This window comes from Neopelma chrysocephalum, unplaced genomic scaffold, assembly GCF_003984885.1.
Source record: "Neopelma chrysocephalum unplaced genomic scaffold, ASM398488v2 Primary Assembly neopelma1_61b, whole genome shotgun sequence".
NCBI lineage: Eukaryota > Metazoa > Chordata > Aves > Passeriformes > Pipridae > Neopelma > Neopelma chrysocephalum.
This window is the reverse complement of record NW_020897717.1, coordinates 492,197-632,891: the sequence shown is the minus strand read 5'-3', so window position 1 is coordinate 632,891 and position 140,695 is coordinate 492,197. Positions and strand designations below refer to the sequence as shown.

Genomic DNA, 140,695 nt, shown 5'->3' with positions numbered 1-140,695 from the left:
TTCTCAGACTTTCTGACACCAAAATTAGTAGTAGCAGACCTTACACTGCTCTAGTCTTGAAAGTAACCCAATTTCTGCTGCATTATATTCTAATCCTCTTCTGTCCTGCTGATGTCTGCTATCTTTCTGTGAGTATAAAATTCTACCAGAGGACCCCTATTCTTCTGTTCATAAAAACATTAAATCAGTCCTAGGATTCATCCCTAGGAAACACTCCTAGACCCTTAAGCCCAGTCAGTACACTCTTAAGAAACACGCTCTGCTGTCATCTTCTCTTGAGTCAGTTTTTTGCTCTAATTGGCAGCTCTACTGATCCCCATGTACTTCAGTTCCACTGTTTTCTCAGTGGTATCCTATAGAAATTGTATTTGAAGCATAAATAGATCTCCCACATATCTTTTGTCTAGAGAAACAGCTGCCATCTCAAAGAAAGATATCAGACTGCTCTGTCACGATCTACCAAGGGCAAAACTTATGTTTCATTGTATGACCTTTTCCATTTACCTCTGCTAATTTGTCCATCCCTCACAAGTTATTCAAAAGCTTTAAATATTGCTGAGGTCAGACATGACCATGTACATGCCCAGAGCACATTTATCACCCTTATTAACTAGAGATACTACCTTTGCTAATCTCTAATCAGGTGTTATTCACAGTTTAAAGGATGTATCAAAGCTCCATGCCAGATGCATGTCATTTGCATGCAAGTCTTTCAGAGTTTGGAAATGCAAATTACCCAACTGACCACATCCAGCATTTGAAGTCTGCTTCCACCCTGATGTGATCGCTCTGACTGTCTGGTACCTGATGCTCTCTCTCAGCTGGCCATCTAAAAAGGCAGAACGTGCTGATGGTACAATACAGCTGCCTCTAGCTGAAAACCAAATTGAGAAGGGCTAGAGTGGGAATGAGATGGCAGCAGCCCTCAGTGGCTTGTTCCCAGAGGATGCAAGATGCTCAGAGCCTCTTCCAGGTGGCACCAGAGCTGCTTTCCCTACAGGCATCATCCACAGGTTTGGTCTAGGGCTTTCAGGAACTCCAGCACAGAAGGAGATGTTTTATTTTATTCCCTGCACTAAGAAAAGCTGTGCAGCTGGCAGATGGGTAACTGTTGTGGTGAAAGGGTGTGCTAGAAATAAAGTAGGTTAGGAGTAGTAGATCAAATTAGGAGAAAAACATGCTAGCAGCTTGGCTGAGGAACAAATGAGGACAGCATGTAGCATCAACTGTTAAAATTAAACACACTGTCCTCATTTATCCCTTAGCTACCCAGGCAGGTTTCTTACATGTTGCTGCCAGATTATTTTCTATGCACACACAGAAAGAAAGTCCATAAAGTATCTGTGCAATAATCCATCTCTCCAGAAGCTGTGTCATCAGTACATGTCCTGAGGATACTGACTGTGTGCAGGCATTAGGTGGATGGGTATAAAAGAGGTATCTGGCACTTTGCTGAGGATATCAGCACATGACTTTATTTTATGGTTTTCATTCCCCCCATCTGTACTAGAATCCTGTTGAGTAAAGAAGCAGATTCTGATGCTTGTTCAGTGCCTACAAAAATGGGAATTTCTATTCACATTCATAAGTATTCTCTTTTTTAAGTTTGAGAACTCTCTACCATGTATTTTTTTGAATCTTTTCCTCTTCATATCCAAACCAATTTGACACAATGCAGCAGGGTGAAGATGTTCAGATACCATTGTCTGAGTTCATACCCTGACATTCTATGAATGCCTTCTGTCATTATATCAATGCCTATGACCACTTACTATTTAATATTAATAATCATTTTGCCATCTCAAAATCAGCCTGAACCCAGTGTAAGAGTTCAAGGTAACATGTTTCTCACACAGTTAAGCCATTCACTACTCTAGTATGATGATTCTGTGGACTCCCAGCCTCCCAGGGCTGCTCCTCATGGGGCTCTGGGTCCAGTGGGAACACCCTGGATGCCCCAAGGTGTCTCAAACAGCACAAGGCATCCGTATTTCAGCAACTAAATCCCACCTTTGTCAGTGCAGCCTGCAGAGATGCATAGTTCACTGTGTGGCATTTCTCTCCATACTGTGCTGGCTGCCTTTTCTCCATCTCTTCTAATTGAAATGGGAGCAGAGAACCCCTGCTCAGCACTGAAAATTTGGTGCCTTCTCCATCCCACCCCTAATCATTAGACAATTCAAGCTGGATCAGCAGGTTGCCTCCTGGGGAACAGAGCAAATGATAGTATTAAACCATATTTGCCCCATCTCCAGACAGTTTTGGACACAGAGGTTTCACACTGCTGATGATCATGGTGTGATAGGTGCTATTAGCCACCACAGCTTACACTGTGCCAGCAAGACTGAGTTTATGTTTAGATGTCATACTCAGATGCACACTCACACTCAGGTCTCAGACACATACATTAAAGACCCTAGGTATGACAATATCAGGAAAAGCTAGGAGAAAATTCAGCCAGGGTTCATCTGAGTCGCTGTTTCTAAACCACCATCAGATCTGTGATTTCTGATATAGCAGCCTACAGGAATGGAGAAGGCTGTTGAAAGGCAGATGCATACACACAAAATCAGTATATTAAGAGGCAAAAGAACCATTTGACAGATAGCAAGTATGAGAAAATGAAAGGCAAATGGGATGCTAAAATGTTTTATGCTACATACTCATCATGGAGAAAGGGAGTTGTGTTTTTAATGAGCAAAGATGTATCATTTCACTTACTGAGCCTTCCAGCTGATGATAAAGAGACTTGCTTTAGAGCAGCAGCATTAAACAAGGTGCAGATATGGATTATAAATTGCTATGTACCAAATGTGAACAGATTGCCCTTAAATGTCATTCTTATGTAGATAAATCAATCTTAGTTGAAAAGAACAGTTCAGCATGGGAGAGGTGAAAAAAAAGCCTCCCCTTATGCCTCATAAAGAAACCAGTTTTACTAAGAGATCTGTTCCAGGCTTTATTCACCTGTAAAGTCTTTTGTAAGGCCCTCAGCATGTGTGTCATCTCTTTGTGGCACTGAGAGAAGCTGGACAACAACATACTCTGCGAGATCCTGACGTGGCCCATGCAAAGCTTCTTCAGCCTCCTGCACCTGGGCTTGGAGGTACCATGGACCACCTGGAGCCTCCGGGAGGAAAGCCTTCTGTCTTACCCCATGAGCATTCACAGCCCAGCCTTTCCTCTGGCTTAGACCCCCAGCAAGCCCTTCAGCCCTTCACAAGTCAGGCACCAAACATTGCAATCTTAAAATCCTGAAGGCCTTTTCTTCTCTGGGGCCCATCATCTCACCTCATGAGAACACAGCACTACTGAAGGAAGCAGGAAACAAGACTGCAGCAGCCTGAAGACTCAGAAAACAATTTAAAGCAGTTTATCCTCTCTTTGCTTCCACTGTCTGAAATGCAGGTCCTGCCTTGGCACCAGTCTGCAGCAGTTCTGCTGCCCTGGGAGAGCTGACATAGGGAAATACTGGCCCCAAAAGCCTCGCAGAGAACCATAAAAGTGATAGGAGAGACTCAGCCTTGAAGAAATGAGATTTGCAACAAGGCCACCTGAGGCCGTACATCTGGTGGGTACTGGTCTGTACCACAACTGGGGCACCACAACTGTCAGTCCATGGATCAAAACGGCTGGGAAATCTCTGTTCAAGGCACTGCCAGGAGCAGGAAGCATTGCCAAGAGTCAACTACAAGGGACTGAAAGGGACTGCTAGAGTGAGCAAAGACACTGCAGGGAAGGCAGGTGATCTCTCCTCAGCATCCCTCTCAGCATGTATTTGGGAGACAGGGTAATAAGAGGATGAGGCTAGACCAAGATCACCCTTTTTGAGTAAAATGAAAAAGGGACTGCAAAGGACTGAGAGGCTCAGAGAGTAGGTGCCAGAACAACCTAATGCATCCAGAGATCAGGAAGGCACAGAGCCTCAATCCAAGTCTTCTAATGCTTATGATATTTCATTAAAATAAGCTACTGTATTGAAGGAGGATTAGAGGGCAGTAAAAGCAAACCTATCTTTAAAATTGGCATTAGTGGTGATCCTGGGAATTACAGACCAATGAGCCTTACTCTGAACTAGGCAAATTAGCTGAAAAGATAATTAAAGCTCAAAGAATAAAACATCGAGATGACAGTGGTGATATAACAGGAACAAACCAACACTGCTTCAGCAAAAGTATTCATGTCTCACATAGTTTCTAGGATGCATTGTGCATGTCAGCAAAACAGCAGATAAAGAAAAAATGAGGTGGTTTATTTGGACTTTCAAAAAGCCTCCATCTATGCTCCTCATGCTGACTGGCACCATTTGAAAGCAAAGCAGTCAAAAGGAAGATGTAAGCAGCTATTGAAGATCAAAAACAGGTTCAAAGAACTGCTAAAACACAAAAGTGGTCAATCTGGTGAGTGATTTCACATGTAGCAGCATCTGTATGGGCAATAGAATTAACAAGTGATCACAGCGGCAAGGAGTCTTTAGCATTCTCCTCCTCCTTTATGCAGCTCTATTACAAGAGCACTTCTGCCACCTCTTCCGATCACACACAAGGCTGTCTGTGTTCACCAGTCCTGGAGGAAACCTTCGAAAGCCAGTTAAGCCTGTGTTATCAGTCTTCACCTTTCTTCCAAAAATCTTCAACGGATAGGAAAAGGGGGAGTCGAAATCCTCACTTCCTGGTGGCATGCAATTTCCTGAAAATCTCAGTTTTTCTTGTTCCTATGGGTTTTCGAACCACATGATTATGGTAAAGGAAGCTGAATGTTGCATTTACTAAGTGTTTTTAAAGCCCAGATAAAGGGAAACTCAATTTAAAAAAAAGTCTTTGCAGCAACATGACTTTGAAGCCAACTTAATTTTGGAGTTGCCTGTTGCCTTGCCATGTATTGGGGGACCACAGTTGACATGATGCAGGACTCTAATGACAGACACAAGCGGGGCACAGCAAGCAATGCTGAGAGATGCACCTTTTCTTGCCAGATGTGGCACCCCAAAGGGTGTCCACAAGGCAAATGCTGTCTGGGCTATGTGTTGCCAGTGTCAACACAGCATTTGTGTGCATAAAGAATGAGATATAAAGAATGAAAACCTGATAATGGCCTGTCCCTGCTCTATCACTGTGTCCCCCAAGTGCAGCCCTGTTTGACTCTGGGGGATTGAAGCCTGGGACACAGAGAAGTGAGTCTCATCTTCTGGCTTTGCCTATGGCAATTCTGCAAAATGACACAGCAGAAAAAGAGAGCGTAGCAAAAACAATTAAGAGCCAGTAGAGCCTTCTGAATGGGGAGAGATAGGGAGATTGAACTAGGGTAATATAGAAAGAAGATGAATACAAGGGATGGGAAAAATAGGTACAAAATAACCTCTGAACAGGCAGAAGTAAATCATTCCCTCACAGAGACTGCCCAATAATACCAGAACAGAGGACATGCAATTAGAGTGAAAGGTGATGAATTTTGAACTGATAAAAGGAAAGACTATTTTTAGACAATGAATACTTAACCTGTAAAGTTCACTGCCATGTGATTTTAGTGAGAACAGAGGCTTAGAAGCATTCAGAAGAGAAAAAGCTATTGATATGAATAATGAAAATATCCACCGTCACACTTGACAGAGTAAAATCTCTCTGGAAGGGATTTTAACTCCTCCAGGTCCAGTGTAGGACCTCTGCTGCTTTATTAGGACGGGAGAGAGGAGATGTCTCCTGGGCACATGCTCTGTTCTAGACTGTGGATGTCCACCACGGTGGCTGCCGCCTTCTCTGCAACTCTCAGTGCTGGGAAGAAAAAGACTACGGATACCAGGCTGAGGGACAGCAAAGATGCTCTCGTATGATAATTCCAGTGGTCTAGTAGAAGGGATTTTAATTGCTTTTCATTTCCATCTCTGCATTGTTCAGCCATCTGTCAGTTCCCAAGGCCAAAGAAGAACCTTAATGCCTCTGGAGGAAAGGAGAATTCAGCATGCTTTCTGCCAGATGAGACTGTTATTTATCCCTTGCAAATCTGATCAAAGTATCCCTCCTTCACAGAAAAGTTGGCTGGTTTTCAGCTAGTCATCTGGACATTGCCCATAACTTCAGCATTTTCATAAAAAGGCCTAAGTTATAAAACAACTACATTTATCTGAAGTCGGAGAGTAAATACATGGGTGCTAATGGTTCTTTAAGGGATTTACAGAGGAGACTGGCCTTGTTTCTGTGCCATTTTGCATTAATATTTATCCTAACACAGAAAAGCTCAGTCTTGTTTACTGCTCCTCACTGAGATCAGCATTGATGGTTCCACATGAGACATGTTGCATTATCATTTCTTTCCAGAAGGACCAAGTGTGGCAGAGGAATGTGGTTCACCATCTGTCCCAAAGGAAAAATTTGTAACAGATCTCCTGGGCCTTCATGCTAAGGCCAGCTTTCCCTGCCCAGGAATGATCATATATCAGGTCTTGCCTCGGTGTACCACCTTCCATTCCAGGAATGCAAAAGATTTCATTAATATTACCTAGGCAGCACAACATCTCCGTTTAGACCTAAAAAATTAAGCAGCATGTGTGAACACAAAATGCAGATCCTTAAAACATCCCTGCAGGCCTTATAAGCCACAATTAATGCTCCGTGAGCGGCTAAGAGCACTGCAATACATCAAGCAGGCAACCCTCCGCCTACTTCCTTCCCTCTGCTAGGGCTGTTCAGAGTGCTCTTTCTCCATGAACCTATCCAATTTCCTCTTGAACATAAGTTAAGTACACACAACACCCTGTGGCAAGGACTTCTACCGCTTAGCTACATGATGTGTGAAGAACGGGTGGTTCCTCTTTTGAACCTCCTAGCTGTCAGCACAGCTTGATGAGCTCCTGAATCTTGCATTGGACAAGTACAAAGTGGACAGCTGTTGTGAGGAGAGACTGTCTTTTAGGCAGTGTTTCTTGCTTTCAAGGGAGGATTGCAGAGGCTGAAGTGGATGCTTGAGTCCCAGAGGAAGGTTGGGTTAGCTGTGACCTTCTCTCTCCCTATCAGAAAACCAAGGTGCCTAATCCTGGGCTCTGTGGGTCCAGGTGCTTCTAGGTGAAATATCAGTCAACGTGTCTTGCAGGTCCAGGTGAGTGGTAGATGCTTTCTTGCTCTCATGCACCAAGCACAACTGCACTCAGTAACTCTTGCTCCCAGTACTATCAAGGAATACACCAAGTCACATCACAGGACCACCCACAGGGAATAAATCAAATGCATGTGATACCAGAAGGAAAAAATAGGAAGGAACTAAGAGCAGAATGTGTAGCAAATAAAACCCAACTGTTTGTGATGAAGTGCTATTAAAATATTGGAAGTGATGCTGAATTTAGCAGTACAGTATATACCAGCCATGGGGAATACTCCAGCATCCATGGCAGTTGTGATAAAACCAGGAAATTATTAATCTGCCTAAAGAAAAAGGAAGAAAGAGATAAAAATGTTCTTCCTACAGAGGATAAAGGTTTGGTTTTTTTTATAACCCATACAGCAAGGTATCAGGACTGTTTTTGTGGATTACTTTAAGTGATTATATACACGGCTAAGTAGGATGAAGTCAGAATATGGTTGATCGTCTTCTGGGAAGACATGAATTAAAGGGATTTTAGAAAGATGAATAAGGAACTCCAGATAAGGCTCTAATGGATCAGAGGATACTACAGCCATGCTGTTGCTACATTAGGGCGAGAGCTGCCTGAGGGAGGCTTTTCAGCAGCAATTAACCCTTAGTCAGTCAACCTTTCTAAAAATGGGTAGCAAAGGGTGGTGTCGCTGCATCAACTACAGATTGAGCCCGTCAAACCTTAAAATGCCTGTTCTTGGCTTTCTCATGTAGCCCCAGACAAAAGTGTCCAGCTGAAACCTTCAGAAAGTCTGTGATTTGTCTCCAGAGAAGCTGAGAAAGAATACTATCTGCTTCTCTTCCTCTGCCTTGTCTTACAATTGATCTGGCCCCCAGTTCTTAAGGTCCCAGATCCCAAAGGCGGTTGGATTCTTCAGTGACCACAGCCAGGCAAGAGACAGCTCCTGGTTTCTGACACCTATACCTACAGTCTAGGATGTGAAATGAGCTTGCCAAACTCATTTCACACAGAAGCTGCCATGCATTCACCAGGCCTTAATAACATTAAATGAAAAATACTTTTCTAAATAGAAAATAGACTCTTCCAAGAGAATCTCTTCTCACCTGAATAGAGGACAGCTATCCTTTCACTTGCATGAAAGGTCTCCTTTACTGAGCTTAGATAAGACTGAAAAAAAAGTAAAATAAATTACTTCCCATCTCTCTCCTTGTGTCCAAAATCCACTGTCCTTCACAGCAGAGCTTATGCTAGGTCTCAGAGTGGTTACCCAAGCAGAACACCCGGAGAAGAGGTCCTGCAGAAGCAGTGCTCAGTAAAAAGGCTGGTGGGAAACACTGAGCCTTTCACTGCAGAGGCAAGAAAGCCAAGACTAAAATGCTGGAAATATTTCTGCAAGAGAAACAAATCCTCCCAGCTAGCAGTGAGGAACAGAGCCCAGTGAGAGTGGAGAGGATCGGGGGGTGGACTTCAATGGCTAATGTGTGTGACTGTTTTCACAGCTGGACACAATACAAGGGACCAGCATGAAGTCCTATTGCCTATTTCATGCAGGTGGGATGAGCTACTGGTTTGCTTGGCCTACAAATCACTGGCTGTGCCTGCAAAGCTCAGAAAGACCAAACTCCAGTGTAGCCACAAAAGAGTCATTGTCTGCATCCCATCCACGCGTCCCTCTCACAGCCAGGCTGAAGCAAAGGCAGGGATTCAAACTAACCTCAAGCACACTCAGCCTCACCTAAAGACCAGTGCCTGGTCACCTGGAGACCAAAGCCCTGCTCCCAGAACTCTTCCAATTAAAAGCACTCCATTTGGTGTCTTTGCTGGGTAGGACAAGGGGGACTTGACTGTTGGTTGTCCGCTGTTGAGCGTGCTGGGTTTGTAGCCCAGCAGATAGAGGCATGTTGGTGAGTCATGAGCTTGCAATGAGAAGAGAAAAACTTGCACAAAGTAATTCTAGAGAGGCACCAGCTACCCAGTGGCAGGGAGGTATCTTCTCTTCCTCACTCCTCTTTCCTACCTTGACCCTCAGCAGAGGAGCTTGCAAAGCGTTCTGGTAGGTACTCAGTTCAGCCTATCTTTCAACAGACAAAACAGTTTTACTCATCTCTGCTTCCAGCTTTCTGACAGAGCAGGGCAGCCAGAGCTTCCACAGTTCAAGCTGAGAGAGGCAGACAGCAAGGGTTAGGATTTCCTACAGTCCCGCAAGCTGCTCCTACAAACCCTGGGACAGTTGTCTCAGGCACTGGCTGCACATCACCCTGTGCTGTCTGTGTTCTCGGACTGCCCTGCTCTGAGCAAACAGGGCTGGTTGTTTCACAGCACCTCCCCAGCCCAGTGCCTCCAACCTATTCACCTGATGATTTCTGCTCTCCTGGCATCATGTAGGAAATGCCTTGTCCTTCTTCCTCAGTTTCCCTAGGTACAGATTAAGTTTTTGTTGTGTTTTCCCAAGGAGTTGAAACCCATTACTAATTAGTGTCTGCAAAATGCTTTCAAGCTCCTCAAAGGAAAGGTGCAAAAGAAGGACTAAATATCATTAACAGCTTTATTTTACACACAGCAGAAACTTAATGAGGTGTTGCCTCCTTGTGAACTGCAACTACCATCCTGCTGAGTGAATTTTGCTTTCATAGGAGGTATTGCCCACATCTGTGTTCCTGGAGCGCTACCATTTGGAATATTATCCTCTGAACCAAACTGCTACCAGCTCCTGGTGTCTGCTCTCTTGCCAAGGCCTGTGGATCTGCCATGCACAGCTTTTGCTTTCATTACCCTGGAGGTTCCCCAGGATGCTGGTGACAGGAGATGGAGACTAGAGAGAGAGAGTCAGGAGACCATTCAAAGGGGTGAGATGACTGCTTCCAGGTTCCTAATAATAAATAACAAGGGTAGATAGAAATTAGATAATATCAGTCTCTGAATTGGATTGCTCTGAGGGCTTCTCCAAGCAACTCATCCAGAGTGCTTCTGTTGCCAGTCTCCCATTGTCGGGGATTTCAAATGACAGCCTTGGGTCCCTGCTGCTTGCAGAGCTGGCAGCCACTCAGGGACTGAGAGTGAAGCCAATAAAAAAAACCCATTCTTGCTAATTTAAAAGTCAGGTCTCCTGTTGAACATGTTTGAAGTTGGAAGGAGTGTTGCCTCAATGCTGTTCATGGAGTGGGTCTTACCTCAGCTGGCATACCTGCTGCCTTCATATGCCAAACATATGAATGCATATGAACACTGGATGCAGAGGACTTGGACAAAACTGTCAGCTGCCAGGCTGCCCAAAGTCAGGACAGCCTGCACAGGGAAGTGCTGCCTTCAGTGCACTCCCATGGGAAGTATGGAAAATGCAAGTGGGAAATCCCAGGAGAACTGGGATCCCTTCCTGGGCTCCTTGTCTCTAATCCACTAAAAGCTCTGCTGCTGGCAAAGACCTCCAGAGTCTAAAAAGTGAAGCATAGGAACAGCATGTTTTTTCAGGGAAGAAAGCATCTGACCTCCATTTTCAAAATTCCCTGCATAGGAAGCAACCCATCTCACAGGAGCAAAGTGGCAGGAGTGCTCTGGGACCTCACACTTTCAACATCTCCAGTCCCAGCTTGGGTTCCTCTTTAAAAGAATTTACAGCAACCTTAATACATTAGAGACTGGTGCTCCGAGCAAAGGTCTCAACATGTTCTAGTAAGATACATGTCAGTTTATCCATAAAGCCTTCAAAAGAGCATCTGCCAGTGCGAGTGAAGGCATGGTGTTTGCTGGCTACATGTCAGCCAAGACAAAGCACTCTCCTCTGAGTTAAACTGCAGAGATGAACATGTGTGGAAAATACCGGAGTACTCTCCACCTGAGAGCAAAATATGGCTAAGCCATGTTTGTCAGTCTTAGCAGCAGTTGGTACACAAAATGGCTCTGTCTGTCTCTTTTCCCCTATAGATTTCTTTCCCTGTTTCATGGCACTTCTCCATCCTCTTCCAAACCCTGACAGCACCTCTAAAGCAACATGCTTGATGTCATTTCAAGGACTGGCCATTGGAAGTTGGAGCTAAGTTCTTTCTCTTTCCAGGTTGTGAAATCTGGAAACAGTGAAGTTCTTTTGTAAAGTTATCAAAAAGCATTCAAATCCCACTTGCATATGCCACACACAGCTCAAATCCCAAATCAGAAAAGAAAATGCATGCCTTGTGCCGCAGCCTCTTTCCCTCACTTCTTCCTTCCATGCCCTGGTCTCCCTTCTGCCTGCCAACACCACATTCACAGCCAAGGCAATGGCTGTGAGACACAACCTGGGCAGCACAGACAGCTGTATCATCAGAAGAGCATAGAGGCATAATATTTTTCCTGGGAGAGGAATGAGCCCAACCAGGACAGCTGCTTTATCCCTAATATGTAAGGCAGGAGAATCATTTTTCCAACTACTCTAACTGGAAAAGACAAATGAGCTTTTGGACACTTAAATCTTTCCTCAGGTCTGAGGCACAAGCAAAAGCATCAGATGAAGGACAGAATAGACAAAAGGGTGCTGATGTTTAACTTCTTTAAATTCATCAGCCAGACACTCTGAGAGGAGAAGGTAATAAGGTTATTTGCCTGCTTTGCACAGCCACAGCCTCTGCTGCACCTAGAAGGAAAATGTCACAGCAAAGGGAAGTCCCCTGTCACACCAGCATCCTGATGGTTGAGGTGCTGCCCTTGAAACAAGGTAGGAGCACATCAAACTGTGCCTGAACTGCCCCTCAGCTGAGCTAAAAAGTCTCTTGGACTATATCCACAGGCCAGAAAAGCCTCCAGAACCAGCAACAAAAAGGATGCTCCTGCACTCCTCCAGCACAGCTTGTAAACAGGACCCTGTCCAACCTTTAGATTGTATTTAACCTGTATGCATAGGTTCACCTGGTCTCCTAAGGGTTCCTATATTTGAACATATTTTGACTGGGCTAAAAAAGTATACTGTCAACCTTGAAGAAATGCTGAGAGGCCGCTTGGATTGGGCTCTCGGAAAGGGAGCTGTAAGTATCTCATCCAAGTGTGGGTTCAATTCCTATTCCCACAGTCAGCACTGCTCAGGCCCAAGGAAGGGCAATATTGCCCAGTGCAGCCCACAGCCTGAGCCCAGCTCCCCGCAAGGGACAGGAAGACAGTCGAAGGCTTGTGTTTCAGAAACACAGTCTTTGGGATTCACTCAGAACTGGTTCACCTCAGCAGGAAACAGGGAAAAACTTCTCAGCACTGATTTCAGGAAGATGTCTATCCAGGGAGGCACAGCTAGCAGTCTTGCTTGTTGAAGGGAGAGGATTAGGGACACTCCTCCATGTGCTGCTCTGATGCTCCCACTTCAGGAGCCTGCAAAACTTTAAGGGGGTGCAAAGCATCTCTGAAATGGGGACAGTGTTACAGTGCCAGAGAAAGGAAGAGAGTAGGAGCCTGAGCCTCATGCAACCCTCTCTTGCTAGCAATTTCACAAGTGTCTTCACGCTATGTAGGAAGCATCCCAGAAGCAATTGACATGGAGGATTTCAATCAGAAATCCATCTCCTGTAAGGACTGCTTTTGGGGCCAAACTGAGAAAGCAACCTGCAATCTACTTTGTATTGCTGAGCAATAATGAAGCCATGTCAGATGGAAGGGAGATGGAAAGTGAATAAGACCCCAGTCACTGGGGAGAGTGGAAACAATCAGAGCTCTGACTGCTGCAATACAGGCCAATGTTGCTTCAACCAGCGCTGCAATAATCAGAGCCCCAACTCTCTCTCCTCTCTCCATTTGCCTCATGACATTCAGCCAGTGAGCAAACATTCTAGATTTAAAACCACTTTGTCTGTAGCTTATCTCAACAAATAAAAGACCACGAGCTGGTCTGAGTGCATGACTCCAGTCAGCTCTGCCTTCAGGAAGCTTGTGCACAGGTGCTTTCACTCTCCCTGCAGGATTAGCACCCAGTGTACACACAACCTGATGGATAAGGTGCTGTCTTACCATTGCTCTATGTAATGCCTAAACCAGAGCCACAGCAAGGTGGTCAGGCTATTGCTGCCAGCTGATGAGGGGGAAATGAAGGGAACATTTGCAGGGCATTTGGGAAGGAAAGCAACAAGTGAGTCACCATGCACATCCCACCTCTTCTCACCAGATGGAAACAGCAAGCCTACTTCTTCCAAACTCTCCCTCTCTGGGCTGGCCTTGGTTTTGCCACTCACTCCTGCCCTCCTGCCAGGGTTTGTCTGGCTCTGCCTTGTCACCTCCACCAGCTGTTTATGTTGCAGAGAAGTCTGGAGCTGTCTCTCAGCATGTCAGCCAGGGACAGCATCACCCAGCCAGCTCCACCCAGGCACGTTCCAAAAGCTGCCTTACAGCCAGACTCTTGCTCTGGAAGGAAGCCCAAAGGACTCAGCAGTCAACACAGGGCAACAAAACCCAGCTACCACCTGTCTTTCTCAGGCTGCCAAAGTAGAGGACTGTGATCTTTTCACGATCTCTGCACTAAATGGAAATCTTCTGGAACTGATTTTATTCCCAGATCCCTGCCCCAGTAGGTTCCAGGTTCAAAGGGACAACCTGGAAGGAACACAAACCATGGTTAGGTTGGAGAAAGGATGGAATATATCAACTGAAGTACCAAAGGAATGTCTTTCTGGTGTCCACAAGGATTTCTGGCCAAAACAGAAGGAATACAGACCAATTTAAGGCCCTGGAGTATCCCATGTGGAGGGGAGTGGCATCCTGCTCTCCTCATCATGTGCTTTTCACTCCCCTTTCCCAATAGGCACAGTGCTTGCCATGGTGTCCTCCTGAAGCCAGGGCACTGGCCAGACTGGACTTCCCATCTACCCCAGTACCTCTGTTCTTCCTGAAGAGTTTTGAGAGGCCATGGGCACACCTCTCTGCAGGGAGGAAAAAGGGACTGCAAAATCTCAGAAAGTTTTACATAACTGTGAAACCATTTCCCAGGAAGCTGTATTTGTGCCATCTTTTTATATTTCAAGCCTGTTCCTGTTCTCTTATCTTTTTTTTTCCCCCAACACTAGCAGCAGCAGTGTACTTAGCCTGGTAAATAATGCATACTGTTCTCGCTGCTATGCAGACAGACAAAGGCAGGTAGTGTATCAAAGAATAAAATTGTACAGCGAATTGCAGGGTAATAGCTGTAATTTAGTGCCCTGTGGGCAATCCGGAGATTCAGAAAGTATCAGAGACCCATGCTCTGCGCTGACTGGCAAGGTGACTGGAGATACAGTACAGTGTTTGACCTTTGGATTGTTTCCAACCTAAGCAGAGCCATAAAAAATGCAGGGGACCATGCTGTCTCCCAGCAAAATGGTTTGTGGGGTGGATAAATAGATGGATTTTGTGTGAACACACACACAGTATATTTATGTGGGCACACAGAGATAATCAAAGAAACACTGATCAAGACCCGGACTACTTATATAACATAAATGGCTGGGGAAGATGGGTGTGTATCTGAGTTGTTTTTTATTGTCTGCTTGCAAGAACAAGGGGAAGTCTTCATTAGGGCGCCAGCTGGATCCCAGCTCAGGAAATCTCAATTCATTTCACATGCGGGCTAGCGGCTAATGATGTGCGCATGTGTCTGTCTGTCTGATTTCAGCTCTTTGGTCATCTCAGACTTGGGGGCATTCAGATTCCTTGCCAGGTTCCCATTTCTGGAGCATTTGTCTCCACCAATCACCCAGTAAGTCATTTGAGAAAGCAGAAATGATAGCAGGAGAAATAATGCTATTTTCAGACTCCCTACTAGCCTCTTGATCAGAGGCAGCGAGCCGCATGTTCCCTTGGAGCTCAGCAGAGACCTGGAAGGATCTAATCACTCTCTTTCTACCTAAATGTCATGGTTTCAGCAGGCCCAAAATCCAATTCTGATTCCTAGCCCCCCACCCACATCTCAACCCCATGTGAGATGGGTTTTCCAGACAAAAACACAAGACTCAATATGGGGGGAAGGAATATATTACAAAGACTATACACGTGAATAAATACTATAATACATTACAAACAATCTTAACTCTATATCTATCTCTACCATGACAATAATATTTACAATGGGCCAAATCTCTTCTCCCTCCAAATAAAAGTCCAGGAGACTAAACAAGACAAGAGCATGCAGGGATGCACAGGGCTGTCATCTCCCATTTGCAGACATCTTTGTGTAGGAGCAAACTCCTTTCTTCTCCTTCCTCAGGGAGCCCCAAGTACCCTCTGTCCTCACAAGCCTCTCTCCCATTACCCTGGAGAAAATGAGAAGCAAACGGTCAACCATATCATCTCAGGAGCACTGGGGCCTGCCCACAAGTACGAACACCTACATAAACAAGAGGGGCTTTGAAGCAGAAGGGTGACTGGGAAGAACAGTGCTTAGCATAAATACTAGGCACTTTCTTTTCAAGGAGCATCTCACCATACAAAAAACCACAGGACACATTAGAGAGCAAGTCCCTCACTGTCCCTGCAGGTGGGGATGGACTCAGCCTGACTGCGCAGCAAGGTGTATGAGCCAGGGAATACATTTACATGGCTGTCCTCTCTCATAACAAGTGACAGCTCTGTTTGGATAAGCCATGGCACTCAGCAGCCTGTCCGCCACATGACAGGCCTGCAGAAGAGACGATGTGGGAGGAGACACAGATTTGGCTTCTCCTGCCTTTGTCAGCAAGGCTACAGAGTCCCTGAGCACTTCAACTACTCTAACAGCACCTGGAACCTTGTAGGACAAGTTCCCCATGGGATCTGCATAGAGGAGAGTACATGGTGCTTTTGACAAACAGCAGATGTGGTTCAGCTTCCTCATGTCTTTACAGCACAATCAACTGAAACTGGAGATCTTAATGCCCCTGCAACAAGGAGATGGGGGAATGCCACACAGAAATTGAGTGGAAAAGTCAAGATGGAAACAGAAGATAATTGGGCACCGGCCCATTATCTCCTAATAGCCAGGCAAGGAGGTAGAGCAAGTGAAAACAGGGTGACCAGGGCAGGTAATGGAGACTGTGGTCAACAGATGACTGAACTAGAAACCAGCTGTCCCAGCACAGGACAACAAATGCAGTGTGTGAGCTCTGTATCAACAGGCCAACCTCGCCACCCTAAATCTCTGCAGCATATTTGCTAAATAAGTACTTTCTGGCTTCCTGGAGCCTATTTAAGGGGATAAATCTCCAAGAAAGGGCTCACGTTCTGAACATAGCTGAGGCACCCAAGTCAAAACGTTACTATAAAGCCAGTCACCCAATTTTGAACTGGCAGGGAAGTCCACAGGGGTCTCCTCAAGAGACTCTGCAAGATCCCACATGCAGGTCATAAGGGAACTTGTCTGGCGGAACTGCAATGGCCACGTTTTCCCTCCCTTGACACTTGCCAAATGTTAAAAGCAGGACATGCTGTTCCACTCAGCCATGCCCTGATTCAGAAATACACAGCTCCCCATGACTTCCCAGGCAACCACTGGGACCCTGTACTGCATCACACTTCCCGTCTCTGTGATGGATGTACCTCTGCTGGTTGCAGAATAAACCCAGCCACAGGGTCGTGGCCCCAATAACACAGCACTTCATAAAGTTGCTTGGGTCTCTCTTTCTGTTCTCAGATATTTATAATGGACCCATCCCCACAATATATCTGACCACTTCACACTTGAACAGATATTTTTTCTCGTAACCGTGCTTTTATCCTTGCTCAATAGATAAAAATCATGCCCACAGAGTTTCATAGACCCTCAAGTTGATGCAGGTGGTTTTGGGAGGACAGCAATGCTTTCATAAAGCAAAGAACATAAATGACTGGGACAGGCCCAAAAAAATGCCTCCAAACTGGCACCTGGCATAAGAAAACTTGGGCTGACATGTGCTGGGGAATGAGGTAGAGACTAAAGCAGAGGGGAATCTCCAATTTTCAGTAGTTCATTTGGGCAAATCTGTACCTCTGTTCCCAGGTTCGCAGATGCCCACTGGACCCATGGATTCCTCTTAGATTACATCTCTAAAAGCCATTGTTCCAGTTCTCCTGCTTCCTCCACACTAACACAGCAGATTTGGAGTTCAGCTTCATTCAGCATCAAAGCAAGATCTGTGATTACATGCTGTGCCTGGCTCTGTGAAAAGCAGGGCTCCATCTGTTCCCGCTGCAATTACTGCACTGCGTGGACAGACGTGATCTTGCATGAGGCACACAACTCCTCAGAGCCCCTCATCTTTGACTGAGGCGTGTATGACATGGGATTTCATCCAAACAGAATCTATTGATGAGAGCAGGCATTAGCCCTGAGTACAGAATCCCTTCTTGGCCCAACTCTGCATTTCACTGATGCCAGTTTTATCTCCGGGTAGGTTGTTTTGATTAATTTCATTTAATTAATTCTATCATCTCAAGCTGTTCCCAGAATCTGTGTGAAGCCCATCAAGGTAGGAGCAGAGAACATGATGCACGCAAACTGAAGATGCAGTCCACTGGCTTCTCAATCTTCCCAGAAGAAAAAAACACCCCACTCTACAGGAGCACCTTTCAGCCGACTGAAATCTGACAGTGCTTTCTGCTGCTTTTCTGCTCCCTGGTAGCATTTAATTCTGCAGTTGTCTCCCCTAGGGGCAGACATGTCTGCACTGGAATTGTGTCCCCTGGTCATCATGGCAAGATGCAATTTCATCCCTGCTTATAGGGCTCGGGGAGATAAGAGGGAATTTATATCCCTCCTGGAGGACCAGGAGGGAAGTAGTGGAATAATAAAGCTCCGTACCACAGTTCTAGCTCAGGGCACCTCTCAGCTTGTTGTCTGCCTCCCTTGCACTCATGTTTTTTTTTCCTCCAGGAGGTCAACACACAACCTCTACAGTGGTAGCATTTTCTGCTTATTCCTTTGTGCTGGGAGTTGTCCTGTCCCAGGAAATGCTCATCTTTGGCTGCCCTCAGCAGTAAGATGCTTCTCTCCATCTCTTCACAGGTGCAAGTATACAGTCTCTCACTTCCACTTTCCCCTGCAGACATTGACATGATGCAGTGACTTCCTTCCTTCTGTGATCCCTATGACCAGCTGCATGTGGTACAGCAGAGTTGGGAGAAGAGAGGAGACATGGCATTGGGATACAGCTGGACATCCTCTATGCTGGGGAAACCTGTTCTCAGAAGGTCCCTGGAAGGTCCCTCCTGCCTTATGGTCCATGACACATTGTCTGACAAGGTGGGGAAGGACATGCTTGGGAGATGAAGGGCTGCTTCCCATGGTATAGCCAAGGACAAGAGGTCAGGCCTCTGATTCAGTGCTAGCCCAGACGGGGTCAGATACTGCCTAACATCTATAAAGTGAGATGTCTGGCCTCAGCTTCCTCTCAGACTTGTCAGTGGACTGATTCATTTGTGCTTACAAAGCACAGTGAATCTTACAGATGGAAAAGGCAAAAAGAGGTAGGAAGGCAGTAAATCAGGAGTGCCCAGGAACATTCTCCTAGACACATCTTGTAAACTAGCACCAAACGGCTTACACCACTATTACTAAACTTTCTTCACCTCTGAAACAGTGACCTTATGAAAAAGCCTATTGGGAATGGTCCTGTGGCTACAACTCCCAAATCATGCCTGGAAATTTTCTGGGACAGTCCTAGTGGGACCAAGTCAAACCATGCCAGGGGTGGGCTGACACTTAATTCTGACAATTGAGTTTGTATTCTAGGAACGTTTCCTGATGTTTTTTAATTTACTAGTAAAGACTTAATTACTAGTGAAGACTTAATGTCTGTTCTATTAAATTACTCTCAAAGTCAGTACTGCCCTGATAAAAATCAGCAAGTGTCCCTAAACCTTCCTGAAAACTTTGATTCTTCAGTCCTCAGTGATTACTTTTCCATCTCCTCAGTGAATGTGGAACAAATTATTAAATAATCAATTTGTTATCACTTAAAGATAATCAGGTGATAAGAAAAACCCAGCAGAAAGAAAGCCAAGAACAAATCATGTAAAACTGTTTAACTTTGTCACAGTAACTGGAATAGTGGAGAGAGTAAGCCCAGCAATGAAGGCTATGCTGATGTGTAGTAAGGCTTTCTGAAACAATCCTGTATGATATTTGTCATGGATATGCACTATGCAACTACTTATAAGTAGTTTGCTATGAGACCAAGAGGACTTACAGAGATCAGCCCCAGGGCTGCCTGGCCAGATCTGTCAACTAGCTTCCCCAATGACTTAGATGATGAAATAAAGCGTGTTTATAAAATGCATAGTTGCCCCCAAGTCTGGAAGAGCAGGCAAGACTTAAGGCACAACGGGAAAAAAAATTATCTTGACAAATTGGAGAAATAGCTCACAATCAGCAATCTAAAATTTCATAAAACCGGTGAAAATACTGAACTGAGAAGGGGAAGAAATTAAATGCACCAGTAAAGAAAAAAAGTGCCTACACCTCAGCACTGAGGAAACGCATTGAGGAGTTACAGGACCATGAACTGATTATGAATTGCCATTGCGAAGGGATTGCATTAAAAGGCAAATTTCCTTCTTGGCTGTATTACTAGGGCACACTGCCTATAAGACAAAGGGGGTGTCATGATCCAGATATTAAAATTATTAGAAATGCCTCTGCCCAAATTAAGGTGCAAACAAGACTATATGCTGAAGTCAATAGTATGGATTTTATTTAACAGTAAATGTGAGGCAGAGAGAGAGACAGAAAGAAATAGGAAAAAAGGGGTGGGGGGAAGGAAGAAAGAGAGTGATGGAGAGAGATTAAATAGAAAATGTATTACCACACTGTGGAACCCAGTGGTGTCTTGACAGTCTGGTTCTTCTGGTCTTCTTGGTGGTGAGGGTCCCGCAAAACATAGAGTCCAGTGGATTAATATACGTTCAGGAGATGCCCAGGCACCTCCCCTGGACAAGTTTTACAGTCTGTTGAGACAGACTCTGGATTAGTTGCATCACTTGGGTCACAGTGCAGTCCTTTGGTGGTAGAAGGCCTCAGGAATAAGTCTGGATGGCACTTTGAGGGTCTTTGATGGTTTATGACCCCTTCTCAGCTGCCTCTCACGTGAACGTCCTGTGTGTACATGGCCTTCCTGGAGGGGGGAGTTAGTCCTGTTTTGTGTGGAGAGATTTCGTTACCACACGCCCCAAACCCTTCTCCTCCTCCACTCACTCAGGCTTGTTTACTTCCTCTTAGACCTGAAATAATTAGACAATAATCTTATCTCAAGTTCCCATCACAATCTAAATTACAGTCAGGAAGCATATGGGGGGGGGGGGGTGCTGAGGGGGGTGTGTGCTTCGGTGGTCACAGACAGGCAGTTTTTTCCTCGCAGTTTGACAAAAAAGTCTTTCTATGATTTTGACAACGTTTAAGACAACAACATATCAGTCTTGCACAGGGGGTCATTTTTTCTTTCTACATACCCCCAAGTTAACGAGGATTAGTCTAGGTTTGGACTGCAGAAAGGTAACAAATGATATATAATAGGTGCAAAATGCATAAGGTTGAAAGGAGAGGATTTAGTCTAGCAGGAAGAGAAGAGGGAATATGATAATGAACCTCAAATATATAAGGTTGTTAGAAGATGCGGATCAATTCCTCCCCATGTGTGCTGAGAATAGGTCAAGATGCAACAAGCTCAGTTTGGTTACAAAGAGGAGGGAAACCTTGCCAATCAGTCAATGAGCAGTGTAGCAGGTAGGAGGTGGCAGCATCCCTGGCACGCGCTAAGCACAGATAAGGCAAACATCTGCTTGGGTGGCATCAGGGTATCTGATCCTGCCTCTGGGCATGTAGGTGGAGTGTCTTCTGAATTTTCCTTTCAGACTGACACATGTATTTTTAGTTTCTAACATCACTTCATCACTCATTTTGGCTGCAGGGATGTGACCCCCAGTGCAGGGACAGCCTAATCAGAGACCCTGAGCGATCTTACCAGGACTTTAATCCAATCTCAGTACTGGATATGTTATTTGGTGTTCATCTGTATGTCATCACATCCTACACCTTCCTCTTACAGGCTTTCTGTTAGACTATCCCATTCAAGAGATTACTAAAAACTATTCCACTCTTTTCCTCTTACCCCTCTGGCGGGAGATGTGTTCCATAATATGATTGCTCTCACAGCTAGAAACTTCTGATTTCCAGCTTAGATATGTGCATGGCCAGTCAGCAGCCATCAAGTCAGCTTGATATGGAGTACTTCAAATTCATACGCATGTCTGTGGTTATTCTAAAATACAGAAGCTGATGACATTGCATGTGAAAACCTTCCATCGCTTTTCCTCATGTTTCAAGAAGGAAAATATTATAAGTTTGCTGAGGAAAAAGAACAGTTGTTCTTTCTTGCATTAGCATGTAGATGACCTGAATGACATTACAAAGGAAATGAAGATACAACACAGGGAAGAATGAAGAGAAGGTGTCAGCTGAGGGCAGAACCAGGAGACCCAAGACCACGTAACAGGCATAATGAAGTTACCAGCTTGATGGATTTAGGAGTGCCAGGAGGAGTAACATGAGAATTGAAAATTGCTGCTTGCAACAGTGGGAATGGCGGCTTCTTGGTGAGGGAGGAACCAGTTCCCCTTTTCTTCTTCCCAAAAGATGTAACAACAAAGGTCACAGTCGTCTGCCCAGAAAATGGTGTATGTTTGTCTCTGTGGAGAAGTGTATATGTGAGAATTGACAGTCCTGCTATGAATCAATACTCACCTTTGTAAAGGAGAAAACGCTTTCTGCTGAACTGATGGCTATTTCAGCCCACTGCAAACCATAACAGATGGGTTTCTTCAAACCTGTATGCATTTTTAGATTGTATTTACACTCCCTAAGCAAGTCTTCTCTCTAAGAGGGGAAAAAATAACATTCTCACTCTTTTTCATTTTCTCCCTCCCCCTGACGCTGTGCTTTCCCAGAGCTGCTGGGTGGGTCCTCCTCAGCTTGTTTACTGCCTTCTGACTGAGCTGCTTTTGCTTGGAAAGCAGTTATCTGTGTCTCACCTTGGAGGTGGGAGTTCTGGCTCCTTTAGGTTCAGCAGTAACATGGAGTCAAATAGCAGACTGGGAAGCAGAAAACAGTACAGCTGTCCCTCATTTTCTCCAGACATAAAATGAGATTGATGCTGTTACCAACACATACCACCTCACATAGTAAAAATGCAGGGGGCTATTGTTTGAAAGAAAAATGAAACACACTAATTAGGTATCAGTAATATCACTCTTTCTATGACAGGCATCTGCACTCCTGCCATCCTAGCAAAATTTCAGTTAGCAGAGGCTATTTAGTCAAAATGAAAATTCAGTCTGTGTGTCTAATAAATGCTGCTGCTGCTGCCCAGCCTTCTATTTTTTGGTCAGCAAATAGATCTGCTGTTCTCTGTCATGTAGCAATCATGTCCTACCCTGAAGACAAATACATTTCAGTAGTTCTTGGCTGGTTGTTTTTTTCTGGTTGGTTGGGTTTTTTTTTTTTAAATACCAGATAGCAGTGTTTCATAAAAAGCCTTCTTGGGACAGAACAAGAGCTTCCATGCATATGTAACATTGTGATAAGCATCTTGCAATGAACTGGCTAGCATGCACAAAGTGCTGTCTGCTGGTAGATCACAAAGCCTGTTTTTCCTCAGCTGCTTTAGCATAAAGCTGATGTTTGAGTAGGAAGTCCCAAGGACAGCCTTTATCACAGAATCACAGAATTATTTAGGTTGCAAAAGACCTCTGATATCATTGAGTCCAACCTGTGACTGATCACCACCATGTCAACTAGAACATGGCATTAAATGCCACATTCAGTCTTTCCTTAAATACCTCCAGGGATGGTGACTCCACCATCTCCGAGCAGCCCATTCTGATGTTTAGCAACCCTTTCCGAGAAAAAATTCCTCTTGATGTCCAGAAAAAAATTCTCAGTGATCCCAACATGCAGCAAAGCAGCTGTGCTGGTTTTGCCTTGTGTTTCCAAGATTGCCTTCTTTCTAGGTGAGCCCTGACCCCCAGCAATAGAAGAGCTGGGCTGGAGTGTCCTGCCCAGCGCAGGCCAGGAGCAGGATTGCACTGACTCCCTTGGGGGGAAAACCAGCTGATCAGCTCGGATCTGCCCTCTGGGAAAGACAGGACAGACAGCAACCTGCAGACCCCCGCCCGAGGGAGCAGGGGTTTCTGAGGGGTGGAGAGGCAGGACGAGGCAGGTCCCAATAGGTCCCACATCAGCTTTCCGGCCGGCTGGTCCTCCTCCAACCATCCCTCACCCACCACCACTGGAACGGACACAGCAGCCTGCGGGCTGCACCGACACAACGCAGGAGGCACCGCTCTGGCTGCCACTCGCTCCCGGCTGTGTCCAGACCACGCCAAGAGTGCTCCCAGGGCCAGGCCCAGCGGCTCCGATGGAGGGCCCGGGCAGCAGCGCCCTCACCAAGATGGCGCTCGCTCCCCTCCCCGCCCAGCGCGGCCCCTCACCAAGGCGTGCGCATGCGTGGCCGGGCCGGGCCGGACCATGGGCAGGCGGCGCGCGGGGCCTAGCGTGGCCCGGGAGGTGAGGGGGGGCGGGGGCTTGGCCGGGCCGGGAGCGGGATCGCGGAGCACCGAGCACCGTCTTCACCGCCGGGCTCTGAGCGGGGAGCTCGGAGCACCGTCCTCACCGCCGGGCCGTGAGCGATGGCGCTTGGTGTCCCTGCTCCCGCCGAGCCCTGGAACCAGTGCCGTGAGGGGCGGTGGGGCTGTGCCCGCTGCTGCGGCCCCAGCGCGGTATGGGCCTTGCGGCGGTGGGAGTCAGCCGTGTGCGGGACACGGGCAGCTCCTTCTGCTTCTTGTGAGGAGCCCGGTGGTGAACCAGCATGTGAGGGGCCTGTAGATCACAGCGAGGAGGAAGGGGAAAGGCTGTTTTTTAATAACACGCCTCCCTTGTAAAAATGGCTTTTTATTGTTGCACTTGGGTGATTTGTCTCCCTCACCGGAGATGCTCAAGAACTGTCTGGATGCAGTCCTGTGCCATGTGCTCTAGGATGACCTTACGTTGGACCAGGTGATGCACGGTGGTCCCTTCCACTCTGACCCATTCTGTGATTCCATGATTCTGTAATCTGCTGAGTGGCAGGAGGGATGCTGGTAAGCTTTGTTGAAGGTTTATATTTGTGTTAACCATCTGAGTCATGTTAGTTAAGGTCTCTCTGAAGCATACGTTGTTCTGGCTCCTGCGCTGAACAGTGACTCCGAGGAGGCAGTGGAGAACCTGTAGTTCAAATCTGAGGGTTGTGGATACTTTGGGGATAGCAAAGGCCTGAACTCTCATCACAAATGGCTGAGATGGGGCAGAATCGATGAACCAGTGAACTTCACTGGTCACCTTTCTGTCCTGAAGCCTTTCAGGTGAGATTATGCATAGCAGACGAAAATAACCAGAGTAGAAAGACCAGGTAAAGGATTTGGGGCTTGTAGTGTTTGTGTCATCAGCCATTAACCTAAAGGTGAATGTCACAGAATCATTAGGGTTGGAAGGGACTTCTGGAGATCATCTAGCCCAATCCTCCTGCCAAGGCAGAGTTACTTACAGCAGGTTACACAGGAACGTGTCCAGGTGGGTTTTGAATGTCTCCAGAGAGGGAGAACCAAACTTCCCTGGGCAGCCTGTTCCAGTGTTCCGCCACCCTCAATGTAAAGAAGCTCTTCGTGATGTTGAGGGGGAACTTCTTGGGCTTCAGTTTATGGCCATTGCTCCTCCTCCTGTCACTAGGCACCACTGAAAGGAGTCTGACACCATCCTCTTGACACCCACCTTTGAAAATGTTGTTGAGATTCCCTCTCGTCCTACTGTGTCATATGGTTGGGAGTTTCTTGTCTATTTCATTGGTTAGGCTTTCATTAGAGACACAGGCATTTCTAGACACTCTAACCCAAATATAACCACAAAAGGGAGTCCAGAGGAGAGTGTGCTGACTGTCCAAGCTTCCCTTCGGTGAGCCTAGCAGGGAGTTGAAATACTTTTTTGGTGATTGTTGTTTGAGGTATGGTAGACAAGGGGAGTTAAAGTAGTAGGGTCTACCTTACAAAAAGAGAGATGGTAAAAAGGTTGAGCCTGTCAGGGATCTCTTGGTCACAGAATGAAAAGAGACTGATTTTAGCTGCCAGAGAAAATTCTTGCAAAGTGTCTGGGGACTTGTAGTTGCTTTAGGTTTTGGGGGGGTTTTTTAGAAGTTGTCATGATGGAACACACTAGTTTTGAAAGGACCGTAGAACTACTCTTTTTTGGTGTGTTACAGGTGAAAACCTCTCAGTACAAAGATACTGCCAAAAGATAAAATTCTTTCCACTTGCAGTGATGAGAAAGGTACTGAATAGCAGTTAGGGAGGAAGAAAACAAAATCCCTTTAAGCCAGAGGAAGAGAGCTGTGTTTCAGGTGTCAGAATGCATGACAACCAAGATATTGATTTCATAATTTAAACTTTTATTCTGTTCAGCATTACCTTCTGAGCTGTTATGATTGTAAAGAAAACTTTCCAAATGAGTCTTAATATGACATGATACATGGCTAGTTTTGAAAGGCCTCATCTAGGCAGAGTCATGCTTGTTTAACTGGAGTCATGATGCTAAGTGAATGCAATTTTCTATAGGGACACTTATCAGATTGGCTTGCACTTACAAATTGTAGGTGTAATTAATATGATCTGGTTTAAACCGATATAAATGCATCTCCATAATGTTGTGGTGGTTTAAACTCACCACTTCTTTCCAATAGCTCTCTAGTCTTTCGACAGGCAGCCCTACTGACAATGCTGAGCTGCACAGAACTCTCTTGAGGAAACTCGTCAGGAAAATGAAACTGAGGAGACTGGTCCATTTTGTAGCAAAATAATGAAAATGGAAAGAACTTAAGAGAGTGACAAGGATGATCAAAGGTGGGGAAAACTTTTATGCAAGATTCTGCCAAGCATTCCAGGTCCTTTTAAGCTTGAAAACACAACTGCAAGGTGACCCAATATAGGTCTATATCCTCTGCATGCTATTTGTAACTTTAAACAATGAACCTTCACTGTCAATAAAAAATTAGGGCTATCAAATGAAACAAGCAGCTGACTAGCTCAGAACAAACAGAAGGGGTTCTTCCCATAACCTGTGGCTGTGCTGTGAAACTCCCTGCCAGAGGATGTTGTAACCCTTAAAAATGTACTTGTGGATCAGACAACAACTGAAAAAAAAATAACTGAAGCAGAAAAGTGCATTAAATGCAAAGAGAACACCCTGTACTGAGGCAGTACCAAAGCTGCAAAATGTCAGGTGTGTGTTTAAAGAAAGTATTGTTACTTTGTGTATTGCTGCTTCTTACAGGCAGTTCCTAATGACTGTCTATGGAAGAGCATAAAGAATAGGGAAAAGGCCAACATAGTTTTTACTCAGTAAAGCTGTTCTTACAGAATTTTTCAAAAAGCAGTGGTCTGAGCTGAGGCAGGATGTGCTTATGGGATAGTCTCTGCAAGGCCAAAGGAAGAGATGCAGGTCGGATCCAGCCTTTTCTGCTTTAGCAATGCAGAGGGTTGTTCTGCAAAATTTATCTTAGAGTTTGCTGGAGGATCATCCTCTGCTGTGTAGTAGCTTGTCTGATAAATATTTCCAAGCACACTGTGGGTAGAGCATGTGTGAAAATATTTGCCAGCATGCAAAATGATTCCAGGAGCGTGGAGAAAATGGAAGTGTGTATATGAACTGCAAGTTAGCGCTTGAATTTAAACAAAACCTGTTTCTGCTGGACTGATATTAATACTCCAGCCAAATTTATGGATGAAGGAACCGTTAATTCTTCTGTGAAAAGAATGGCTCAAGTATGCTGGCAGGTGATAAGGCATGTAAAGACTACTCAGAGAAGCGTTTTTTCATTTGCCCCTACCTCTTCAGTTGGCTTTGATCTGTTTTATGAGGGTCACAAGATGAAAACCTCATTACCTAATGCTGTTGGATGTCGACGTATGGGTGATATGGCTCTTTGCCAGTATCTTAATTAGGGAATTCATAAAAGCAGAGGGTGGATGCCAGTGCTTGAAAAGCGCTTTTAGCCTTTCTGCTGGAAAGAAAGATTTTATTAATTCATTACAAAATGTATTAAATGGGATCCAGCTCAACCCTGTAAGCAAAGCTGCTTCTTTTTCTCTTCTCTCTTTGTCTCTGCCTTTATGTGAGCCATTTTGGGCTCCCTGCCCAAGATGGTCCCCGCAAATGATATTTGTAATCAGCACATAAGTCAGTTTGGATTGAAATCCATTCCAGGTCTCTCTAGCTTGAAAAGGTTTCCAGATTGTGAGCGAGTATTGCCAGAATTCAACAAAAATAGCCCAATGCCTTGTCATACCTGTGGAGCAAAGGAGGCATCTGGTCTTAGATCTCTGTGTGCATCCAAAGCTGCTGGGACCTGACTTTGTGGAGTGTCTAATGATGAGCTTCAGAAGGGCAGCTCTGTGTGCTCTGAGCTGCTGCCTGGATGTGAAGCACCCATTTCACTCACCTCTTTTAATTGGCACTACTTATAGATGTTGCTGTGAGTGAAGTCCTGTGTCCCTACTACCGGCTGTGAACCATGATGAGTTATCATGTGAGCTTTCTGAGTGCTGCATTTCAGCTCTGTCCCAGAGGATTCCCTTCATGGAAAGGAGAGCTACAGGGAGGAAGGCTTCGTTGTTGCAACTTAGGAGACGCTGTGCTGAGCTTGCCACTAAAATGATAAGGCAGTGTGAAGTGCAGGGATGGGTCAGCTAAGCGAGCTTGGCTCTTTCTTTTCCTGTGGGCTTCCAGTATGCCTAGGTACATACCCCAACTAACCTTCTCCTGTATTAGTAGGAGGGAAAGCTTTCCATCCACAGCTAGCTCAGGTGAGCCCCTACTTTTAGTATTGCTCTCCTGGAGAGCTGCATAGGGAATTATGCCAAAGCTGTACAGATTTTCTTGTGATACAGTTTTACAGACTATGCCTCCCTGGGAGTTTCCTGAGCAGCCCAGAGAGTAATCAGTAAATCCCAGGCATTAGTCTGATTTTTCCCTGTGTTTATTTTCTATTTCTGCCTTTCCTTTGTTCTGCAGTGAAGAATTATTTGGATGACTGAGCTGCCGAGAGACTCCTGGCTTGAAGGAACTGATCCCATATCCCAAGTGAGGTAGCGGCATTGTCTGGGGCTTCTAGTGCAAATGAGCTACCTTCAGGAGGCAGATGGTATTGTCCCAGTTTATTGGTGGGGAAACTGAGGCATGGTGAATGGATAACATCTGTGAATCCTCACTCTTGTCCTTTCTTACAACCCCTAATTCCCTAGACTAGCCGGAAGAGCAGAAATAGAGAGATTCTGAAGGAAAAGTATTTTGTTCATTCAGCAGTCTGTTTCTCCTTCCTTACTTCTTTTTTTTTTTCTGATTATTTTCTGTCCCTTGTGCCCTCAGCTCAGCAAAGCTGATGGTGCAGTTCTAGGACATGTGGTTTATTAGCAAATTATTGCTCTCCAGCAGGGGACCCAAACTTTGGTTTTGATTTAAGAGCAGTAACACCAGTTGAAACTTTTAAAGTATTATGTGGAATCTGGAGATTTTTAGTCAGCAGAAAGTAAAAGCGTTGACAGAGTTGGGTGGAATATCCTATTGTTGAGTCTCATGAAATGAGGGAAGTATGGGCAGAGAATGTCCTAGTAAAAGCAACTGCAGACTGCCCAGGAGGAGCAGTTCTGGAGGAGAGGAGTGCAGTGGCATGGATTAATTTAGTGGTGGGGTTGGCAGCTGACTAAAGCTCTCATTAAATTGTTATTATTTAACATTATTTTTAAATGTATTTCCCAGGAAGGCATGGTGCATTGTAATAAGTTTACTGGCTAAGGAGAAGCCAAATAACACGTACTGGAGCATCCCTTGCTGTGTGTGCATGTGAGGGTTTCCAATATCTAAGGGAGCAAAGACAGTCATTTTTAAATGGTAGGAACTGGTGAAGGTGATGGTAGTTCTTAAACTGGACTGGATGGACACCCCACCTCTACTCTGCTGCACTCTGCCATTAAATTAACTTGCTGATAACTGTGGTCAGAGTTGACCTGGGCAAAGCCCTTACTTGGCCCTGAAGCATCATGCTGACTGACCTGTAGCGGATGACATATTGATGAGCAGCTGGAATTAACATTCCTAATTGGCACAGCTGGAAATGGAAGAGAACAATTATCTTTGCCCTGACCAAATGCATTTTCAGCTAACATGATTCAAAAATATGCATTTCCCCATCCAGGCAAACCCAAGCATTGCCAAACACAGAAGTGCCGTTCCATGTGCTCTGGATCAGGTGATGTGCTTTGGTGCTCCCCTTGGGCTCAGGGGAAGCTGTGCAGGTGCCTCTGGGGAGCTTGGCATCTCAATAGCCCTAGCAGAGTTGCCTAATAACACAGGACTTTGAAATTGCTATCTGGTAAATAAAAGACTTACTTGAGCCTTGTTATATGTGCCCCCGTTCCCAGCTCTGCTGTGCTCCTTGCAGTGAGACTATTCAGCTGACTGGCTAAACTTCTTTTTTTGGTCTGTTTTGTTCCCCCTTTTGCGTCAAGCCTTTTCTCCCGTCCTGCTTATTTATGATGCTTGCCTGCCTTTCCTGAGCAGAAGGTGTGAATTGCTAATGAGCTCTGGACAGAGCTGATCCCCAAAGCAACAATAATTAGGGATCACTACCTTTGATTTTGTTTCCCTTATCACTGTTTATGGGAGTGTTTGTGCTCTGAGCCACCTCAGAGCAGCTTATGTCCAGGCAGCTTATTCCACCTCGGTACTTTACCTGGGACTGTGCTGCCTGTCAGCCTCTAGTGTGTTAAGGCTCCCACCACAGAGAGGCTGTGCTGCCTTCCATCTAGCCAGCCCTGGCCTTCCCTGGAGAACCAGGCACAGCAGGAGTGTTGCGCTAAGTAGCTAAAAAGAGAGGTCATTGCCACCTCAGGGCACCAAGGCTGTTTGCTTTCAGGCTAGGTTGTTGTGTTCATATTATCTGATTAGTCCCACTGTTTCCCTGCTGGCAGCAAGCTTGAAAGAAAGTTTTCGTAAAGAGAGGAATGATTCCCAGAACTGTTGCCCATGGTAGGATTCCCTCCTGGGCAATCCTTTTGCACACAAGTAGATCAACCCCTCCTGTGCTTAGCCACAGTTACTCTCCTCCACAGGAAGACACAGGAGGAGGGTAGCCATTAGGATACTTGATGAGGAGACACAAGGAGATGACCAGTGTTTTTCTGCATGGGAACATGTTGCTGCCAAAATTTGGTGCAAGTGGAAGGTGTGGAGGCAGGGTTGAATGCTCTCTTGAGCATACTCTGCAGACCACTGTTGCTGTTGTAGATTTAGTTGGGTAAAAGATGGTAGGTATCAGTGTTTCTTTCCCCTTTTTCCCCCTCTTCACCCAACCAGACAGCTGAGGGTGCTTCGTAGTCACATCCCATGAACTTCTTCATCCATTCACAATGCTAAATCAAGACCTTGTCCTTCAGGCTTTGACCTAGGCCAGTCTCTTTTTTTTCTTGTTAAATGCCTAAAGATGCCTTAGATCACATCTTTGCTTGTGGACCCACATGCAAAGAAACTAGAACAGGCTGGAACAGGATCAGATCCTAGCAGAATGGTGCTGGCCAGCCACACAACTGGCAGCATCAGGGCTGGCTTGGCTGTGTCTGGCATTACGATGTCACAGTTGCCTGGGGTATAATACAGGCTGATCTGGGAGGCGAAGGGCTTTCTGTGCTGTGATCTCTACACAGAGCTGGGGCTCCTCCCTTGATTAGGGCAGGAAGAAGGTGGAGTGGCTGAGCTGCCACCCTTCTCATCTGGGTGGGAATGGATTGGTGTTAGCTGAGGCAGGAAATGATGGTGACTGGTGTGATGTTTTTCAGATCGATGGACTGGAGGAGAAGCTGGCACGCTGCAGACAGAGCATGGAAGAGGTGGATCTTAAGCTGCGCAGGGAGAAGCTCAGCCCTGAAGGAAGGTAGTGATGACCACCTCCTTCCACAGCTGTGGCTGTGCACTTCAGCTACCTGTCACCCTGCTGTAGTACTGAGCAAGGGCTCTTGAAAGGATGGGAGTCTGTGGTTCCCCATGACAAGATTCTCTTCCCCCAGCTTGGAGCTTACTTGGGGAACTTGCCGTGTGAGAAGTTCAGTGATATATGGAGAGAGCTTTATCTTGTTAACAGGCTGACTCCAACCTGCACCAAAACCAGACAAGCAGTGCCCAAAACTTGCCACTTAATTTGCAGATCTGACTCCTGGCCTGCTAGGAGACAGCTCTGTGAGTCTGGCAAAGCTTTGCTGCACGCTGTTGCTCAAGCCTTGCCAAAGCTGCATGAGTTCAGTCATGGGAGATGTGCAGCAGCTACTACTGAGGGTCAAACCAGGCTGGGATACAACTGCAGAAGGGGCTGAGGGAGATTTCCTGTGCCTATGTTGCACATGTGTCTGGATGTAGGGATGCGTTGACACACTGGCTTTTCTTGGGAAAGCTGAGAGGGACAAACCTCCTGAAATCTGTAGCAACTGTTGGCTTCTAGAGCTGGGATTCAAGCAAGGACTTTGGCCTGGATTTTGTAGCAGACAGAGGCAGAACCTGCTTTCTCTTGAGTGTGAAGCATGAGATCCTAAATCTTCCAGCTGATTCTCAAATCTCTCAGTTTGAGGATATTCTTTCAGTCACCTGAGATTAGCTCAGTTGGTCAGAGCTTGGTGCTGTTAACACCAAGGTCATGGGTTTGATCCCTGTAGGGGCCATTCCCTTAGGAGTTGGACTTGATGATCCTTGTTGGTTCCTTCTAATTCAGAATATTTTGTGACTCTGTGACCAGCATCCTACTGCTCTGCTCCTAGCAAAAAAGGCCAGGAAGCTCAGTTATAGACCCAGGGAGTGGTTCTCTTGATCCTGGTGTTTGCTCTACAATGCTGTCCAACATAACCCATTAGAAATGATCCTAGCAGTGGTGATGTCTCCATACTCTGATATTTATCAGCCTCAGTTTAACTTCTTTGTTAAACTCTCATTTGCACTCTCCGTTGCTCCTTTACTGGGGTTTTGGGTCCCCATAAATATTTACACAGGGTCCTGTCCCTCATCTCTTTAGCTCTTCATCTCATCAGTCCTTTTCTAGGCCTAAATTCTTGTTTACTGTGTGTATTCTTTATCTGGTACTTAGATGGCCAACAACCAAACCTACAAGTTGTGATAACTTGACAGGATGGAATAGATGATGGTTTCTTTCTGAAATATAGGGCCTAGAGCAAAGAATTAGAAATAGGGATTCCTGGGGCCTTTTCTGAATTTTACAGCTTGTATGGAGATAGAAACAGAAGTTCAGTTGCCCTATTCCAGACCATTTGAAAAACCCTGAAGGAAGGTACGTACCGTGACAAAAATTATTGATTCAGTGCACAGTACACAAAGGAGAGCTCTGCTTTCCCACTTTGAAGTTCAGTTGTCGTGGTTTCTTCATGTCTCATTCTCAAAGCTTCTTCCCTTGACTATCTTCACAAGGCAAGTTTCTAAGTAGCAGCTCAGTCATGTTGGTAAATGTCTTCTCACTTCCTCCTGGCTGTTCTCCCCATTGCCTTTCCCCAGTTGTATTTAAGAGCCCTTTCCTCTCCTGCTGCTCTGCTGTAGCTTGCTTTCTTGCCATCCTTTACTTAACTAGCTGTACAAATAGATTTGGATTTCTTTCCTCCTACAAGTTCTTGCTGTGCCCCAAGGGGAACAACAAACTCTGTTACACTTACTGCCTTCTCTGAACCAGGAGATAATTTGTTAGTGCACATGTATTGATGTTCATAGTCTGACAGGAGTGACCGTGTCTGCACTGCCAGAATGGAAATGCTGCTGCTTTCAGGAATTTTGTTTTGCATTTATATTTTAAACTGTGTATTAATTAATCATCTTGTGCAGTTTAAGACAAGAGCTGGGTTGGCCTGTTATTATCATAAGTTTTCAGCACAATAACAGGTTGTTTAACAGGTTGCTACTGAGCTTGGATTCAGCTTGTTTCCTTGAGTTCACCAATTTGTGTAAATTGGATACCTCCAACACAGGGATCTCAGCTTCTATCAATGAGAAGAATTACTGTTGCAGCACTAAGCCAGTGTGCTGGAGGTGCAGGATTCTGCAGAGAGCACTTGGGGACCCTGCCTCACCTGGGGGAACTAGAGTAGGGGCTCTCTCACACACAGACCCCTTTGTAGCTGCTTCAGGAACACTGACACTGTCCTGAAAGAAGAGACAGGAAGCAGTTTCAGGGAAGGCAAAAATAATCTAAAATACTGCATCGCTTCTCTTGCCCAACTGGGTGTTTCTAAACTGCCATCACTCCACAGTGAAGGGTGAGGGGCTCATTCTGTGAGCAGATATCCCCAGCAGTGGGACAGTCTCTCTTCCATCATGTAAGCAAAGAAATAGGCTGTGTTGTGCCTCGCAGGTAATGAACTCCTCTTCTCATTACAGAAAGTCACTGGAGAGAGAGAGAAACTTACTAATGACCAAAGCTGACAACTATGGTAAGAGCTTCATTAAAAATGGTCCCTCTGGGCTGGATGGGATCAGTGCTGCAGCTTAGCTTTGTCTTCAAGCTCCTGCCACCTCTGACTTCTGCCTTTGAATTTAGGTTCAGCCAAAGGGAGCTAGACTGAGGGAAATGTAGTCAGCATATTATAATAGGAGTCTGTATCCTCCTGCTTGAGCTGTGCTACCATAGGGGAAAAAATAAGCATCAGCTAATGAAGGGGGGAAAATGTCCCTTTCACATACCCCAAATTACTAGTCTTTAGATAATCATAGCTAACAGATCAGCTTGAGTAGCTTTTAACATTTCTTCCCCCCTTTTTTTTTTCGTTTTTTTTTTTAATAGAAGCTTGCTAAGCAAGCTGGCAAGTGTTATCAGGAGTTTTGAAAGCATACCTTCCTTGGGGAAGGTTCTTACTGCATCACTTTCTGGGGCCACTCAGCACAGGACCATAGGGATTCACACTGATGTGCTCCCTGCAGTTCTAGAGAGCCAGGGTCTTTCCTTGCTGCAAGTCCTGCTGTATACAATTAAAATGAGAGTCCCTCTGAGCTACCACAGCTTGACAGCATGTCCATTCCACCAGGAATGCTGCTTTGCACATCTTCGGGCTCCTAGTGTTGATCAGTGTGTTACCTGCTTGACAGTACTTTAAGGCCTGGAGAGTGGAAAGCCAGCAACTTTTTAATTATAACTCCTGTTAAAGGACTGTTTCCAGAAGAGTAGCCATTACTTTAAATAGATTGAAAGCTGTTCCCTGAGGAGCTACCACTAGAGACGGCAGAAGACTCTACACATCACTGCCACTCTTTCACCAGCCAGCAGTCAGCCAGCACTGGCAGCAAAGTAGTCTGACAGCAGCTCAGACAGCAGCAACAGCCTCACCTAATGGTGATGGCTGCTCCTTCTGAACAGAACACACAGTGCATGTGCACAGAGTCTTTTTAGATCACTGCTATGGCCTCTGATTAAATCTTTACTTATTCCAACTGACACACTTGAGGTCATGAACTGCAGCTGCTGACGATGGCATTGCTCCATCACTTCAGGCTGGCACTGCTGTGTGTGAGGTTATGTGACCTCCTGCCCGTGTCACCTCCTCTGTGGCCTTGCAGATTTAAGCAGGTTGCTCTGCAGTTGCATGAGAATGCTTGCATTACATGAAGAATGGGGGCAGAAAAAACAGCTAAGAGTCTCTTTTGATAACAACACCAGTTTAGGAACTGCTGGAGGCTGCTTGTGCAAACTGTAGAGGCAGTAACTTGTGCAGTTACTGCAGATGAACTCAGCAGCAAAAGCAGTCTGACTCTGGAGACAGGCCCCACCCAACCTTGCCCTGCTAAACAATTACTGCTGTTTGACCATGCAGTGTTCAGTGCTGTAGGCCTCACTGCTTTCCTGTGCCACCCAGCAAAGTTTTGTGGAACCAAAGTAGCCAGACTGGAGTTCTCATCTTTTGTAAAGGAAACAGAAATGAAATGTAGATCAGAAGGCTCCCTACTTGCAGTAGCCACTTCCTTCATCTCTGTGTATCTGTGGTGGTTCTGTAAACCAGGGCAAGGAATGGCAACCTGCCTCTAAAAAGCTTCAGACCCCAACAGAATGAGTGTCTACTCTCAGACCTGTTCCACACTCATCCTTCTGAAGCACAAGGAAACCCACATTCTGCAACATTCAAAGGTGGCCACAGTTGTATTTAAGTAAATTTTAACGCTAGAAAAAGCTACCAGGCTGCTACCTCTAGAAGATATTAGAAATAGCTCTCAGCCCTCTGTCTCCTTCATTCTTTTAGGGAACAAACAGTTATTCTAATGACAAACTCTGTCCTTAGTAGAGGCCTACAGCAATGTCGTTTGCAAACAGAAACTGGTCTGGCACTGAAGTATTCCCAAGCACAAGTGTCAGGATGAGAGTTAGCAAATGAAAGGGTTCCCGCTAGTTTACTTCCTGTTTGGCACATCCTATAATTGGCAGCTTTGCATACCACTCCCAAAATGTTGCCCGTGGCCAAGGTAGCTTTGTGCTTTTAAGAGAGTTTTGAAAGTGGATGTGGCTGCAACATGACGAACCTTCACAGGCAAGGCTTTTGTTTGTTTCCCAGAGAAAGAACTGAGTGCGCTTCGCAAGGAAAATCGCAAGAATGCTGCCCTTGCTGTGGCCATGGCGTTGCTGATTGCTCTTATTTACGCCTGCTGGACGATGTGATTGCAGTCAAGAATTCTCCCTGCTGACCAAATGACTCTCCTGCAAGGAATGCTTCCTCCTCTCACCACTGTGCCTCCAAGAGTGAGGATCAGCATTTCAAAATGTTGTTCTTGTTTACTGTCTCCAAGCCTCATTGTAGGGAAGATTTTTCTCTGCAAATTGAGGGGGACAGGAGACAAACCAGAAATCACACCACACTTGCACTTGAAAATCAGGTCAAACAGAGCTCAAGGTGGTGCCATCTTACCCAAAACACAGTCAAGATCACCCAGCCTGATGCAGGAAGACAGTTTGTTCTCCCTTTTGAAGAGGACCCCTGTGGTTGCAGACAGGTGCTCTCTGCCCAGCCCTGGTGGAACACACGCCACTTTCTTGGCTCCTATGACTCAGCCATAAGATGAAGGGACACCAACTTCAATTGAAGTGTAATCTTGAGGAATTGCGACCTTAAGATTTTATGCGTTTGCAGAGCTGCACAAAAGATGTTTCCTTCTCCACCCTGACTTACAGGACCAAAGGAATCCTACCTCCACAAAACCATAGGTACATAGGTATCTCTTTTTCTGCAAGCAGGTAGCATACAACTTGAGATCTGGGTGCTTGGGCTTTGAGATCTGCCTGCCTCTCCAGTGCATCAGAGTTTGGTAGCCATTTTGTGCCTTTGAGAATCAGCACTTGCAGAAGAGAATTTACTAGCAACTGCCAGAAATGGCAGTGCTTCTGTAGGGTTTTAAATAAAATAATCCAACCTTGTAATTTCCTGTTCTGTGATTTTTTTTTTTTGTAATTTCTCGTTCTGTTTCTCAGGCAGTGCTTTATTCCCATCCTACCATCTCCCTGCTGGCACACATTGCACCACAATAAGCCTAGACTGGGTTAGGCACTTAGCATCCCTGGTCAGTGAGATCTCAACAGTGGTTACTGGTCTGTTGTAGCCTGGAATCTACTTCCTTTGAGAGGAAAAGCAGTCTAGCATGCTGCAGAGGAGCATTGGAGACTGTCCCCTGTAGTCCCCTCATTCCAATGCAGGGACATACAGTAAGTAGCCCTCAGCATGCTCTAACTTGGCAGAAAGCCTTTAGAAGGGACTGCCTTGAAAATTTAACTCTGCAAGGCATATCTCAGTCGCTACACTGACACACACTGCTGGCCAGAATTTTGTGAGGAAGCAAAGTAAACAAGCACTCCTGTGAACTAAAGGGGCTGTATTGGTAATAGAGACAATGAAAGCAGAGAAATCAACACAAAATGATACAAAGCCTAATAATACATTGTGCAATTAACATACATAACATTCCCTTCAGCAAGACCTTACTCACCCACCCCTTCCCAACATAATCTCTCAGCAGGGAAGCAAGTAGCATGGTGGCTCAAGCTTGCCTTCTTGAAGGGAGATTTGGAATCAAGGTTCAGTGCATCAAAAATAAAATTAAAAGCAAATTTAAATGAGGAGCTGGAGACAACTGAGTAAACAAAGTATCTGTTCATAAAAGCTAGCCTGCAGGCTGACCAGGCATTCTCGTACCCTCAGAGGCCTACACTCACCCTAGTGTCCCTCTTAAGTCACCCCTCTGTCTGCCAGCCCACAGAAGTCAAAGCCCTGAGTGGAGGGTACAACACTCAGAGAAGGAGCCTGGCAGAGGGAGCAGCATGCTCTGCTGGCACTGGAACAGACTCAAGGCAGTCCACACAAGTGCCAGAACTCAATTACTGGTTGGTTTAAAAAGCCAACTGTACACAGGCCCAGACACCACACAGTTGGAGGGAGGTGCTTCACTGCCCAGTGGGAGAGATTCCTCCTTGTTCCTCGTGGAAGTGCTTGTGCCAAGACAAAAGGTACCAATGAAACACTTTCATTCTTTTGGAGGAAGGGCCACCACTTACTTCATACATGTTTTACTGATGTTTGAGAGCAGAGGGAGTCTCCAGGTCAGCAAGAGGAAGCATTAACAGCCTGCAGTCCTTCAACTGCTTTGATAGACCTGTATCTAAGTGAAAATTTCTGTTTTGCTACACAAGCTTGTTCAAATCATATGTATGCTTGTGGAGAAAAAAATCTATCTAATAACTGCTATAGATTCTAGAACTATAGCTTTCCTTAAGGCACACTTCAGACCTAAATCACTTTTCTCCCTACTGCCAATCTGTGTTTAAAAACAAGAACAAACAAAAAAAGAAACAAACCAAAACACCAAACAAAAAAAAAGGGCAATTTTGTTGCTTGGTCAAAAGCATTCAACGATGTGTTATCTTCTGATTTACGTGGAAGACCTGGCAAAGTGCCATGGAAGCCAGAAGTGAAGGTAAAACATGCAACAGAAGCCAACTTTGAGCCTGGCACAGAAGTGCATGGAGAAGTCTGGACACAAATACCATGCTGAGAGTTTCACAGCTCTATGCCTTCACCCCAGATGCAGTTCCACAGCCAAATGAGATACAAAGGGTTTCAAAGCCACTTTGACATTTAAAAAGGGAAGTCTAATTACCTTGCCAGGGGGTACAATCAGGGGACAGGATTTCTTCCAATTAACCAACATGGTCAAAGTCAAGATCCCTTTTCACTGAAGCCCTGGGTCTTTTTAATTAAGTCAGACATCCCCATAATTTCTTCCAAAGACTCCAGCATCCCAGCCTTCCAGTGTCTTCCCTCCCACATCTGCTTTTCTCCCTGAAGATTTGGGTAATGGTGTTGAGTACCCAGAACCAAAGCACCTTGGTCTCAGAAGTACCATGAGGCAAGTACACCAACCATGGTACATGTTCACAAATAAACCCTAGGCTGCTGGTTTGGGATCAGTCACTAACCTAGAGAGGGGAAATCCTTGTCACAGCAGGTTCTAGAGGTCTGAGAAAGCCCTTGCACTGAGCACTTCAGATCTGTGCCAGGAGCTCTACTCATCATCTGCACTGGCATTTGTCCAACAGGATACCATCACGTAAGAATTGCCAGGCCGAGTGCCTTGATAAACAGAAGTGTTGAAGACAACAAGGATACATAACTTGTGTCCCACAGCTAGCATTCCCCAAAGAGTTAACACCCTCCAGTGGGCAGTGTAGGCCTTTGACAAGGCCAAAGAGACATAGCTGCCAGGAACAATGCAGGGCTGCTTCAACGTGCAGTTGCCAAGCTCTGCCATCAAAACATCTCTGCTCCTTCCCATACTGCCAGAGAAGCACAAGCTTGGAAAGTTCTGGCACACACAGAGCTCCACAAACCTTGCTGAATGTTTGAGCAGGAGCAAAGAAAGCTGCCAGCCCCTTGGCCTCATGCATGCAGTAGGGCAGGACAAAAGGGCATTAGGCCTTGGCTCCAGGAGTCACCATGGGTACTCCAGCAGCAGGTGCTACCTGGGCTGTACTCTATATACACTGCCAAGGTAGGGCCTCATCCTGTGCCTTCTGCATACCACCCCCTAGTTCGATCACCTCCAGGAAATCAGCTCTGGAGAAGACCAGGATAGAAGTTGTGGAGCCTCCCCAGTCTCATCAGTCCCTGAAGAATCCAAGCTGGGCTCAGACTCCCCCTGTACCCTCAAGGGAGCAGGGTTAGGGGTAGTGTGCTTGGATGAAAGACAGGACAGTCTCTTTTGACAGCTTCTCTGGATCTTGTCTTTTCTGAGAGTCGTGCACTTTGACACCTTCCCCCCACTCCCAGAAGAGGCGGCTGTAATGGCAGATGCTGTGGGCAGAGAGGAGAGAAAGATTAATTTGGCAGGGGAGGGAAAGGAAAACACTTTCATCCTATCCAGAAACAGCTGCCCTTACAATGGGAGCCACAGATAAATACTCTTAACAAGTGTCTTAGAAAAGACTGGTGCATTCATTCACCTTACAAACTCTACAGCTCCCAAAGTATAGCAACTGCCAAGCCTGAAAGATTTCCACAAAAACAAACTTCTTAATTTTAGCTTCACTTGAATTCAGTTCAGTATTTGCTGGAAGGAGTCAGGACATTAGGGAAAAAAACCTACCTCCCCCCACGTTTTTCAGAGAATGAAACTGTCATTGCAGGCAATGGAAAGGCCTTAATGAAGAATTTAGAAAGCCTGCCAGGAGCAGCAACCTAATCACTCACCACAAACCTACTATAATCAGTAATAGCTGTCCTATGGAGCTTTGCAAACAAACAGCACTTCCCACTTAAGGGAAAGCAGCTAGGATCATCCCCTCTTTCCCCTCGTGTGAAATAACAGAGTTCAGCTTGGCTGCTGACAGTTCTAGTCCTACGGCCATCTCCCACTCCACTCATCAAGCACAGCCCTCCCTCACTGCATCAACATGGTCCCAGCCATAATGAAATCAGAGCTGCTAATTACTGCCAACACAGCAGCCTTTAGATTTGTACAATTACTGACACTTAATATTCATAGCTTATTTAGTGCTTCTGTTCTAACAAAGCAGTACTAGCACAGAGACAAGAGCACATGTCAATGGCTAATTACAGACATTAGTACTCACTAACCACAACACAAACACAACACATCCCTTCTAGAGTCCCACACAAGCACTCCCTCCACCTCCTCAGCCATTCCTGCAGGTTCGTGCTGGTCTATTTCCAGTACAAAGGCTGAACTAAACCCATCCTGACAATTAGAGGGAAAAGGCATCATGTGCCTCTGCTTTTTAAGCCTGTTTTCCATTCACCCCACTAAGGAAAGCTTCAGCATTCTTGAGACCACTGCTGTAAGGTAGGTAAGGAGATTGAAAGGGAGAAAATCAGGAGCCCTATTTCATACCAAGCTCTTGCTCAGAGGCACAGTCTTGGGTAACTGTGGTAGAGGGCATCTCTTGAGACTACCTGAGGGCAGGGTGTGCAGAACATCTCCACTCATGTGGAGTGTCTGAGGTGCCCTTAGGTGTCACAGACAGATTTGCTGTATTTAAGTAATGGCCTTAGCCTAGTAGTCAGTAGAAACAGATGGGGTTCAGCAGCCACAGTGTTAATGACTGTCCCATGGCAAGCCACTCCATCCTTTCCCAAGGAGCTGCTGCTTTTCTCTCCCTCTCTCTCTCTCTCTCTCTCTCTCTCTCTCTCTCTCTCTCACCTCACCTTAAGAAAGCTCCCAGTTTCCCATAGCTTATTCCAGAGCCTGGGCTAAATGAACTGGGATTTGCTTTTAAATTAGCAACTTCCAACCAAGCACGTTCAAATACAGAGATACAACAAACTACAGTTGCTGGGCTCAATTTCTACTTCCCTGTGTGCAGGAGGCTCAGTAACCTGTACTCTGCTGCAGACAGGAAAAAAAAGTTGTGAGACGTTTGTTATTCATAGCCATTAATCACAAAATCCAGGATTCCAGATCGGCAGTTTCCTGAAAGTCTGAGAAGATGCCAGCTCCTTCAGCACACCCTGCTGGTGACCAAGCTTCACTTGCACTGCAAGAACACAGCACTCCTGAATTCCCTTCCAAATACCCAGGCGCACACACACACACACACACACACACACACACACACACACACACAGACACTCAGCTTTCCTTCCACAGCCTCAGCTCTGGCTCATACTCACTGAAAGGGTGCAATGGCTTCAAGAGGGAGGCTGTATGTCGCTACATTGGTCATTTTGTTGAAGAAGAATTTCCTCTTGAAGTTTTTGCTATATGCCATTGTCCAGGGATCTAGTAAAAGTTACAGGGATCAGACAGAAAATGAAAGGGAGGAAAAAAGCACAGTATAAATACACATACAGTACAAGCAAGAAGGAAGAATCTATACGAATAATTGTGATCCTTCTGTTACTCCTTTTTCCTTTCCTCCCCCCAAGGTGTCCTGCTTCCCAAGCTGTTCTCTATTCACTGAGAAAAATCCCTTCTCCCTGCATTTAAAAAGTGATGTTCCAAATTGGATATTTCCATGTACCATGACTCTAGAAAACACCTTGATGAAAAATTCTCTCACTAAAAAAAATAATCAGACATGCAAATAAATGGAATTACCCACACAATAGCTAATCAACCCACAACAGAAAAACCTATCATATAAATATACCCTAACCCTTATCCAAATCCAAGCTACTCTCATTACATGCAAACAGTAATCTCTAGCCATTGGAATACTCCCATTAATTTTCTACCAAGTTACAACAGGAACAAGCCCGGTGAATACTTTTTACTTGGAGAGGCAAAGAAAAGTTGAGTAAGAGTGAGGACTGTCTCTTCCTACCATTCATAGTCCGTACGATGTAGAGTCCTGTGGGCACAAAGTGCCGGTCATCTCGGCCAGTGTAGGACAGCCGGGGCATTCCCCCTGAACTCTTGATGACTTTCATCTCTAACCTAAATATTGAGAGAAGGCAGTGATAGAGGTTGCCTGTTTCTTCCTTTACCACTCCCTTGCACACAATGCACCACTTGCACACCCTCTCTAGAGAGTCATAGTGTGAACTGACAGCATTGCACAGGACACAGGACCAAATCATCACATCCTGGAGAATTCAGTCTCTGCCTTCCCACACAGGGCTAGAGAAATCAGCCAGACCTGCCTAGGTCAGGTTGCAAATTGAGTATTGGGATGAAGAATTTGTGATGAACTACCATAATTAATCCAAACATGGTTCCCAGTTCAGGTATGAACTCTTGATCTTTCAAGTCAGTGAGAATCCACTGATACTGCTGCACACAAACTCCAGCACTGTTGCTACTCCAGCTGTTTTAAAGTGCACTGGTCACATCTACAGCATTAGAATGCAGCAGAATGATGCTCTGAGGCAGCAGCATCTCAGGAACAGCAGCTACCAGCTGAATGAGCTCTAACAGCTCTTGGTCCAGGACTCCTCTAGCGCAGGTGAGCACATCCCTTCAATTCCTGTGCACCACTGGCTGATAACCTTAGTTTCATTTGCACCAGTTGCTTACCTCACAAAAATCTTCTCCATTTCCTCCAATCTGTATACTTCCTTCACCCTGGGAGGAAAAGACAAAAGCATGATTTAAAAAAAAAAATAACTTTTTTTTTCCTGTTCCAGCTACAGGGAGCAGACAAATGGTTGATTTTGTATAGCATGAGGTAGTCAGGCATGACTGAGGTTCACCCTTCTCCTCAATCTTACGCTTCAGTGGCTAATATTTCCTGGCTTGAGAAAACCTGACACCTGCATGCTCATGGTTGGGTTGCTATAAGCACCATATGAGCATCCTTGCTGCTAAGGAAGCTGTGTGTTTTTACTTCAGGTTGAGTATAAGGAAGAGTTAGAACAGTGAAAGTCAGGTGCTTTTGTTTTCCCATCAGATAAATTCACCAAGATCAGTCCCAGGCAGCTTCTGGCCTCACAGCATTAAACAACCTGATCTTCACTGCTATTATCCTCAAGGATACCACAGACTCCTTAATTACCATGAGGTAAAAACAGTTTTGGTTTGCCTTTTTTTTTTTAAATCAGTAAAGATGATTTTGAGTCATCATTCCATCATTACAAACTGGTTTTGTCATTCTGAGATAAAGAAAAACAATCATTAAGTTTCAAAAGCACTGCCTCTAACCTGACACCCCAACCACCCATTTGCCATATACTGCTACAAGCATCAGGCTTCGAAGAGCATACCCGGAACACCTTTAACACCTTTCCACAAGAACAGCAAAGGACCCCTCTACAATCCATTTCCACAGCTCTCCTTCTCACTTCACCTTCAGCCCTCCCCAACACTTTAAGCTCCTCCAAATACTACAACTGTCTGTCGTGAGTCTGAGATCCCACTCATTATCTTTCATTAAGTCACCAAAAAGAATGTTCTCTTTCCCTGCCTCCAGATTCTTTCCTAATATTGCTGCCTTCTAGCTTCTGAAGGAGAAGCTGTTTTGCCCATAATACCTATCTGATGCCCAGCACAGCAATGCTCTTATGCTCTACCGCAGCAGAATCAATGAAATGGAAGGTCAGGAGACAATCAAAGCTGAAGCCCACTGTCAGGAACTTTCTTGGGGTTGTAACTAAAGCCTTGTCCTGATAAATGCTAGTCAGTACTTTATCTACTAGCAGTCAGCATAGAATTCTTTGCAACAACTAAGCTAACTGGGTGCTAGACCTACTATTGCACATATCTGAAATCAGCACCAGCCAATCCACCTACAAGGAAAATATGACTGTTTGACATTTGAAATAAGGGCACAACTTCTCCTCTAACAATATTTACCTTAGATATTTAAAGACCTTTTAGCCTCTTTCCAAAGAATATAAACAGAACTATGAATTTCAGTCTGAAATTTAACTCCCCTTCAGCTCCTTATCTTCATCCTCCAACACACTGACATCAAAGCATGCCAGGCTGAGGTATGGAGTCGTGACTCACCGGATGGGGTTCATGTCTGGTCGACTTGGTTTAGAAACAGCTTTAACAAACTTTTCCGCCAGCCGAATCCTGAATGAAAATGGAAGGAGAACCCAGCAATTTAATGAGATCTTTGGCACAGTGGATAGGTAACAGTTTCAGCAGAATAACTGACTAGGCACTTCAATACATGCAGACTGCCTCCACTGCTAGCCAAATGGGTCTGAGCAAGACTTTTTTCACCCCGCCCTCCCAGTTCAGTGCCCAGTGATACTGGCTATTATCCATTAGGAATGAGTCTCCATAGTTTACTCCACGGGCCCACACAGTGTTGAATGCATTGATACATCAGCAGGATAGTAGGACTAGCAGAGACACCATGTCCCTAAGGAAACAGCCTTCTCCCTCAGCCAGTTATCAGCTATGCTCATTCATATTCCCAGAATGCTCAGTTTACCCCAGCTGTGACTGGTTCATCCCAGACTAAGGAAGGAGCTAGACCTGCCCTCATACACAGAGAAGATACAGCTGGAAAAGGCTATAAGCACTTCACTTCAGAGCAGCTTCATTCACAGTTCATCTTTACAGCACTGTTTCAGCTGAATGCCCTTGTCTCCCTGTGCTCAGCATTCTGCTTTTTGGGTGAACGCTGTTTCCCAGTCACTCCTACTCAAGTACAAGAAAAAAGCTTCTCCAGATCCCACATACCTCTGGTTGAAATGCTGTGTTCGAACATCATTGCCATTCAGCACCAAGACATCAAGGATGTGGATGGCACTGATTTTTCGCTGGGCTTTCCCCTAAGGAGGGCAATACAGAGATTTACTACTCAGACTGGTGATATTTCAGCTTTGATATATAGCTCATTTTTTGATAGGACATCACTCTTTTCTATCAAGAAAACACCTTTCCTAGATATTAGAAGCACACAAATTCCCTGCTGCCCATTATACAGTAACATGCCATCCTCCAAGAACTGGTATATCTCAAATACCCAGTTCTGTCTGAGGGGAGGGAGAGAGGGCGGTACCACAGCTGCCATCACCAGCTCTCTGTGCTTATCAGGTACCACAGCACAAAGCCCAGTGCACTATAGCATCCTCATCTGAGGTACCAGAGGACAGGCAAAGTCCCAGGCAGCAGAGAGTTTTTACCTTACACTGTGAACATACCACGAGAATCTTTTCCCCACAGCCTGCAATCACTACTGAGCAGTTATGTACCCAAAGAGCCACAGACACATGAAGTCATGTTGTCAATGCCATATGCTGCTCCACATGGAACAGCAACATGTCAGGTCCAAAGTGTTTGCAAAACAATGTTAAAAGTTCGTATCTCTAGCACTGGACAGAAAGAAGAAACTTCATCCAATATAGTTACTCTAAAGATCATATACCAAAAAAAACTTTGGACCCGGCACAGATGGAACCATTACTCTGCAGTATCTTACAGAGAAGAGGCAAAACTCCTCTTTGTATTTGCAGCCACTTGGCAAGCAAGAGAATAGGGTCCTACCTCTCCTTTCAGCTCATGAACAATCTCCACAGACAGAAGAGTATCTCGTGGCAGCTCAGTTTTCAAATCCAGCTTTGTCCAGCGATCTGACTGGCGACCACCCCAGGTGTAGATCTGCGATTTCTGTGTGTAGAAGGCAGAGTCAAACTCAGCCAAAGCTTCATGAGGGCAGGGGTGGAGGAGAGAACTCTGGCTAACTGCAGAGAAGCCCTCAGAGAATCTTTTTGTCCTAAGCTGTCACAGGCAGTTTCTTTGTCAGAAGTTTTAAGGAAGAACTTTAATCTCTACAGCAAAGGAACAAAAACACTGATTCTAATCTGCCAGTGACTTTTCATACTTGCATAAAGAACCAGAAATAGAACACCTTTAAAAGAACAGTGAAGATAGAGACACTAGCAGGAGTGCAGGTCTCTGTGTAGGCTGAGATTACAAAAACAGGGTTAATGAGTGTGAAAAGCAGTGACGTCAGGAGAAAGAAATATAACTGGCAGTCTCAGATGCTGCTGATGGGGATTCTTTTAAGCATCTGAGCACAGGAAAGGATGGGTTGAAAATGCAAGGCAGAATAATAGCATTTAAATGAACCAGAAAAACTTCCAGACTGTCCTTAGCACTTACCCCTAAGCCCAAGAGGAACTTCTGCTCGCTTCCAGATACCATACACCGGTAATCTAACACTTGGCGAATTTTCTCCAGTGTGCTGGAATTCAGAGGAGTGGGTTTGTAACTGAAGGTATCAATGTCTGTGCCCTAAAGAACAAAGTGTGGAAAAGGTAAATTAGATATATTACATCAACAGGTAGATAAACACAACTTCCACATGAAATGACAATCCAGAACTAGTTTCTTCATCTCTTAATTCCAATGGGAAAGAAGTTAGGTTAGTATGAAAGGACTCAAAACTAGTTTATGGGCAAGGTCTCACCTGGATCAGCTCAAAGAACTTGGACTTGGGATCTGAAGATGAAGGAGCAACACGAGCCTGATCAGGAATCTGAAAACAAATCCAAACAACTGATGGTAAGCGTTATTCTTTGGCACATTCGTAGGAACATCCAGCCCCCAAAACTCCTGCTCTTGGGATTCCAGTTGAAGAAGAGACATCATATGGCATCTAAAAGGTCTCATGTTTGCAAATTTAATGTAGGCGTACCACATCTCCCAGAAACCAACAGGCAACTTCAGAAAGATATAGCCTAAACCTTTGTTTTGATGAAATACTCTTTCACTGAAGACATACAATTAGCCTGTGAAACTGACTGCTAGATCCATGGCTCCACTGCAATCAACAGCTCGGGAAACAGAAACTGCAGACTCATAAAACAAGACCATTTGGAGAGCACTGCTGCTTGAGATCCAGGTGCTGAGTTCACTCCACGTACAATGAAATATTCTGAACTGCAGCAAAGGAGCCTGCCTGGTTAAGCCATACACAATAAATCAGGGACATCCTGTTTTATTACATAAACAGCTTGGAATGGCCTCTGACTTTCCTACAAGACAATATATTAAACCTCTGGCTAAAAGTCCTGTCTGTACTGCAGCTCCACTCCTGTTTCACCACAGCAAGGACACTTGCACAAGTGCCCTGCTTGACAGCTCACTTACCCCCCATAACTGGAGACACTCCTTCCGTATTTCAGCCTGCCGTGGCTCAATCAGTGTCCTAAAGAAAGACAGCAGACTGTTGAGATGGTGAAACCTCCTTGATCTTGCAGCCTTACATATCCCAGCCCTATAGTGCTTGTATCTTTCAGCCTCTGGCTTGGGAATGACAAACATGCACTGCTCCACAATAGATTATACAAAAGAGGAATGATGCCTTCCCTCCCCACCCTCCACCCACTTCCAGTCCCTGTGTTTAGCTTTATTTCATGGCCTGCACTGCTGATTAGCAGCTACCACTGCGTTCCATGAAAGTACCACTGGGTATAAATATTTTCAAAAAGTTATGTATTAGTATGAACTTATGCTAATCTCCAAGAGCTGGGTATACAGCCCTACTTAAGAATAGCAGTGAAAACCTGCTAAAGGCCACACAAAAAACAGTGTCAATTGTTAGGATTAACTCTTGGATAACTCCTAATTATCAAACTCACTCAACTTTCTACCATATATTATCTCTCAATAACACCTGAACAGAAAAGTCATGGCAGGAAAACACTGTAATGGCTTTAGTTTTATGCAAGAAATTAACTTCATAAACTTTAAGTAATTCTAGGTATGTAAGTTAAATGCTTTCAATTGCCCCTGCAAAACGAACAGCTATGAACCACGCTCAACTTAGATGGTTACTGTTGAATTGAACATACCAGCTGGGAGTTACTTTTCTGCTTTTACACTCCTGCTAAGAAGCAAGCTCACTTATGGTAACTGGAAATCATGCAATGCATAGAAGAAGCCTTCTCAACAAGGGTGATAACAGACCATCAATTTTCAGGACTCCTCCAGCCACCCACAGGTTTCTGCAAATAACTCAGGCAGAGACACAAACTGAGCTACCTAAAAGCACTATTCACTTTCCTGGCTCCAAAGACCAAGACAAGTACCAGCTCAAATCAAGAGCATATTAAAGAAGGGCCAAGCAATTCATTTACAGTGGGTTAATTCCATCCTCGCAAAAAGCCAGAGGAATATACTCACGTGTCTTGAACAAAAGCACGAATTTTGGCTAGTGCCTTTATCTGAACTTTGCAGTGGCTAAAAGAGAAGAAAAGTTTCAGTCAGAGAGCAAATTATCACCACCAAGATTGTTCTACTGTTTAAAACAAGAAAGAGTGCTGGGACAATAGGGGGAAGCCAGTCTGATCCTCAGAGCAGTGAGGGATCTTTGCCAACGTGATTCAAACTGACAGGAAGATCAATGGAATGAATTAGGCACTACCCTCCTTTCTTTTCTACAAAGTACTCAAGAGGCCAAACAGTCACTAACATTAATACAGCATTTCTGTCTGCACAGAGTCCCTCTGCTCTGCTCAGCCCCTCAGGGAGCAAAAGCAGAGCAGTGTGGCAGCATCAACAAGTATCTCCATGAGCGCAAGAAGTTACAACTGAAAGCCATGCCAGTTAACCTGCCTAGAGCCAGCAGCTCTCATCACCCACAGGCACTCACTTTTCATTGGACTGGACAATGTAATTGTAGAAATCCTGGTTGTCTTTGATCACATTCAGTGGGACAATAAGATTCACATCCACATCAGAGTTGCGCAGCTGGTTGAGCCTGATGTTCACTGTGAAGAGGTAGTCCCGCACGTCATCAATCCCTGACTTCAATCCTTTGCAAATCACATACCTGCAGAGCAAGGCAGCGACATCATGTGGGTTCAGTTCTTCCACAAAGCCAACTTTTCTGCCACACACCCATTATAAGGACAGTTTCCCAAATCCCAGGAATTCCTTCCTCCTGGATATCCCTAGAAAGGTGCAATCTCACCTATCACAAAGTCATGATGTTTTCTATGCACTGGAAAGACTGGGAAACACAACCTTATGCACAACACCCACAGATCTCCCTCAAGTAGTAAATCAATTCTGCTAAACTTGACAGGTACAAAGAGAAATACATATACCATAGAATGGTTTGCGTTGGAAGGGACCTTAAAGATCACCTAGTCTCAACCTCACTGCCATGGGTAGGGACACCTTTCACTAGACCAGGCTGCTTAAAGCCCCATCCAGCCTGGCCTTGAACACCTCCAGGGATGGGGAATCAACAACTTCTCTGGGCAACCTGTTCCAGTGCCCCACCACCCTCATAGCAAAGAGCTTCCTTCTAGTATCTAACTTAAACCTATTCTCTTTTACTTTGAATCCATTATGCCTTGTCATATCACTACATGTCCTTGTAAAACATCCCTCTTCATCTTTCTTCTAGGCTTTCTTGAGGTACTGGGAGGCCCCAGTTAGGTCCCTAAGCTGTCTCTTTTCCAGGCTGAACAATCCCAGTTCTCTCAGCCTTTCCTTGTAGGAGAGGTGGTACTCCATCCCTCTAATCATCTTGGTGGCCCTCCTCTGGACTCGCTCCAGCATCCAAGGTTAATGTCCCTCCCGTGCTGAGGACCCCAGAGCTGGATGTACTGCTCCAGGTGGGGTCTCACAAGAGCAGAGTAGAGGGGCAGAATCACCTCCCTGGACCTGCTGGCCACACTGCTTTTGATGCAGCCCAGGATACCATTGGCTTTCTGGGCTGTGAGCACACGTTGTCAGCTCACATGCAGCCTCTCATATACGCTCTGGCTTCATTGAAACCATAGTTGTTTCACACAAAACAGAATTTGTTATATATCCAGTACCACAGCTTTCTTTCCATAAGGGCAATTTCAGAAATATCATCTTTACCTTGTCATAATTTGCTTAACATCTAAAGTGCTCCCTTCTCCAAGGCAGTTGCCAATTGGGGCACATCACAAAGCTTCCACTAGGCTTACCCGAATCCATTTATCACTGTATTTAGAGGATAGTTTCTTTAGTAGTCCCTCATGCTCAAGAATCTTACCTCTCCGAGTTCGCAGGGCGGCTTGTCACAGGTTTAAAGATGCACACTCTCTCAAAGCAACAATACAGCAGATAAACAAGTCCCACACTGAATGGAGTAAACAGGTCAAAGGTTTTGCAGACAAAATGTCCTCCTGGAAAACAAAGAGGAAGTACATCAAAACCAGCAGATTATAAGAAAACAAGAAGATACCAGGCACCTCAAAAACTTTCTCTTCTGCAGAACTACTAATAGTGTTTCTGTAGAACTAAACAGCATCTAGAACACATTTATGAAGTGCACCAGCAAGGCTTAATGAAACATCTTCCCCATGTCTCTGAAGCAAAGAAATAAAAGCATTCCCTTGATCAGAATCAAATCAATATGTAGGCTGTCTCACAAGCAAACCTTCTATCTACCCCCATACCTCCCTTCCAGGCACAAGTTGTGCCCTGTGGCATGGCAGCATGCTATGCCAGGGCCCTTAATGGAAGAGGGGCTCTGGTATGTGCAACAAGGAACCTCAGGCTGGAGAAAAAGACTAAGATGTTACCTAAACAGAATAACTTGCCACCTAGAGACAAAAAGAGTCTACGTTGCCCCTCACCTTCAAACAAGATTCCCAATTTCCCCAAGCAAAACGCAGGCAGTTTTAGAGAACTATTATCTACCCAGGTAGGAAAGACTTAAAGGCTGCCCCTTTTACCATATCACATTTGAGACTACTGCTAAGCAGTTCGTTGCCTCAGGTACTTCTACACACAGGGCACAAGATAAAAATGATCATTATGTTACCATTTGTCTCCTGCATCAGTGCCAAAGGCTAACTAAACTCACTGGAAGAGAGGAGCCATCCAAATCAGATACAGCTGTAATGTCCATCATTTAGCAACAATGAGGTACAGCTAAGACAAGGTGAGACATCATCTTGTTCTGATCACACAGATGGCAAATTTAAAGGAGAAAAGCCACAAGTTAGAGAAAAGGATGAACTGGATAAAGACTGTTCTAATCAGCTGGCATATTCAGGAAGCACCTAGTCCAGCTAGTGCCATAAAACTCAGATATACTGAGTCACACTAGTGACCTGAGCCCAAGACAGGTACATAACCTAACAAATTAAGAGGTTTAAATTAATGCATTTTACCTCATGCTTTTAATTAAAAGCAAAATAAACACAGAAAATCTTATTTTTCTGACCAGTTCTCTTAGCTTTGTGACAACCATCTCAGGATGTACGTATACACATTCAATTCTGTGCAACTTAGCCTCACTGCAGAGCAGACTTCAAGGCACATTAATAAAAATTGTACAGCAACCTTCCACAGTGCCACCCACACCTTAGAGAAGGAAGAAAAGATTAATGGATGAAACATACCTGTCCGGACAATGGACAGTGCTGTAAGGAACTGGCAAAGCATGAGCTGTTTGCTTAGGATTTCTTGCAGATTCTCCTGACCCTCCACCGAGAAACCCTGCAAAGCACATAGCATGCAATTAGTATCTCCACAAATCTGTTGGTCAAGCAAAGGATTCTGCAGAGATAAATCATGGAATCATGATAACTTCTGTTTCTTCAAGGTAAAAGAACTGCTACCAGGAATTTTAATAGCAAACCTTGAAGTATTTCACATCGTAGCTACAGATACATGCCAAATACCCTACTATATGCAGACTGAAGTATCAGTTTTGGTCCCTAGTGCAGGAAGAAAAAGAAATTGACCAACCCCATCAGCCATTAAGAAATGCACTCCTTTGTGATCAGTGTTGTCCAAAACAAAATTCTGGAAAGCAGTAATGTTCTCTGACCGAGTGATGTCTCCATCTCCATCAATCCCTCCCTCTCCTAAGGGGAAAAAAGGAGATGATCACTAACATGTTTGCAAGCACAAACTGAAGATCAGTATGTGCAGATGATCTACTGCACTCAGGCAACATTTAGTCAGAAATTACAAAACCCTGATAGGCCAATAAGCATTAACACATTCCCTTGTTTGCAACCAAAGATGCTTTTTAATTTACGAAAATTATTCAGATTGTGTGGTCAGGCCAAAACAAAGCCACATAATAACCATGCTCAAATGATGAGTAGTACATTAGCCTCAGGGCAACATAATATTCTCATCCAAGTAGGAACGACACGTAGCTGAACCTACTAAAAATGTAAGATTCAACCTCACTGCACTGCTCACCTATTAAAAACATGTTATTACAGATATAAAATTATTTACATTGTGCATTTGCAAAGTTCTAATAAAAAGTCCAATCATTCCAAAGAAACACAATACTCATTTCCAAACACAATATAATCTGGACTTTAAAAAAGCAACCACAAAAAACCCCTGTGAACAAGTTTATAAAGCGAGTAGGGAAAGGGAAATAAGTGCAAAAATATGACTTGCTATGCAAGCTCACCAATTTCAACCCCTTTCCCTGATGGTTGCCCCCTTCTACCTTGCAAATTTGTTCCCTAGACTTCTCCTAGATCCTCATGCTGGTATCAATACCAGTCCTGCTACTAATGCAGAGGCTGCAGCACAAGCAAAAACATCAGAAAACACTCATGCACGCACTACATACCATAATAAGGTTCAAAGAGCTCACTGGAAGCAGAATAAAAATCCTCCAGTTTAAAATCATTAGGTCCTTTCAAGGTCATGCCAAATCCTTTTGCATGCCACTTCCGTCTCCATAAGACATATTCAGAGAAGCCTCCAGGACCAGCACACACATCAGCAAAGTAGAGCAGCTCTGCATCATACTCCTTTATCAAAGGCACCTGCAAGAGGAAATTGAGGAAATTCTACCAACCCATAACAGATACACCATAAACTGCAATACTCAGAGAAGTCTTTTGAGCACCTGTTTTGCCAGCTAGTATCCTATAGATTCTCTTTTCTTCCCACCTTCTAAATTCTCTGAGAAAGCACTGCTGTTTGAAAGCCAGAGGCACTCACCCCATTGTAGTCCTTAGGGTTTGTAAACATGTAGTCAAAGACATGGTCCATATTTGCCATCTTCATTGCAGCCCTGTGAACACATAAATAGGGCCCTTGTAAGTTTCATCCTTGGCTCCCACAGCTGAAAGTGGACATAAATGGGAAAGGGACTACACTACCGGATGTTCTACAAACCTGTTCAGAAAGAAAGCTCCACGGATCATCTCATAGGGGTTAGACCTTGTTCGAGCTCGACGCATTTCTTCTCCATCCAGCTCATCAAATACACTCTGCGCAAAAAGAAACAAAGTTCAGCTGGACCTGGCACAGGCTGGAGGGATAGGTAGGCATGAGTATTTCCTATCCTCATGCTTCTCTCTCCTTAGACAGTAAACTCCATGCAGGGTTTGGTTCACCAGTACAAAACATTTTTCCATCACATAATAATATTTGCTCTTCTTCTAAGCCACCTCAGCTCTTATGCAAATTTAGCAACACTGAAGAATTCTGTATTGACAGCTCCAGAGCCTGATAATGTGGTTAGCCACCTCAAAAGCAGTCCCAACCTAAAGTATTTCTTTCACACGTATACACACACTCACACTCTACCACAATTTACAAGGGCATGATAAAATCTAGGATGGAAGATGGAACACACAAGAAAGGGAGCTTATTTCCTCAGCTTATTCAAGCCTTCAGCCTTTCAGTTGGACTAAGAAAGGGAGACTATTTTCAATCATTCCTGTGCTGGTTTTGGCTGGGATAATTTCCTTCACAGTAGCTAGTATGGAGATACATTTTAGATTTGTGATGGAAACAGTGTTGATAATAGAGATGGTTTTGCTATTGCTGAGCAATGTTCGAACAGCATCAAGGCCTTTTCTGCTCTTCCTACTGCCCTATCAACGAGTGGGCTGGGAGTGCACTTTTGTGGAGTTTGGAGGGGACACAGCCAGGACAGGTGATCCCAACTGTCCAAATAGATATTCTATACCATATGGCATCATGCTCAGTATATAAGGCAGGGGGAAGAAGGAGAAAGGACAGACATTCAGAGTTATGACTTTTGTCTTCCCAAGTAACCATTATATCTGATGGGGCCTGGAGATGGCTGAACACCTGCTTGCCCATGGGAAGTAGTAAATTAACTCCTCGTTTTGCTTTCCTTGCGTTGAGTAGCTTTTGCTTTACTTGTTAAACTGTCTTTATCTCAACCCAAAAGTTCTTCTCACTTTTACCCTTCTGATTTTCTCCCTGATCCTGCTGGTGGGGGAGCGAGTGAGCAGCTGCACGAGGTTTAGCTGCCAACTGGAGTTAAACCAAGACAGTCTCTTAGAATGCTGAGGTTCAAAACAGATTGCTGAAGACACAGTAAAAATCAGGATGCTAAGTCAAACCAGTGACATGAAGGTGAAAGAGGACATTCTGAGCACTAGCCAATCACCTAAGTTAACTACTCAATCCTCTTCAATTATTTATCGCACTTACTTGCCCAAAACTTCACTTCTTCTCTAAAAAGGGGACTCACCTTGCACTGCAGGACATTACGTAAAAGCTCTTCATTACAGAACTCCGTTTCATCTTCAATCACCATCTTCCTCTGGAACAGGACAAGAATACAGACAGCAATTAGCAAACATGGAATCAGTCAGCTCAGAATGCAGCATGTATCAGTAATGCATGAAGGCTGCCAACCACATACTAGGCTGTATTAGCAAAAGTTTGGCAATCAGGCTGAGGAATAATTCTCCTCTCTTATGCATCTTAAGGCCACATGTGGAATATTGCATTCAGTTCAGCATTCCCTAGTACAAAACAGACATACTGGGGCAAAACCAGGAGAAAGACCACCAAGATGAAAAGGGTGCAGAAGCACCTGCTGTACAAGAAGAGACTGAGAGAACAGTTTGTTCAGAACAGAGAAAGGGAGATCCTACTGCTGTACTTAATGGCAGGAAACAGAAAAGACTAACATAGACTCCTAGAGATGTACAGCAATAGGACAAGAAACAATGGGCAGGAGCCACATAAAAAAATATCAGTTAGCCATACAGAAATTTTCTTTTGTTGACTGGGTTATCACACACTGAAGCAGATGCTCAAACAGGTTGTGAAGTTTTCATCCTTGGAGATACTCAGAACTCAACCAAACAAGGCCTTGAGCAACCTGACCTAGTTGGCTCTGCTTTAAGCAGGAAGCTGCACTAGCAGTCTCATGTGATTGCTCCTAACCTAGGCTATTCTGGAACTATTTGACATAGCAATTGTTTCAGGTTGGGTAGCCCTGCTTTGTCTTAGGCTGGTAACTACCAAGATATAAAAAAATTACCTTCCCCACAGTCATCCACTCCTTCAGCTCCTGGGCATCTGGGATCTCCGTGGTACACTCGGGACACCAGTCCACCTTCTCGTAAGCACTAGGCTGCAACCACAAGTCGTGGGAAGAGCCAAAGATGTTTTCACAAGCAAAATATAAAAACAAATTGCCCCTCAAAAGTTTGCTTCCCAATCTTAGCATAAAGGGTTATGCCATGATTTTAGGGCCAACCATAGTTTTCTCCTCCTAGACTAAAATGTGTCTTACTTGTTTATTTTTAAAATTAAAAAAACAAAAAACAAACACCTCCACCACAAAAAAACCCCCGAGTCTGACAATCAAGACAAAGCAAGAGTCTAATATTCTCAAAGTACAGTTGAGAGACACTGGAAAAGAGACAGTTGCCAAAAAACCCCCACACCTGCTTTACACATCCTTTCTCCCAGTTCTTGCTGAACACAGCTACATAAATGGGAAACAGAACTAAACAGAAAGTACATACCTCTGGCTCATCCTGCCAATCAATATTGAGCTCCCCATCAAATCCTTTGAGGGTCAGCCCAAAGCCTCTCCTTCCCTTCTGATTGGAGGCCTCAACAATATCCTTCCGGCCTTGGCCATATTTTCCCAGACCTTCTCCTTCCCGGAAGCCCATCTTGGCCTATAAAGAAACCAAAGGAACAACACAGTGAAGCAAGTGGATTTGAGTTTATGTACTATGACTGAGGTCAGACAGGAAATGGTACATTACCCTGAAGTGACTTGAAGGCATTGAGCATTTTTAATCTCAGTTGTGGCTTTCAGGACTTAATAGTGAGTTCACTTCACTGAGGCAGGACACAAAAAAACTAGATCTGAAGAACGATGTTTGAGATGACAACAAATTACAAAAGGTTCAGTAATGCAGCAACAGCCTGCTCAGAGGGAGAAGTAGTGAGGAGTCTGGAGCCATTCATCACAGTGTTCAGAAAGCATGGAAGGCTCGTAAAAAAAAAGATGCTGGTGCAGGAAAAAATTCATGTTGTGATGATATTGTTTTTTGTGAACATACACTCACATGCATTTCAAGCATCAGTTAAAACTTCACCTAACGGCCAGAGGAGGAATGCAAGACACACTGCTCCTGAAACACATCCCCATCTCTCAGGTTAAAAGAACTATGTTCATTAACTGCCAGTTTTTCTGGTTTTTCTCTTAGTAAATTATAGCAAAAAGAGAATAAGAACCAAAAGCAGGGATGCATTCAATTTCACATCTTCCAGTATGCATCTACAAAACAGTAAGTAAATAGGAGACTTAATGACTGTTTCACTTTGAATATACTCCTTCCTGTGAGAAGCAACAAAAACATTGTTTATTACCAATGTGTATGAGAAAAAACACAAGAATATCTGACATGGTGTTTTCCCATTGCCTTTGCTACCTGTCTCTGAATCAGGCCTTGAATTATGTACACCAAATGTCACAGTCACCAAATCTGTTATACCAGTTTTCTGAGGACAGAATTTTGAAAATCTAGCAGCTAAGGACCATTTTACTTTTGCTTACCTAATGCTGCCAAATCATTCAACCCCAGTTGGTATCACTTGATATCAATCTTTATATTCAAATTTATGAGGCCTTACAAACAAAAGCCTCCCAGATCTAGTAGTAAAAGCTTCTGTATTGTGGCAACTGAAAGCACACTTCTTAATTGGCTCAGGAGAGAACTCTCCAAAGACAGTCTTGCTCTAGAATCAGCAAGCTGCTGCCCAGTGCCAGAAATGCACATGGACAGAGTCCGAATGACCAGCAACACAATTTAACTACAGAGAGGCACAATCAGCAACTCTCAGCCTCTGGATCCCACTGAGTTTTGAATTCAGCAAGAAAGTTCTTTTTTCATGTAGAGCTATGATCCTGCTCATCAGCAGCATTCCACCTCCTTGAGAAGCAGTATCTCCCTGTTCCCACCCCCAGTAGCAGCTAGCTCTTCCCAGCTTCTAGCAGAACACTGAACTTCTAACTTGGCAAAGGCAGGTACAAGCTGGTCTACCACCACAGAAAGACTGAGTACACCACCAGCACAGAACAAAGGGAGACCCACATTTAGGCCCCCAGTGAGTCCCAAACTTTCTGTCATGTATAGTTGTGTGTTACTCCAAACATCTCATCTTCTCCGCTGCCCTTGGAAATCAACATTTTTCTTTCTCTGTTCTTTCATGATTATGAGATACTCGCGACACCATGGTGACTAAGTTTGCATCAGGAAATAAGCATGCATCAGGAGATTCCACTCCTCTACAACCCATTATTGCCTCAAACTCAGGAACAAGTTGCCAGATTTAGGACTACCATGAGACAGACTACCATTTCTTAGAACTTTCTAAAAGCATTTTCTTCTTCCATGCTAACACTGTGTAATCAAGGGGTGGTTGATCACTGTCAAAGTTTAGTTGTCACAGTTGTTACCCTTCACAATTCCCTGCCTTTCTAAGAAATTTCCAGCCTTACATAAAGCAGAGTGGTATGACTTGAAAGAAAAATAAATAACTTAAATATTAAGGTAATAATACAAGAGTATACCAGCCAGCCTTCAAGACCAAACAAATTAATGTCAACCACAGAATTTGCTAGGGTCTTTCTTACAAGGCATTTTTTAGCTCAAGCATTGCAAAATAACACATGGTAGGACTTCTTTTTGAAGTTCAGCAGACTGCCTGATCCAGCGATCCTTCCCTCCTCATTCACCTCCCTGCTCTAAGGACTTGAACATGAATCAACTTTATTTTTTCACAGATCCTCTTAAACCAAGCTCTCTCAGCCTCCCCCACCTGCTGCTAGTAGATGGCTCAAAGATGCAGAGAACCCTGCTATGAAGAGGATCAGAATCAAAATATCTTATAACAAAGCAATCCTTTCACTTTGCACTCATCAGTTCCTTATAGTTCAGTCCAAAACTATGGTGACCTACCATGAGCTTTTGGGAGACACTGTTATACATCGAGTAGCGAGATGAAGTACCCTCCACAAGAGAGTCTTGTTTGAACTCATTGCTGAAGACTGGTCTTTTTTCATCGCTCTCACTGTCAGATCCACTGCTGCTACTGGAAGACTCTGAAAAAAATGAAAAAGTGAAAAAAGTGAGAATGAAAATAAAAATAAAATGGCAGACAGACATCTCAGTAACTCCATTAGAATATAGCGTAACTCATTAAATCCTCTCAACACACACTTGGAGGACATTTCAGATCTCAAATGTGCTATGGGAAGCACACAGGTGTAATATAAAATACCCAGTGGAGCCAACACCTGGTTATCTGCCCCTTTGTCTCAGGGACACACATAGCCTCTCTGAGCCAATGGATTCCAGGCCCCACAAAGGGCTGGGCAAACCCCATCACAGCAGCAGAGCAGCCACAGCATAACCATGATAGTACTGTGGTGTGCCTGACCTTTGCAATGATCCTGAGAAATTGAGCAGGTCCTCAGGGATTCTCTCCCGAGAATAATGACAGTTACACCTTGATGAAACATGCTGAATTTTCCTCTGTATCCTATCTAACTACAAGTGTAAATGCATCCCTAATTTAACTAAAAATCTGCATCCAGTACACAGGCATCTACAAAATGGTCAACACTGCAGAAAGTAGAGAAATTTAAACTTTGACCCCGACTACCCACTTCAGTAGCAAGGATCCACAAGTTCACTACAGCAACTGAGACAGCTTTTTACCTCTAGAGTTTACCAATACATACAAACTCAAGGAAAAGGTCAGAAGACATCAATCTTTTTTAAAATGCTCTGACAGAGACCAAGGTTTGAGGACGAACTTAATAAAATTACGTTAAGGGGTTGGAAGGAACCTTAAAGAACATCTAGTCCCACCCCCCACTGCCATGGGTAGGAACACAACCAAGTCAGTGGTTCAATCAAGGTAATGGTAATATGTACCACCATACACTCAAAATAAACTTTTGTCACCTGAAAGTCACCTGAAACTGATGCGTCAGAGCCTTTATGGGCACTAGACAATGAAGTTCTGCCTATGCCCATTTTCACCCTTGGATCTAGTCGGGAGGAACCTCGGTCTGTATGAACTGTACAGTCCTCGCTGAGCCCTATAATTGTGATATGCCCAAACCTATTTGCTTTGGGCTGGATGTAACTGGGATCTGGGCAGAAATCATGGTAGTGTCATCATTTCTCTCAGCTTGCTCTGCACCAGGTGGGTGACAAGGGAGGCCCTAAAACCCAATGAGTCCTTCCATTTCTCTTGTGGTAATATCGCTATGAGGATGAAGCAATGGCACAAGTTTCCTTCCTGAAATTTGCCTAGCACCTCATCAGTCATACTACAGCTAATGCTGTGGGACTGACCATACAGACCACAGGAGCAGCAATCTACAGCAAGCACAGCCACACTCTGCACTGGATCTGTGCCTCTTGAGCCTTCCTTGTTAGCCAAGCACTAGAAATCATTCTGTGCTACTTTGTACAACTAGGAGAAGTTGATCTACAAAAGCTGCCCAGAGATAAAGCAGAAAATTCTTATAAGAGTTGATCTTCTTCTGTGTATCACTTAAAAGGGAATTATTTAGCTCCACAGATGTGTTAAAAAAAAAGAGACATTATAATCACTTAAAAAGGATTGAACTTCTGTTATGTTTGTCTAATTTAAGAGAAATGAGACTATTTCTCTCTCAACTCACAGATCTCTCTATTTTTCTGTTCTGGAAAACTGAGCATCAGTGAAGTAACAGGAAATAGCTGAATAATTAGCAAAAAAAGGCCATTACAAAAAAAAATGAAGTGAAAATGAATGACATCACCATGAAATATATGACTGTAGTTAAAAAATCCTTTCAATGCACCCTCAGAACTTGTTGCTGAACTATCAGTTTTTAAGAGTCAGGACTCGTGTCCCCACATAACTACTACATTAGAGTTTTACAGTAGCAACCTTTGAGGCTTCCAGCTCAGAGAAGGAAGGCTATGATTCAACTTGCGTTTGCAACATTCTATACCCATCTTCATTTTCAAACATCTGTCACATATGCTACATTTCTCTTTCCTTCACAAAGTTCATAGCTAAGAACCGGCTCACAAAGGACTTTTGCTCTGGGGTCAGTTACAGCATTCTGCTTCTTCAACACACAGCTTCAATTAACTTTGCGACCTGCTTTTGAGCTGTCTTATTTTCCAGAGATTCATAATGTGCCTTAAACACAATAGCCACTACATAAGTCTTAAGGAAGTCCGTTCACAACTCTTCTTGTTTTTATTATTTGCTAGGCCATGCTCAGCTGAGATCAGATCTCAAATCAGTTCTTTCCCCTGAACTCCCTTCTTTCCCCGGAAACCACAGTGGGTGTAACGGGCTATTAAACAATTTATGCTATCCAAAACCTTGTTCTAGAACTGTATCAACTTGTTTCTTAAACACTAAGGGTCACAGCCTATTTTGACCCATTTATGAACTCGTTAATCAAAAGGGGGGAAAAATGAAAAAAACTTTGGTTTGAGTTGTTTAGCTTAGCCCTGAGTGCACAGAGCATTCCCTACCCCAGCTCTCACAACCTGCACCTCTGACCTCCTCACTCACCTGTGGCCTTGCCAGACAGGTACACACACAATACCCTGCAACTGCAGCTACTCACAGACCGACCCACTTATGTTCCATACACATCCTTTGCCATTTTCACCAGAGGAAGGCTTCTTCATGTGTTCAGGCCCTTCCTCACTAACAGTTCAATACTACAGGAAATCCCAAGACTCAGAAGTAGCAGGTATGACTGGGAGGCAACCTGAAGTACCATCCTGGGAGAGTTTAAAGCATCTTGCAACAGATACCAATTGTGTGGGGCACTCGCCTCATCTTTGGTATACCCCAAGCTCCAGGTGAGAAAGCACACTCCAACAAAAAGCAGGCAATTAGTTAACTCTGAAACAGATTTTCTTTCTGAAATGAAACACCTGTGAGCTCTCACAACTTCCCCTCTTTCCCCTGAAAAATCACACTGAGCCAGCAAAAGAAATGGTGCTACAATGTAGGAGCCTAAATCAACCTGACCCTTTGTGTTCATCTCAATTTCTCCCTTCAGCAAAAATATGGTAAGATTAACAATTTTATTTTTTAACAAAATTAAGATTGCAATGGTTCTTTATGGTACAACACCCATAACTCCTCACTACTGAGAATCTCCAAACCAGAAATAGCTATTGAGACTTAAAAGATCAATGCTGCTTATATATTACAAGAATCTTTATAGCTTTGGATGATGCACACGTCATCTACCTCAAACTCAATTTTCTACGTCTGAATTCATACAATTCCCAGATCAAAATGTTTACACGAGATTTTAAAAAAGCTTAAAAAAATCACACTAAATCAAGGCTGTGAAAAGAAACAGTGTAGTTTTTTTCTAAAGAGAGAGCATGCTCTTGAAGTTCAGGCTATCAATTAGGATTTAAGAGATGTAGGTTTAACTCCTAGTTATTACTTAGATTCCCTGCAGCAACATATACCAAATCTCCAACCTTACCTTGAGTAGTATGATTACTAAATTGATTTTCATCATCTGAAGTAGAACTGAGGGTTAATCCCAAGTCTTCCAGCCTCTTCTTCTGCTTATTTTGGGGGCTGCTAAACTCGGATTCTGTCCTTCTCTTCATTTTTTTGCTGAAATGCTGAAAGAAGATGATCACACTTGGCAAATATTAAGCAAATTAACTTTCTGTAAGGTACAGCAGCATAGTGACATAGATCATTTTATGGACTGTTCAGTGTTATGCTTCTCAAATTTATTTAGATAACTTAAATACATGGCAGTTGATTATTACTACTACTCAATCAAAGATACATTTTTGGTGTGGTTGAGTAAAATGAAAGATCAATCCAATGGAGAACGTGCAAGGTGGAACCAATTTCTCACAAAAGACTCTGAACAACTCTGACCTCACCTCTGCAAATGTTAATTAATAAAGGAGCTTTCCTACATGACTTGTGTAACAGAACTTTATTAAATACGTGTGCTCCAGTTGGGGCTGGGGGTGTGTTTTTCACCGGAAATCACTGGCGAGATAAGAAGCTTCTAGGTGTGGCTGATAAATTTCACATAAACCCAGAGAAAAGACTAATGTTTAAGATGGAGTTAATAGAAGCCAGCTGGGAAGGCCTGCAGAGTACAAGAACCAAGAAACAGGAAAGCAGGTGAAAATTAAAAGGCAGAAACACTTAGCACACTAGCTAAAACCTCCCTGTTATTGAACAAAAAAAAACAATTAAACCCCTCTTGGTGTTTATTATTCTACATAGGAACACTGAGCTAGAAATGGTGCCCCAGGTCACCAATTCAAACCCTCTGTTATCTAACTTATTTCCACAAGCACATACAGGGCAGTTTAAGGCCAAAAGCTTTATTCATCCCCACAATCCTGACTGCAAAATGATCCCATAACCTCACTGCACTATGGCTAGAAAATCTTTTCCATTCTACAAGAAATTCTGTTACAGACAACTCACCTTTATCTGCTCTTGCCTCAATTTAGGGTTTTGCTTTTTCCCCTGCTTCTAACAAACTGGCCATTTTCTATTTCTTCTGAGATAGTCTCTCATTAGGCTAACATGCTCTTAGTTTACCCCCGACAGCTCCCTCTAGAGGGCCCCACTAAGGGTCGCTCACCGCATCTGCCTTCCCGACAGATTTCAAACCATGCAAAATTAAGGGCAAAGTTAGGGTCATTCCGTCCGTCGGGAGGCCCTCCGCTGCACCACCGATGTGCCCGCGGGGCGCTCCCAGCCGGCCTCGCACAGAACCACAGAATCAATTAGGTTGGAAAAGACCTCTGAGATCATCGAGTCCAACCTATGGCCGAACAGCACCGTGTGAACTAGACCACGGCACCAAGTGCCACATCCAGTCTTTCCTTAAACACCTCCAGGGAATGCGACTCCAGCACCTCCCTAGGCAGCCCATTCCAATGTCACATCACCCTTTCTGTTAAGGGACTCCTCATGATGTCCAACCTAAACCTCCCCTGGTGCAGCTTGAGGCCATGTCCTCTCCTCCTGTCGCCTGTTGCCTGGGAGAAGAGGCCGACCCCACCTGGCTACAACCTTCTCTCAGGTAGTTGTAGACAGCAATAAAGTCCCCCCAAGCCTCCTTTTCTCCAGACTGAACACCCCCAGCTCCCCCAGCCACTCCTCACAGCACTTACCCTACAGACCCTTCACCAGTTCTGCTGCTCTTCTCCGGACCCTCACGCCCGTCGCACCGCCCGCCCCGCAGCCCCCGGTGCCGAGGCCGAGCCGCGGGGCCCCCGGGGGGAGGGAGCCGGCGGGAACCGCTGGCGGCCGCGCCCCACGCTGACTCGCACACGGCCGGGGCCGGGGCCCGCTGCGCTGGGGCGGGCGGCAGTGGCGGCAGCACCGGCCGGGGTGGGCTCCGGAGGGCTCCGGCTTGTAGAAGGCGGCGGGGGGAGGACGCGAGGCCGCCGCTCCTGCGCCGCTGTCGCTTTCGTTTCCCCGCTCGGACGCGGCGCCGGCCCCGCCTCCGTCCCGCCCCTCGCGCGGGGCCTGCCCGGCCCGCCGGCGCGCGGCAGTGACGCACCGCCCGATCCCGCAGGCGGGCCGGGGGCAGCCCCGGGCCGTGGTGTGAATGTAGCGGGATTCGATGTAAAGTGCCAGATATTCTTTTTTTTTTTTTTTGGTAAATATGTTGGATGGGTAAACGTGTGTCTATCGTGTGTCGTATCCGGAGCTGTGGTTGTTCATCCTGGAGAAGAGGAGGTTCAGAGGTGACTTGGTCACTCTCTACAACTACCTGAAAGGAGGTTGTATAGCCAGGTGGGGTCGGCCTCTTCTCCCAGGCAGCTAGAGACAGGACAAGAGGACATGGCCTCGACCTGCGCCAGGGGGTTTAGGTTGGGCATCAGGAGGAATTTCTTCACAGAAAGGGTGATTAGACATTGAAACGGACTGCCCAGGGAGGTGATGGAGTCACCGCCCCTGGAGGTGTTTAAGGAAAGGCTGTTCATGGCACTCAGTGCTATGGTCTGGTTGGCAGGGTGGTGTTAGGTCAAAGGTTGGACTCGATGATCTCAGAGGTCTTTTCCAACCAAACTGATTATGTGATTCTGGGAGCTGCCTTGTACTTTGCATTAAGCTGTAAACCTGGGGACATACAGCTCAGCACGCAGGCCTGAATGCTTAGTTTCAAAAACCAAAGCAAACATGGTAACACCAAGGGATAGGAGGATCCTACTGGAGAAGCATAGTTCAAGATTATCTAGTTGCTGTAAGCTGTGTCTTTGGTTAGGTCAAGTTATGGCAAAAGGGACCAGGAGGAGGGAAGGACAAGGAGGAGGAAATAAAGCATTGACTAGTCAGAATACACCTTTGGAAAAGAAAACCCAGACTTCACCTGGGGGGAGAGGGGCACAGCTGGAGTATTAAATTGCGTGTTACATGTCCTGCAAGGTTAAATGACAGTTGTTGCTAAGGCTCTGCAACAATTTGTAGCAGGATGCTCTGCCTGGAGTGGGGAAAACAATGCCCTATTTGCAAAGCTAGGGGACCCCTGGTGGCCTAGTGGTTAGCATGCAGGACTCTCACCTCTGCGACCCAGGTTCGAATCCAGCCAGTCCCCCGGGCAGATGGAGCCCGTTAGCCCTGTGAGGCCATCCATCTATGAGAAGGTCACTCTAAACAAACCTACGTCCTGAGGACCTCACTGCCATTGTCCAAGCTTGCTTGGCCCCTTAGGATTAAACCTTAGGATTAAAGGGTGGGCTCAGTTCAGCGCAGGCTGTGTCTCACCTAAAAAATCCATTGCGCAGGCTGGAAAGATAAAAAGACCTTTCCCCAAATCTTCGTTCGCGAAGACTGGCCATTATATTATTTGCAAAGCTATCAGTAGTAAAAGAAGAAGGGGTCATCATGCTGCTTTTGGCGTTGACTAATGCTGAATCCAGTCTGACTAATGCTGAATCCAGTCTGACTTCTTAACACGAAAGTTAAACATCCTGATAGCGAGATAAAGATGTGATAAACCTGGTGAAGTATCCAGATAAAGGAATAAACAAGTGATACTACTGATAATGTACCTAAAGCTGCTGAGCTGACACAGCTGGCCTGGAGACACATGACTGACAGTCAATCACTTTATACTATAAAAGCCCAGTCCAAATTTAAAGGGCAGGGTCTTCTGACATACCCCTTCTTGGAGTGTATGTGTGGAGATTCCTGCCTTGGGGGGAGACACCCTTCGAGGTTACTCCCTCGAGGCTGAGCAAAAGAGATTTGGTCATTGGTATGGGTTGAGTAACATCAATCTCTACTTAATAATTGGTTTTGCTAGCTTTAATACAATTGCTTTAATATAATTGCTTCAGTACTGCTTCATAGTGTACTACAATAGTTATAGCTCCTATAGTGTGTAGTAAATAATTCTGATTAAGATATTTTAGTCTGATTATTGTAATAATAAATCATATATATTTATATAAATATATCTGGTTTGCCATCCCATGGGACAAAGTTGTATAAAGGTTCAATTACACCTATATAATCCTTTACACTTAAACCATTGACAAAGCCTGGGGCTAAGACTGGATCCAGCCAGGCTGCTCTTGGAGGAGTTTAGAAAGCAAGGGTGCCCTTTCTGCACCTCATGACTCAACGGGAGGCCTTCTTAATAAACTTTTGTCTGAAGCTCCCATTCTGCCTGTGACAGGCTCACCAAATACTAAGATGGTAGATTTTTCTTCCACATGTGATTGTCAGATTCATCTTGGGCTCTGTAAGTCTCCATGAGTTAAACATTCCCCTGTGATGTGATGATCCCCTTCCACAATCCATTAGCACTCCATCCCAACTATTCCTCTGATGCTGCTAGACAATGTATTCTTCTGAAAGTGTTTAACACACTACTTGACAGCTGTCTTCCAGTGGAAAGCAGCAAGTCTTGAACCTGCATCAAGCCTGCTGTGCATCAGCTGTGACTAGCTCAGCTGTAATCTGAATTCTGGAAGCACTTGATGCCATCCCAAGACAGGAATGTTATGTTCAGGATATAACATCTCCAAGGGGACATTTAGATGTACAACCAAGTAGAAGAAAGGATCCAGAACTTAGACCAAAGGAGAGCACACTGCTAGTTTTGTCAGTGAAAAGCTTTTGCAAGTGAACAGTATTATTACTTAACCTCTCTCTGTGGACCTTTACACATTATGCACCTACCAATAAGAGTGGAAATGGTTTGGTATACCACATACATTCTTCATGTTCTAGTGAAAAGAGGACACACTCAGAAATTGCACCAAAGATTACCATTCTGTTACCCAGGCAAGCGTTCTCCTTCTCTGCAACACCAATATAATAAAATATATATATATTTCACAAAATTAAATGAGAAAAAAAAACCATGGAAGAGATACACAGTAGAAGAATTTGCAGTCCTAGGTAACCAGAGTATTTTCCTTCTACTCCTCTTCATTGAGAATGCCTGTTTTACATCAGCCTATTTCATGAGCATTTTGAGGAACATTCTTTTGCATATCCTAGAAAGCACATATTCACAAAAGAAACTTTCAAAAGCACATACAGCAAGTGAATATTAAAAGAGAAAGAAGAATGTGCAAGACATAATGTCTCCTTCACAAAAGGAGACATTACTTACACTAAAATTTTAAGCAAGTTGCCTGGCCTTCAGATCAGCACCCCCCCCCGTTTAAGTCCTACCAATCAAATGTCAGAATGCACTAACTTCCTAAGGACAGCATCACCTTTTTAATGGGATCTTTCTTCAGAGGAAAAAGGTAAGAGGTATGATTTGTACCTACTAAATTAGTATTAGGGTAGTCACAGTCTTTTATCAGTTCCTCAATACAAGAGTCTTTCAAGTAACTTTACAGTACCCACACTGCTTACAGCGATCAAAACATGAAGCAAAGTCATGAAATGAGATGGTCTCTCTTTTCTCAAAAAAAAATAAATCTAAAGATGACTAGGAGAAAGACATTCATCTCAGTGGCTGCACAAAGGAAGACTAATGTAGAAATGGATTTATATTTTTGTTCTTAAACAAAATAAACATAGAAACAAAAGAGCACATACAAACAGCCAAAGACATACTACAGAAGAGAAGGGATTCCCCATCTTCTATGAGTCCTTTCCATGTAACAGCTCAGTCAAAAGCATAAGCCACTGGAAAATGGAACTTGATAGACAAATACATGATAGGAGGAGGCAAGACTTGCTCAGTCTCTTAGGGACGAGTGATTTTCTGTGAGAGTAGTACAACCCACAGCTCAACAATGATGTTTTGTAAACAATAAAATGAAGTGCTTCATTCTGTGCCTTGTGGTTGCCTACAGATCCTGCTTTCCTACCCTGCCAACAGGACATTGCAATAATTTGGAGAGCAGCACTTCTGAAGAGGCAGAGGTTCCTCTCTGCTGCTGATTAAATGTTTCTCAAGTCACTGCTAATAATTTCTGGATTTGCTGCTTCCCAATTCTAAAACCCTTTATGCAAAAGCCTGAAGAGGGAGCAATCCAAAGACACTACATGAAAAGAGCACTAGCTAAGGAATTCTGGAAGATATAATCTCCTCCATCCCTATCTAACAGAAAATGAATTACATAAAAAGAGAGCTGATGACCAGTAGCTCAGCTCACAATGCACTTACGGCCGACAGGGTCCATAACCCACCCTTTATTACCTTTACTGCCCGACGCCTGGGATGACTCCAGCTGCCGTATGAAATTCAAGGGAAAAACCCACCCTGGCACTTTTTCCTGATATACGAATCTCCTGCCTGCTGGTGGGGATGGCCAGGTTCTCAAATACCTTGGGCTATTCCCTCTGCTGCCTGAAATAAGGGAAGCTGATGTACACATTTAAACATGTCATTCAGTGAGGAAAAGGGCAATGATGCAATACAAACTATTACATTACACCAAGCGGGTCACAAGCTATCATGGAAGCTTAGGGTTTGTAGGTCAACTAGCTAGCATAACAGCAGTTTGTTCTCTCCCAACCCCAATTTTGTTTTAGAGATCAAGGTTCTGTACATTCATTGAAAAAACAAGGTACTTCTTTGAAATGCTGCTAGTTCTGAGCTCTAGCCTCTTCATAGAGTCTCTGCTTCCAGGTGTCCAGTCCACTCCTCCAGCAGCAGTCAACCAAACACCATTAGGTTGGTTCTGGGCAGCACACAGGCAAACAAGTCCGCAGTAACAGTGTTCAGATAATGTAATAGCTTTCATTATAGTAAGAATCCTCCTCAGACTCCTCACTGTCACAACTGTTTACCGACAAGATAGAGTAGGTGGAGGAAGTGACACTGTTGTCATTGTCTGTGGCTGGTTTCACCATCACATTCTGTTTCTCTGCATTCAAAACACACAGATACAAAAGTTAGCTGTGACTGCAGTATCCACAAGTGCTAATTACCAGTTGTCTGAAACTATATTATAGCCTCTCACTGAAGTTTGATATATGTCTTTCAAGCTGCAGGGCATGGGCCTTTTTCTTTTCAGTTTTCAGCATTAAAAGAATAAAGGGTTGGGAGTTTTTTGTTTGTTTTCTTAAGTGTTCTCTCTGTCTTTTCCTGTTAAGGTAACAGAGATGAGGAGGAGATATTCTCCATCCCTTCACAGGCACACAATTGGCAATGGAAATGGCCAACTATTACAGTGCCTTGGCTAACTATTACAGGTAAGAAAGAAGAAGGAACAAAACATGGTAAGGAGCTCTCACACAAATAATAGTTGCTCAGGACGCTTACAGGCCCATCAAAACCTTCATACATTTAAGACTGCAAGCTGTCCTTCTGGTGCCCATTCTACTAAGGCTCTTGGAAAAGTTTCTTGGGAAGCTCTGACAGCTTCTCAAGTGCCACTTTAATCATTATTCTTCTTTCAGTGGGTTTACTTCTTAGGAATTAATTTTAAATAGACACATGGTTATCCTCATCTCAATCAAAATGTTTCCATCACTGAATAAAAAGATGGCACAGAAACCATTTAACCTTCCTCCTGAAGTGTGTCACGGTTAAGTTAAATGATTTCCTTACAGAGAGTCATTTATGAAGGTAGACTACAAGCTTATTTCCTTTTTTTTCAACCAAGGACGAAGACCATTGGTTTAGCATGCAGGGGGCTCCAATGAAGGCACCACTACAGCCAGTCCCCATTAGCTACCTGATGAGACACTTCAGGAGCTATGGCATACTCTGCCTACATGCACATTGCACAAGAGCTATGTCAGTTCCGCAGAGGTGAAAGCAATTCATGAAGCTGAGCCAGGCACTCTCTGAGCAGAGTAGCATTTCCTGAGGGAATCGGGCTGAGATGGTTACATAGGTTCTAATTTCAGGCTTGAACTAGCACTACTTAGTGATGTCATTCTATGTCACCATGGAGCATCTGACACATTTCAAAAGCACCTTTCTTTCATTAGGTAAAAAGCTTGACACACTGCGAAATGAAGGATCATGCACTGACCGCTACAAAGGGAAAAGAAGACAATTACTTAAGGGAACAGAGCAATAGAAATTTGTTAAACAGCAGCAGGAAAAGATGTCTACATTTTAGCACCTAGATACCAGTGTCAAGTGCTCTAGAAACAAATCAGGAAGAAGGAAGCAGAGTAGGAATAGCCCATACTAGAGTTTTTCTTAAAGCTATCTACACCACGCACTGTCTTTTAGCTACAACTAGGCAAGATGTTATGTCTTTAGGCCACAGTGACTTTAATTCCACAAAAATAAACATGGCAGAGCAACTGCCAGTTCAGCCATACACTTACATGATATACCAATGTCCCTTTCAGAGATTTCCTATAGAAATCTAGCACACGGAAGAGAATTCAGAGCTTCTTATCTGGCACTGCCCTGCTGAGTTTTTGAAATGATGTACTCAACAGTTTAATCAAAAGTGCCTGGCAAATTATTCAAGGACCATTCTATATAGTTTTGCTTTTATTTAGTGATCTCTTTGAAAGAGTGTAACCTTTAGCATGATTAAATTAAGATATCCTGCTAGACTGTGGAATTCATACTGAAGTCTTTTTCCAAACTTTTTATTAATTTTATTTTACTGTGCAGTAAAGCTAGTTACTCAAGAGATTTCAGGATTACTTTTCTAGTGTTTCTGCTGCATTCCCCAAGCATCTTCTTGGTATATAGGTGCCAAAGAAAGTTATACAAAATAGATAGAATAAAAGATTGTACTCGTCATGCCACATCCACCCACCTCTCACCTTTCCGCTTTCTGATAAGGGTCAGGCGATGCTCTTTCATTTCCACATCCAGTTTTTCCACCATCCTGTCAATGCAGTTATCCAGCACAAGAGAGCGTGTCTTTGATTTGATCTCCTGCCTGCAGATGGGGCACTCCACTTTACGTTTCGTCCACTCATCGATACAGTAGGAGCAGAAGCTGTGCGCACAGTTCAGAGTGACCGCCTGGGGAATTCAACGGAATGACACTGGTCACAGCATGCCCATACAAGCATTATAAAGAAAAAATATACTGAAGACAGAGAAATATTAGATGAACACTTCCTATAAGGAAAGAGAGGGGAGAGCCTAAAATCTCTTTTCTTTAGCTTTAAAGGGGTTACACACACAAACTTTCCCATGCCAGAGGGCAGGCCAGTTTTACAAGCAAGTTAATGGAGTCACTGTAAGTCACAGCAAGACAGAAACAGACAAAATGAATTAATTCTAAGTTTCCCCAATTTGAAAAGGATAAATTATGAAAAAGCTCAGATACCGCAGAATAGTATTTTAAATTCCTGAGAAACAAGAAATTAAAATCTGAGCTAGCTCTGCAGCCATTATAGCAAGACTAAACCATCAGGTTTCCCCATAGTAGAAACTAACGTAATGCAATTGAAGTTCCAGCAAAACATGAACAAAACTAACAGTCTCCATGTCAGACATATCCTATCAAATCTAGAATCAAATGAAAACAGGCCAATTTCTCAAAGAAAGTGTTTATCTGAACAATATAAACGGTTCAGGATTTGATTGATCTAACCTCTCCATATATCTAAACCTGAAACAGTCCAAATCCAGCCAACTTAAAGCAAGGTCCACTACAAAATGATTCCTCCCCAAGAAGGCCGTCAGCAGCGACTCAGAGCACCAGTTCAAAAACCTGCACAAGTGCTCCAAGCTTATATGCATCTTAGGATTAAGCATGTCTATGCAGGTGGAGACATTAAAGCTGAATTTTCTGTCCAGAAGAGTCAGGGCAAACAGAATGGATTTCTGGATCAACCCTTTCCCATAACAACGCACTGCAGGTCTGTTGGGACTGTTAAACTAGTGAAGGAAAGAAACAGGCTTTAACTATTGCTTTAACAGAACTAGGAAAAGCTACTCAAGTCTCTTCTTTACTGGCAAACCCATACAGGTTTAAACATACCTCAATAAAGTGCTCAGAACAGATTGTGCATTGCAACTCATTCTCCAACACATCATTCATCTGATTCAGCACCTCTTCTTTTTGGGCTCTCACCTTTTCCTTCTCCTCCTAGTGAAATAGTACATATGGTCATGCGTCAACAAAGAACAAGATTTTACTCAATATAATATTGGCAGGAAGCACGTGTGCAGGAGAAGGTAGTACAAATAGAAAATCATACTGCAAGTCTCCACATGTCAAGTCTGTGCCTATTGTAATACCCAGCTATGTAACCTCCCTCCTCTTTGCAGTCACAGCACTATTGAGAATATTCCCATGCACTGCAGAGAACTTAGAAGGAAGAACAGCAGCCACTACCAAAATTCCCTTCAGCCCTATGAAACTACCAGCTGGATCACTTTTTCAGAATCTTTTCCAACCCATTCCTGGCATGAGTTTAGCTCAAGTCAGCAGTTCTTTTGATGTCTGATATAAAAAGCATAATACCCAACAGACAAAACACCTCAAATGTTAAAAAACTGAAGCATAAAAGTTTAAAACATTTACTTGCATTTAACAGCCCAATAATCTTTTTTTGGTTGTTTGGAGTTAAATTAGGCTGATTAGGCTAGGTACCTGCTTTATCTTCTAAAAATAACACAAGAAATTCTTCCAGTTGAAGCTATAGTTGAAACAGCAGCAGAGTTCCAAAGATAACATAAAAAAAAAAAACAAAGCAAATTGCCAGAGGTAGATATTATGATAATTTCCAAGAGTAAGACACAGAAAGAATCTCCTTAATTATTTTCCACTCACCACCTTGTGTTAAGGGCAGGAAAAAATATGGCTTATCTCATTCATTATTCAAATTCCATGTTGCTTTAGTCCTACACTCCTTTATACAATTGCTGTCACACTGCAGTTTTACTTATATGCACTTTAACTGAAAATGAAGCACCTCACTTTTCAAACATTTCTGGGTGTTTTTCTGTTGGTGTTGGTCTATTTTTTTGATTTTAAAGAAAGAGTAGAATAGGCCCACTTCTCCTGCACAATGCGCAGTTCAGGTGCTCTTGGCTTTCTTTATGACTGAGAAAGATCTAGTAACAACTGTTCAACACTAGTTTATGAATAGGGCAAGGTGCATCCTCCCCCAGTCCTGGGAACCAGAGTCAGCTGCCACCTCAAAACACAGAAATTTTTGCACTATGGGAGGCCAGGCAGAACTAAGACAAATGTAAAATAAACCAGTTCCTCTGCCGCAGCATATAGTTTTCACTTATGAATAAAACTGAGAATTCAGTTATTCCTTACCTTTGTTTCTTCCAGTTCTTTATTCTTGGCTCGAATTATCTCCTCAAAGTCTTTTTTGCTACGGCTCAGCTCTTCCATCAAAGCACGATGCTGTAACAATACCATCCCAGAAGTTCTGAGTGGCCTTATAAACTATCCTATTAAATATACATGGTCATAGTCATAAGTTTCAGCATACTCATTTCTCCTAATCTCCTCCTAAAAGAGCAATATTGCCATTGCCAAACTCATATGTATATATGAGTTGAGGTGTTAAGGCAGTTTATCCTTAGCTTAAAACTGGAATGTAGCGCCAGTTATTTATGACATTCCCAGTGTCACTGCACTTTGCATTCCCTCTTCCAGGTACTCTTTCATTTCAGTTAGGTTTTACAGTCTGTTAGACACCAGATCAGTGATTATTGGGTCTGAACCACCTTGTGGGGAGTGTGTGTGTGTGTGGAGGGGGAAGGGATGGGTCAAACCTCACAGAGGTGAGGTGGATCTATATCCCTCATGGCAGGCCCCTGGATCCCACATGGGAAAGCCCCAGAGTAGCTGTCAGCCACAAACAGCCTGGGAAAACTATAACACACCACACCTCTTGGAGCCCCTAAACCAGGCTCAGACTGGCAGGGACAGTGAGAACACTGCCCCTCACTCAAGGTTGGAACCCCAGAGTGGCTGGTGAGTCAGAGATGCTGCCTGGAGGGGTTGGCCATAAGGACCAGAGTAGATAAACCATAGGCATGTGTTTGCCTAGTGTCATGGCCCTGCCACTTGGACGTGTGAGAGCTGGTCTTCCACAAGGTTCCAGTGGTAGCTATATAATATGTCTCTCCTTCTTTCTCCCTTTCTCCTTTTTGCTCTCTCTGCTTCTCTTTCTTTGCTCCTTTCTTGATGTTTTGGGTGGCTTGGAGCTGGAGGGATTGGACCTTAAGTGTTGTGGATTAACAGTATATGCTGAGTCAGTATTGTGGTGGAACATTTTTGTCCAGCTTGTGTGGTGTGCTTTTGAACTTCGGCCAAGTTCTCTTATTTGCTCCCCTAAATTAATAAAGAAATCCCTTGGGAACAAGACTGTGACTTATTCTCTTCACGTTATCTCAAGGTATTAAAGAACACTGTATCTATATATTAAACTCCTAGCTAAGCCCAGGAGCCGGCAGCTCCTGGGGCTGGAGTCTTACACAGTTGGCTAAGGCAAAGTTCTCACCTTCTACCAAGAGGCCACAGCAGCAAGAAAGATTTAAACATTCAAATCACAAAGTTAGACCAAACCTAGACTCATAACCACTTGCCTCTTGCAGGACCTGGGCCAGCTGCTCCTTCAGATTCTCTTCCCCATGTTGCCACTTTTCTCCCTGGGTGGGGTAAGAAGTGGGACAAAAAAAAAAAGACTTGAAGAAAGCAAGAAACAGAAAATTGCTATTCTGCACCCTCGCTTTAGAGGATATGCTTAAAGAAAGAACACTGGTTTTCAAAAAACCCTGAGATGTCCCACTCTAGTGTGCCACAGAAATTAGAGCTATCATTTACTGCGAAGACTTAAAATAGATATATCACTTGCAGTTACATTTTTGGAACACCTCCACAGTATTCTAGCTCTAAAGGCACCAGCATGTTCGTAGAAGCAAAGAGGTCAGCAACAGCTTAAAAGCTGCAACTCTATCTCTGAGCACATCCAAGGAGGTCAGACATACCTAAACCTCCAGCTGAACTTCACACTGTGCCTAAGGACACAACTCCAGACTTTCTGTACTTCTGATACTGGTATCTTGCCTTTAGTAGCAGACTTTAAAGGAAGTTACTGATAAATTATTAAACTCACTCCAAGATGAATCCTTACTTTTTTTAAACCAGTTTTTGAGAAGTCTCAAGTTTGAGCAATTTCAGTTTGTTATCTAAAAAGCTACTTATCAACGTACATGTACTGCTTGAAGATATGGACTGCAAGAAAGGTTTCTTTGAAAGTAGGAAAATAAAAAATCTCCATCCCTCCAAGGATTAAGGTATGCAATAATTCATTGCTTGGAAGAGAGTGGATTTGCTGTGCAAACTGGACATTATTTCAGCCATATACCAAGAGAAATTCACACTCAAAGTAAATACTTTTCAACTTGCCCTCTCTGTAACCACAGGAGATCAGGCACAGACTTTTCATTTTTTATTAAAAAGCAAGCTTCTTTACCAACTGAAATGCTTTACTTTGCACCTTTTTCCTAATTCCCCATACAGCCAAATCTCTTCCGTCTCTGCACTTTCTTTTGGTACAAGTTAAGTACATTCACGAAAATTTAACAGGGGGTAATTCACACAAACACTATTTGCGTTAATCTATAGTTTCAGAGCTATTTTAGATTCCATAAAAATGAAGACAGGCAAAAATGATTACCACCATTATACCTCTAGCTTCTGCTGCTCTTTACAAAATGTCCTCTCCAGCTCTTCCACCTGCTGCTGCTGATGCTCTTGTTCCATGCACAGCTGGTCCTGTAACTCCTGCAGCTCCTGCTCCATTACCAGGATCTCCTTCTGAGCACACTTTCTACGCCTCTGCTTCACATTCAGAACTGCTGTCTGCTTCTCCTGCACTTTGACCTTTAATTTCATTACATCTACTAGAGTTTTCCTCAGCATTTTCAAGCCAGTCCATGACTCTGTAAGACCAGAGCCTTTCTGGTCCTTATGGGGGACAGACACAGCTTTCTTGGAGTGAACAGGGCTAGTATGCACTGGACCGCTATCCCCCTCACTTGGTCCAGGAGCAGGCAGCTTGATATCCATCTTCTCTGTTAACCGTTTGGCCTCTTCTACCCGTTCCCATGATTTATCCAAAGGTTCATTGTCACAGGACACTCTGTCTCTTTTGCATCTGGAGTTCGAAGGGCCTTCTGATCCAGATGTCTCCAATTCCTCCAAACTAAATTTACGTTTAGTTCTTGAACTCTTAGCTTTCCCCAGGTCACTTCTTTGGGCTAAAAAGGGCCTAATTTTCTCCAATTCCTCTTTAATTACTTCATACTCATATTCAGCAGTCTCTCTGTTTTCCAAAGGCACTCCCAACTGGATACGGTCTCCTTCAGCAATAGGATAGACTTTTGATGGATCCAGACGCTGTTTGTTGAGCCAGACTCCATTTAGACTCTGCCAACAAACACAGAATCAGCAAAATTTAATATGTAGTTACAAACTCCTCTCCAGGTTATTTCTGGCAACTGTAAACATATCCAACCTCTTCAGTGCTGCAATAAGAATAAGCCACCTCTTTAAATAAACCTTGCAATATCCAAGTTATTGGCTGGGTGTTCTGTTTATTATTTGCTACATTGTATGATTTACTGTGCATTATTCTTGCAATACAGATTTTGTGTACAAGCACTAAGACCAACATTTTAACGTACACGCTAGTGCAGAAGGAAAAGAATGGAGTCTGAGGGGAAAAAACAGCACAAAAGCTTGTTGAACGTTTTTCTTCTACCAGTGCTGTTTTAAAGCAAATTACTGATTTTACAGTTTTCAGTCCGAATGAGAATGTGGCAAGATCACAATTCAAAAAACAGATCACTGAAGTCAAAGAGAGCCCTGGGTGATGACTCAACGTTTTATTCTAATTAGCTGAGAAGGACTTTCAGGAGAAACTTGTTTGAACATTAAGCATGTCTTTTCTAACAACAGATTCTTGCAGTTGATTATAATTAAAGCACCTGTGTCACTACAATAACGAGTTCCAGTTTATTCTTTCATTTGCACTACAAGAACACTATCCTTTTGAAAGGATAAAATCCAATGCCAAAATTCATAGGATTTTTTTTATAGAAAGCAACACAAAACAGGTTCACAGACTGCAAAGTGCCCTTGGCAAGGCCACAATGGTCTGAAAAATGCTAAACCAAAAGGTGAATCTACATAAAGAAAGTAATACAATTTGCATCCAAATTGCAGCAGACTGAATCTTCCTGAAGGGAGTACAGACAAGGGAGTACAGGCAAGACACATTCCCATGAACCTTCTATCACACTTACATTACACTATATCATGGCCCATACATTGCTTGATCCCAACAAGGCATTCTTTTCAATCAATCTCAATCTCAAGAGTACAAGGTCTTCAATAAGTCTCTGTACCTTGTTATCCTTGACAGTCCACTGCCCTTCTGCATTCTGCTGGAAAATACAGTGCTTACGAGAGATCATCAAGGGACAGGTTTTTGACACCAGCTGGTACGTGATATCTAATCCTCGGCCTATAGTTACCTAAAAATAAAGTAGTTTAGTAACTGCAATCATCAACATGGTAAATTCAGCTTATGTCACTTAAATTTAGGTACAGCAAAACTCTAGCATCTCATAGCTATTTGCAAAGAGCCTGGCATAATATGATGGGGGTTTTTTTGCATTTAAATTCAAGAGTACATAGAAAATGGAAACCTACAAATTTTGAAGTATTATCTTTCTCTCCTAGTGAGGAAAATTTGATTTCTCTGAGGTACATTACAGCCTCATGGACCTCATGGTTTCATGGACATCTTCCTTCAGCAGCAAAGCTGCTCAAAGCCACTCTCAATCCATCCGTGTCCCACTTTAGTCATTACCTAACTAAACACCATTTCTTCAAACCAGCACTATTGTTTGTGGGTCTCAATATTATTTCTTACCCTCTTCTTTTGGTGGCTGTATCTGTTCAACTGTTTGTGAATAAGAAAGCTGCAGGAAAAAATAGCCCAGAAAACTGCCACAGAAAAGTGCACACACAACATTGCCCTAAATGTACGATACTTTTGTAAATCACACCATCAATCTTATGGCTCAGAATCTAAGCTCCATGCAGCTCGTAACCAGTAGTGAAAGTGATCTAAATAATCTGATTACACTCTAATAGTATCTTCTGGAAGAAGGGACACAATTTAATTGTACCATTTCACAGTATCTTATTAAATCCCATCTAATTGCAGATTGCCATTTAAAGCACGTCTCTGCTCTACCTCCCTCCACTGCCTCTTCTGCACACTCTTCTTATTCATCTGTGCATTGCACATTACCTGAGCAGGTCTTGCCTTGAGTTTAAAGTCAGAACTCAGACTCCAATGTCATAACTAAATGCAAGGAAGCAAACTAAGATGACAAAAGCAAACTTAACCGCATTGTTCCCATCTTCTTAAATATTTCATATACATTAAGGTTCTGTCAATATGGATTGCATCTTTAAGAGATACAGAAACTCAGGTGGATAAAGAGTCCCCACTTCATGTGGACTCAAACATAAAATCAGCTTTGCACTTGTCCCTGCAGCAGCAAGAGAAGTGCCTAAGCCACCTGAATGATTCTTATGGCCCAGTCACACCTATCTGCAAGGCCTCACATACGAATATGAGCGAGACCAAATAGGGCCAGTCACAAAACTTCCCCTTGATCAAGTTCATTTAGCAAACAGGAGTCCAAGACATGTTACCACTTGCCTGCTGGAGTTCAGTGCTGCCCACAGCAGTACCAGCACATCACAGCATCCCCATGCCTTGGGCATACCCTTTGGCACTGAAGTGGTCAAAGCACTAAGCCTGACAGAGTTCAAGAAGCATCTGGACAACGCTCTCAGGCATATGGTGTGATTTTTGGGGCTGTCCTGTGCAGGGACAGGAGTTGGACTCAATGATTCTCGTGGGTCCCTTCCAACTCACAATATTCTAATATTATGATTTAAATCCCAGCAAAAGTGGTTTGTGCCCTGTGGCCTGGCACACTTGTAGCACCAGGATGCCGTCAGCCCTCCTGCTGCCTGTGAGAAGTGCCATGCAGACAACTGGAGCAATAACATCCTGAACAGGATTCTCTGCACAGTTAGTGGAGCTCTGGCTGCAAGTTCTGCAGATGTATGAGCTCCAGTCCTTCACTAAGCACACTTGCACACCTCAAGGCTTCAAATCCACAATGGGAGAGTAAGAAAACTATACATTTGCTTAAAGACTTGACTAGTACTGAAAAGTGAGTTTGAAGGGGCACCTTCTGCAGTGCGTAAACACAAAGGAGTTGGCCACAGCATCATCCACACCACCTAACTACTCACCTGGTTTTGATCACCAGAACAGGAACTCCTCCTACACTGCCCCAACCTCACCACACATCTTTGCCTGCTGAGTTTAAGGGGAAGAGTACAAGGGCCCATTTGGCCTTTTCAATTAAAATCACGATTGATGAAAAAAGGTTATTCCTGCACGGCACCAAAACACAACCAAAACATATTTAAAACGTGACCTCGTTTACACCTGAACACCTTAAACCACACAAGTGCAGTGCCTTATTTAACCTCGCCAAAGCATCGCCTTGTTAATTAGGCTATAGGCTCCCTCCCCCGTCCGCACTTACGCTACTGTCATAAACAACTCCTATCTAAATACGACATAAGACTTTTAAAGATAATAACAACCTAAGACTCGACTGCAGCGCCCGGACCCGCCCTGCGCTCCCTCCGCGTCACCGGGGCTGCAACGCGCCCGCCCGGGCCGCCCCGCGGGGAGGCCGGGGCAGCGCTGGGGCGCACGGGGGGCCCCTCCGAACGGCCACGAGCGGCGGCTGCTCGTTAAACGGGGCTTTCTCCTCCTGGGAAGCGCCATAAGGAACAATGAAGCTCTCGAAACAAAGCGCTCCGAGGGCCGCTCGCCCGCTGCCCGGGGCTGAGCCGGCCGCGGCAGAGCTCAGCCTAAGCGGGGCCGGCATTGGCTGCCAGCACTGGGGGCCGGCTCCGAGGGCCGCGCCTCGGCCACCCACCCGCCCCCTCCGAGGGGCCCGCGGGGAGCCCAGCCCAGCCCAGCCCAGCCCGGCCCGGCTCACCTGCGTGCCGGCCTCCAGCAGGAGCCAGTCGCAGCTGGCCCCTACTCGGCGGAGGCACCAGGCCAGGCGCGGCACCCCGCGCACGGCCATGGCTCCCCCCGGAGGGATCGCGGCGGCGGCGGCGGCAGTGACGGGGCAGCGACGAACCTCGCGCGGGGCGGAACACGAGGCACCGCCCCGCTGCCCGGCCCCGCGCGTGCGCCGCAGGAGCCCTCAGGGCCGCTGGCGCTCTCCCATTATCCCACGGTGCTTCCCCGCAGTCCCGCCGCGCTACTCCGTGTCCCGCCCCTCTGGCACCGCCCCCGCACCGCCCCTTCCGGGCGCCCCGGTGCCGCTCTCCGGCCCCGGGCGCTATGGCTGCGGCCGGTCGGCTGCGGCGGCGGCTGCTGCTGATGGTGCCGTGGCGCTGGCCCCGCAGCCCCCGCCGCGGCGCTGCCGGCTGCCCGCCGGCGGGGCAGGTCCGCGCCGCCTTCCTGCGCTTCTTCCAGGAGCGCCACGGCCACCGCCGCGTGCCCTCGGCCCCCGTGCGGCCCCGCGGCGACCCGCGGCTCCTCTTCGTCAATGCAGGCATGAACCAGGTGCTTCCGCCGCGTCCCGCTCCCGCACGTCCCCGTCCCCGTCTCCGGCTCCCTGAGGCCTCCTTAGGGTCTCCAGAGGAGCGCGGCCCGCCTGCGGGAGCCTCCTGTCACGGAGGTGTCCGGCGGTGCTCTGGCCTGACCGCGCCGCTGCTCTCCCGGTCGCCTCTCGCAGTGCCAAAGTGCCGTTGGAGTCTCCCTTGCTGGGGATATTCAGGAACTGTCAGGACACAGTCCTGTGCCATGTGCTCTAGGGCGACCCCGTTTAAACAGGGAGGTTGGATCAGATGACCCACGGTGGTCCCTTCCAACCTGACCCATTCTGTGTCTGTATTTCAAGAGCCCCAGGCATTGTCCCCCCGCTCTGGGTGGCATCTAGCAATAGCAGGTGTCTCTCATTTCCAGTTCAAGCCCATTTTCCTGGGCACGGTGCACCCCCGGAGCGAGCTGGCACAGTACCGACGGGTGGTGAACAGCCAGAAGTGCGTGCGTGCAGGAGGGAAGCACAACGATCTGGAGGATGTGGGCCGAGATACCTACCATCACACGTTCTTCGAGATGTTGGGGAACTGGTCCTTTGGAGATTACTTTAAGGTGAGGTGATAGGAGCAAACCCTCTCCAGGGGAAAATGTGGCCTTTCTTTCAGAGCTGTGCTGTAGTGCCATAGAACTGTCAGCAGAAGACATTTTGGTAAACTTCTTATTACTCCTTGGGAGCTCTGTGGCCTGGAGCAGAAGTGGTCAGCTGGTGAGCTCTGTCATTAAATGTGCCCTCGAAGCACTCAGCCTGTCAAAGCTGTGAAATAATAATGGCCAGTCTTTGCGAACGAAGATTTTGGGAAAGGTCTTTTACCTTTCAAGCCTGCGCAATGAACAACACAACAAATCAAAGTTCTTTGTGAGAATGCCAGTGTAGACCATTTAATATGGTGAAAAGAGGTTACCAGTTCATTTGATGTTTATTACTAGGAAGTTTGAAAAGGGAAGAAGGACAAAGGATGATACTTTTTGTTAGTGAGTATATTTTTCCCTTGGAAAGAAAATAATCCATGGAACTCTGCTGGTAAACACACAGAAGTAAATCATGCTGTGATCCTGGAGGTCTCCCAACAATTTAGGAATGCCAGCTTTTCACAGGCAGCAGAGAGCTGTCTCACTCTCCTGACCCTCATCCCGCTCTTTGAAATGAGCCTTAAGATTGCAAAGGGAGAGAGCAGCTGAAATTAACTTCTTTGGTGTTTCACTCCCGTTCTAAAGAGCCTTCCTGCATCACTATGCATCTTGGCTTACAGTGCTTCATTTTTGTTCCCTACCTGCTCAGGAGGAGGCATGTAGCATGGCCTGGGAGCTCTTGACAGAGGTCTACGAGATCCCCAGAGATCGTCTCTATGTCACCTATTTTGGTGGAGACTCTACCTTGGGGCTGAGTGCAGATGAGGAGTGCAGGGATGTATGGCTCCGCCTGGGGTAAGTGTGTTAGAGAAAGGTTCTGATCAGCAGGTGCTGACATTTCAATCTCCACAGTTTCCCATTTAATCCTTAGTTGATATGGGGGCCAAAAGTTATGGTTTAAACTTATTTTGTTTCTGATTTGTTTGGGCTGGTAAAAGTCAGCTGGGCTCTGACTAGGGCACTTGACCTTTAAGCTCATTCTTAGGTGGTATCACTGGGGGAACTATGTGCCTGACACTGGCTGGCCTGGATGAAGTGTGTGAACTATCTTCAATTCTTTGCTTTCTCTCCATCATGAGCTGTGGAGAGCATGTTCTCCGAAAGCTAGCGATTGCTAGTGAGAGGGTGAAGCCATTGCAGAACACTGCTGTGCTTTGGAAGCTTGTTCCAGGCTCTATGTGGGCTTTGAACCCAAGGCAGCCAGCTCTGTGCTACTGTTGGTGTACAGTCTTGTCCGTTGTGATCAGGTCTTGCCTCTGCTCCAAGGAGGAAGGTGCTCCACAGACCCAGTGGAGAGCGTGTCTCCATCAGCAGAGGCCAGGCTGTGTTTGCCAGTTGTTCTAGGCAAAGAGTGGGATCCTGTCTGGTTTAGCCCAGCTTGTTCTTGCTAAGGAGAGTAATTTTGTGTGAACAGAAGCAGAGAAATTCCAATATGTTTGCTTATTGAGTCTGTAGTGGGAAGAAAGTATTCCTCCCTTCCAACTTTCTGTGTGATCTAGGCTACTGTGTGCTTTGTGCGTATGCCTCAGTGCTGCCACCTCTGTTGTTTGCCTTTCCAGGGTGCCTGCCAGTCACGTGCTTCCTTTCCCCTTGAAGGACAACTTCTGGGAGATGGGGGACACAGGTCCCTGTGGTCCATGCACAGAAATCCACTATGACCATGTGGGTGGTGGCAGAAATGCTGCAGCACTGGTGAACCAGGGCAGCCCTGATGTAGTGGAGATCTGGAACTTGGTCTTCATGCAGTACAGCAGGTACCAGGTGTCTTGTCTGAACTCCAAAGCCTTTCCCTCTTGTCTGACTCCAAAGTCATATGTGTATACTCTGACATCTCACTGCTTTCCAGAAGCAAGAGGGAAGCTGGGATGATGTTCCAGTGTAGTTATTGGTCTGCTTCACTTTATTTGCCCTGTCCTTCTTCAACCTTTGCTGTCTATTCTCCCTTACTGCTGCATTTCAGAGGTCTCTTGAGGTTTGCAGCAGCCCAGAGAAACCTGCATAAGGAGGAGAAGGCCTTTGGCCCTGTCAGGGAAGGCCTTTTTCTTTACATTACAGCCTATCCTGACTGTCTGATGGTCAGATCTTGGCTGTTTGACAGTGCCAAGGCAGGCTGCTGTTAGTCTTGTCCCTGAGCTTCCTTTTGCTTGGTCTCCCACTGTTTCCATCCCCTGTCACTCTCCCATTTGCTTTGATTTACATGCTGCTTTTGTGTTTTGTGCATGAACTGACCCTTTTTTCTCTTTTGCCATTTATTTTTCCTGCCTGGCTGACAGAGAGGTGGAGGGGAATCTGCTTCCCTTGCCACAGCACCACGTGGATACAGGAATGGGTTTGGAAAGGCTGGTGACAGTTCTGCAGAACAAACGCTCCAACTATGACACAGATCTCTTCACTCCCATCTTGGATGCCATTCACAAGGTGATGGTGCTTCTGCTCAGAATCACAGCTCAGCAAAAGATCCTTGAATACAGACTGCTTGCCTGGTACCATAGTACAGCCTTCTCTACATGCCACATTTTGAGATGGTTATGTCTTGAGAGGAGATTATGTCTGGCCAGGTCCAGAGCAACATTTTAGAAAAACTGGGGAGAATTTCAGGTTGGAAATCTGCTGCATTACTGGCGTTGCTGATCCATTTTTCCTCCAAAATTTCTTAAATTTCTCAGTGCTAGGACATTGGCTGACCTGTGTTAGGTATGGACGTGTTGGTTTATAATGCTATAGAAGGATTTAATGAGTACATCTAGATGCATGAGGTTCAGAGGTAGTTAAGAAACGTGATGTCAAGTGTGAGTGGCTGCCTCTTGTATTGAAATTTCTTCTGCAGCCATTAGTTTCTGCTAATTTATATTCCTACTTTCTCTTTTAGAGCTGCGGGGCGCCCAGATACCAGGGTCTGGTCGGGGATGCTGATGTTGGGCGTGTGAACATGGCCTACCGTGTGGTGGCAGATCACGTGCGCACCTTGTGTGTGTGCATCACTGATGGCATCTACCCAGGCTTCTCTGGAGCAGAGTAAGGACATAAGGAAATGGCATAGGGTGGAAGGAGTGAGGTCTAGAAAGGAATATGGACAGCCAGGGGAAAGATTCTGGTGCGGGCCCAAGATAGGGAGTGCATGAGCTTTGGGAAGGCAGGAAGGTGAGAAGATGTAAAGGGTTCCAATCTGCAGACTCATCCTTGGATGGGTGTAGAGTGTGGGGAGCAGCTGTCCTGTGTTGATGAATCAGACCAGAGGATCCGGGGGATGCTGGTTGTGGGAGCTGGGCAGGGACGCTCACATGCCTGCCTGACGAATCCTGCCCTGTTTTCAGACTGGTGCTTCGCCGTATCCTGCGCAGGGCTGTCCGCTTTTGCTCTGAAGTCCTTCAGGCTCCACCTGGGCTCCTGGCCTCCCTGGTGCCTACTGTAGTGGAAGTGCTGGTGAGTAAAACTGCTGCCTTATCACACGTGTCCTATTCAGCCCCATGTCCCTTTTCTGCACACTTTCAGGAGACAATATTGGATGTGAAGGAGCTCTAGGAGGATGTGTACTTGATGCTATGCATTGCAGCAGTAAAAATCTTTTGTCCCCTAATCATTTGTGATGGGAGGGACGGGTCTAGTGTGACCTTTGGTACAGTCAGCCCAAGCACATGTAAGTGTATGCAAGTGCACGTTGCCGTTTCCAAGGGCAGTGACTTCCAAGGTGTTGTATCTGGAGAAAGCCATCTGAAATTGGTCTCTGTTAGTACTAACAGCATCTTCAAAGACAATCCTTTTTTCCTATTGTGATCTTCCTGTTGTGAACGGATGTGTTGGCCAAGGGATGCTGTGCAGGGTCTAGCAGAGGCCAGTCACAGGGAGACAGGCAGGAGATGGTCCAAGTGTGATTCTTGCTCTGCACTGCTGACCCTGGAGCTGTGTGCTGGGGCTCCCTTCACACGCACCTGCCTCAGAAACCTCTATAATGTTTGTGGCATACTCTGAGATTCCCTGAGGATGATGCTGAGAATGTTATCACTAACTGAGGTTCACTCCACAGGGAGATGCTTATCCAGAGCTGACGAAGAATGCAGACCAGGTGAGCAATGTAGAATCCCCTGGAGAGAAACCTCCATCTCACTATCTTTGTGAGGCACTGCTCTCAGCGGCAGCAGTCAGCCCTTCCTTGGGACTTAGCTGGAGGAGTTTGCATAGCCTCCTCCATAACCGTGTTCTTGTGGGTGGGCTGAAATGTGCTGGGCACAAGAAGTATCTGTGGCAGATTTTCATGTGGGAGCTCAACCAGATCCTTACCAAGGACTTCATGTCCTGGTGTAAGGCAGCTGTTGCTCTAAAAAAGCTACAGGAGTTCTTTTATTGAGTGCAAGTACAGCCTGTCCTAGCCTGGGTGCCCTTTGTTTAAAGTGGATTGGTGATTTAAGGCTAGAACTGAGTTGCTTCTGCTGACAGCAGCTATGACAAGCAACTTCTCTGGCTGTTCCAGACATACAGTTGTAATTGGGTCACAGACGTGAATGTCTGACAGAGACCATTTGTCAACTTAAAGCTTTACCCAGTGTATGGCCAATATTTCCTTGACAGGAGTGGTGACAGGACATACAATGACTTTGGCACTGTTTAATAGTGCATTGGAGACATGTTGTGATGGATACTTGTGGAACAAAAAGTCTGGTTGATTTGTTTTGAGCTGACTGAGCAGGGCTGAGCTGAGCGGGAGAACTCCCTGAAGTGTTGCGGCTAACCCTTCTTCTGATCCTTGGGCAGATCATGGATATCATCAATGAGAACGAGGCCGCATTTCTGTCCTCCCTCGAGCGTGGGAGGCACATCATCGAGCGGACAGTGCAGCAGATGGAGCCCTCCACGAATTTCCCAGGTCAGTCTCCCTCTGACAAGCTGCATTTAGAGACAGTTTGCTCCAGATCCTGATCCTCACAAGCACTGCAGTCAAAACTAGTGGATGTCTGCCTCCCCCACATGTCTTTTGTGACTTTCTAGCCCCAGGCAGAGGAGCAGATGTTGTTCCTTTCTCCAGATTGCAGTTGTTTTCTAGTACTTTGTTCTCACAACAAGCTGGGCACCAGGAAAGTTAGAAACATTCCCTTGCTGCTTTATTGACTGATAACTAGGGGTCCTTACACAGCTGACAGGAGCAGCACAGAACCCAACCAGTGTGGCTCCCTGTCTAGATGTGCTGCACTGCATTTAGCAGGAATGGGGCTGTGGAGCATCATTAATATTCAATCCCATACAAGAACGACATGGCTTCTCTTTCCCATTACCAGTGCAGCTGCACACAACACAGGTGAATCCAGTTACCAAGGCACACCCTAGATTGGTCCCATCCAAATCTTGAGATGCCTTTGCTTTCTGTATTCACACAGAGTTCCTGTCCTTTTTGTCTTACAGCTGAAGTAGCCTGGTCTCTCCATGGGAATTTAGGATTCCCTCTGGATCTGATTGACTTGATGCTTGAAGAAAAGGGAATCAGTTTGGATTCAGCTGCCTTTAACAAACTTGCTCTGGAAGATGCAAAGGTAAGAGGGAGACTCGCTGTATTAGAAGAATTCAAAGCTTTCTCTCTCTCCTGTGAACATGGAAGTAGAATCCTTTTCACTGCTGAGTCTCTTTGAATGCACCATAGGGCCACATGGCTTCTCCCTGAAGGGGTCTGAAATAGCCGTGTCATCACAGTGCCTTTGCTTGTGAGTGTGGGACTGAGAAGTGTTGGCTGGTGATTTTCTTCAGGTTGGTAGAAGTGTTTTATTATGCTGGAGTGAAGGTTATGAGAGAATTATGTAGATTAGGAGAGTGCCATGTGAGTCTACATGTAGTCCAACTTCTCTCACAAAGCAGAGCCAGCTTAGAGAGCCCAAGCAGCAAATTATTTATGAAAAGTTTACAAAATCTCCTTGGTCTCTGTAGTGCTGGAAGACTTGCACTGCCCCCCACCACCTGTGCAGTAATTGGTTCAAGGCCTTGCTCTCCTGAGCTTTAAAGGCCTGGAAGTTTCACAGACACACAGCAGGCTGTGCCAGGGAGGTTGTGTTAGCTATTGCTTATGGCCTGGCTCAAGGCCAGCACAAAGTGGTATTGAGTGCTTGTGAGGTTTGAAGGAATGGAGTTGGTTTAGCAGTAGGCTCCATCAGCCTGGATCTAAACAAGCCTTTTTCACAAAGGGGGAAGAAGTTGTTCCTAGACTATAGCACCAGTTACTGGTGTGTGTGCCCCCCGATGTCTCCCATCTAATTGTGCCTGTGCTCTGCTGCAGCGGAAGGCTGGTGGCCCACAGGCAGCACAGCCAGAGAACACAAACACACACCTTGATGTGCACTCACTGGCTCAGCTGCGGAGCAGCAACGTGCCTGCCACCGATGACTCCCCGAAGTATGCCTACACGCTTGGGCAGCACGGGCAGTACGGTAAGTGACCAGGCCCCGCGTGTAAGGCAGGTTCTGCCTGAGGGCACTGGAGTCCCTCACAAGCCTGCTTTTACTGCTTGACCCTCATGCATGCAGAATGTGTCCATTGTGGTCCAAACCTGTTCACCTTGCTGGCACATCTTTTCTCTGCCTCTGTACCTCATCCCAAAGCAGATGCTTTTCTTGGTGCTGAGTCTCTAGGAAGCCTTTGGGCTGGTGTCAAGGCTGTGAGCTCTGGGTTGGCACCACTGCATGCAGTGGTGAAGAAGGGACTGTTGATTTCTTCTAGAGATGAATCTGTCTCCAACAATTAGGCTTGTGGGTGTGTGTGCTCGGGAGAGTAAAGGATAGTTACGCAAAGGGGTTAGGTAGTTGTCTGAAACCGTGCCCTTGCTATTTCCGTGGCAGACCACTAGATGCCAGCACAGGCTCTTTATTATTTAGGTTAACTGAGATTGCTGATGCTCTAGGGAAAGCATGAAGATAAACCACAGAGAGCAAGAGGTGGTGTGGCTGTCACAGACAATTAGAGATAGCCGTGCACAACCAGCTCCCTCTTACCTAATGTGCTTGTGGCAGCCCATACTAAGCAGAAAGTGAGGCAATTCAAGCTATATATAATACAGCAAGAGCACAATGGAGGAGAAAACCCAGCAGTGACATTGGCTGAAATCTCCAAGCTAGAACTGTCCCACCTCCTCAGCCTCTAAATCATGTAATAATTTAGGTTGAAGGGGATCTCTGGAGGTCCAATTTCTTGATAAAAGGAACATCAGCTTCACAGTCAGATCAGGTTGCTCAGAGCCTTGTCCATTTAAGTTTTCAGTATCTTTAAGGACAGAGATCCCACAGCCTCTCTGTTCCCTGTTCTTTATCACTCTTAGTGTGAAAAGTTTTTTTCTTTACATACAGCCAGAATTTACTGTACTCTAAATGTAGTCTCAAAAATGCTGAATAGGGATGAATAATCTCTTTCTTTGACTTGCTGGTTATGTTTGTGTTCAGACAGCCCAGCAGGCAGGCAGTCTTCCTTGCTGCAAGGACACCCTGCTGGTTTGTGCCCAGCTCGCTCCCAAGGACCCCAAGATTTCTGTCAGTCCATTTCTGTAGCCTGCTGAGATGCCTTAGAAGAGCAGCCCAGTTCTTCAGTGTATCAACCAGTGCCTGCCAAGTCATTGCCATACACAAGTGGGATATGGGTACATCCCACCTTGTCATGGATAGTTATTAAGGAAGATGTTAAATGGTGTTGGCCCTAATATATGCCACGAGGTAGCTATTAGTAACTGAATATCAGTTGAACATTGAACTACTGAGCAATCCTCTGTGGGGCCAGCTGTCCAGCCAGTTACACACCCACCTTATGGTCCACCTCTCCAGTCCATATTGCCCAAATTTGGCTTGAAGGAACCTACAGGAGAGTATATTAGAAGCTTGCTGCATCAAGGAAAGTAACATCTGTGCTGTCCCTTGTCCACTATATCTGTCATCTCTTCATAAAAATCAGGCAGGTTTGCCAAGCTTGCCATATAGCAAGATGCAGATGTCTCTGCCACATTTTCTTCTATCAGGCTCATGTGGAGCCAGATTGGGTGTCCCTGCCTATGTAGCTGCTACTCAGCAGTTCTGTCATTAGTTAAGTGAGGGGTGACTTAGTTCCAGTTAACAGATCCTTCGTCCTTTCTGCCAGTAGCTGTTCCTCTCCTACCAAGGCAAAGTGCCAGCTTTCAGTATAGCCTGGGTGTTGGCAGGGTTGGCATGGGGAAGTGATCCCTCCTTTCCTGTTGCAATCTAACAGGGTGTATGCACTAATTGCTGCTATCTTCTTCCCCCTGACAGAGTTCAGCCCATGCCAGGCCACTGTCCTGATGCTGTACAGAGATCAGTGTCTCCAGAAAGAGGTTGGGGCAGGGCAACACTGCGGTGTCATCTTGGACAGGACTAACTTCTATGCAGAGCAGGGCGGGCAAGACTCTGACCAAGGCTACATGATACATTTAGGACAGCAGGTAAGGCCCTTTGCTGCCCAACCCAAGGCCGCCATGGGTACTGAGGCCAGGCAGAATTCCCCAAGTGATGAGCTGTTTTACTGTGTAAATTTGCAAGATGCTGATTCTTGACAGTTCCCTTGGCTTTGCATCAGGATTGGTGTGGTGAGGCTGAAGCAGCAGTAACTTTACAGAGGTGTACTTGCTGCTCTGGTTGTCTCTTCTTTGCAATTTCATCTTGCTGGGGAAGACTATAAAGTCTTCTTAGGTCTCCCTTCAATGTGCTGCATTCTTGCTTGCTGGGAGTGTAATGCTGAGAGAGGGCAATCAATGATCAGAGAGTCCATGAGCTGAGTAACTTGTCTCTGGCCAGTCCTGGACAACTGCAAGCAGTGCCCAATCTGAGACCCAGTGGAAAATCTCTTATCCCTCTCGAGAACATCAAGAAGGACCTCCACTTCTGCAGCATGTTCCTTCAGCCTTGCCAGAGGGAGAGCTTTGACCCTCTCATGGAAAGTTACACAGGTGCAGCTTGTTCTCCTTCCCACATTTCAGCTCTTGATAATCACCCCTGGGCATTGATTCTGCCATTTTAGCCTTGCAGAATGTGATAGTGCCTTGCTCAGCACTTCTCCCCAAGCTGAAGTGGGGATCCAGTTTCTGTTGCCAGCCCAGAGAGGCAGAACTGGCACCTTGGTTGCCTGAGACAGGTGCTTTGGCAAATGCTGTCCGTTTTCTCATGCACAAGCATCCTTGTTAGGAAAATTCATCAGCATGGGTGGTGTTACTGCCCCTCCACTGCAAGCTGGCAGCCTCAGCATGTTGTGCAAAGAGTGGCTGGGTGCAGGGAAGGTCTGAGGCACTCTGGTTACATTTGCAGCAAGCTTCTCTCTGCTTTTTCCACCCAGTCCCTGTCTTTTAGGGATCAGTGGGGATTGTGTTTCCCGGTCGGATCAAGCAGGTACCTAGCACAGGTATTTGGATACTCCCTGTGTCCTAATTCATCTTTCTGTCTGTTTGCTCAGGATGTACTCTTCCCTGTAGAGTCAGTTCATCTCTGTGGTGGCTACGTAATCCATGAGGTCACTGCTGTGGAAACCCTGCGTGTTGGTGACCAAATGCAGCTCTTTGTGGATGAGGTGATAACTCACTGCCCTTAACCTTTTCCTTGTGATGTCCTGAGTAGCCTGGGCACAGCTGATCTTTGTCCCTTGTATTCTTGAGACTGTTCCTGTAATGTGCAGTGGGAAGGAAACGTTACAAGTGACTGTAATTTTCTGTGAGCCACTGGTCTGTCCAAAAGTATCCAGCCTACCCTTTGCTTTTTTGCAGAGGTGATCCCATAGGAAAAGAATTTAAATCTTCCCTGCGACATAGTTAATCTGATGGCTGTACTATCCATTGTTTTTCCCCCATCTTCTCCCATCCCTTCACATGCAGCCTTTCCCTTATCTCTTCATGCCATCCCCTACTCTCCTGAGCTGTGGAGAACCAGCATTCCCTGCCAGCCTCCTGTCTGTGCTTTCAGGCCCAGCGTCTGGCCTGCATGACCAACCACACCGCTACCCACCTGCTGAACTTCGCGCTCCGTCACGTCCTGGGTGACAGCACAGAGCAGCGTGGGTCCCATGTGACAGCAGAGCGGCTGCGCTTCGACTTCAATACCAAGGTGACTCTGAACGTCAGTTTCCTTGCTCTCAGCAGTACCAACATTCCAGTACTGGCCTTCTATCCAGGGATTTTTCTTCTCTCACCATAATCACTCCTTTGGAGATGGGTCACATTTTATCTGAGTGATGAAGCTTGGCCCTCTGGATGTGATGGGGTCTGCTTTGCATTGACCTGACCCTGAGCAGGGCTTGCTGAGGGGATGAATGGGCATCAGAAGGAAAACACTTAGCAAGGCCAGTGGTCATGGGACTGACATGAAATAGTGTAAAGGGGTCTTTGAGAGATGGTGCTTGGCTGTGACACATATCTGGTGTGGACATCCAGGTAAGAGTATTTGGGAACTGAAAGCTGTCTGGTCAGTCTGAGTGCTGGCCCTGGTAACCTGTCACTCGTTGCAATATCTCTCCTGAAGGCTTTGGCTGATGCTCTTCATCAAAAATCCTTAATCTCTCATGGGAGGAGGGGATGGGAAGGCCATGATGCTCACAGTTCCCTTTTACAAGTAGAGAAGATGAGACACGGGAAGAGTGGTGTGCCCAAGCTGAGTTGCCCGGTGGCCCTGCCCCACTTCTCCTCCTTCATTCTGTTCCTCTCAGGAGGCTTCTCCTGAGAGTGGGTGATTTACTTCCTCAGGGCCCTGTGACTGTGGAGCAGCTGCAGCAAGTGGAGCAAGTGGTCCAGGATATGATCAAAAGAAATGAGCTTGTGCACATGGCTGAGGTCCCCCTCACACTGGCAAGAAGAGTTCAGGGACTCCGTGCAGTAGATGAGGTATGACTGGATAGCAGCACACATCTTCATGAGCCTTCTCCTTCAGCAGGAATCATCTGGGACACAAGAGATGTTGATGCAACATGCTTCTGCAAGGGAATTGACTCCCAAAACCGAGAAAGGAAAATAGGACAGAGATGAGATCTCAGGACACTGTGTTGTAAAACCTGGAGGCTGGTGATGCATAGGCTTTCTGCTCATCCCTTTGGACCAAAAGCCTGTAGTGTCACCCAACTGTTTCTTTCTCCCCATGGTGGCTGGTTGTGGGGGAGAAGTAGTGCTGCCCCTGACTCTGGGGCTATTCTAGAATAGGGGAAAAATGAGGCAGACACCTGAAGCCATGTAGTTAGTCTGTAAGTGCCCCTGAAGGACCATGTTGTTAGCTGCTGATCCCTGTCTCCTCTGTCAGGGGTATCCAGATCCAGTGAGGATAGTGTCTCTGGGGGTCCCTGTGGAGAGTGTGCTGACCTGTGACTCCGAGGCTGCAATGCAGACCTCTGTGGAGCTCTGCTGTGGGACGTAAGTGACTTTTATTTGCAGTGAGAAGGCATGTTTTTGGGCACTGGTGGCTGAAGTTAGAGATGTCATTGTGAGCTTAACTCCCATCCTTGTGAAATTAAGTTTCCTCACTGAGAAGATATTGTGAGGACAAGATGGGCTAGTTGTGAAGCTTTGGAAGTCCCAGGTTGAGCAAACTTTAATGAAATGCAAAGCATTTTCCTTACTTGAAAGTCTGAAACCAACCTAGAAGCCACAGGTCACCAACAGGGTATGGGAAAGGTGTGTGTGGCCTGTCACACCAGTGCTTTGCCTTTGGGGATGCAGGAGGGCTGGGGACCTAGCTGGAGACTCCAAGATCATTGTGCAAACTTGAGACTGCTCAGATTATTTTAATTAATTATCTTCACTCTCTTCTGCTTTTAGCAGTAATGGGAGTAGAAGAAAAGTTAATCAATCTTAGGACAATGCTGACAAAAAAAAAGAAAAATCAGGAACAAATTGGCCGTTGAGCAGATAGAGCTGAAAATGAGCAATTTTCTAGCCATGAGATCATTCTTGTGGGAGTAGTGGGACAAGAAACTGCATCGGAGTAGAGATGATCAATTCTTGTGAAGCTGTCTGAAGTGATTACTTGTGGTAACAGAACCTGAGACACCATAGTTTTCCAGTGTTAAACAACCAAGAAGGAAAGGGGAAGTTGTCAGAGCCCTGAGACTGCACAAATATCCTGTGTCTGGAGTCTACTGGCCAGGCTGTGAGCTGGCCTGACAAGAGAGTGGTGGAGTTGGAGCATAAGATTACGTTCTACAAGATTTAGTAGCAGCTGAGTAGAAGAGAAAAATCCCAATTTATCCCACTGCTGAGGGAAAGGTGAGGAAAGGAAGGCAGAACTTGGCTATTACACACCATTGACAGAACCATGCTGGGCAGGTAGCACAGAGGTTCCTATGGAGTAGCCTCAATGCTGTTGTCTCTTGCCTGACAGGGTGCCATCAGGATTTTAGGGATGGGAAAGGATTCAAGCTATTTGGATTGGGAAGGGGCTGCTGGACTTCAGACTTCTTTAAAAAGAAAGCAAGCTTACTGATTTCTGTTTAAAGAGAGCAGCTTGTTTTATTTCCTTTCTCTGCTGACTTTTTAGGCACCTTCTACAAACAGGATCTGTGGAAGATCTGGCCATCATCAGTGAGCGTCAGCTCGTTAAAGGGATTAGCCGTGTCATTGCAGTGACAGGGAGCCAAGCCAAACAGGTAAGAAAGGGGGAACTGAGATTTCTGCCATGTCAAGGCAATGCCAGAAGGACCAAACTTTGTAGATTCCTCATAGACAATTAGCTCCCCACTGCTTTGGTTGGAGCCTCCCTGCTGTGCTTGATCTGGCTTTCTGCTTCACCCCTGGACTCAGCTCTGCTGCTGTACCTCACCATTCACATCTTTTACCCGCATCCTAGTCTTCTGTCTCCTTGACCTTCATTCTTCCCCCAGACCTACTTTTCCAAGAGAAAAGTTTGGCACAAAATATCAGAAAGTCTCTGGTCTATAAATTTCAGTCCCTGGGTTGACACTTAAAGCTGTGATCCTTTGTGCATTAGTTTCACCTCCTGCCTATCACAGTTGGATTTGCACTGTATGATTACAGGGCTTTGGCCTCATTCTTACAGCCCTTTTGCTTCTTTTCTTTAGTCTTTTTCTTGCTAAGTTGTGATTCTGGTCTGGTTGGGTCTGTATAAAAAGTAAGCAACCTACTATTGTGTTCATGAGATCACTCTGTCCTTTAATATCTGGAAGTGTCGGGTGCCCCACAAGCTTGTTCATTTCCTTTAAGGCTGCAGTCAGAGGAGAGTGACTCATAGTCAGTGGAATTGGAAAGACTAAAGGCAAAGCCCACCCCTGCAAATCTGTTACTTTTTGGCTGGCTGTCCCCTGTGCATCTGGGTCTCAGTGAGGCTTTTGTTTGTGCAGAAGAACAAAAAGCTGCAGGGCACATCTGCATGCTTTGCTGGAAATGCTGACCTGGAGAAGCCTCCAAGAGGAGCTCTGTGCATGTGTTAATGAAACAAGGGAGACTGCAGGCATGAGGGAATGACTTGAAACAAGGATTGTGTACCCTAGCTAGGCAGAGCAGTCCACAGTTTCCACAGCTTTTCTTATGTGCTCTCTGCTGTCCTGGTCTGAATTCTCACAGGACCATCATGGGCACAGAGATCTGGCAGGAGGAAATGCTCCAAACCATAAGGATTGTCACTGATGAGAAAAGCCTGTAATAGCTTTTTTTTTTTTTAATTAATGGTAGCGTTGTTGGGGAAAGCAATATGAAATACACCAAGATAGATGAACTGAGGAAAGATGCTTGAACAGCTGATAAGGTTTCTTTTAGTTTTAGCGTTTCTTTTGTTTCTTCAGTAGTTTCAAGATCGCATTTGCTAATAGCTCTAATATGCCATTTGCTCCCCAGTTTTTCCTCAATGAAATCCTGATGATTTGGTGCAAGATAGTGAGGAAACAAATGCTTGACAGCTCGGTCCCTGGGGTGTAACCATCTAGTGTTGGTTGCAAATCTGGAGCAGAATGTTCTATTTCAGAATCTTGTGGGAACAGTCATTCTTAACACATCTGTAGGTGTCTTTCCACTGGATCCTGAGCAACACTTCAGTGTTTATAACCCTGCTGCCTCCCTATTTTCTCCATTCCTGCTCATTTTCTCTGCTGCTACATTTCAAGCTTGCATTCCTTCTACCTCTCCAGGCCCGGGAAGTAGGCCAGTGCTTGGCTATGGAAGTGGACTCTGTCTCCCTACGAATGAAGCAGAGGAGCACCTCTATTCCTGAGATGCAGAACCTCTCCAAAGAAGTGGGCCAGTTGACCAAAGTAAGGACTACACTCCCATACAGAAAGATCCTGGCACGGGCTTTATACGCTTGAGGCACATGACTTTTTCCCTACCAGGTTAACGTGTTACCATGGTCATAGCAAGGGCAAATTGCTACCTGCTATTGCAGGATTTTTACCATTGCCCAGATGCCTCTGTTGTAGATAGCCAGCTGAAAAAGAAAGCTACTTACCACAGTGACTGGCTGGCTTGATCACATGGGCTGTAGGAGAGTCTGAAAAGAGGCCAGGCTCCAGCCTGACTCCCCAGAGAACTGGCAGTTTACGTCTAGGGGTACAGTTGAATGTTCTTACACAGGAAATTGTCTTGCAGGTAGTGTCCAGCACTGCAATGCCCCAGTGGCAAAGAAAAGAATTACAGACCATCCTCAAAGCCCTACAGCGAACAGCCAACACAGCTATCAAGAAACTGGAGCTGCAGCAGGTACTGTGGCAACAGCACACTGACTTGCAGCCAGCTGATAGCACTGTGTGGCACACACCAGTGGACCTGGTGTCTCTGTCACACTTCACAGCCACTCAGTCAGTAGGGTCCCACTAGAAAGCAGAATAAGGCAGGTACAATCACACACAGTGCCACACAAGCCCTGTGTTGGGTTGATTTCACTGGCGTTGTCTGGTGCTGTTGCTTAAAATGCAGTGAATGACTGGCTGGGCTTTTAGCAGCTGCAGAATCCCCACATCTCTACCTGTGAGGATGGAGAGCCCCATACCAGCACTTTTGGCCAACACCAACAGGCAGTTAGGCATCATCTCCTTGTTTATACGTGGAGAAGATGAGATGGTTGTCACAGTGGGCTTAACAAGGTCATACACCAACACAGTGGCAGGACAGAGCCTTTCTCCCAGCTATGTGAATATTGCTGTGGCTTCCCACATGCGTTTGTATTCTGCCAATTTACATTAAAAGCCCTTTGGAAATGCTTATTGGTGACTTAAGAGATTTCAGCAAGAACTATCCCTTTCTTACAAGTAGAAGCATCTTGCCACAGAAGCCTTCCTGAGATGTGTGGTGGTGTATAGGTCCAGGAGAGGCTGGGGACTGAATGGATCACTGTCTATTCCACTTTTGCCAGGGGTTCATCTCTGCTTGCTTTCAAGGAAGGAGGGCTGTACAGGTCTCCACATGAAGATTTCAGTCTGCCGGTCTGATTTCTGCTATCATACATCTCCCTTCTGTCCCACAGAGCAGCACTTGCATTCCCTTTTTATATTCATTGTATGCATATATCCCCATCTAGCCCACCGTGTGCCACCTGTAGCCTTTCAAAATGCTGTGTATTTCTCCCTCCAGGCTGAAAAGAAGGCACAAAGCCTGCTAGCAAAGCATTGCAACCAACCTGTCATCATTGATACTGTCCCAGCTGATTCCCTCTCTGTGAGTAATCCACATTCCCTGTTGGCCCAGCGGTACCTCAGATGCTGCAAACAGTAAGAGGGAATTGCTGGGCACATTTTCTGCTGGATGCCAGTCTCCTTTGCTGTAGCCTGACCCCCCTTCTCCCTGTCTCTCCTAGATCCTAATGAAGGTAGTGAATCAGCTGTGTGACAAGTCTCCTGGCACATCGGTCCTGCTGCTCAGCCCTCAGGCTTCTGGTGAGGTGCTCTGTGCCTGTCAGGTGTCCAAGGTAAGCAGAACCCTGGTAGAGACACGGGGAACCTACCTGCAAAGGGGCATTGGACCCACTGCTCTGCAAGTCCTGCTTGAGGCTTTTCCTGGGATTCTGCCCAGAGTTGGTGGTTAATCACACAGGGGCAGGACCTGAGATGACCCTACTGGGACCAGATGTGCTTTCAGTCTCTGCTGGGCACAGATAACCCTGGATCCTCCAGGTCATGTTTGCCCAAGGGCAAGACACAGCATTAACATGTAAGGTCAGCCTTTGTCATCCTCACAGTCATGACTGCCTCAGGATAGTGAGTGCCCAGGCTGGGTGAGGAGAAGATGTTTTTAACTTTCTTTATTCACACTTCAGAGTGCTCCACAGTCCAAATGACTTTTCTGTGTCTCTTCCCCAGAACTGCCTCCCTGCGTTCTCTGCTGCTGACTGGGCCATGGCTGTGTGTACACAGATGGAAGGCAAGGCGGGAGGTTCTCCCATCGTTGCTAAGGGCAGTGGAAATGCCAAAGGCATGCAGGGAGCCCTGACTACTGCGCTGGAGTTCGCTCACAGTAAACTGTGATGCTTTAGTGCCAGGACAGCTGTATGCACCCAGCTGCAAGCTATGTGTACACTTGATATTGAGCATGTACTTCTGCTGGTCTGAAAAGTTTAACAGCTCCCACACTGAACATCGCTGCTACCACTGTATTGGAGCACTTGACTTCTGGCCATCCAGGATCAGCAGAGATCCTGCTCCTGATCCCACTGACAGAATGATGCTGCTTGTTCTTCAGCATGAGCATATGGGGATTGAGCCTTGGAAAGCTCTAGTCGCAACGGCAGGTCCTTCTCTTGGAACAGTGCAGTTCTTGCCACAAGACCAGCACGGAGACTCTGTGAGAACATGGGGAGATGGCACAGTGTTATCCTAAAGCTATTAAAGGCTAGAGAGTGTCTGATCCCCTGATGTTTCTTGTTAGTGCACCGTTTTTTTCTCCTCTGGCAGAGGGGTCCTCTGTAGCTCTGGAAATCAGCACACACTTGTGTCTAAGAAGTCCAGTCCTACTGCAGAACTCAGGACACCCCTCTGATTAAAAATGCTACTGTAATTTAGAAATGGGAAGAGAAATCCCACCTTGCCTGTGGGCTCAGGCTCGTTAGGCTATGCAGTGCGTAGTGCTGAAGCCAGTCCTCAGCATGGAGGGAACAGAATCATCCCAGTCTCCACCTCTTTGTTTTGGATTAATGTTCCTATCCCTGTTTCTTCCTTGTAACTCCTTCCTTCTGGTTTCTTACCAGCTCCTACCTAAAAATCACCACTGATCTGGTGAATTGTGTGAATGAGAACTGTTGCTGTGTCACAGCATGTAAGTCCCTGCAGCAGGACACCTAGTCTTGAGCAGGTCTCTCTCATAAACTGATTGTTTTTCACAAGCAGTACCACACCCAGCAAATTCAATTCATAAAGACATTTCAGACTTCATTGTTAGAGTGATGTCTAGAGCTCCTGGCCAAAGCACATTATTTGAGATATTGAGATTATTTGAGAGTTTTGACCTAAATAGAGATCACAAATGGTAGCTGAGGCAAAGGTGCAATGGGATAGTGATCCAAGCAGGTTTCACTGTGAGAACAGCAAGAGCAGCCTGACAGGGATGAATTTCACCAGCAGGTAGGGTTGCCTGGCACTGTGAAGGGAGGTGGAGGAGGCAGTAGCTGATTGCTTTTGGGGAGAGGGAGCAGGGTTAGAAGCATGTGATGCTGATGGATGGGTAGCAGGCAATGGCTGTCACACAGATAAGGGTTGGTGAAGAGGATGTAGAGGGGAATGGCCCAGTGTCCTAATGAGAGACTTCCCACTTAGCTGTCTGCCTCAGGGAGGGAGGGTGAATAGCTGCTGTGAGCAGAGCCTCATTTCCCTTCTCTCTTCAATGAACAGCTCATCTCAGGAGGGGTACGGGGGGGAATGTGGACTTAAGGGGCATCAGTAGCAGACAAGGGGTTTTCTTCCCTATCTCAGAGGTTTGGGCTCTCCAGCCCAAAATCTCATATGGGGTTTAATGTGGCTCCTACTCATCTTTGCAAAGTGCCAGCAGCTGTTTTTGCATTGGATAAGTGCCAGATATAAATGTGAGGACTCGGAAGAAGAAGGAAGCCCTTTAGGGGCTGGTGGTGCTCCGACTGTCCTCCCCTGCTCCCCCAAAGCACTGACAGCTGCAGCAAGAGTGCAGACCTTAAGCCTTTGGTTCAGTAAATGCTGCTTCCAGCCAGGGAGCTTAAAGCAGAACTTGTGGCAAAGGGGTCTGTGAGCCAAGGTCTCTGGATATCTGCCCTTGCTGCCACAATTTCAGCCATCAGAGGGGTGTATAGGCCCCTTTCACTCATCACCCTGCCAGTGGGGCAGGTTGCTGTTCACCCCAGACCCTGTCTGCTTTCCTCTATGCTGTAGCAGAGCAGCTTGGTGCTTTCTCAAATTTCTTTCCACTTCTGAATGCAGAGGTACTTTTGGTGCTCGTGACATCTCTCCAAGGAACCTGAGATGAGAGAGCTGGAACATCTAGCCCGGGGCTTTGGGGACCTTGTGACAAGGCTGATAAGGTGCTGGAGAGTGTGTGTGGAATCCCAGGGAATGGTTCGTGCCATTAGTTGAAGGCAGCATCTGTGCTCAGTGTTGCACAGCCCCTGTGTTTCACTTGGGCCACAGCAGTACCAGGTGTGGGAAGGGGAAGGGGTGCTCTGTCTTACAGGGAAAGCACTTTCCCAGAGTGATTTTGTGTTACTGTATTAATAGCTGCTACAGGAGATGATGTCTCCTTTCCGTATTGGAGAGTAGGTGTGAGGAGGAGGAAAGGAATGCTGGGTTGAGCTGCTCCTGCGTGATGCTCCAAAAGCAGAGCTTGAGCTTGCCAGCAGCAGCCTTATGTAATTAACCCTCTTTGGCTTGACTGTTAGCTTAAAAACCACTGACCCCTCGTAGATTTTTGTCCAGCCCCTTAAGGGGCAGAGGTCTGGGTGCTGACCTTCAAGGTAATGCCTTTACTGATGGGGAAGTTGACCTGTTGTCGTCATTCCCCTGGAGGGCCAAGGGCTGCTGCTACAGAGGCATCGTGGAGCAGTGGCTCTTGGGGCCGTTGGAAGGAGGTCCATTTTGCCTGTAGGAACTGTTAGGCTCTCAGCACTGTGTGAAGAGTGAACAGCCAAGACCTGGTGCCTTGGCCCTCCAGCTCTGTTTGTCCCCTCCTGTGTCCCATGAGAAAAGTGGCTTCCTGTTCTTATGGTATTTGCAGCAGCTCCAGTACCCACTGCACCCAGGGCTGCTGCATCTCCTGCACCACCTTCCTATAAACCTTAAAAACTACCTAGTCAGCAAGCAGGGCTGCAGCCTGCTGCAAAGGCACTGGCTCTTTTGCCTCAGCCAGGGCAGTCTTGGGGAGCCCATTTTCTTTCTTCTCCTTTGCTGCTCTTGGCTTTTATGAACATGAAATTTGTATTTCCCTTCCCCTTTCTGAGCCTGCAAGGATCAATGAAGTCACAGCATAACCAAGTCGTGATCTTACTAGATCTTATAAGCTCAGTTGCACTAAAACTGCTCTGTAATCAAAGAAGAAAAAGGATCTTACCCTACCAAAGAGTGGTTCTGTGGAGGCACCTGTGGTGCCCCTATCACCTCAAGCTGGTAAAGTGGGTTGCTGCAGTAGAAATGCTGGGATTTTTGCTGCAGCCATGCCAGGCCACCACTGATTCCAGGAGAGAGCATTTCCTGTTCTGTTGAGCCCCCAGCACCCAGACTTACATCCTGTCCTCCTTTTTCCCTGCCGCACAGGGACAAGGCATTCACATCCCATGCTGCAGCTGCAGTAGTTGCCACATTTCTGCCTGGCATGCCCTGCATGTCAGCAGCAGGGCGAGTATGATCAGGTGGGAGGACTTCAGGGAATGAAACACAACTTTGAAATACAGTTCTCTGGCCCAAATAGCAGCCTGCATTCCCTTACAGCCATTAAGGATCTAAGGCGCAAGCAGTATCCTTGGCAAACATTTGCAACACTGAACACATGCACACAGAAGGGACAGCAGGAAGTGGGAAACTAATTGAAAGACAAAAGCTTTTTTGTTGTGATCAGGTGCTGTCAGGTTGGCAACACCTCAGTAAGGCCAGATGGACCCTGAGGTCCTTTAAGGGCACCTGCAATGCAAGGGCTTGCTGGCCTCAACCCCAAGCAACAACCTGACATCAGCAAAAGGGGAGCAGAAAGTACTTGGGTGTCTCTTCTGACCCACTTTGCTCCAGGAGCTTCACTCTCTGTATCCTGGGCTGCAGCATGAGAGGCTGGCATGCAGTGCCTGCAAGAAGCCCACTCTCCTTAGGCACCCCTGCCACCCGGTCCCTGGGGCAGGCTGCTGTAGGGACTTGAGGTGCTGCACCTTGGTCCTGAGGGACTCATTTCAGGAATGTACTGGGATTGTAGTGGTAGCAGAGCCGAGCCATGCAGAGGATGCCATATGCATGCTGAGCCACAGGCTCGAAAGCTGTGGGGCTTGGTCCCTTACAGCTGGAACTGAACATCTCCCAGAGACACTGAACATAATGCAGCACGTCCAAGCTAAGCCCTGCAGGGAGGAAAAGCAGCTCAATGGTGGGGAATCAGAGGTGACCTTTAAAGGTCCTTCCCAACCCAAACTATTCTGTGATTCTATGTGCACAGTGATAGTGTGCACCGAGCTAGTCACATCACACATGTACACACATGTCATCCAGGAACCCACACATCCACCTATCTGTGGGTTTCTGAGTTACTCTTGCAGGCTTTCACCATCACAGTGCCCTGTGTTGCAGGCTCCCTGCTCCTGCAGCAGCCAGCACCCACACATGAGCAGCTGCTGCACAGCACAGACAAGGCTGCAGTGGTGAACCATGGACCCAGAGCACTGGTGACAAGGTGGGACTTCCCATCCCTCAGGAGCGGCTCAGAGCCACCACGAGCTGGTGCTGCTGCTCACCTTCTGTGTCCTAGATGCCTGGGAAAGGAGCAGATGGCTCTGTGCTAGAGGCATTCAGCTGAGGGACAGGCAGCATGTTAGGGCATGTGGGCAGGGCAGGAAAGCCCAACGGCCAAATCACCCCTCCAGTCTTGGGCCCTCAACTTCTGGGGAGCATTCCTGAAAAAGAGAAGTTTCCACTGCAGCAGAACACTGTCCACAGCAGCATGCTGAGAGCCTGAGGAGGCAGGAGAGGCATTTTGTGGGGAATCCCAACAGCTCGCCTTTGCTGCATGTCCTTCACGGCCAGCCAGTTCCCTGTGTGAGAGCGCTGGCGCCTTGCAGTCAGCTCCTCAGCTTGGATTGCAGCTGGCATTTCTGTGCTGCTTGCCCAGAGGCATGATTTGTTCAGCTACAACCCAAAGCTCCTCTCTCCTCCAGAAAGCACCAGGAAAACCCACAGGGCTGGGAAAAGGGTTCCACTTCCCCCTACATCTTCCCCACCACCATCCCAACTGCTGTTAGGAGCCCACTCTTCTGAAAGGGCACACCTCATTTCCATGGAGGGATGAATTTTGATTGATTGACTGATGTCATTCTGAGTCTCAGTCTATTGGAGGATGGCTGTGGGATCCCAGGATGTCAACACAGAGGGTATGCAGTGAGGCTGTTGTGGTGTTACCTGGGCTGCATCCAGACCTGTCATCCAGAGAGCCGCATGCTGCTGCATCTGCCGTGCACTGCAGAGCTGCTCGTCCTGCAATTGTGCAAACATGGCAGGCCCTCATGGGAAGATGAGCAAAGCTATGCTCATGACCAGCCCCAGGCATTGGGGTGCTGCTGCCCACCACCTGTAATGGCTCCCTTGAGGCTGGAGGGGGAATGGAAGGTGACCTTGTCCTGTAGGGTCTGCTGTGGTGTAGACTGGCATAGACTCATCTCATGAGTCCATATTGCACACAGTGCCTGTGTGTCACTTTTGCAAGCTGGAGGGCTTCAGACTAAGTTGTGAAGTCCTACCATCCACAATCACTTAAGACTCCCATGGGGGCTCTCAGCCTCAAAGTACTGCTGCAGCTCCAGTTCAAAACTGTTCCTATGTTTTCAGCTGGCTGCGGGATCCCTATGCCAAAGCTATTGCCATCAGATAGTCTGGTTTTTCTGAGACACTCCACCCTGAGCCTGCTGCAGAAGTTCCTGAGGCTATGCAGACACTGGGTTACTATTCCAGTCCCCAACCAAGATCCCTGCATCTCCTAGTCCTTGCCCAGCCTTGTGTCACGCACTTTCCTCTTGCTTTGCATCAGAGGTTGCCTGGGCTTGAGCTCCAGGAACAGGGAGACAAATCTGAGCCTACGTAGACCTTCTTTTCACATGGTGAAGAATTATTTACACTCGGGTTGGGATTTGCTGCTCTACTAATTTTGTTGTCTCCTCGTTTGCCTGTTTGTCCCACATTCCACACAGTGTTTCCTCCCTCCCTCCCCCTTCCTCCTCTCACTGCCCTCACTTGTGGGTGTCTTTTCTCCGTCCTCCTGGCTGGCCAGGTTAAGCAGGTGCAAGAAGAAGATGCACAAGGAAGACAATCCATCAACTCAAATATCACCGAGTTTTACAGAAAAAGGGGGAAAGAGAGACAAAACTAAATGACCTTTAAAACAAGCAAGTTCTCAGGCTCCCTCCCCCACCCAGAAGTGGTTCCTCTGCTCTGCTGTAACCTCCTCCCTGCCCCAGCATTTATTTATAAGCACCATCAATAATTAAAAAGCTGCCTGCCTGCCTGCCTGCTTGCCTCGGCTGCAGTGTTGACAGAGGCATTTCTGATGTTTCATGGCTCAGCCTGGATGCTTTGCTCACTTGGGCTTTTAATTTTCTTCCCCTGCCTTATTAGAAACACAGGAATCACCCACCTGGAACAGACCAGAGGTTCAGAGAGCCAGGAGAGTTCCTGCTGGAGCTTATTGCCCCGACAGCGACCCAGGAGTTGCCGGCTCTCACGGCCCTGCAGCAGCAGCATGAGCTAGGATGTGTGGGGTGTCCCTGCTATGGGCACCACCACTCCCTACCAGAGTCAGGCTCTGGGAGGAGACCCCCTTGTCCACATCTGAGTGCCAGTGAGCTCCCACAGTGGCTTTCTTTTGTGGAAAAAACAGCAAGTGCGGGCTCTGCAGCAGGGCTTCCCAGCCCTGGGGGAGCAGCATCACCCTGGGCACCCAGTCCTGGGCATCTAGCCAGGGAGATGGAAGAAGGAGAGACTCGGCAAGCAGTGCAACCGAAAAGCACAGCTGAGCAGAATAAGTTGGCCCTGTCAGGCAGAGCTGGAGGCCTTACTGTAGAGGGGTACAGCTGGATTTAGAAATCAGAAATGGAAAGCTTTACACTGGTCTGGAGGACGCACCACAGGGCATAAGCCAGGGGTAGGCCAGGCACAGAGGCAGCAGCTGGCCTTGGCACATTGCTGGCAGTACAGAAGTCCTTGGGAATGCTCCAGGTTGCTCCTCGCGGGTTCAAAAGCACCCTGCAGGCATCAGGCAAGTTCTGACCCTTAAACAAAAAAAGTGTGGGTTTTCCAGACAGCCTGGCTCAGCAGCTGCAAGCAGAGCCTGCAGCATGTCAGGGCTGAGCCCAGCTCCCTTTACCAGTGCAATCCCGATATGGTGATGGGACACAAGAGGGAAGCCCAGTGGTTCTCCCTGAGCCGGCCTGCGATGCTGCTGGACATGGCAGAGACATTCAGGAAGCAGTGGCAAATAGCTGCAACCAGAGGCATTTGGCAGCGTGCACCCAACTGCCTCCAGCACACAGCATGATGCTTTGGGATCCCCTGCTTCACCAGCCGAGCCCTGAAAGGGAACACAAAGGGGACTGTGGCTCTACTGTGGCCCCCGTCGCTCTGCCATGGCCCCCACACCCTGCTGTGAGGCCAGAGAGTGCCCGGGAGCTGGGTGCAGCAGCAGTGAGAAGCAGATCTGTCACAGAGCATGGCTCTGGAGGGACAGTGATGGCAGCTGGCAGCTCCCGAGCTCTACCGGTGCTGGGCTCCGCTGGTTTGGGGAGAGGGCACCAAAGGACAGTGTCAACTCAGCAGCCCTTGGCGCGCAATCTCCCAGACTGTCCTATCCCATCAGTGTCCGACTCCCACCACAGCAACTGCCCCAACATTGTCCTTGCTGTGACAGGGTGGACAGGGCCCCCCTTCAGCCTCCACAAGTTGCCCTACACCAGACCCTGCAACTGCTGATACAAGATATATGGAGCTGCTGTTGGGGGACACCAAGAGTCTGAGAGACAGAAAAGGTGCCTCCTTCCTCAGATACCCCCATGTACCCAGCCCATGCAGCCCAGCTGACCCAGGGATGCTGGAAGAGCACACTCCTTCCCACTCCTCTCCTTCTTCTATCAGTCAGTCTCCAAGGAGCATCCCCAGCCTTCAAGGGAAGGGGTGTCCCCATGCAAGGGGTATTGGATGTCCCTTTGTGAGGGTTATCATAGCCAAGCTGGCCTTGAAGGTAAATAAGGCAAGCAGGGATGATGCCCTCATTTCAAATATAACAAGGACATGGACCTCTGATCTGCTTTCGGATGCCCGCGTGAAGGAAGAATACTGTGCTGCCTGCCCCAGGATTTTCAAAATCTCCCTGTGCGCTGTCTGTGATGTAGGATCTCATCCCGTTTCACATCTCTCTAGAGCACTTATCCTGTTGCACGCACTTCGGTTTATCAAAACACGGTACGACAGGGATAGGTGGAAATGGGGGCAGCGAAGGGAATGACACAGAGTCACAAGCTAAAATGCAAAGCAAGGACCACCCTGCGGAAAAAAGAGACTATGCAAAACCAGTGGATCATCGCCATTAGAGTGCTGGAAAACAGCCTCCCACTAACGCTCATCCCCAGCCTGGGAAGGGAAAAGCTTCACACCTGCTCTGAATGTCGTGAAGTCTGCAACAAGCCCAGACAGGAATAGAAGTCACTAACTAGATGCTTTCCCTCCTCCAACCAAATATGCAGCCAGCTCTCCTCTCCCACATGGCACCCCAGCTTGGCTCACACATCCACTGCCGGGTTTGTCAAGTGAGGTGATGCTGTCCACTTGCAGAGCCCTGCAGCCAGCAGCCAAGTGTACAGGGAAGGCGGAGTGTGACCAGCACAGCTGAAGGAGCTGGCCACAGCTGGCATCCTCAGCAAGGACACAGCAGCACCCCATTCCCCAGGAACTGAGGTGGAGAGGAGGAAGAAACCCTTGGTGACCAGGGTTTCTGTATCAAATACCTCCTTCATGACCCAGACTGCTGCAGCTAGCCCTGTTTCTGTGCATGTCTCTTCCTGGACTCTACTAAAGGAGATGTCTTCCTGATCCCCTCCGAGGAGCTGAGTGACAGCAACCTGGCAGTGAGGGGACACATGCTCCGGGGATGGCATCTGTGGGGATTGCTGTGACACAGTAGTGACAGCCGAGACCCTAGAGCTCAAGCAGTGCTAATGGAGATGCCCCTCCCTGAGTATCAAGAAGAGCTGGCAAAAAGTGCCAGAATCCCTACAGGAAAGGAGGGATTGCTCAAGGGGCCAGTTCTGAGCCAAAAGCAGCAGGCATTGTGCTAACGCAGCTGTCTGAAACACAAAGGCTGGAAGTATCTGACCACATCCTCCCCGGGTTCCTTTTGCTGTCCAAACACAGCCCTATGCTCCCAGCAGGGCTCACAAATAGGATGTTTCTGCTGCCCACAGCCTCTGCAACCCACTGACTGGTATGACAGTAGCTCTGCTTATCCCCTCCTCCTTTTTTCAATAAGGGGGACCTCGGCACTTGTCCTACACAAGAGAAGCTTTCTAAGCCTTCAGATCTTCTGACCTGTAACTACCTTTGCAGGCAGTTACCCAGTGCTGGTGAGCAACCCTGGATGAACAAGAAATTTTCCAACAAGTAAGGAAGGAAGCAGGGCTGGGGGAGCATGGAGGAAGCAGTGGCTGTGGTCGTGTCCTCAGCATTGCTTGTTAATTATAGCAGAGAGCTGGGCACGGGGGAGAGCTTCAGAGTTGCTCCTCTCTTCCCTAGAACCCCTTGGTCTGGGGTACTTCCAGTACCTCCCATTCAATCCCACTGCAACTGGAGCTGAAGACTGGGGAAGTTGGCACAAACATGGTAGCCTGAAATCTGGCAGTGCTGGTTCTCTGTCTCTTTTCTGTAGATTGAAGGGTGGAGAGAAAGGGAGGAGAGCCTGGCACAGCTCCTTCCCGAGCCTAGAGTGCCATCTGGCACTTGGATGCAACACAAGGGGCTGAGTGGGAGTCAGTAGAGGGACCTGAATCTTCTGGTCTGACGCTGGAGAGATCCTGGAGAGAGGGAAATAGAGAGGACTCCAGCAGCAAGGAGACAGTGGTTTTTCAAACAGGAGCCAGGAGGTCCCTGGGCACGGATCCTGCCCAGAAGAAGGTTTTCTAGAATCAGTTAAGAAAACATATGATCTGGGGAAAAAAGAAATTAAAAACTAAGAGGAGGCAAATAAACTGCCTTGCCTAGGGAAGTTCAGCTTGGTAGGGTGGGATAGTGCGTCTGCCCTTTTGCTCTCACTCTGCTGCAAGCAGCAAGGACAGCAAGGGGTTCCTGTGGTGGAAGGTGTTACTAGCTACTAAGCTGAACCAAGCAGGGAAAAGGCCAAGTTTTGGGGAACAGCGAGGATTCATTAAGACATTGTGGCTGTTCAGGTGGACTGAGTGGGGTTAGTGAAGTGCAACCTTACTAAGCATCTTGGGCAAACACTGGTGCAGAGGGTGTCCTGCCCCAGAGCCAGAGTCTGGGATGTTCACGAAAGATTTAACAGCCATCCACATTTTCCTCCATCTTCTTGGGATGTGATTCCTGGGAGGCGTAGTCTCAGTGGATGAAGAAAACCTCGTGCACTATTTTTGCAGTATTTTTGAAGTAAACTGAATGAATGAAACCTGCCTACTTTACAGTTCAGGCCAGAGATGCAGTAGCATAAGATCAAAAACATCCTTCCCTTGGGCAGGTCATATCCTGACTAACCCCATGGCATCTAGGCTGTGCCCTGTGGGAGATGGGGGCCAAGTCCAGGTGTATTTTGCTGTTTTGCACCAGCAGTGGAGGAAGGATGCCCCATTTCACAGACCTTGGTGCAATGCATTATGATGGGGATGCCAATAATAATGACAGGTCAGATTCCCTGATTATTTCTTCCCCTGTTTTGTTTTTTTTAATTAATCTCAAAGAGAGAGCACACCCACACCCTCAGGGTTAGATGGGATCATTTATCTGCCTCCCCACAGGGCTCCTGTGTGCCATTGGAAAGACCAGGCTGAGATGAGCTGCTGCAGCCTGTCAGCTGGCAGGCTCTGCCTCCGCCCCTGTGCCCATCATCCATGGGCAAGGCCTGCAGGATGTCCTGGGGAGATGAGCCTCCACTCCTGCTGCCAAGCCCTGCTCCCCACAGAGCCAGTGCAGGCAGCAGATGAGCTGGTCTCTCCCTGCCAGAGCAGGCAAGGGGGCTGGAAGGTAGGAGGTAGAACCAGTCTCATTAAGGGTAATTACCATTCATCCCAGGAAGCAGTAGGAAAAAGAGCCCACATTCTCCCCTCTATTAATAGCTGTCAGCAGCTGCATGGTTCCTGCTGGGACCTAGGGAGACCAGAAAGCTTTGGGAGAGTGACAGCACAGAGAGCATCCTGCTCCCCATTCCTTGAGCACTGGCTGTGCAGGGGCCTTTTTCCTCCTTCCAGGATGTCATTTGTTTTGCTGCTTCCCCTAGGACTCTAGGAGCTGCCGGCTGCTTGTAAGGAGTGTTTTCCAGCAAGAGCTGCAGGGAGCCAGCCAGAGAAGGGCCTGGAGACAGGGCTTTGGAGCCAGTCCCTGCTCCTCAATATCCTCAATTTGCTGAGTCCCTCCCAGTTTTGGCAATTTTCTGTGCTCTTCATTGAAAGGGTAGAAGCCATTCATGAAAGAGGACTCCACCAGTGCCAAGGACAAACCTTGCTGGCTCCTGCCCTAACAAATCCCTTTAGTGTCAGACAGAAATCAAACACCAACAGCCTCCTCTCAAACCTGACCTTCAGCTGTTCCCGTGGTTCTTCCCCATGGAGAGATGAACCACATCTGACAGATGGGTGTAGCCTTGCTCTGGGCAGCAGCTAGAGAAGCTGCCCCACATGGAATAAAGGACTCAAATAAATGATATCGTGGACTGGTATGGTGACTTCTGGCAACACAAGAGGACTTCCGTCTGTCATGGTGGGGTATGAGGATGCAGGGGATTGCAGAATATGCACCAGCAGAGCTGAATAGGAGGACACCTGCACAGAGGAGTTTTCTTTTCCTCTCCTGTTACCTCCAGATGCCAGAGCAAACAAACAGCCTTCCACTTGCCATGGGCAGAAGCCTCACCAGATGTGTTCCTGCAGTCCCTGAGGAGACAGCTGGTCCTGGTGCGAGAGGGGAGGAGAGGAGAGAGGAGAGAGGAGGGGAGGGGATGGGAGGGGAAGGGAGGGGAAGGGAGGGGAGCTGCTTGGCTGCAATATGTCTTGGTGGCTGAGCAAAGCCAGGGAGGATAACATGTTACTTTTCCATCATGCCTAGGACACTAAAAAAGGTTGTCACCCTACAGCCATATCTTTGTTTCCAGAACAGCACCTGAATCTTCATATTAGCAGCAGAAGATGCCTTGTGGGATATGTTCCTCCCACACAAGGCACTGCAGGACCTGGCTCCTGTCCTATTTATTTGTTGTGATATGAGTTTTGACTACTGTTACGCTGTCCTCCAACTCCAGGCAAAGCTGGCAGAGCTGATAATGCACAACGCCAACACAGGTGCTGCCTGGGAGAAATCTGAGACCTGGCAGCTGCAGGGATACAGAAGGCATCTGTGGTCCACTGGTAGGGCAATGCTCTAGTCACTAAGGCCAGGAAGCAGCACCTTCCCTCATCCTCACCCTCAGATGTGAACAGGGGGAATGGGAATGGATATGGGTGTTTTACCCTGCACAGTCAGCTACTCCACAGCACTTGAGGAAGAACTGCCACTGCACACCCCACTGGAAACAGGTGCTGATGCCTACACACATGGAAATAAATGCTAAGGCAGATAAAGAGTTAATACAGCTATTTTTTTGACTACCACTCCTTGTTTTCAGCATATGATTCAACACCTGATTGCATCCAGTTCAACAACTGACTGCAATACTTGGGCACCGTTTCTCTGGGAATCAATGATTGGATAGACACAGCTGGACTCCATGGGACCGTGAAGTCCAAAATATGACATTTGCATTATGCTAGCCATGAGGTGGGCTAAAAACGTCAGTTGATGGATCATTGAAGGCTCAGCTCAGAAACTGATCACTGTTGTGGAGGCAACTAAAGGAGGCTATTTCTTTGGTTCCTGTTTGGTATCTCTGCTATTCAGGAGTCTAACTGAATGCATGCATGGGAATCAGTGCAAGAGAAAATATTTCTGGTCTTATATTGCTCCCATTTCTCCTTTTCAAGGTCTCAAAAGCCCCAAAGATGTGTTCCCAGGAATAACATGGTCAGTGTGGGGTCAGTGTTTGTGAAGGGCTTTGCAAGGCTTATGACACCCCCACTGTGTTAAACACCAGTTTGACTCACAGGCGGTGTCACTGTCTTCTGCGGAGTTGAGTGACAGAATCAGGCCACACCTAGAAAAAGAAGTACATTACTGCCAAAGCCTAACTTCCCATCTTTGAAACTCACAAAGGAGGCCTCAAAATCTTGATCCTTTTTTTAATCTATGCCTCTATGCATTTATTGTTATGTTGCTGGGCCTTTTGGGTATTCTCAGATCATGCTTGTAACATCTTTTTCACGACCAGGAGGTATATTTTATACACAAGTCAGCACAGCTTCCTAAAAATGCCAGCTATTATGGGACTTGCAGGACAATCATGAGAGCTGGCACCAGTGTTATGTATGCTCCCACGGGGCACAGGCTGGCTGTGCTCCTCATGTGCCCACTACTGAGTGTATCAGCATTCTGATGAAGAGAAAGAAAGACACATTTCAGTCTGAAAATCCCCTGGCAAATACTGAAATGCTTAAATCTGAGGAATGGAAAGAGGAGATGAATGTTTTTATCCCTTTGTTTACTCTTTACATTCCACAGCATTATGTGTGTGTGGTCACTGCCTTGATGAGAATTCTGGTCTTTCCCCTCCCCTACAGAGGATGCTTAACAGCAGAATGAAAAAAGAGCACATCGAGGAGGAGAGATGGGCACACAGCAGATGGACCAAGATCTTCTCTTCAGTGGAGTTATCAGATTTGCTTTTCTTCCCCTCGGACCTGCCTGTGATCTGCCGTTCAAGGGTAACAGCCCCAAAACATGAGACCTTGAAGCAAGCCTGTTTCACACACTGACAGCGTACTTTTACCATTACAAACACGCAATAAAAATCAGGTATCTTGAGGACTGCAAAGCATTCACCCTTTGAATATTGGTACTGAACCATTCACACGCCTTGCTCTATTCTTTCCATGATGCCGTGATGCCACAGCAGCTGTCGCTGCAGGAGTGTCCGGGACCTCGGCCCCTCCCGCCCCACTCCAGCATTCCTGGAGCATCCCCGTGAGGGACACGGTCGTGAGCTCCCACATTTCCTCCGTGCTCGAAGAGGGGGCTCCCATTCACCGCGAACTCCTCAGCGTGATGCGGGACCAGCTGCCCCTGGAGCCGCCCGCGTGCCCGGCCGGGTGTCCCTCCCGCCCCGCGGGGGCCCCGCCCGGCAACGGCCGCGTCCACAGCGACAGCGGCGGCGGGCGAGGGCGGCAGGGCCGGGGCGGCGGCCGGGTGGTTCCTGCCCCCCCGCCCCGCAGCAAGGGACGCAGCGGCAGCCGGAGCCCCCCGGGCCGAGGGGCCGTGAGGGACCCCGCGCATTTCACGCCCGGGTGCGCCCGCGGCGCTGCGGGGGCCGGGAGCGTCCACCTCCCGCGACCGCACACTTCCACCCTCCCGCAGTTTGCAGGTCTGATCCTTAAGGAAGGGGCCGGGCTAATGACTTTTCTTCCCTCTCGGGGTCTCTGGAGAGGAGCTTGGCCGGGAGGGTGTAGCGCAAGGCCGTGCCGCCGGCACCTCATGGAGCTGGGCTGGCGGGGGCCGCGGAGTTCAGCAGCAGCCAAGGGGTTCTCCTTGCCCGTGGGGAAGGGACCCTTCTCCGAGTGTCCGGGGGCTGGCACGGCAGAGCCAGCTGCGCGCAGTGGCCGGGCTGCGGTGTGCGATGCTCAGGTCCGAAAGGGCTTTCGTGTTTCTGACATCCCTTTGGGGCAGAGGCCCTTTCCGCGTCATGCCGGCAGAGGTCCAGGACCATAGTGTTGGCCCTTCACACCGCCTGGATTACAGTGGTGACATTAACCATATTCCCAAAAGGCCGGCTGGCCTCGTTCTGCCCAATCTTCCATTACAGACAAATTTCATTATATCTGAAACTAAATAGATTCCTCATTTGACACGCCTTTTTTTTTTTAACTCTCTTAAAGCCCGTTGCAGACACTGAGCCTCTTGATTAGCCTGTCTTAATGCACACTTAGCATCAGCCTTTGGAAGTGCAAGGGAGTGTGGCAAGTCCTCGCATGTGGCAGCAGGATCAGCAGTGTTAGGCAGCACTTGGGATTGCTTGCCTGGACTACAGGTAACAGCACAAAGGTCAGGACATGTGCATACTGCTGCAGTGATGTAAGAGCTTCCTTGATTCATGGATAGACAGAGATTCAATGTGAATGTGATCTTGGCTGGGGCATAACCACCTTCTGAAAGAATTTCTCCTGCACTTGCAAACTTTCCAGTAAATGCAGTGTTTACAATTGTTCCATATCTTGGATGTCCGTAATGCTGGTAAGAAGCATCAGCCAAAGGTCACCAGTTTCCAAACACCTCTTCTTTTTTGTTCTCTATGGGCTTTGGTGTGAATCAGAAGAGCAAAAATTTTTATTTCCAGATCAAAACAGGCTCAACTGGAGAAGCTTTGTTAGGCACGTTAGTAGCAGCACAAGTTGGCTGTGTGAGTGGACTTCTGTCAGCTTCCTCCTGGGAAGGGAAGTGTGATTTTTTTCTTTTTGAGAATTTTAGCATTATTTACCTTTCAGTCTAACCTGGGTGTTAAATGACACACTGGGAGTTTACTACATGACCCCATTCGTTACATATCATTTAATAAAGCCTTTTTATCATAGGTGACTGCTGTGCATGTAGAGCGTGTCGGAAGGAGCGTGCATTAATGCTGTTGACTTGGTTTATTGATAGTGAATTATAATGCTTCTCCATTTTTAAATACACACTTAACAAAACCAGGTGTGGAAACTGGCTTGGCATGTCAGCTCTGGATGGGTGAGACTTCTGCAGCCGAGTCAGAGGGGATGTGGGCTGAATGAGGTCCTTCCCTGGTGGTAAGCACACCTGGCAGGGTATGCTCACTGTGCTGGCATGGTGGGAATGGAATTGTGAGTGGTGACTCAGCATGAGATCTGGCACTGGGGTTGATTCGGAGGCCTTGCAGCCTTGCTCTTGTTGGCTTCATAGTGAGTGACAAGTGGGGATGGCGGAGTCAGCTGAGCTACTTGTTGTGGGGCTCAAGGGAAAGCTTCTTAGCAGCCCGGACACAGAGACCTCAAGCTGTCTGCCTCTCCTTTGTGGCCACCTGACATTGGGGCTGGCCCACAGCTGAGCACTGCACAATGACTGACCTCTCACTGCAGGCGAGCTTTGCTCAGAGAGCTTCATCCAGTGCATGGAGGCAGCTGCACTGTTTCTAGAGATGGGTTTCAGCTCTGCCTGTGTCTCCTGCTTCCTCTCCAGCAGTCCTGCATGTGCCATGGTTTACCTACCCTTCAAAAAGCAATCTGCCATTGGTAAACTGGCAGTTGGATCATTTGCTGGAACACAGACAGGAAATAATCCTAGGCCACCAATGCTGCACTGGCTCTCCCCAACAGCTGTCCTTTAATGATTGCTTCCAAAAGGTCAGGAAAGCCATCAGAAGCTCCAATTAGCTGTGACTGGCCTGGGGGACAGAGTGATACAGATGGTTTTTGAATAGGACAAAGAACTGAGCAGGGAGAAAACATTTTTCCCAGTCACTTCTCTTCTATTAATGCCACCTCACTGCCTTCCAGCTGTGCTTTGCCCTTCTACTGAAGCCCATCAAGCACCAAGAGCTGGGTTTCAGCTGGGTAAGTATGCTGTGGAGAACCAGGCCTCTTCTCTTCCCCCTGAAAGGTGGCCCACCACCATAGCACCTTCTTTTGGGGGTGAGAAGCTTTGCAGGAAAACAACTCCCAGTCCATCCTCACAGCTGCCTGTCATTCATTCCTTCTTTCACATGCACCCTTCTTCAGACCAGGCTCCCTTTTCTACAGCATTTGTCTTTGCCATCTGTACACCAGTGCCTCCCAGGAAATATAGCTTCATCCTCCTGCTTTCTCGTTGAACCCAGAACTCAAGTGGAAGATTCTTTCCTGGTGTCTTCTCTGCCTTTTTCAGACTGGTAGTGCTGGTAAGAGAACCATTAGGACTTCCAGGCAATAACCATACATGTGGGATTCTGATGGCATAAAGCACTGGCCCTGAGGTTGAGGTAGGAAACAGCAAATGGAAAACTTTGGTCTGGGAGAGCTCTGAAGAGCTAATAGGATTGGGCATAGTTCTTCCTGTTCCAGGCTGGGGTTTTAGTTCATATTTCCTTAGGCTCAGTGCAGTCTGAACAGGTCTCACCCATCTCATCTGTTAATGGATGTTTGGCAGGAGTTCAGCGGGACAGTAATTGAGAAATGCAGGAAAAAAAACCCACTTATAATGTATTCATCTGTAAAGCATCTCTCTTTAAAGTCATAAGAAGAGGCATACTGGATCAAATCGGGGGATAGCTGGCCCAACAACCCATCTCTGACAGTGGCTAGAAGCAGACACTTGGAGAAGAGTAGAAAAACAATGTAAGTATATGTTCTTCTTTCCTCCAGCAGTCTCCCCACCTCCAGCTGTGTTCAGCTCACACTGAGCCACATGATTTCTGTGCATTTAATCATTCTCAAGAGGTTTCTCTTCCATGGACTTGTTCTGGAACCTGCACAGTCTCTTAGCATCCACAACATCCCGTGGCAAGGAATTCCCCAGTTCAACTGCAGACCATGTAAAGAACCGTCATTTCCCTTTGCTTTAAACCCAGCTCCTGTCAGCTTCGCCTGTTCCTTTTATTGGAAAAGACAGTAAACAATCAATTCCCGTCCATCCTCTTCAACAGCACTCTGCATTAACACCACATTATTATCTGCTTATTACAGGTAGCACCTAGAGACCTCTTTGCACAGGGCAGGATATAAAGATAAGGCTGAGTAATAGTTGTTTGGCTGCAGTGCTTCCAGTCTAAAGCAGAGGAGGCAGGCAAAGGGCAGGGGCCACGTGCATTACGGGAGAGCAGTGTGAGCAGACCATACTTATCACTGGCCTCTTTCTGAAGTTGCCTCTTTCTTTTGCAGGCAGTCCAGCTGGAAAATGTGGTGCTGACTCTTAAGCACTTCTCCTGAGGGCAAAGTGGGTCCTGAGCAGAATGCAGCAGCCAGTGACTGGTGATAGGAGCACAGCCATTCCCTCACCAGGTCCATCTCAGGCCAGCTTTGATGCTGGCTCATACTATGCACGCCGCTGCATCACTGAGGACCCCAACTGGTCCCTTGTCACTGTCCCTCACCTCACTGAGCTCTGCCTCCAGCATATCGTTCACAATTTTGAAAGTAAGTGGGAGTGCATTTACCCTGGGGCACAGGGAGAGAGAGCATCAGTCCCAGGGAGCAGAGGGTCAACAAGGCAGGCAGATGCATCTGAAAGGCAGAGTGTGGTACCCAGGCCTGCCAAAGGGACAGATGGGGAGAAATATCCCTTTGAGCAGCCAGTTAAACAAACTGTTTAGTTGCTAAGTATGTACTTGTACACTCCAGGGATGGCTGGAGTCCTCTGGGCTGCTGTCCAGGATGTGACTCTGCCCTGACCTTGTTCAATCATATCTTCTTCCATCCGTGCTCTTCTGGACTCACCTCAACCATGGCTGGGGCTGTGGAGTTGCTGTTTCCTCCTCTTGATTCATATATGTGTTATGCTAGCGTTTGAGGATGGCGCCCTGTTATACTGAGTGCTGTACAAGGAGATGGAGAATTGCTCCCTGCCTGGAGGAGCTGCCATCTCAGAATACAGACTGTACTCACAGACTCAGCCCTCCTCCACGGCTGTCGGTGGTGATGTGACAAGGTATATCCTTGGGCAAAGAATGTGCTTTTGAAGCAGGTGGACTGAGGAAACAGCAAAACAGAAAAAGCATGTTTCATCCGAGAACTGACTGGGAGGGGGAAAAGAAGGGCCTACCTGTCTTCTTGGCTGACTCAGGGAAGTGGCAGCAAAGACTAAAGATAGCTCTAAGGCTATCTCAACATTGGGACTGTAAGACAGTACAGAGGAGCTCAGTGCTACCTTATGCCAGGGGCTGATGGTACTTGAGGGTCTGAGCTGGGACACCCTTGCAGTCCTACCAGCCTCATCAGTCAGTTTGATGCCAAATGGATTGGGCCTAATTGTGTGTGCATAAAAGCAGTGTGCTTGGTGTCATGAGGACCATCATGCCATTGCTTGAGCTGTGCAGCTGCACCTTGCCCACTGCTGTGGCCTGAGTGAACCCAAGTGAAACTATCCCAGTCCTGCCCATATGTGTCCCACCTCTGCTTGTGTTGTGGGACTTAGCAGAGAAGGTCATTGCAATGTCAGCTGTAGGACACTGGAAAATAGATTCTGGGAAGAGGCTGTGGTGAAACTCTGGGTGTCCTTATGAAGGAAATGCCACAGCAACAGAGGAAATATAAAGCTAACCCCACTCAAAATCTGGTTTCCCATGTGCATATAGGTCTCTCCACTGATGATTTCTGTTACTCAACACGACTGTACATGTCACCAAACAGTCATGATGTGAGTACACATGACTTTTCTCTGGCATTTCCTACCACAAAGAACTTTCACCAGACAAAAGCCAGCTGAGGCATAGGGTGAGAACTGGGAAAGAGACTGAGGGGAGAGAGTTCCCAGGAAAAACCAAACTTTTATTTAAATAATGTGGACCTAAAAGCTAGGAGTGTGCCTCAGTGCAAAGGAAGAGGAATCAGTTTGAGGTAAGACAGACACCTGACTTAAGATAAATAGGCACAAGGACCTGCATGTAGAGCACACACAAGACAGTTGTTCTCAAATACTGTTCTTCAATATGCTTAGAAACCAAAAGGGAGAAAGTTCAGCAAATGGCAAGCCAAGCTCTCCCATCGCTGTAAGGCTGAATTAGCTCTCTTGGGAGCAGAATTCCTGCTCTGAATATAAACTCCATTCAAACTAAATTTAAATGGGGAGCTAAGTTTCTGATGCAGTTCTCAAATATTATGAGAGTAAACCCAATTACACTGATATTTATTGTAAAAGTTAGAAATCCTACACAGAAATGTAGGAGGTGAATCCTTCATATTTTCTGCCAGCTTAGCTATGTGCACCAGCCTCTGGCAACTAAGAGAGGCAGTATCAGTAGAAGGAAGGGCCTGGGCACACAGCTGCGGGGCTGGGCAGAACCATAGAGCTAGCCCTGGTTCTTACAGCCCAGACCAACCTCTCTTTCTTTTTATTCCTTCCAGAGAACCCTATTTTGAACTATCTTCTGCCTGAGCACCAAAGGAAGGTGCTGGACAGGCTCTCCACTGGCCTTCCACTCGCTGTGACTGCCAACCTAGTAAGCGATGAGGAGTACTGGAAGAGGTGCTGTACTGAGCGGTGGCAACTGTGTGATGTCTCCAACTATGGAGACAGCTGGAAACGGATGTTCTTTGAACGTCACCTGGAGAACATCCTGAAATGTTTCATCCCTAACACCACAGACCCCAACCAGGTCCTAGAGCTCATCCCGCTCTGCAAAGGCTATGTGCGGAAACTGGAGATTGATCAGTTCCTGCCACCAGTGAAGGTGGATCAAAAAGAGGAGAGGGATGACCTCTCTGATACAGGGAGTGACTTTGAATCTGGTGAGGTCTCCGTGCAACATTACGACCTGAAAGATCTCATTACTGCTCTCCCTCACCTTGAAGAGCTTCATCTCACTTATGGTGTGAAGGACTGTGGCATGAACTTTGAGTGGAACCTCTTTAACTTCACCAACCAGGACTGCTGCAATTTGGCTGCTGCCGTGAAGATGTGCCACAGCCTGAAAGTAATGTACCCCAAGCTGAACCTTCCCCTTCCTCAGACAGATAGATCTTCAAATCACCTGGGGATAGAAGTGCAGGGACCAGTTTTTGCTTGCTGGCAGCACCCTTCCTTTTGCAAGTTACAGAGTCTGGCAGAGTGCAGTGATGTAACTTGCTGGCCTAGTGCTGAGTATCTCATTCTGCAATGTTCTTGTTAGAATGGGTTGTCAGAGGGTCAGTGAGAAAAATACTTGCTCCCACAAAACATGTTGCCTGTAACATAAGGGACAGCAGCACTCCTGTTTCAACTCCTCACACAGTTCTGGGAGGGAAGGAGAAGTCCAGAGAGAGTTTTTCGTAAGGAGTTTTAGTAGTTATGCTGAGTAAATACATGTCAACCTGCCCCAGAGGAACAAAGACACCCAAGAAGAGCATGGGGAAGTACTCACACTTCTCTTAGAATGATGAAGGGTTTTCCTCCTGGGCATTAGGAGCATCTTCAGTTTTGGTAACTGCAGTGGAGATAGCCCCTCCAAAACATCAGTTGGCATTGCTATCCATAGCAGAGACAGGGCAAGCTGGCTGAACACTCTCCCCATAGATCAGCATGTTTTGGGAAATATTTGTCTGCTTGGCTTCCAAAAGAGAACTGACCTCTCTTGTGGCTGTTAAGGTGCCTTGGCAGCACAGGACATTGCACTGTGGTTACCACTGGTGTGCATGTTCATTCAGACAATGTTTGACTGTGATCTGAGGTGGGCTCTGCTGTCACTTGCTGCAGATGTTTGGACAGCTTTATCTTGCTTTAATTTAGCCCCCAGTTAAAAATCTTGTGCAGTCAGAAGAGAGGAACAGGAATTCCCAGAAGACAAACCATGTTTCCCTAGAATAGGCATGGGACACCAGTGGCATGCCCTGCCTGCTGGTAGTATCTGCCCACTATGAAAGCAACTACTCAAACCTACTGGCTAAAGGTATTGGAAGTGAAGGGAGATGAAACCTGCATGGAGGACCATAGGCTTAACTCTCTTGAGGTCTTGTACAAAGCTCAGTCCAAAGCACTGGCTGTTTTAGAGACCTTGTTTTTTATCCCCACAGGTTTTCAAGCTGACACGAAGCAATGTGGATGATGAAAAAACCAAGCTGCTGGCCCGTAACTTGCTGGATCACCCCTGCTTGGTGGAGCTGAATTTGTCCCATAATCTCATCAGGGACAAGGGGGCACAAGCTCTTGGCAAGCTGATCAGTCGCAGCAGATTAGAAATCCTTGATCTGTGTAACAACCAGATCCATCACCTGGGGGCTCAGGCTCTTGCTCAAGCCCTGGCTGAGAAGTCCACCCTGACCTCATTGAATCTGCGCCTCAACTGCGTGGAGGACAAAGGCGGGGAGGCGATTGGCGGTGCCCTGTTGACCAACACCACCCTGAAGTCCATCCATCTGGGAAGTAATAACCTGTCAGAGCCAACTGCTACATTGTTCTCCCATGTCCTGGCTCAGAACACCACCCTGAGGAGCATCAACTTTTCATGCAACCGCCTGGGGCTGGTAAGAAAACCCACTTCTCCCTGCAGTCTGTGAGCCTGTGTAGTGGATTTGAAAAGCAGATGCTGAGCCTGCCCTCCCTCAAAGCCACAGAGGCAAATGAGGCAAATTCCTCATTTTGGAATCTCTCTGTGATAACAATCAGTTGCGAGCAGGAAAGAGACTCTAGCAGAGGGCAGGAAGAAGAAGGACACCTTCTGTGCATGCACACATATTTATCTCACTTGTTACATCTAGCTCCATTCACAGGGCTGAACCTGGCTTTGAGGCTTTGGGCTTTTGGGCAGAGAGGGATTCCCACTCCCAGGAAACTGAACACCAGGGAGTATGTCTGCGAAAAATCACAGCCACTTTGCACATGTGAGAATAGTTAATAATGATAGGTGACGTGAGATGAGGGCCTCATGCATATCTTCTGTGCTTTGGATCTGCTGTGCCATCTGTCACTCAACAGCACACAGATAGTGTCATCCTTCCCAGAATTTCTCCCATCCATCACATGTTCAGAGGAGACTGTTAGAAAATTGGCTCAGTTGCTGAGCTTCTTTAACTCACCCTGCAGCCCTGGAGCGGTGCTCTGGGTCAGAAGTGTCACGTCTGGGTGCTTATAAGTGGCTCCTAAAACACAGGCTTACATTTTCTAGACAGAAGAGCATCCACAGATCTTACGACATCCCAAAGAGCTGCAGTATGCAACATGCCCACAAACCAGACCGCTTCTCCACTGCTGATTAAAAAAAGCTTTAGAAATCCGAAACTAGGCAGCCAAAAGCAATCATGCTGGCTTTTAAACTTTCTGCGCTGCCTCAATTATTCTCTCTGTCAAATAAAGAGACAGCAAGACCAGCTGTCCCTGCTGGCAGGAATATTGGCATCAATGGGTTTGACAATGGTTTTAAAAGGATTTGATGGCAGAAAACCTTTTCTGAGTTCTGAGTTTTATGGTCCTGGATGTGGAAAACCATTTGAGTTTAATGATACAAGCGGGCAAAGATTGGAAAGGATAGAAGGATTTTTGTTTAGTAAATAATAATCTCTATGCTTAGCATCTTCCTTCTGTTGAGCTCTCCTGTTACCCATTTGTGAAGCCTCAGAGCAGCCCAAAACTCAGCTGGTGATATTACCTTTGGGGAAATTGGGGGTTTTGCTACAGATGTACTAAATTCTGACCTCTGTACCTCATTAAAAAGAGACTTCTTCCCAGTCCTTTTTGCTCTGGCCTTTTTGGCAAAAGGGCTAAGAGAGAGGGTGCTGGGATGAGAGGACCATCTGGATGCAGGAGATGGGGCAGAAGGTGTATTTGGTACCTGAAAGAGAATAGCTAGGATGGTAAAAAGTTCAATTTGTCACATGCCTAAATACAGTGCTTTGGGTAACAAAGGGAGATGCCCCAGAGTGAGTTGCCTCCCTAAGGCTATCTACATCACATTTTCTGTCCCAAGCAGGCTGGACTTCAGTTGTGTGAGATGTTCCCCTCAGGAAAGCCAACCCAGTCTGGGAAATGGCATCCAGGCAGGAAACTGCCAGTACTGGGGCTCACACCACTGATGAGAGGAGGAGCAGAATGAGGAGCAGTACACTAATCACACTGCCATTTGTCCCCAGCCAGCAGTGAGCTGGGGACTGGGGGACGGGGGAGCAGACTCCTCTCAGGTTATCACTGCCAGACAGACATGTTATTAACCAGTCTGAGCTTGAGAACTCCTGACATGGTACCCAGAGGGAGTCATTAGCATGTGTCATATCACTGAGAGCTGCATAAGGTTACACTCCTTCCCTGCACTTCTCCTGTGAGCAACATTTCAGGCTTGGGTGAAGGCCTTCATCCCTTGTGGCACCATCTCACAGACTTTCCACTGCCAGCAGCAGAAGTTGCCCTGGGGAGGAGAGAAAAGGAGCAATACACCTCCCTTTTGGATCTCCTCCCTTAACCACTCCTTCTCATCCTTTTGCAGGATGGTGGGAAGCAGCTGCTTGCAGGGCTGGCAGACAACAAGACTTTGACTGAGCTTGACCTCCGCCGGACAGAGGTGGATCAGGAGGCTGAGTACCTCATTCACCAAATTGTGTGGGCCAATAGGGAAGCAGTGAGGCTGCAGCACTCCACCGCCAAGCCCCCCTGAATAAAATGCTCCAGCACAATGAGCTTGGGAGGCACAGTGTTGGAGATACTTTACTTCAGAGGCTTGGTTTTATTTGTATTTCTGAGAAACACTTATCTTGTGGCTGCCATCTCAGCCTTTCCCAGACCCCCATCATCCAACCTGTGGCTTAATAGGAGACAGACGTTAGACCTCAAGGGACTGTAGTGGCACCACAGAGCAATCTGCCTCTTGACCCCCCTCTCTCATTGCATACCAGACTATATTCCACCTCCTGTGGTGCTTCTAACATGCCCCAGCAGTAAGCTTAGTTCAAGTAACTGTTCCACCTGTAAAGCAGCTAAGGTGAAGCCTCTGCCACCTAAATAGTTTAGTCCAGAGCTAACTTTCAGGGCAGGCAGCTTTTTTAAGCATTTTGCTGAGGAGGATGTGAGATGCATAGGGGATTGAGGGAATGTTGTTTCTAATTCCTTGGCAGCTTTTTCTGGATACTGCTCTGCTCAAGAATTTATTTGTATTTATAGCAAAATCTGTCTGGAGTCTGATATGGATGGTGAAAAGCACTAAGAAATAAATTCAATAAATTATAGGTCTCGCCACTGTGGTTTCCTGCTTTGGGTTGCTATGTTTTGATCAGTGCTAGCCTGCTTTGCAAACAGGTTAATTCTTTATAACCAAATGCTTACCTTGCCTAGTAGTGATCTTCTGTGCAAACCTGTACCAAAAAAATTCTGTGTTTTGCAAAACTTCAAGCTAGAGGGGTCCCTACAGGACTGCTAGCCCACACAGTCCACAATGTTGAAAATGGAGGAGTTTCTTTGGGGTTGGAGCAAAATGGAGCAGCTTCCTTTTGCTCAAGAGGCTGTGGCCACCTGAGGAAAGGACAAGGCACATACTTGACTGCCTCGGTCCTTTGACCACCCTGCTCAGGAGATGTCATCAGGGAATTCAGCAAGTGGGCTGACTTCCATTCCCTCCTGCCCTCTGAGCAATGGTATAGGGGCTTCACATGCCTCCAAACCTGCCCAGCACCAGTACTCACAGACTCACTGCTGGCAACCACCTCAGTGAATCATCTGAAACTTTTATTACACCGATTTGGTTTACAATCTTTGTACTTTGATATTTCCAACAAAAAAGGCAACATTGTGATATACTGTTTGTACATATATAGAGAGACAGACAGAGCTAGATCATATTGACAGAGTTGAAAAGTAAAAACTGTTTCCCAGTGTTCACAAAGGAATTTATCCACTACATACCCGCTTCTGCCTTGCCCTGCCTGATGGATATAGACACCTGTGGTGCCACCAGCCCCCGGCCGACGGGACCTCTACCTGCACCATGTCACACCCGTACAGATCAGAAGGATGGAGTGTGAGGCTGTCCCTGGTGGCACTGGCCACACAAGGGGCGTTGACAAGGCTCAGCCCCAAGCCCTCACAAGTTTGCGTAGCTCCCTTCCCAACTATTTATGGAAGCTTCAGGGGCTACATCCACAAGAATTCCTAACCAGAACCAGCAGCTGTGAAACCTCCCTATCTGGGCATCTCCCTCTACTTGTTTCCCATCCTCGAGACCGAGGTATTGAATATACTTATTTATTTTTATTTGCATTTACAAAATATTTCCACTGGATGACCAAACCTCAATGAGATGAGAACTCATGTTCAGAAACAGCAGAAAAGACCCAGATCAGCATCAGGCTGATGAAGCAACAGCTCCAGCAGCGAGGGTGTTGGCTTAATGGGAGTGGCCTGGACCTGGGCAAGCTTGCCTGTAGCTCCAAGGACAGGGCTGCAGCTGGTCAGCCAGTTGTGCAATGAAAGCTCATGCTGGGAGGGCAGCGATGAGATCCTGCAGACATGCTAGCAGACACACGAGGAGGAATTGACTGCCAGAGCCAGTGAGGACAAAGGAAGGAAAGAAAAGGCTTGGGAAAACATGTCATCACCAGAAAAACTGCTGACTTGGTTTCTGGGATATTCACTGCTCCTTTTCCTGCAAACAGTCCTGACACTGTTGACATCACCTAAGTACCCCCCAAACCCACTCCTGGGCTGCCACAGGCAGGAATGCCTGGACAGTTAGCTGTTGCCTGGAGAACCCTTTGCCCTCCCTCCCATCAATCTCTTGGCCAAAGAGCAAAGTCCACACCAAGCTGCCTGCACCACTTGCCCACACCCAAGACTAACAATCAGCTGCCAGTCTGCAAGGGCTGAAACCATGTCAAACGCCACACATGTTGGCTAAAAATTAAAGGTCTGCCAGCAACAGCAGATTGTATGAATGTAAACATTTCCACTGTAGGTGGGTCACTTGTCAGCTCCAGGTCCAGTTACAGTATGGTGGGACTGCCTTCCAGAGCGGTAACTAGCTGGTCACTCTGTGCTGGGAAAGGAATGTGCCAGCGCAGGGCCAGGACAGACCCTTTAGATCTCCTTTGAGATCTATCCCCAAGGAGTACTGTCAGGCTTTGAGGAGGGGGGTCATCTGTGGGCCTCTGTCTGGAGGAGGGAATGACCTCCAGCACCGCCACCACCCACCAATGCTGCATGAGTGGCACTCAGCAGCAGAGGAACCCCAGCCAAGCGGGGAACATCCCCCTGCCCATAGATCTGTGCCAGAGAGATAGGGAGAGATGAGGGTAGTCAGAAAGTAAAAGAGGGGGAATGACACAAGGGCTTGCACTTGAGCTATGCCAGTGGGTGTCCCATCAGGCCGGAGCAGGGGTGCCCAGCTTGCTCCCTCATGGAGCAGATGGTGAGCCCGGCTTCTGCTGCTCTGAGCAGAGTGCACGCGGTAGCAGGAGACGGTGGCCAGCTTCCCAAGCCTGGCAGCTTTTGCTCACAGCGACCCAGGCATTGATTTGCAAGGTGTCACACTGGCATATGTCGCAAACAGGATGGCAGGCTGATTTTGAGCACCGACTGGGGGAGGAGAAGCAGACTGCCACAGCGATGGGCAGAGGCTGTGCATTGAAATGGCTGCTGTTCAGCCTCCCTTTGGTCCCATGGAGCTGGATTTGTCCACACTGAGCTTCTGTCCCTGCCTGCTGGGTACCTGCTGGCCCTCTGCACAGTAAGATGAAGTGCTGGTGGCTGGGGTTCAACAGCAGGGGGGGAAATGGGTGTCCTGTGCATTGCCTCTGGGACAGCACAGTGAAGCCATCTCTGGACGGGGGGGAGAACTTGGGCTGGCGCAGGCTCAGAGAATTTCCGGGTTGCCTCTTATAGGGGCAAACTACAAAACTGAACTGGGGAGGAAACAGCATGCTTGTAAAACATGGCACCAACCACTACTGGCTTGAAATGCACAGTCCAGCCCATGCAGCTCTACAACCCAGACAACTCACACAAGCTCTCCTGATTGCTGGGGACCCACCAATTTATGCCACCAGCCCCTACGTCACCCCTGTCCTCTGTGCAGCAGTCTCCCTCCAAACTCCTTTACCAGCTAGCCCCTTTTGGCTAACCTAGATCCTTTCCTGCTTCTTCCTTCAGTTGGAGTGAAAAGGGATGAAGCCTGAGCTCATGCGACTGGGAAGCTGAGGGGTGGCACAGAGCCAAACCCTGCACTGGTTTCCCTAGGTGGAGGGGATGGCTCAGAAAAGAAGCATTCCTCCTCCCTACAGGGTATGCCTGAAATAGCCAAGCCTGTCAGATCCCTGTCTCTGGCCGTGATGGATTAGCCTCTCCAAGGCACAGGGCAATTTATTCATTAGTGACATTTACACCTTGTGGCTGCATTAGCCATCACGGTTGGTGACACGTGCTCAAGCTGTCAGTGCTGGGCTTAGAGGCAACACCACCGTTCCAGCAGTGCAGCGAGACATGGCCTGGGCACTTCAGCTTGGGAATACCTCCCGCCTGTCTTCTCAGCCAGAGCATGCACAGACTGCTTTGAAAGCCCACTCTGTTCCCAAGCTTCTCCATCAAACGCCCTGCTCCCTCTGTTCCCCCCTCCGCCTTGCAGCACCGCTGCTCCAGCACCACAGCCTCCTGCCCTGTCTTCCGTCTCCTATAAAAACCACCGCACATGCAAACCTTTTTACAGCTGTTCTCCTACCAACCCTCCTCTCCACATCTTGCTGAGCATCCACATGCTGTTCTGCCCTCCATCAGTGCACCTTGTGCAGCCCACAGCAAAGCTGCTCTCAGCCCCAGCAGAGAAGCACAGAGCACACGTTTGGAGACTCCAGCAGACACGCTGCTTTCACTACGATGCTGTCCCCTGCCCCCACACTGCCACAACAGCCGACCTGCCCCTCCTCCCCAGGGACAGCACCAAAGATTTGGGGACCAGGACCACCAAAATGTCAAGGCCTTCTGTTTTCTAACTTTGGTCTGTTGAACTTACCCTGATTACCGAGGCTCAGACAAGTGCTGTGAAATTCTCTGGAAAAGCACAAGGTGATGCCAGGACATGCGCGGTTGCTCTCCACCAAGCAAGGAGGAGGCATGCCAGGGCAGGGAGCACTGTTGGAATGCTGTGCACCAGCAGGGTATTGTGAGTTCTGCCCACAAGCACACCTGTGGTCATCATGTGTCTGCTGGCATTTCATGGCTGGCCCCCAACACCCAGCAGGGACAGGATCCAAAAGATGTGAACACACAGCCTCAGAGGAGTTCAGGGGAGAGCGGTCCTTTGTCTACCTCATAGGAATGACAGTTTTCCCATCAGGTTTGGGGAGGGTGGGAAGAGACAGAAAGCATTGTCCAAGGAGCAGATCCAGCATCTCTCCTGTTTCAGGCAGCCAGCAATGGATTAGCTTGTTCTTAAACACAGCTTGCTCCATGCTTTTATCCCTGCTCCTTGGCACTCACTGCAGCAAATGTGACACTTCACACCATCTTCTCACAGAAACCAGGTCAGGAGTTTCCTCTCACAAGGAACAAGCAATGCTCTGTCACCCTGAAAAGCCCTTGCCACAAAGGCAGATGGGTGTCACCAGCCCAGAGCCACAAACACACCAACCCTCTGCAGGGCCACGGGTCCCAGCTGTGCACACAAGCATGCAGAAGCCCACCCTACCATGCGTGCATGTGTAGGTAGATGGCCAGGTCACACCTCAGAGGAAGACTTTAAACTCCAGCCTCTGTTCCAGCCTACCCCACTGCAAAGCCACAGGGCCACCATCCCAATCTGCCTTAAGCATTTCATCTCCACCAACACAACAAGGGCTGGAACGAGTGGAGAGTTTAAACCTACTTCATCACCAAAAATTATTTCTTTTTAAGCAAGGAACAGCAACATGAAACACTTCTCTCAACTGTTAAGGCCTCCTAGTCTCATTTCAGTTCGAAAAAGATGTTGGCATTTCCAAAGTGAAATCCTGTTATTTTGGGGTCTAGTTGTCACTGCTGTTTCCCATTGGCTGAGCTGTGCTGTGCATTTTGCTCCATCAGACATGTCACTACCTCATTCCCCTCTGCTTGGCCTCTGGGGGCAGGCTCTTCCTGGGGGACAGGTGCAGCACAGAGCCCACCAGCTCCTGGCACAGCCGAGCCAGAGGTGATGCCTGCTTTCAGCTGCTCCTCCCACTGCATCTGCTTCTGGAGATGCGCTAGACTCAGGCTTGTGTTTTTCCAAACTTTTACCCTGACTGGTTCATGGGCTGCCATCCAAAGTCCGAATTCATGGCACAGCAGCTGACAGTGCTGCTAATGGACATTGGGACCGTGGGACTGATACAAAGCACTACGTCATCTCACCACATTCTAGCTAGGTTTTTTCTTCCACTAATGTGAGTAGCTAAGATCGCAGAAGCAGCTTGTGCTGATGGAGAGTGAAAGAACCTCATGTGTCTGTGTGTGAAGTTATTTTGTTCTACAAAATCCGTTAAATTATAATCACAGTAGGTGATCCATCCATTCACGAAGTTCAAAAGACTGGGGAGGGTTCATGATGGGTACCAATTTCTCACAAGCTTCATTTCCCCCAAATGAAGTTTACAAAAACAGAACGAACAAAATGGCCCAACAAAAACAGTCTTCCTTGGGAATGGGGGGAGGAATAAAACCCACTTAGCTTTCCAGCAGCCACTGTGCTTATTCTCAGTGCCGGATGGCCATGCTGCACATTGTAACGAGTTCCTGAAAACTTGGCAGCTTCTGGAAGAGTTGCATAGGTGGATGATATACCTGTGAGTAGAGCCTGTGTATGAGCCTGTGTATGAGGAAGAGGAGCTTGCTGAACTCCACAGGGAAACCATCCCTCCCCCAAGACAGACATATGAGGTAAGGAGGGAAGGAGGAGGGGCAGGCCACGAGGCCATGGGTCTTGCCAGTTCAGTTCTGTCCTTGGGACCTCTTTTCCCTCAGGTGCGGAAAGGCTATGGTCCTGTGGGAGAAGGCTCCTCTCCCAGTGCTGTGGAGGTCAGTTTGCTTGTTAGCTTGCTTTTGAGAGAGTTGACAGATCACATCCATGGGCATAACGTTCCCCTTGGTGGAGCAGCTGTGATGGAGGCAGCAGAGCAAAACAATTCAACCCACTGTTTGCAGAAACAGTAGATATTCAACATTCATTTATGTTGGTCAAGTCCCAACACAAATTCTATACATCAAAGCAACACTGTGACAGATCAATTTGTCTGGACTCAAAGACAGACCCCCTCTGAGGAGTTGCTAAGCCAAGCTCACATTAGTACAGTACCACTGGCTTCAATAAAATTACACTAGGAATGAGCATAGCCCATTAATTTCTACCTGAAAGGTGACTATGCTCATTTCCACTTTTTCCAGAATGCCCACAGGGGAAACAGCCCTAGGTGGGCTCAGCCCCAATTCCTCACTGGGCTCCCAGGTCCTATGAACCAGCCTTTGGCCCCCATGCATACCTGGCTCGGTGGAGACTCTAGGCCCAAGTGCATCATTGGAGGCAGCAGCACCAAACAGAGCTACACTTAAACCATGTCTCATTTCTGAGATCACCTGGATACAGATCATATTCACACAGACCTTATTCTAATATGAACATGAATAAAACATGATCAGAAGCACATATCCCAATTGAGACTTACAGCTCTTTGGTAACACAACATCTTGGTGGTGGTATAGTATTTCAGACTCAGACCCTACAGCTACAGCGGCAGAGTAGGAGCACATTGCAGCAAGGTTGTACTCTGCTCATGTAAGGCAGCATCCTGGTGATATTAGACAGCTGTACTGAAACTGTGGTTGGAAAGGCTGGAAGAAGAGCTTAAAAGGTGTTATTTGTCCCACTAACTAATCAGCAGGCACTGTTCCACTGACATCAGATGCTACCTAACTCTCTCCAACTTCCACTTAATAAACCTTTTCCTGCAGTCCTTTCCCCACAGGCATCCATCAGTTATTAAACATCTCTCCAGCCTTTTGAGTGAAAAGACAACAAAGAGGGCAGAGACTGGCTGGATCTGTAATGTGCATTTTATGGGGAGGAGAAAGGGAAGGGGATGTATAGCAACTTCCCCAGCCCTAATACTGCACATTTGCCTGGTGTGTGATTCTGGAAGGCCTGGGCTTCGCCATAAGCTGAGATTCCCTCTCCCCATCCTAACAAATGCCCCTAGAGCTGCTCACTCTGACAGCCCTCTCTGAAACCTCCTTCCTTGGTGTAGAGTGAGACATGACATGCAGTGGGCTCAAGAAGTACCACCAGGCTGGCTGGTGTTGCCGACCAGTTCTGCACAAGCAAAGTGCCAGGTGCTATCTGGAAAGCTTCCAGTGTGCTGAAAGATAGATAAATGAGTGGTCATGTGTCTGGAAGATCAGCTAATTCAGAGCTTCTTAAGTATCTGACAAGTATACTGACAGCAACAGCAAACATCAAATAGCCCAAACTTATTGTCCAGCTTTGCAGCAGTAAGGACTAGCCCTCTTCTGGGATGCATTAGCACCATGAAGGGCCAGGAAGAGGAGCTGGTAGCATTACTGTCTCACTCCTTCTAGTATGTGAGGAAAGCTTGCTGATAAGTGCAATGCTGAGCCTGACTCTCAGCCCATGGAATGCTGCAATGGGTGAACGACGTATGAAGAAAACCTAAGCCATCTGACTGTGGAGATCCTTTAGTTATTGCCCCCATCATACTGACAAGCACACAGCTTTCACCCTCCCAGAGGCTGATGTGCACTATCCGGCTTTCCTTGCGTAAGGGGCCAACAGCTCTGTGTACTCCACTCACTTTGAAGAGATCTGCTCTGGAAGTGAGGACACAGCCTCCCTGACAGACCAAGGCATTGCTTGCACCTTTGGCCCTCTCCTCTTGCCCAGGTTGAGCTCAGAGCAGGAGTGACATACTCACTACACAGGGAAAACTTCTGCACCACCACTCAAACCAGGGTTTGGCAAGTGAGATCAAGACCCTAGGATTGGTGAAGGGAAGGCTATAGAGACCAGATAACGCCTGCTTGTGTCGGGAAGGCCATGGGGAAAAGGAGCAGAGCCAATTAGACTCACCAGTCAATGAAGGAGAAGTAATGGGATTAAGATACAGCAGGGAGAATTCAGGTTAGATATAAGGGAGAAGGCTATCACGAGAGGAGCAGACTGGGCCATCGAATGAGCTGCCAAAGGAATCGTCATCACCAACACAGACATGGCAGAGAGCAGACACAAATCTGCAGGAGGAGCAGATGCCTGACTGCTGCTCAGCCCAGAGCTGTGGTAGGTGGGTGTCTGTGTGCCGGGGAGATAGGATGACTCCACTATGGAGAGGCTGTGCTGCCAGAGCAGGGACAGACCATCTCTGGGTATCTGTGCTAGTAACCTGTGTCATAAGAATTGCTTTTGCCCAGGGCTCCTCACCAACACTCAGGAGGAAACTTATACACAAACTTTGCTGGTGGTGTCCAATGCCAGGAGAGGGAAGGGAGAGCCCAGTTTTCTGCTCTGAGCTTCCCTGCCTAGCTAGACATGCCAGGAAGAACCCCAGTTTCAGTCTGTCCTCTTCAGCTCTACCAAGCTTCTCTCTGCCAAGCCAGCAGGCAGCTCCTGTTCCTCCTGCCCAGTCCTGCTCCCTTACCATGTCCACGTGTGTCATCCCCCTTTCCTGAGCCTGAGGCAGGGCACAAATATCTCCACCCTTGCAAGAATGGAGTAGTTGGACCAGGGGGGCAGTTCCACCAGGAGTAGTGGGGTAGCAGGGCCAAGAATATGAGGAAGGGGATCTCCAAGAAATCCTGGCGTCCAGCAGGAAGCACCAGCTAGAGGGGTCTCACTTCTCAGGGTACTGAGGGTCTGGGACAGCCACAGACAGTGGCACTGGGACTATGTCTGGGACCTGGCACCAGGTACAATGGGGAAGGTGTTCAGTAACAGGAAGACTATGGATCCTGCTGGTCAGAGCAGCAGCCATGCCTTGAAGATCCATGTGTTCACCTGGACAGACCACCTCCAGAATAAGATTTCACAGGAGAAAATGGGGCAGAGGAACAAGGTGAGGCATTCTCATGGAAAGCCCCAGAAAGAGCCAAGCACACGGTGCCTGCAATTCTGCTGCAGGTGCTAAAGGATGGGGATCCCAGAGACCCTGCTAATCTGTCCCTATTCTGAAGACTGTCTTTGCCCCAGGGAGCTAAAAGGCCTGCCAAATCTTAGATAAATCCATCTGTCCAAGGCACCTTGGATGCTGGAGATAGAAAGAGGAGCCATCACAGCCTAATTTAAGCAATGTGTAGGAGATTTCAAAGAGAATATGTCAGCAAGGACAAGGTGACCACATTCCTCACTAATGACCCGTTGCAGCTCCACTGTCTTGATTCACTGGGACACACAAGAACACATCATTATCTCCCCAGAGTCACGTGGACACTCAACACTGGCCTTGGCTTACATTAAGCCCTTGGAGAGAGAAGCACAAATGCACAGCAAGCCAAATGTCATTATTGAGCAAGGAAATCCCAGGGTTGCTTTCACCCGGTCTGAAACTGTGCCAAAAATGATGAGAACAAAACGCAGAGAGGGATGTGCCCATACCAGAGATCTTATGCTTCTCTGGCCTCCTAGGGACCCTCTTTTAGCCAACATCTAAGTCTAGGGCAAGAAAGCGCAGATGACAAGACAGAATCATAACAGAGTGAGATTTTAAGGGACTTTCTGTTCAAACCGCTGTTCTCCAAACTCCTGTCTGGAGTCTAGCACTTGGGATCAAGGAGGACAAGCTGACTTGAAGGGCAAGAGACACTGACCAGGATACGCAGGGCACAAAGAGCAGAACAGACTGATCTGGGGGAAAAGACAAGCAGAGCCCTACAACACCCGCAGGCGCTGACCGCTCCAGGCTTGCCAGCAAGAGATGATTTTCAAGAGGACTGATGTGGTGCATGGGTGCATTTGCAGCCTCCTCAAGACCTGGGAGGCAAATAGAGCAGCGTGATGAGAGAAACAGAGCCCTCATTAATAGCTGGCAGGAGGAAGACAGGCTAGACTAAATACAATGCCTCACTGTTTGCTGTTACATTTCGCCTTTCTGCGATGGATGTGGAGGCAGACATCAAGCTCAAATGCCCAGGTGCTAAAGGACTTACCCTTGTCACCCAAGACCTGCTGTTTTTAGCTGTTTGCCCCAGCTGATGAGGGAAGTGTGGTGAGGCTGAAAAGCAGTGCTGTTTGGAGAAATCGCTGGCTGATTTGGCATTCACTCCCCCAAAGAGCTGACTGAAAAGGAGATAGCTTTTCAGAGGAAAAGCTGGGTGTCTGCATGCTGCAGCCACTGATGAAGCTTCAGTGACATGAAGGCTCCTTGCCCAACGTCACCAAGATCCCTTCCAACAGGATAGAAGGGGCAGCACAAAGCTCAGAGCAACCTGCACTGACAAGGGCAAGGCAGAAGAACCCAGGGGCTAATGGGCTATGCAGAAGTCACCTTACTTCTCACAGCCTGACACCTCCCTGCAAAAACCTCTGTAGTGCAAACTGCTCGGTTTTAAGCAGGTTCCCCTCTAACACATCTCTCGCCTCTGTTCTGGAAAGCATCCCTCATGGAAGATGGCTCCTGCATGGGTCCTGCACCCATAGTGGGGTCCCACAGAAGGGGAATCCTTTTGCTCCTCATTTCCGCAGCCCAGGTTCTCAATGCTCCTGCATGCTTTTGCATTTCTCCCTCCTAGCCCCTCAGAGCTCTCTCCCAAAACCAGGCTGTCAAGATCCTGCAGCTCAGAGTCCACAGCCAGAGCCCAGCTAGATCTCATGCAAAATTCACTCATGCAGAGATGCACCAACCTGCTGCTCCATTATCAATAGGTGAACTGCAGCTGAACCTACCAGAGCCTTCCTTGATGCTTGTCTGAACCAATTAGGACTCAATTCAAAGCCAGGAAGGGTCCCCAGCTACTTGACCTGCCACCTGATACCATGATGCCTGTCCCAGTGCCATCCTGTTCCCCTTCCTCAGCTCACCAGGGGCCTACCGTTTTCTGTTTCCAGCTGAGCCCTCCTCCAGCAAACACATCGGCAGCGCTGCAGATTTCTGCTCCATCTGGGTTTGCACATTCATCCCTTCCCTGGTGCTGCGTGCCCAAACAGAAAACCCTTTACCTAAGGGATGCTGACTCAGAGCTGATATGCCGAACCTTCCTGAGGAGCCTGGGATCCTCTGGAGGTGATGCCATTCCCAGCAGTGAGAACAGGGTAACAGTCGGAGCGTGGTCTAAAAAAAAAAAATGGGGAGGGTGGGGAACAGTTGGGGGGAAGGGGAAGAGCTGGATTCATGGCTTTCAGCCTTTGCTTTAACCTGCTGCTCCATCCATGTGCCTGGATGCCCCAGACCTTCCGTTACAGGCAGTTACACCCTGCTCCCAAGGGGCCCATTCCCCTCCACACTGCAAGGGGTCTTGCTCCAGCATGAGAAGCAGGGTGGGCAGAGGTGCAGCAAGGCGCTTTCTGATGGCTGCTGGTTCCTCGGAGCATGAGCCAGCCTGGAGCCAGGGCTGGGAGACAAAAACCACCCCCTCCCTGCATCAGGCCTATCTTTTTATTCTCCCCTTTGGATCTTGATGCCATGAATTACGGTTTTGGGGTTGGTTTGGTTGAATTATTTATTTTTTTTTTGCATGTGGTGGTTGGTCTAGAGTTCTGTGCCACGTCAGGGGAGCATCAGCACCCACCCCTCTGGGAGGTCAGAGCCACACTGTGGGGAGCTTTCACTGGCTGATGGAGCGAGATGCCATGTCCACTCCATCCTGATGTCCTCTTAGGCTGTCCCCCCTGTGCTCCTCTCCCCAAATCCTGTGCTGGCTTGGGCCAGGCAATGGACAATGAGATCTCACCGCCCTCTGCTTTCACAGTGAGGTCTCCACACAGGACCCGTTGCGATGGAGGTGACGGTGGTCGTGGTTCAGGCAGCCTTCGTTGCGGTGTACGATGAGAACGGGGAAGTAGAGGGCATCCTGGTAAGGAGGGGGGTCTTCCTCCTCCACAGTCACCTGGCTGGAGAGGCGTGTCTGCTCAGTGGGGCAGCTCTGCTCATTCAGGCTCCCACTCCGGCTCTGCCAGAGGCAGCTGCGTCGTGAGCCATACAGGCGGCCCAGAGAAAAGCGGCTGCTGCTGAAGGGAATCCTGGGACTGCCATTGCAGATGCTCAGAGCACTGCGGGAGAAGATGGAGGAGCTGCTTATAGTCCTGTGGCATCGCTCGCAGTTCTGCCGGTAGCCCCCGTACCGGCAAGCAGAGTAGCTGGTGCAGCCGGAGAGCCCCACCAAGTCCATCAGGACCGCTTCCGAATAGCTGGGCACCAGCTGCTGGTTGGATCGTATGTGCCACTCCAGCTCGGTGCTGTCCACTGTGTTGACGCGGGGCATCCTCCGGCAGAAGGTGCGCTCCTCGGCCGGTGTCACTGCCACGTAGTCGAACCCAAAGAGTTTCTCCACGTGGTAATGGACATAGGAGGTGCGGTACTCATTTAGCACCCTCAGGGGCCAGGACAGGGTCAGCAGAGCTGCCACCCAGAAGACATAGTGAGATACATACCAAGGCAGGTTGTCTGGGTCGGAAAAGGCCACCATGTATTCCTTGAAGTCCACATTTTTGAGGTGCATCCCCTCCCTGGCCTCCATGTAGTCATCTAGGCCCTCATTCTCTGTGAAGAAGCGGGCCCGCTGGGTCAGATAGGAGTTCTCTGACTCCACATTGGCAAAGCTGAAACACTTGGTGAAGCGGAGCCGTGTGGCGGGGTAGCTCTCCAGGTCAATGAGGTCCTTGGAGATATCCTTAACTCCACAATTGGAATAATCAAATTCAGCCTCTGCCACGTGGGTGTTGACCCGCTCATGATACACTTGGGTGGTGGTGTAGGCATCCCCGTTGCGGTAGCGGGTAACCTGCCGGGTCCTGCGGACGTAGTGGTAGCTGATGGCCTTCCACCAGATGCAGGGAGTCGCCTGCTGCATCCGCTGCACACGCTCGTGCACACTCTCCACGTCTACTTTGTATTGCAGCTCGTTGCGGGTGTAGCAGTGCCAGCACTCCACCAGGTACACCACGTAGAGCATCACCAGGAAAGCCAAGGGGATGTAGACGTAGCCGTTGGAACAGGGGCTGTCGTGGTACATCATGGACTTGCCTTTGTATGCGCTGTCAAAGGTCAGCCGGGTCACCTTGGTGACATGGCACCATGTCATGGCTCCCATGCAGCCGTACATGAGGAGGGACAGCAGCAGGCATTTCCAGTGGGACTCTCGGCACAGAGACTTGCTGAGAGACTGCTTCACTGGACGCTGCTGCTCCGGCGGACCGGGAAGAAGGGAAGAGAAAACAAGAGAGGAGTCAGTAGACTGCAGGAGCAGAGGGAAGGGGAGAAGGCAGCAGGGTGCTATGGTAGCACCTATAGCCCTGTGGAATCAAAACAGCAGATGCCTGGGGCTCCCAGCCTCAGCGGGCAGGCCAGAGGCCGGGATCTCTCCCAGGATGACAATCACACAGTGCGGGCAACTGTCACCCCACTTCCCTTCACGGTGCTCTGCCCCTCCTTGGGAGACATCCCAGCTGGATGTGAAGAAGAGTGGCAGAGGACAACTCTGACAGCCGCACCCCAAGCATTCCCCTTCTTCAGGGGAGAGTAATCCCTACCACTGTCACATCCTGGGAAGGGGTAATGAAGCACAATAAGACAGAGGCTGGTGGATCTCCCCCAGATACCTCAGCTTCTGCACCCATCCCACCAGTGCAGGCAGCTCTAACTCATGGGTCGTCCCACCTGAACCCCTCCCCACAGCTCATCCCAGTGCACCTCTCACTGCTCACACACCAGTCGCTCCCCTCTTCCAAGTAACGAGCACCAGCAATATTCCAATTTCTCCCACCAGGGCAGCACAAGCTGCTTGGGGTGCCTGTAGGGTGGAGAAACAGACCTTCTGCAGCTGGGAATGTCTCTGTTTGGTAATAGCAATGGCAATTCCCACCACAACACTTGGCAGTCTAAGGGGCTCTGAAGTGCTTTTCAAGTATAAATCACACCAACGGGAAAGTACTTTTCCACAACTGAAATGCAGCCACCTCTGGCAGGAGAAAAAGCAAAAATGGAATGACATCCTAAAAAGTGTTCAGGCTGGAAAAGCATCCCACCAATCTGCAGCAGCAGGGAGGGCAAGAGGCCACTCACAGCTGCTAGCAAATGTCCCTGCTTGCGCTGGGATTCAGCTGTGACAGCCCACACTTCCAGAAAAAAACTGCTCTCAGGTCTTTCATGGTGAGGAAAGGGTAGAACTTCAGAAACAGGACTTTTTAAAGGGACTGCACTGGTGCTTTTACCAGAGGAACAGTGCAGGGTTTCACACAGACCCATGAAAAAAACCCTGGTTAAGGAAACTTCTGTCACTCTGCAACACTTTGCAGTCTCAAGTATTGATCCACCTTGGTCTGTGAGACCTGACATTATCCCACCCAAAGAAAGATTATTTGCTTTCTTACACTTCATCCAGCAATCTCCACATGTGCAACCTGAGAGAGGGGGGCAAGAACCCATCACTGTGCAGATGCCACGAAACTTACTAAGAGGCTTCCAGCTTTGTTCTCCCTCCCCACCTGCACAGAGCACGGCTCTTGAGCTCATCTCTGCCATGGCAGGGGCTAATGCCAGCTGTAATGACACCACTCATGGCACTGAAGTCCAAGCCTGGCTCCATTCTTCTCCATTCCTGAGCACACTGGGATGGACAGGTTTCTCACCCATGGATCCCAAAGAGCTGAATAGGGTCACACTATTAGAAAGCAGGAGGGGCACTTCCACTCTGGCATGAAAAGGAAAATTAAAGCAAGAACCAGAGATCACAAGGCCACTGGCAGGTCTAGGGACAGATTTGGACCTCTTCTTTCCTTTAAGAAATGTGTCGTGCTCTCCTGAAGAGCCCCTCAGTGCTGGCTTGGTGCCCTAGAGTCCCAGAGGCTTATCTTTCCTCCCTACACCTTGTCAAACCCTGGACCACCCCATGCCAGTCGGTTTTCTGCCACCACGCTCAGCAGGGCTGGATCCAACCCGAATCTCCAACAGAGGTTTCTCTCCCAGAAGCAGGGAGCTTCCCTGCCTGCCCACCCCAGCAGTCAGCCTGCACATCCAGAGGGACCACTGGTGGCAAGGGGAATGATGGTACATCCCACTGGCAGTCCCAAGCATCAGCAGCACTGAGCTCCCCTCTTTGGAGCCACCGGCTGAGAGCAAGAGCTGGAGACAGACACGGAGCCCAGGGCTGGCAGGTGGGGCAGTGCCAGCCTTCAGGCAACACGGAGAGGTGCAGGGTGGCTCTGCTTGCCAGTGCCAGCATAGACACACGTGCAGCCAAGCCTTCACATTGCAACCCACCACTGCAGCAGCCTCATGGTCATGGGACAAGAAGGGAACGCCAGGTAAGAGAAAAGGGAGTGAGGAGAGGAAGGGGGAGCCATTCAAGAGGCAGAGCCTCCTGAGCTGTGCCCTCCCTCCTGAGGTCCACACTACAGTTATAAGAGCCTGCTCAGATCCCTCTGTCTTTGCTCAGCTGCAGCATGACTCTCCCATGCTGGAATGCTGTACCACTACCCAGGCAGATGAAGGTTTCCTCTCCCACTGCTGCCTTCCAGGTTGCAGATCTTCCCTGGCAGCAGCAGCACTGACTGTGAGGATCTAAGGGAGCTGCTCAGCCAAAGGAGGAGCATGGGGAGGGTCTGAACAGGAGCCTTGGGGAAATGCAAGGTACATGCTAAACCCAGGGTCTCTGTGGGGTAAGAAGGCTGAGAAACAGCACCTTGTTCAGGAGGCAGATCTGCAAACAGAGCACAGGGAAAAAAGCAAAGCATCCAGCTCGCTCATTTGCCAAGCTGGGGAATGGGTGCAAACAAAAAAGTCTTCGGAGATGTCTGCCTCAGAAAAGCAAATTCCACCTCCCAGTCACTCCCCAGACCTTCACATTCCACACTGCCTGTGTCGCAGGAGAAGGGAGATGCTGGCTGTCACCCTGAGGAGATGCAGGCAAGTCCCACTGCGGTTACCTATCCAGGGCAGGGAGCACGATGCAGCCCAGGCTTGGTTCCAGGAACTGTGTTAGCAGGGCTCTAGTCCATGCATTAGTCTCCTCCTAGGACTACGCAGCATTTAGATACTGCAGCGCTTTTACAGGGTCACAGTAACCCCTGCTGTAAACTGTTTACAACCCAGTTTTGTCTTAGGCTTTTGAGGTAAAACACATACACCTCGGCAGCACTGGTGGGGTTTCCGAAAGCTGATCAAGTGCCTATGACGGGATACAACCACAGCAGAGATGGAGGAGGAGCCAGCTGCAGAGTCTAATCCCAGTAGGAACTGCAGCATCCCTGCTCCTTTCCCAGGCTGCAAAGGGCTCACAGGAGCAAACAACCAGCTCCACGGCTTCAGCCCGCAGAAGTAGGTGAATAAGGTTGTCTCCTTGAGCTATTAACCAGCCTTGGATAAGTCCAGCATAGCAAACAAGCAGAGGAAAAAGCTGGGGAAAGGGAAATCTGTCCCAGAACAGTGTCACTGGGAGGAGAGCAGTCTCTGATATAAATGCCATCGTCATCTGCCCACTGCAGTCTGATGGAATGAGGCAAAATACTTGCCCTACTTCACTGCAAACAGGGTTTCCCTCCATCACTAGGAGCCTCTCTCATGGCTCAGGCTCAAGCACTGGAGAACCATAAGCAAATCCGCTATTGCAGGTGCACAGAAACATCTCTGCAGTGCTAGAGGGCAGAACTGGTCTGGCCAAGGCTCAGCTGACCCCTTTGTGGGATCCCAGTGCCTCAGTTCACCACACAGAACAGACAAGGCAACTCTTACCAGGCACCTGGGTGCTGACTGTAACACACGTTGGAAAAGGCAAGGGGTGGACTGCTGCTACAGCCTCCCCTCCTTCGTACATGGCATTTGTCTCTGAGGTGGCAATGTCTCCCTGACATTGCCCCTGAGATGAACAGAGATGGAGTCCCACAGCTGCAGTTGCTGCTCTGGGATGCACGGGGAGGGATGGAGGGGAGGACTTACAACCAGCCGTGAAACAAAAGGAGATTCCCACAATGTACAGGGCAGAAGCAATAGAAGGCGGGGGGGGGGAGGGATCCTCTTCCAAAAAAAGCCTTGAGGAGACAAACATGCCCAGCACCCCAGTGGCCAAGCACACGGGCCAAAAAACCTTCATCACCCCTGCAACCTTGACCCTGCAACTTTGAACACTAAACAACTTCAGAAATCCTTTAAGCTCTTCAAGCTCCTCTCTGTAACAGTTCAGCCCTGGCCCCATACACTGTCCCCCTGTTTAACAAGTGTTTTCATGTCATCATCTCCCATCCTTTTACCTGTCTCTCCCTGCAAAGACCTGCCTTAAATCTCTGATTCACCTCCAGAGCTAAACTGTCACTTTACAAGACCCCCTGGGGTTCAGAGGGTTAGGTGTTCTAGAGACGGTCCTCTACGGGACTGAAAAAAACAATCAAAAAAAGCCCCAGAGCAGCAGCCTGAAGGCCCAGGTAGCTCCTGAGTGCCAGGCAGTGGCAGCAGCTTGCAGGTGACTCCAGTGGGACTCTTGAGCATCAGTTTCCATGGCTCTTCCCTACCATTCGCTTACATCATGCAAGAAATTAATAAGATCCCTTTGACTTCAAATCCCCAGAATAAGGGAGGCAGGGAAAATCAATCATTTCTAGGAATTGTCACTGTCTTCCAAGGCCCTGGACAGACATTGGCAACTCCTGGCCAGGATGGTCCAAGCAAACACCCACATCACACACCCTGTGCCTACAGCACAGATTCAGGAGCTACCTGAGGCGGCTCAAGATGAGGCTGGCAGCATTACCAGCTGCAGAGGAAAGAGGAAGGCTGAGCATCTAGGAGCCAGGGAACTCTGCCAGCAGTCAGATCCTGCAGCGATACCAAGTTCTCCATTTTACACAGCAACTTGGAGGAGGACTGGTCCCTTCCATCAGATCCCACCTGAGCAGCAGGACAAGGACATTTTTTTGCTTGTTCCCAGGCTGAAGAGCTTTTCCCTTGGTATTCCCTACCCTCCAAGTATGCGTTGCTGATTGAAATTCAGCTAACCATCATTAAGTGTATGTGTAGACATGTAATGCCAAGAGGAAACATGGGCTCAGTCAGCTCTGACCAGTAGTTCTTGCTACTTGCCTTGCTGGGACAGAGAAGCACTTGAAGCCCTGCCTGGCTTCTAGACACAGCAACCTGAGATATGTTAACACAAGGTACCTTCAAAGAGGACAGAGCATGTTTCCCATTTTCCAATCCCCAGACATCTCCTCTGGCTCCCCACCTGGCCTGGCCAACGGACCCTGACATGTGGGATTCAGCCACATTGTTGGGATGGTCAGCGATATTGGTACCAACAGTTGGTTCTGATGGAAATGAGGACATCACTACAGCCTGTCCTTCTCCCCTCCCAATATTTCTGAAGACAAGAGGATTGCCCTAGGTCAGTCCACGAATCCAGGCTCCCCTTCCCACTAAAGTCTCTCCTCCTTGCATCATGAGACACCAGTAAGC

General features: G+C 47.1%; 6 protein-coding genes across 19 annotated transcripts; 3 read left to right on the top strand and 3 right to left on the bottom strand.

The window, feature by feature from the left end:
- Window positions 1-23,494: 23,494 nt before the first annotated feature.
- CCDC167 (coiled-coil domain containing 167) lies at window positions 23,495-36,103 on the top strand. 6 transcript variants are annotated; one of them, XM_027681707.1, is made up of 6 exons: window positions 25,357-25,437; window positions 25,777-25,936; window positions 28,107-28,175; window positions 30,926-31,020; window positions 33,513-33,565; window positions 35,672-36,103. In XM_027681707.1, the coding sequence occupies exons 3-6, from the start codon at window positions 28,122-28,124 to the stop codon at window positions 35,773-35,775; spliced, it is 306 nt and encodes a 101-aa protein (XP_027537508.1). In that variant the 5' UTR covers window positions 25,357-25,437; window positions 25,777-25,936; window positions 28,107-28,121; the 3' UTR covers window positions 35,776-36,103. The 6 variants fall into 6 exon arrangements, with proteins under 6 accessions (XP_027537510.1, XP_027537509.1, XP_027537512.1 ...); XM_027681708.1 differs by lacking the exons at window positions 25,357-25,437; window positions 25,777-25,936; window positions 28,107-28,175 and adding an exon at window positions 23,520-23,576; XM_027681712.1 differs by lacking the exons at window positions 25,357-25,437; window positions 25,777-25,936; window positions 28,107-28,175 and adding an exon at window positions 23,944-24,148.
- An 860-nt stretch (window positions 36,104-36,963) lies between these two features.
- On the bottom strand, window positions 36,964-63,536 carry CMTR1 (cap methyltransferase 1). Its single transcript, XM_027681706.1, has 24 exons — window positions 63,491-63,536; window positions 61,816-61,960; window positions 58,244-58,386; window positions 55,793-55,951; window positions 55,303-55,395; window positions 54,502-54,573; window positions 53,169-53,263; window positions 52,992-53,064; window positions 52,615-52,813; window positions 51,762-51,880; window positions 51,413-51,509; window positions 50,056-50,188; window positions 48,673-48,852; window positions 48,204-48,260; window positions 47,169-47,226; window positions 46,486-46,554; window positions 46,179-46,310; window positions 45,561-45,683; window positions 44,754-44,845; window positions 44,067-44,135; window positions 42,636-42,683; window positions 41,944-42,056; window positions 41,291-41,399; window positions 36,964-39,454 (listed from the first exon to the last, which is right to left on the bottom strand). Exons 2-24 carry the CDS (start codon window positions 61,943-61,945, stop codon window positions 39,322-39,324), a joined length of 2,496 nt encoding a protein of 831 aa, XP_027537507.1. The 5' UTR covers window positions 61,946-61,960; window positions 63,491-63,536; the 3' UTR covers window positions 36,964-39,321.
- Window positions 63,537-66,586: 3,050 nt separating this feature from the next.
- RNF8 (ring finger protein 8) lies at window positions 66,587-79,921 on the bottom strand. Of its 4 annotated transcripts, none has more exons than XM_027681785.1 (8): window positions 79,810-79,921; window positions 77,110-77,238; window positions 75,389-76,129; window positions 74,284-74,346; window positions 73,004-73,093; window positions 71,711-71,818; window positions 70,532-70,743; window positions 66,587-68,665 (listed from the first exon to the last, which is right to left on the bottom strand). In XM_027681785.1, exons 1-8 carry the CDS (start codon window positions 79,897-79,899, stop codon window positions 68,626-68,628), a joined length of 1,473 nt encoding a protein of 490 aa, XP_027537586.1. In that variant the 5' UTR covers window positions 79,900-79,921; the 3' UTR covers window positions 66,587-68,625. The 4 variants fall into 4 exon arrangements, with proteins under 4 accessions (XP_027537586.1, XP_027537585.1, XP_027537588.1 ...); XM_027681784.1 differs by having other exon boundaries at window positions 70,539-70,743; XM_027681787.1 differs by having other exon boundaries at window positions 70,539-70,743; window positions 77,110-77,228; window positions 79,810-79,915.
- Window positions 79,922-80,162: 241 nt separating this feature from the next.
- On the top strand, window positions 80,163-97,853 carry AARS2 (alanyl-tRNA synthetase 2, mitochondrial). Its single transcript, XM_027681783.1, has 22 exons — window positions 80,163-80,387; window positions 80,790-80,978; window positions 81,706-81,851; window positions 82,616-82,810; window positions 83,330-83,474; window positions 83,926-84,071; window positions 84,371-84,479; window positions 85,081-85,119; window positions 85,806-85,917; window positions 86,451-86,578; window positions 87,313-87,463; window positions 89,303-89,472; window positions 90,477-90,590; window positions 90,980-91,120; window positions 91,756-91,893; window positions 92,303-92,412; window positions 93,536-93,644; window positions 95,139-95,261; window positions 95,596-95,706; window positions 96,577-96,660; window positions 96,800-96,910; window positions 97,302-97,853. The coding sequence occupies exons 1-22, from the start codon at window positions 80,163-80,165 to the stop codon at window positions 97,464-97,466; spliced, it is 2,961 nt and encodes a 986-aa protein (XP_027537584.1). The 3' UTR covers window positions 97,467-97,853.
- A 13,836-nt stretch (window positions 97,854-111,689) lies between these two features.
- Window positions 111,690-122,336, top strand: TCTE1 (t-complex-associated-testis-expressed 1). 6 transcript variants are annotated; one of them, XM_027681735.1, is made up of 9 exons: window positions 111,690-111,861; window positions 112,373-112,524; window positions 113,184-113,278; window positions 114,005-114,061; window positions 114,285-114,384; window positions 115,364-115,618; window positions 117,545-118,113; window positions 119,189-119,638; window positions 121,591-122,336. In XM_027681735.1, the coding sequence occupies exons 6-9, from the start codon at window positions 115,435-115,437 to the stop codon at window positions 121,756-121,758; spliced, it is 1,371 nt and encodes a 456-aa protein (XP_027537536.1). In that variant the 5' UTR covers window positions 111,690-111,861; window positions 112,373-112,524; window positions 113,184-113,278; window positions 114,005-114,061; window positions 114,285-114,384; window positions 115,364-115,434; the 3' UTR covers window positions 121,759-122,336. The 6 variants fall into 6 exon arrangements, with proteins under 6 accessions (XP_027537536.1, XP_027537535.1, XP_027537541.1 ...); XM_027681734.1 differs by lacking the exon at window positions 114,285-114,384; XM_027681740.1 differs by lacking the exons at window positions 113,184-113,278; window positions 114,285-114,384.
- A 4,633-nt stretch (window positions 122,337-126,969) lies between these two features.
- On the bottom strand, window positions 126,970-135,870 carry TMEM151B (transmembrane protein 151B). The gene is made up of 3 exons (XM_027681914.1): window positions 135,853-135,870; window positions 132,982-135,488; window positions 126,970-128,193 (listed from the first exon to the last, which is right to left on the bottom strand). The coding sequence occupies exons 1-2, from the start codon at window positions 135,868-135,870 to the stop codon at window positions 133,998-134,000; spliced, it is 1,509 nt and encodes a 502-aa protein (XP_027537715.1). The 3' UTR covers window positions 126,970-128,193; window positions 132,982-133,997.
- Between the last annotated feature and the right edge of the window lie 4,825 nt (window positions 135,871-140,695).

Coding starts and splice junctions, on each gene's coding strand:
- CCDC167 (XM_027681707.1), top strand. CDS start 28,122: ATGACTGAGCTGCCGAGAGACTCCTGGCTTGAAGGAACTGATCCCATA. Junction 31,021..33,512: donor AAGCTCAGCCCTGAAGGAAG/GTAGTGATGACC, acceptor TTCTCATTACAG/AAAGTCACTGGAGAGAGAGA. Junction 33,566..35,671: donor GACCAAAGCTGACAACTATG/GTAAGAGCTTCA, acceptor TTTGTTTCCCAG/AGAAAGAACTGAGTGCGCTT.
- CMTR1 (XM_027681706.1), bottom strand. CDS start 61,945: ATGAAGAGAAGGACAGAATCCGAGTTTAGCAGCCCCCAAAATAAGCAG. Junction 55,396..55,792: donor ATTGGCAGGATGAGCCAGAG/GTATGTACTTTC, acceptor TTGTGGTTGCAG/CCTAGTGCTTACGAGAAGGT. Junction 44,136..44,753: donor ACACAGCATTTCAACCAGAG/GTATGTGGGATC, acceptor ATTTTCATTCAG/GATTCGGCTGGCGGAAAAGT.
- RNF8 (XM_027681784.1), bottom strand. CDS start 79,899: ATGGCCGTGCGCGGGGTGCCGCGCCTGGCCTGGTGCCTCCGCCGAGTA. Junction 77,239..79,809: donor TGCTGGAGGCCGGCACGCAG/GTGAGCCGGGCC, acceptor CTTTATTTTTAG/GTAACTATAGGCCGAGGATT. Junction 70,744..71,710: donor GTTCTGAGCACTTTATTGAG/GTATGTTTAAAC, acceptor TGAATTCCCCAG/GCGGTCACTCTGAACTGTGC.
- AARS2 (XM_027681783.1), top strand. CDS start 80,163: ATGGCTGCGGCCGGTCGGCTGCGGCGGCGGCTGCTGCTGATGGTGCCG. Junction 90,591..90,979: donor TGCAGCTCTTTGTGGATGAG/GTGATAACTCAC, acceptor CTGTGCTTTCAG/GCCCAGCGTCTGGCCTGCAT. Junction 96,661..96,799: donor TCCCAGCTGATTCCCTCTCT/GTGAGTAATCCA, acceptor TGTCTCTCCTAG/ATCCTAATGAAGGTAGTGAA.
- TCTE1 (XM_027681736.1), top strand. CDS start 115,435: ATGCAGCAGCCAGTGACTGGTGATAGGAGCACAGCCATTCCCTCACCA. Junction 118,114..119,188: donor AGATGTGCCACAGCCTGAAA/GTAATGTACCCC, acceptor TTATCCCCACAG/GTTTTCAAGCTGACACGAAG. Junction 119,639..121,590: donor CATGCAACCGCCTGGGGCTG/GTAAGAAAACCC, acceptor ATCCTTTTGCAG/GATGGTGGGAAGCAGCTGCT.